Source organism: Macaca fascicularis, chromosome 13, assembly GCF_037993035.2.
Source record: "Macaca fascicularis isolate 582-1 chromosome 13, T2T-MFA8v1.1".
Lineage (NCBI taxonomy): Eukaryota > Metazoa > Chordata > Mammalia > Primates > Cercopithecidae > Macaca > Macaca fascicularis.
The window spans coordinates 28,878,697-29,022,875 of NC_088387.1; positions in this window are offsets into that span (position 1 = coordinate 28,878,697).

Consider the following 144,179-nt stretch of genomic DNA (forward strand, 5'->3'; position numbering starts at 1 on the left):
GACAGTTCTTGTGGAATTGGCAAAGTGATATTTGGAAGCCCATAGAGGGGTATGGTGACAAAGGAAATATCCTCAGATGAAATCTGGAAAGAAGATTTCTGAGAAACTGCTTAGTGTTCTGTTAATTCATCTCACAGAGTTACATCTGTATTTCGTGGATCTCTTTGCTAGCCTTATTTTTGTGGAATCTGAGAACAGATATTTCGGATCCCTTTGAATACTATAGGGCCAAAGGAAATATCCTCCGATAACAAAGAGAAAGAATCTTTCTGAGAAACTTCTTTGTGTTCTATGAAATCATCTCACAGAGTTACACCTTTCCCCTCAAGATGCCTTTCGCTAAGACAGTTCTTGTGGAAATGGCAAAGTGATATTTGGAAGCCCATAGAGGGCTACGGTGAAAAAGGAAATATCCTCAGATGAAATCTGGAAAGAAGCTTTCTGAGAAACTGCTTAGTGTTCTGTTAATTCATCTCACAGAGTTACATCTGTATTTCGTGGATCTCTTTGCTAGCCTTATTTCTGTGGAATCTGAGAACAGATATTTCGGATCCCTTTGAAGACTATAGAGCCAAAGGAAATATCCTCCGATAACAAAGAGAAAGAAGATTTCTGAGAAACTTCTTTGTGTTCTGTGAAATCATCTCACAGAGTTACAGCTTTCCCCTCAAGAAGCCTTTCGCTAAGACAGTTTTTGTGGAATTGGCAAAGTGATATTTGGAACGCCATAGAGGGCTGTGGTGAAAAAGGAAATATCCTCAGATGAAATCTGGAAAGAAGCTTTCTGAGAAACTGCTCTGTGATATGTGACTTCCACTCCCAGAGTTACATCTGTATCTCGTGGATCTCTTTGCTAGCCTAATTTCTGTGGAATCTGAGAACAGATATTTCGGATTCCTTTGAAAACTATAGGGCCAAAGGAAATATCCTCTGATAACAAAGAGAAAGAAGCTTTCTGAGAAACTTCTTTGTGTTCTGTGAAATCATCTCACAGAGTTACAGCTTTCCCCTCAAGAAGCCTTTCGCTAAGACAGTTCTTGTGGAATTGGCAAAGTGGTATTTGGAACGCCCTAGAAGGCTATGGTGAAAAAGGAAATATCCTAGGATGAAATCTGGAAAGAAGCTTTCTGAGAAACTGCTTAGTGTTCTGTTAATTCATCTCACAGAATTACATCTGTATTTCGTGGATCTCTTTGCTAGCCTTATTTCTGTGGAATCTGAGAACAGATATTTCCCATCCCTTTGAAGACTATAGGGCCAAAGGAAATATCCTCCGATAACAAAGAGAAAGAAGCTTTCTGAGAAACTTCTTTGTGTTCTATGAAATCAACTCACAGAGTTACAGCTTTCCCCTCAAGAAGCCTTTCGCTAAGAGAGTTCTTGTGGAATTGGCAAAGTGATATTTGGAATGCCATAGAGGGCTATGGTGAAAAAGGAAATATCCTCAGATGAAATCTGGAAAGAAGCTTTCTGAGAAACTGCTTAGTGTTCTGTTAATTCATCTCACAAAGTTACATCTGTATTTCGTGGATCTCTTTGCTAGCCTTATTTCTGTGGAATCTGAGAACAGATATTTCGGATCCCTTTGAAGACTATAGGGCCAAAGGAAATATCCTCCGATAACAAAGAGAAAGAAGCTTTCTGAGAAACTTCTTTGTGTTCTGTGAAATCATCTCACAGAGTTAGAGCTTTTCCCTCATGAAGCCTTTCGCTAAGACAGTTCTTGTGGAATTGGCAAAGTGATATTTGGAACGTCCTAGAGGGCTATGGTGAAAAAGGAAATATCCTCAGATGAAATCTGGAAAGAAGCTTTCTGAGAAACTGCTCTGTGATATGTGACTTCCACTCCCAGAGTTACATCTGTATCTCGTGGATCTCTTTGCTAGCCTAATTTCTGTGGAATCTGAGAACATATATTTCTCATCCCTTTGAAGAATATAGGGCCAAAGGAAATATCCTCCGATAACAAAGAGAAAGAAGCTTTCTGAGAAACTTCTTTGTGTTCTGTGAAATCATCTCACAGAGTTACAGCTTTCCCCTCAAGAAGCCTTTCGCTAAGACAGTTCTTGTGGAATTGGCAAAGTGATATTTGGAAGCCCATAGAGGGCTATGGTGAAAAAGGAAATATACTCTGATGAAATCTGGAAAGAAGCTTTCTGAGAAACTGCTTAGTGTTCTCTTAATTCATCTCACAGAGTTACATCTGTATTTCGTGCATCTCTTTGCTAGCCTAATTTCTGTGGAATCTGAGAACAGATACTTCGGATCCCTTTGAAGACTATAGGGCCAAAGGAAATATCCTGCGATAAAAAAGAGGAAGAAGCTTTCTGAGAAACTTCTTCGTGTTCTGTGAAATCATCTCACAGAGTTACAGCATTCCCCTCAAGAAGCCTTTCACTAAGACAGTTCTTGTGGAATTGGCAAAGTCATATTTGGAAGGCCATAGAGGGCCATGGTGAAAAAGGAAATATCATCAGATGAAATCTGGAAAGAAGCTTTCTGAGAAACTGCTTAGTGTTCTGTTAATTCATCTCACAGAGTTACATCTGTATTTCGTGGATCTCTTTGCTAGCCTAATTTCTGTGGAATCTGAGAACAGATATTTCCCATCCCTTTGAAGACTATAGGGCCAAAGGAAATATCCTCCGATAACAAAGAGAAAGAAGCTTTCTGAGAAACTTCTTTGTGTTCTGTGAAATGATCTCACAGAGTTACAGCTTTCCCCTCAAGAAGCCTTTCGCTAAGACAGTTCTTGTGGAATTGGCAAAGTGATATTTGGAATGCCATAGAGGGCTATGGTGAAAAAGGAAATATCCTCAGATGAAATCTGGAAAGAAGCTTTCTGAGAAACTGCTTAGTGTTCTGTTAATTCATCTCACAGAGTTACATCTGTATTTCGTGGATCTCTTTGCTAGCCTTATTTCTGTGGAATCTGAGAACAGATATTTCGGATCCCTTTGAAGACTATAGAGCCAAAGGAAATATCCTCCGATAACAAAGAGAAAGAAGATTTCTGAGAAACTTCTTTGTGTTCTGTGAAATCATCTCACAGAGTTACAGCTTTCCCCTCAAGAAGCCTTTCGCTAAGACAGTTTTTGTGGAATTGGCAAAGTGATATTTGGAACGCCATAGAGGGCTGTGGTGAAAAAGGAAATATCCTCAGATGAAATCTGGAAAGAAGCTTTCTGAGAAACTGCTCTGTGATATGTGACTTCCACTCCCAGAGTTACATCTGTATCTCGTGGATCTCTTTGCTAGCCTTATTTCTGTGGAATCTGAGAACAGATATTTCGGATCCCTTTGAAGACTATAGGGCCAAAGGAAATATCCTCCGATAACAAAGAGAAAGAAGCTTTCTGAGAAACTTCTTTGTATTCTGTGAAATCATCTCACAGAGTTACAGCTTTATCCTCAAGAAGCCTTTCGCTAAGACAGTTCTTGTGGAATTGGCAAAGTGATATTTGGAAGCCCATAGAGGGCTATGGTGAAAAAGGAAATATCCTCAGATGAAATCTGGAAAGAAGCTTTCTGAGAAACTGCTTAGTGTTCTGTTAATTCATCTAACAAAGTTACATCTGTATTTCGTGGATCTCTTTGCTAGCCTTATTTCTGTGGAATCTGAGAACAGATATTTCGGATCCCTTTGAAGACTATAGGGCCCAAGGAAATATCCTCCGATAACAAAGGGAAAGAAGCTTTCTGAGAAACTTCTTTGTGTTCTATGAAATCATCTCACAGACTTACAGCTTTCCCCTCAAGAAGCCTTTCGCTAAGACAGTTCTTGTGGAATTGGCAAAGTGATATTTGGAATGCCATAGAGGGCTATGGTGAAAAAGGAAATATCCTCAGATGAAATCTGGAAAGAAGCTTTCTGAGAAACTGCTTAGTGTTCTGTTAATTCATCTCACAGAGTTACATCTGTATTTCGTGGATCTCTTTGCTAGCCTTATTTCTGTGGAATCTGAGAACAGATATTTCGGATCCCTTTGAAGACTATAGGGCCAAAGGAAATATCCTCCGATAACAAAGAGAAAGAAGCTTTCTAAGAAACTTCTTTGTGTTCTGTAAAATCATCTCACAGAGTTACAGCTTTCCCCTCAAGAAGCCTTTCGCTAAGACAGTTTTTGTGGAATTGGCAAAGTGATATTTGGAACGCCATAGAGGGCTGTGGTGAAAAAGGAAATATCCTCAGATGAAATCTGGAAAGAAGCTTTCTGAGAAACTGCTCTGTGATATGTGACTTCCACTCCCAGAGTTACATCTGTATCTCGTGGATCTCTTTGCTAGCCTTATTTCTGTGGAATCTGAGAAGAGATATTTCGGATCCCTTTGAAGACTATAGGGCCAAAGGAAATATCCTCCGATAACAAAGAGAAAGAAGCTTTCTGAGAAACTTCTTTGTGTTCTATGAAATCATCTCACAGACTTACAGCTTTCCCCTCAAGAAGCTTTCCGCTAAGACAGTTCTTGTGGAATTGGCAAAGTGATATTTGGAAGCCCATAGAGGGCTATGGTGAAAAAGGAAATATCCTCAGATGAAATCTGGAAAGAAGCTTTCTGAGAAACTGCTTAGTGTTCTGTTAATTCATCTCACAGAGTTACATCTGTATTTCGTGGATCTCTTTGCTAGCCTTATTTCTCTGGAATCTGAGAACAGATATTTCGAATCCCTTTGAAGACTATAGGGCCAAAGGAAATATCCTCCGATAACAAAGAGAAAGAAGCTTTCTGAGAAACTTCTTTGTGTTCTGTGAAATCATCTCACAGAGTTACAGCTTTCCCCTCAAGAAGCCTTTCGCTAAGACAGTTCTTGTGGAATTGGCAAAGTGATATTTGGAAGCCCATAGAGGGGTATGGTGACAAAGGAAATATCCTCAGATGAAATCTGGAAAGAAGATTTCTGAGAAACTGCTTAGTGTTCTGTTAATTCATCTCACAGAGTTACATCTGTATTTCGTGGATCTCTTTGCTAGCCTTATTTTTGTGGAATCTGAGAACAGATATTTCGGATCCCTTTGAATACTATAGGGCCAAAGGAAATATCCTCCGATAACAAAGAGAAAGAATCTTTCTGAGAAACTTCTTTGTGTTCTATGAAATCATCTCACAGAGTTACACCTTTCCCCTCAAGATGCCTTTCGCTAAGACAGTTCTTGTGGAAATGGCAAAGTGATATTTGGAAGCCCATAGAGGGCTATGGTGAAAAAGGAAATATCCTCAGATGAAATCTGGAAAGAAGCTTTCTGAGAAACTGCTTAGTGTTCTGTTAATTCATCTCACAGAGTTACATCTGTATTTCGTGGATCTCTTTGCTAGCCTTATTTCTGTGGAATGTGAGAACAGATATTTCCCATGCCTTTGAAGACTATAGGGCCAAAGGAAATATCCTCCGATAACAAAGAGAAAGAAGCTTTCTGAGAAACTTCTTCGTGTTCTGTGAAATCATCTCACAGAGTTACAGCATTCCCCTCAAGAAGCCTTTCACTAAGACAGTTCTTGTGGAATTGGCAAAGTCATATTTGGAAGGCCATAGAGGGCCATGGTGAAAAAGGAAATATCATCAGATGAAATCTGGAAAGAAGCTTTCTGAGAAACTGCTTAGTGTTCTGTTAATTCATCTCACAGAGTTACATCTGTATTTCGTGGATATCTTTGCTAGCCTAATTTCTGTGGAATCTGAGAACAGATATTTCCCATCCCTTTGAAGACTATAGGGCCAAAGGAAATATCCTCCGATAACAAAGAGAAAGAAGCTTTCTGAGAAACTTCTTTGTGTTCTGTGAAATAATCTCACAGAGTTACAGCTTTCCCCTCAAGAAGCCTTTCGCTAAGACAGTTCTTGTGGAATTGGCAAAGTGATATTTGGAATGCCATAGAGGGCTATGGTGAAAAAGGAAATATCCTCAGATGAAATCTGGAAAGAAGCTTTCTGAGAAACTGCTTAGTGTTCTGTTAATTCATCTCACAGAGTTACATCTGTATTTCGTGGATCTCTTTGCTAGCCTTATTTCTGTGGAATCTGAGAACAGATATTTCGGATCCCTTTGAAGACTATAGAGCCAAAGGAAATATCCTCCGATAACAAAGAGAAAGAAGATTTCTGAGAAACTTCTTTGTGTTCTGTGAAATCATCTCACAGAGTTACAGCTTTCCCCTCAAGAAGCCTTTCGCTAAGACAGTTTTTGTGGAATTGGCAAAGTGATATTTGGAACGCCATAGAGGGCTGTGGTGAAAAAGGAAATATCCTCAGATGAAATCTGGAAAGAAGCTTTCTGAGAAACTGCTCTGTGATATGTGACTTCCACTCCCAGAGTTACATCTGTATCTCGTGGATCTCTTTGCTAGCCTAATTTCTGTGGAATCTGAGAACAGATATTTCGGATTCCTTTGAAAACTATAGGGCCAAAGGAAATATCCTCTGATAACAAAGAGAAAGAAGCTTTCTGAGAAACTTCTTTGTGTTCTGTGAAATCATCTCACAGAGTTACAGCTTTCCCCTCAAGAAGCCTTTCGCTAAGACAGTTCTTGTGGAATTGGCAAAGTGGTATTTGGAACGCCCTAGAAGGCTATGGTGAAAAAGGAAATATCCTAGGATGAAATCTGGAAAGAAGCTTTCTGAGAAACTGCTTAGTGTTCTGTTAATTCATCTCACAGAATTACATCTGTATTTCGTGGATCTCTTTGCTAGCCTTATTTCTGTGGAATCTGAGAACAGATATTTCCCATCCCTTTGAAGACTATAGGGCCAAAGGAAATATCCTCCGATAACAAAGAGAAAGAAGCTTTCTGAGAAACTTCTTTGTGTTCTATGAAATCAACTCACAGAGTTACAGCTTTCCCCTCAAGAAGCCTTTCGCTAAGAGAGTTCTTGTGGAATTGGCAAAGTGATATTTGGAATGCCATAGAGGGCTATGGTGAAAAAGGAAATATCCTCAGATGAAATCTGGAAAGAAGCTTTCTGAGAAACTGCTTAGTGTTCTGTTAATTCATCTCACAAAGTTACATCTGTATTTCGTGGATCTCTTTGCTAGCCTTATTTCTGTGGAATCTGAGAACAGATATTTCGGATCCCTTTGAAGACTATAGGGCCAAAGGAAATATCCTCCGATAACAAAGAGAAAGAAGCTTTCTGAGAAACTTCTTTGTGTTCTGTGAAATCATCTCACAGAGTTAGAGCTTTTCCCTCATGAAGCCTTTCGCTAAGACAGTTCTTGTGGAATTGGCAAAGTGATATTTGGAACGTCCTAGAGGGCTCTGGTGAAAAAGGAAATATACTCAGATGAAATCTGGAAAGAAGCTTTCTGAGAAACTGCTTAGTGTTCTCTTAATTCATCTCACAGAGTTACATCTGTATTTCGTGCATCTCTTTGCTAGCCTAATTTCTGTGGAATCTGAGAACAGATACTTCGGATCCCTTTGAAGACTATAGGGCCAAAGGAAATATCCTGCGATAAAAAAGAGGAAGAAGCTTTCTGAGAAACTTCTTCGTGTTCTGTGAAATCATCTCACAGAGTTACAGCATTCCCCTCAAGAAGCCTTTCACTGAGACAGTTCTTGTGGAATTGGCAAAGTCATATTTGGAAGGCCATAGAGGGCCATGGTGAAAAAGGAAATATCATCAGATGAAATCTGGAAAGAAGCTTTCTGAGAAACTGCTTAGTGTTCTGTTAATTCATCTCACAGAGTTACATCTGTATTTCGTGGATCTCTTTGCTAGCCTAATTTCTGTGGAATCTGAGAACAGATATTTCCCATCCCTTTGAAGACTATAGGGCCAAAGGAAATATCCTCCGATAACAAAGAGAAAGAAGCTTTCTGAGAAACTTCTTTGTGTTCTGTGAAATGATCTCACAGAGTTACAGCTTTCCCCTCAAGAAGCCTTTCGCTAAGACAGTTCTTGTGGAATTGGCAAAGTGATATTTGGAATGCCATAGAGGGCTATGGTGAAAAAGGAAATATCCTCAGATGAAATCTGGAAAGAAGCTTTCTGAGAAACTGCTTAGTGTTCTGTTAATTCATCTCACAGAGTTACATCTGTATTTCGTGGATCTCTTTGCTAGCCTTATTTCTGTGGAATCTGAGAACAGATATTTCGGATCCCTTTGAAGACTATAGAGCCAAAGGAAATATCCTCCGATAACAAAGAGAAAGAAGATTTCTGAGAAACTTCTTTGTGTTCTGTGAAATCATCTCACAGAGTTACAGCTTTCCCCTCAAGAAGCCTTTCGCTAAGACAGTTTTTGTGGAATTGGCAAAGTGATATTTGGAACGCCATAGAGGGCTGTGGTGAAAAAGGAAATATCCTCAGATGAAATCTGGAAAGAAGCTTTCTGAGAAACTACTCTGTGATATGTGACTTCCACTCCCAGAGTTACATCTGTATCTCGTGGATCTCTTTGCTAGCCTTATTTCTGTGGAATCTGAGAACAGATATTTCGGATCCCTTTGAAGACTATAGGGCCAAAGGAAATATCCTCCGATAACAAAGAGAAAGAAGCTTTCTGAGAAACTTCTTTGTATTCTGTGAAATCATCTCACAGAGTTACAGCTTTATCCTCAAGAAGCCTTTCGCTAAGACAGTTCTTGTGGAATTGGCAAAGTGATATTTGGAAGCCCATAGAGGGCTATGGTGAAAAAGGAAATATCCTCAGATGAAATCTGGAAAGAAGCTTTCTGAGAAACTGCTTAGTGTTCTGTTAATTCATCTCACAAAGTTACATCTGTATTTCGTGGATCTCTTTGCTAGCCTTATTTCTGTGGAATCTGAGAACAGATATTTCGGATCCCTTTGAAGACTATAGGGCCCAAGGAAATATCCTCCGATAACAAAGAGAAAGAAGCTTTCTGAGAAACTTCTTTGTGTTCTATGAAATCATCTCACAGACTTACAGCTTTCCCCTCAAGAAGCCTTTCGCTAAGACAGTTCTTGTGGAATTGGCAAAGTGATATTTGGAAGCCCATAGAGGGCTATGGTGAAAAAGGAAATATCCTCAGATGAAATCTGGAAAGAAGCTTTCTGAGAAACTGCTTAGTGTTCTGTTAATTCATCTCACAGAGTTACATCTGTATTTCGTGGATCTCTTTGCTAGCCTTATTTCTGTGGAATCTGAGAACAGATATTTCGGATCCCTTTGAAGACTATAGGGCCAAAGGAAATATCCTCCGATAACAAAGAGAAAGAAGCTTTCTAAGAAACTTCTTTGTGTTCTGTGAAATCATCTCACAGAGTTACAGCTTTCCCCTCAAGAAGCCTTTCGCTAAGACAGTTTTTGTGGAATTGGCAAAGTGATATTTGGAACGCCATAGAGGGCTGTGGTGAAAAAGGAAATATCCTCAGATGAAATCTGGAAAGAAGCTTTCTGAGAAACTGCTCTGTGATATGTGACTTCCACTCCCAGAGTTACATCTGTATCTCGTGGATCTCTTTGCTAGCCTTATTTCTGTGGAATCTGAGAAGAGATATTTCGGATCCCTTTGAAGACTATAGGGCCAAAGGAAATATCCTCCGATAACAAAGAGAAAGAAGCTTTCTGAGAAACTTCTTTGTGTTCTATGAAATCATCTCACAGACTTACAGCTTTCCCCTCAAGAAGCTTTTCGCTAAGACAGTTCTTGTGGAATTGGCAAAGTGATATTTGGAAGCCCATAGAGGGCTATGGTGAAAAAGGAAATATCCTCAGATGAAATCTGGAAAGAAGCTTTCTGAGAAACTGCTTAGTGTTCTGTTAATTCATCTCACAGAGTTACATCTGTATTTCGTGGATCTCTTTGCTAGCCTTATTTCTGTGGAATCTGAGAACAGATATTTCGGATCCCTTTGAAGACTATAGAGCCAAAGGAAATATCCTCCGATAAGAAAGAGAAAGAAGCTTTCTGAGAAACTTCTTTGTGTTCTGTGAAATCATCTCACAGAGTTACAGCTTTCCCCTCAAGAAGCCTTTCGCTAAGACAGTTCTTGTGGAATTGGCAAAGTGATATTTGGAAGCCCATAGAGGGCTATGGTGAAAAAGGAAATATCCTCAGATGAAATCTGGAAAGAAGCTTTCTGAGAAACTGCTTAGTGTTCTGTTAATTCATCTCACAGAGTTACATCTGTATTTCGTGGATCTGTTTGCTAGCCTAATTTCTGTGGAATCTGAGAACAGATATTTCCCATCCCTTTGAAGACTATAGGGCCAAAGGAAATATCCTCCGATAACAAAGAGAAAGAAGCTTTCTGAGAAACTTCTTTGTGTTCTGTGAAATCATCTCACAGAGTTACAGCTTTCCCCTCAAGAAGCCTTTCGCTAAGACAGTTCTTGTGGAATTGGCAAAGTGATATTTGGAATGCCCTAGAGGGCTATGTTGAAAAAGGAAATATCCTCAGATGAAATCTGGAAAGAAGCTTTCTGAGAAACTGCTTAGTGTTCTGTTAATTCATCTCACAGAGTTACATCTGTATTTCGTGGATCTCTTTGCTAGCCTTATTTCTGTGGAATCTGAGAACAGATATTTCGGATCCCTTTGAAGACTATAGGGCCAAAGGAAATATCTTCCGATAACAAAGAGAAAGAAGCTTTCTGAGAAACTTCTTTGTGTTCTGTGAAATCATCTCATAGAGTTACAGCTTTCCCCTCAAGAAGCCTTTCGCTAAGACAGTTTTTGTGGAATTGGCAAAGTGATATTTGGAATGCCATAGAGGGCTATGGTGAAAAAGGAAATATCCTCAGATGAAATCTGGAAAAAACGTACTGAGAAACTGCTCTGTGATATGTGACTTCCACTCCCAGAGTTACATCTGTATCTCGTGGATCTCTTTGCTGGCGTTATTTCTGTGGAATCTGAGAACAGATATTTCGGATCCCTTTGAAGACTATAGGTCCAAAGGAAATATCCTCCGATAACAAAGGGAAAGAATCTTTCTGAGAAACTTCTTTGTGTTCTGTGAAATCATCTCACAGAGTTACAGCTTTCCCCTCAAGAAGCCTTTCGCTAAGACAGTTCTTGTGGAATTGGCAAAGTGATATTTGGAATGCCGTAGAGGGCTATGGTGAAAAAGGAAATATCCTCAGATGAAATCTGGAAAGAAGCTTTTTGAGAAACTGCTTAGTGTTCTGTTAATTCATCTCACAGAGTTACATCCGTATTTCGTGGATCTCTTTGCTAGCCTTATTTCTCTGGAATCTGAGAACAGATATTTCGAATCCCTTTGAAGACTATAGGGCCAAAGGAAATATCCTCCGATAACAAAGAGAAAGAAGCTTTCTGAGAAACTTCTTTGTGTTCTGTGAAATCATCTCACAGAGTTACAGCTTTCCCCTCCAGAAGCCTTTCGCTAAGACAGTTCTTGTGGAATTGGCAAAGTGATATTTGGAAGCCCATAGATGGGTATGGTGACAAAGGAAATATCCTCAGATGAAATCTGGAAAGAAGATTTCTGAGAAACTGCTTAGTGTTCTGTTAATTCATCCCACAGAATTACATCTGTATTTCGTGGATCTCTTTGCTAGCCTTATTTCTGTGGAATCTGAGAACAGATATTTCGGATCCCTTTGAAGACTATAGGGCCAAAGGAAATATCCTCCGATAACAAAGAGAAAGAATCTTTCTGAGAAACTTCTTTGTGTTCTATGAAATCATCTCACAGAGTTACAGCTTTCCCCTCAAGAAGCCTTTCGCTAAGACAGTTTTTGTGGAATTGGCAAAGTGATATTTGGAACGCCATAGAGGGCTATGGTGTAAAAGGAAATATCCTCAGATGAAATCTGGAAAGAAGCTTTCTGAGAAACTGCTCTGTGATATGTGACTTCCACTCCCAGAGTTACATCTGTATCTCGTCGATCTCTTTGCTAGCCTTATTTCTGTGGAATCTGAGAACAGATATTTCGGATCCCTTTGAAGACTATAGGGCCAAAGGAAATATCCTCCGATAACAAAGAGAAAGAAGCTTTCTGAGAAACTTCTTTGTGTTCTCTGAAATAATCTCACAGAGTTACAGCTTTCCCCTCAAGAAGCCTTTCACTAAGACAGTTCTTGTGGAATTGGCAAAGTGATATTTGGAACGCCCTAGAGGGCTATGGTTTAAAAGGAAATATCCTTAGATGAAATCTGGAAAGAAGCTTTCTGAGAAACTGCTCTGTGATATGTGACTTCCACACCCAGAGTTACATCTGTATCTCGTGGATCTCTTTGCTAGCCTTATTTCTGTGGAATCTGATAACAGATATTTCGGATCCCTTTGAAGACTATAGCGCCAAAGGAAATATCCTCCGATAACAAAGAGAAAGAAGCTTTCTGAGAAACTTCTTAGTGTTCTGTGAAATCATCTCACAGAGTTACAGCTTTCCCCTCAAGAAGCCTTTCGCTAAGACAGTTCTTGTGGAATTGGCAAAGTGATATTTGGAATGCCATAGAGGGCTATGGTGAAAAAGGAAATATCCTCAGATGAAATCTGGAAAGAAGCTTTCTGAGAAACTGCTCAGTGTTCTGTTAATTCATCTCACAGAGTTACATCTGTGTTTCGTGGATCTCTTTGCTAGCCTTATTTCTGTGGAATCTGAGAACAGATATTTCGAATCCCTTTGAAGACTATAGGGCCAAAGGAAATATCCTCCGATAACAAAGAGAAAGAAGCTTTCTGAGAAACTTCTTTGTGTTCTGTGAAATCATCTCACAGAGTTACAGCTTTCCCCTCAAGAAGCCTTTCGCTAAGACAGTTCTTGTGGAATTGGCAAAGTGATATTTAAAAGCCCATAGAGGGGTATGGTAACAAAGGAAATATCCTCAGATGAAATCTGGAAAGAAGCTTTCTGAGAAACTGCTTAGTGTTCTGTTAATTCATCTCACAGAGTTACATCTGTATTTCGTGGATCTCTTTGCTAGCCGTATTTTTGTGGAATCTGAGAACAGATATTTCGGATCCCTTTGAATACTATAGGGCCAAAGGAAATATCCTCCGATAACAAAGAGAAAGAATCTTTCTGAGAAACTTCTTTGTGTTCTACGAAATCATCTCACAGAGTTACAGCTTTCCCCTCAAGAAGCCTTTCGCTAAGACAGTTCTGGTGGATATGGCAAAGTGATATTTGGAAGCCCTTAGAGGGCTATGGTGAAAAAGGAAATATCCTCAGATGAAATCTGGAAAGAAGCTTTCTGAGAAACTGCTTAGTGTTCTGTTAATTCATCTCACAGAGTTACATCTGTATTTCGTGGATCTCTTTGCTAGCCTTATTTCTGTGGAATCTGAGAACAGATATTTCCCATCCCTTTGAAGACTATAGGGCCAAAGGAAATATCCTCCGATAACAAAGAGAAAGAAGCTTTCTGAGAAACTTCTTTGTGTTCTGTGAAATCATCTCACAGAGTTACAGCTTTCCCCTCAAGAAGCCTTTCGCTAAGACAGTTCTTGTGGAATTGGCAAAGTGATATTTGGAACGCCCTAGAGGGCTATGGTGAAAAAGGAAATATCCTCAGATGAAATCTGGAAAGAAGCTTTCTGAGAAACTGCTTAGTGTTCTGTTAATTCATCTCACTGAATTACATCTGTATTTCGTGGATCTCTTTGCTAGCCTTATTTCTGTGGAATCTGAGAACAGATATTTCGGATCCCTTTGAAGACTATAGGGCCAAATTAAATATCCTCCGATAACAAAGAGAAAGAATCTTTCTGAGAAACTTCTTTGTGTTCTATGAAATCAACTCACAGAGTTACAGCTTTCCCCTCAAGAAGCCTTTCGCTAAGACAGTTCTTGTGGAATTGGCAAAGTGATATATGGAATGCCATAGAGGGCTATGGTGAAAAAGGAAATATCCTCAGATGAAATCTGGAAAGAAGCTTTCTGCGAAACTGCTTAGTGTTCTGTTAATTCATCTCACAGAGTTACATCTGTATTTCGTGCATCTCTTTGCTAGCCTTATTTCTTTGGAATCTGAGAACAGATATTTCGGATCCCTTTGAAGACCATAGGGCCAAAGGAAATATCCTCCGATAACAAAGAGAAAGAAGCTTTCTGAGAAACTTCTTTGTGTTCTATGAAATCATCTCACAGAGTTACAGCTTTCCCCTCAAGAAGCCTTTCGCTAAGATAGTTCTTGTGGAATTGGCAAAGTGATATTTGGAAGGCCATAGAGGGCTATGGTGAAAAAGGAAATATCCTCAGATGAAATCTGGAAAGAAGCTTTCTGAGAAACTGCTTAGTGTTCTGTTAATTCATCTCACAGAGTTACATCTGTATTTCGTGGATCTCTTTGCTAGCCTAATTTCTGTGGAATCTGAGAACAGATATTTCCCATCCCTTTGAAGACTAAAGGGTAAAGGAAATATCCTCCGATAACAAAGAGAATGAAGCTTTCTGAGGAACTTCTTTGTGTTCTGTGAAATCATCTCACAGAGTTACAGCTTTCCCCTCAAGAAGCCTTTCGCTAAGACAGTTCTTGTGGAATTGGCAAAGTGATATTTGGAACGCCATAGAGGGCTATGGTGAAAAAGGAAATATCCTCAGATGAAATCTGGAAAGAAGCTTTCTGAGAAACTGCTCTGTGATATGTGACTTCCACTCCCAGAGTTACATCTGTATCTCGTCGATCTCTTTGCTAGCCTTATTTCTGTGGAATCTGAGAACAGATATTTCGGATCCCTTTGAAGACTATAGGGCCAAAGGAAATATCCTCCGATAACAAAGAGAAAGAATGTTTCTGAGAAACTTCTTTGTGTTCTATGAAATCATCTCACAGAGTTACAGCTTTCCCCTCAAGAAGCCTTTCGCTAAGACAGTTCTTGTGGAAATGGCAAAGTGATATTTGGAAGCCCATAGAGGGCTATGGTGAAAAAGGAAATAACCTCAGATGAAATCTGGAAAGAAGCTTTCTGAGAATCTGCTTAGTGTTCTGTTAATTCATCTCACAGAGTTACATCTGTATTTCGTGGATCTCCTGCTAGCCTTATTTCTGTGGAATCTGAGAACAGATATTTCGGATCCCTTTGAAGACTATAGGGCCAAAGGAAATATCCTCCGATAAGAAAGAGAAAGAACCTTTCTGAGAAACTTCTTTGTGTTCTATGAAATCAACTCACAGAGCTACAGCTTTACCCTCAAGAAGCCTTTCGAGAAGACAATTCTTGTGGAATTGGCAAAGTGATATTTGGAAGCCCATAGAGGGCTATGGTGACAAAGGAAATATCCTCAGATGAAATCTGGAAAGAAGCTTTCTGAGAAACTGCTTAGTGTTCTGTTAATTCATCTCACAGAGTTATATCTGTATTTCGTGGATCTCTTTGCTAGCCTAATTTCTGTGGAATCTGAGAACAGATACTTCCCATCCCTTTGAGGACTATAGGGCCAAAGGAAATATCCTCCGATAACAAATAGAAAGAAGCTTTCTGAGAAACGTCTTTGTGTTCTGTGAAATCATCTCACAGAGTTACAGCTTTCCCCTCAAGAAGCCTTTCGCTAAGACAGTTCTTGTGGAATTGGCAAAGTGATATTTGGAACGCCATAGTGGGCTACGGTGAAGAAGGAAATATCCTCAGATGAAATCTGGAAAGAAGCTTTCTGAGAAACTGCTTAGTGTTCTGTTAATTCATCTCACAGAGTTACATCTGTATTTCGTGGATCTCTTTTCTAGCCTTATTTCTGTGGATTCTGAGAACAGATATTTCGGATCCCTTTGAATACTATAGGGCCAAAGGAAATATCCTCCGATAACAAAGAGAAAGAATCTTTCTGAGAAACTTCTTTGTGTTCTGTGAAATCATCTCACAGAGTTACAGCTTTCCCCTCAGGAAGCCTTTCGCTTAGACAGTTCTTGTGGAATAGACAAAGTGATATTTGGAACGCCCTAGAGGGCTATGGTGAAAAAGGAAATATCCTCAGATGAAATCTGGAAAGAAGCTTTCTGAGAAACTGCTCTGTGATATGTGACTTCCACTCCCAGAGTTACATCTGTATCTCGTGGATCTCTTTGCTAGCCTTATTTCTGTGGAATCTGAGAACAGATATTTCGGATCCCTTTGAAGACTATAGGGCCAACGGAAATATCCTCCGATAACAAAGAGAAAGAAGCTTTCTGAGAAACTTCTTTGTGTTCTATGAAATCATCTCACAGACTTACAGCTTTCCCCTCAAGAAGCTTTTCGCTAAGACAGTTCTTGTGGAATTGGCAAAGTGATATTTGGAAGCCCATAGAGGGCTATGGTGAAAAAGGAAATATCCTCAGATGAAATCTGGAAAGAAGCTTTCTGAGAAACTGCTTAGTGTTCTGTTAATTCATCTCACAGAGTTACATCTGTATTTCGTGGATCTCTTTGCTAGCCTTATTTCTGTGGAATCTGAGAACAGATATTTCGGATCCCTTTGAAGACTATAGAGCCAAAGGAAATATCCTCCGATAAGAAAGAGAAAGAAGCTTTCTGAGAAACTTCTTTGTGTTCTGTGAAATCATCTCACAGAGTTACAGCTTTCCCCTCAAGAAGCCTTTCGCTAAGACAGTTCTTGTGGAATTGGCAAAGTGATATTTGGAAGCCCATAGAGGGCTATGGTGAAAAAGGAAATATCCTCAGATGAAATCTGGAAAGAAGCTTTCTGAGAAACTGCTTAGTGTTCTGTTAATTCATCTCACAGAGTTACATCTGTATTTCGTGGATCTGTTTGCTAGCCTAATTTCTGTGGAATCTGAGAACAGATATTTCCCATCCCTTTGAAGACTATAGGGCCAAAGGAAATATCCTCCGATAACAAAGAGAAAGAAGCTTTCTGAGAAACTTCTTTGTGTTCTGTGAAATCATCTCACAGAGTTACAGCTTTCCCCTCAAGAAGCCTTTCGCTAAGACAGTTCTTGTGGAATTGGCAAAGTGATATTTGGAATGCCCTAGAGGGCTATGTTGAAAAAGGAAATATCCTCAGATGAAATCTGGAAAGAAGCTTTCTGAGAAACTGCTTAGTGTTCTGTTAATTCATCTCACAGAGTTACATCTGTATTTCGTGGATCTCTTTGCTAGCCTTATTTCTGTGGAATCTGAGAACAGATATTTCGGATCCCTTTGAAGACTATAGGGCCAAAGGAAATATGTTCCGATAACAAAGAGAAAGAAGCTTTCTGAGAAACTTCTTTGTGTTCTATGAAATCATCTCATAGAGTTACAGCTTTCCCCTCAAGAAGCCTTTCGCTAAGACAGTTTTTGTGGAATTGGCAAAGTGATATTTGGAACGCCATAGAGGGCTATGGTGAAAAAGGAAATATCCTCAGATGAAATCTGGAAAAAACGTACTGAGAAACTGCTCTGTGATATGTGACTTCCACTCCCAGAGTTACATCTGTATCTCGTGGATCTCTTTGCTGGCGTTATTTCTGTGGAATCTGAGAACAGATATTTCGGATCCCTTTGAAGACTATAGGTCCAAAGGAAATATCCTCCGATAACAAAGGGAAAGAATCTTTCTGAGAAACTTCTTTGTGTTCTGTGAAATCATCTCACAGAGTTACAGCTTTCCCCTCAAGAAGCCTTTCGCTAAGACAGTTCTTGTGGAATTGGCAAAGTGATATTTGGAATGCCGTAGAGGGCTATGGTGAAAAAGGAAATATCCTCAGATGAAATCTGGAAAGAAGCTTTTTGAGAAACTGCTTAGTGTTCTGTTAATTCATCTCACAGAGTTACATCCGTATTTCGTGGATCTCTTTGCTAGCCTTATTTCTCTGGAATCTGAGAACAGATATTTCGAATCCCTTTGAAGACTATAGGGCCAAAGGAAATATCCTCCGATAACAAAGAGAAAGAAGCTTTCTGAGAAACTTCTTTGTGTTCTGTGAAATCATCTCACAGAGTTACAGCTTTCCCCTCCAGAAGCCTTTCGCTAAGACAGTTCTTGTGGAATTGGCAAAGTGATATTTGGAAGCCCATAGATGGGTATGGTGACAAAGGAAATATCCTCAGATGAAATCTGGAAAGAAGATTTCTGAGAAACTGCTTAGTGTTCTGTTAATTCATCCCACAGAATTACATCTGTATTTCGTGGATCTCTTTGCTAGCCTTATTTCTGTGGAATCTGAGAACAGATATTTCGGATCCCTTTGAAGACTATAGGGCCAAAGGAAATATCCTCCGATAACAAAGAGAAAGAATCTTTCTGAGAAACTTCTTTGTGTTCTATGAAATCATCTCACAGAGTTACAGCTTTCCCCTCAAGAAGCCTTTCGCTAAGACAGTTTTTGTGGAATTGGCAAAGTGATATTTGGAACGCCATAGAGGGCTATGGTGTAAAAGGAAATATCCTCAGATGAAATCTGGAAAGAAGCTTTCTGAGAAACTGCTCTGTGATATGTGACTTCCACTCCCAGAGTTACATCTGTATCTCGTCGATCTCTTTGCTAGCCTTATTTCTGTGGAATCTGAGAACAGATATTTCGGATCCCTTTGAAGACTATAGGGCCAAAGGAAATATCCTCCGATAACAAAGAGAAAGAAGCTTTCTGAGAAACTTCTTTGTGTTCTCTGAAATAATCTCACAGAGTTACAGCTTTCCCCTCAAGAAGCCTTTCACTAAGACAGTTCTTGTGGAATTGGCAAAGTGATATTTGGAACGCCCTAGAGGGCTATGGTTTAAAAGGAAATATCCTTAGATGAAATCTGGAAAGAAGCTTTCTGAGAAACTGCTCTGTGATATGTGACTTCCACACCCAGAGTTACATCTGTATCTCGTGGATCTCTTTGCTAGCCTTATTTCTGTGGAATCTGATAACAGATATTTCGGATCCCTTTGAAGACTATAGCGCCAAAGGAAATATCCTCCGATAACAAAGAGAAAGAAGCTTTCTGAGAAACTTCTTTGTGTTCTGTGAAATCATCTCACAGAGTTACAGCTTTCCCCTCAAGAAGCCTTTCGCTAAGACAGTTCTTGTGGAATTGGCAAAGTGATATTTGGAATGCCATAGAGGGCTATGGTGAAAAAGGAAATATCCTCAGATGAAATCTGGAAAGAAGCTTTCTGAGAAACTGCTCAGTGTTCTGTTAATTCATCTCACAGAGTTACATCTGTGTTTCGTGGATCTCTTTGCTAGCCTTATTTCTGTGGAATCTGAGAACAGATATTTCGAATCCCTTTGAAGACTATAGGGCCAAAGGAAATATCCTCCGATAACAAAGAGAAAGAAGCTTTCTGAGAAACTTCTTTGTGTTCTGTGAAATCATCTCACAGAGTTACAGCTTTCCCCTCAAGAAGCCTTTCGCTAAGACAGTTCTTGTGGAATTGGCAAAGTGATATTTAAAAGCCCATAGAGGGGTATGGTAACAAAGGAAATATCCTCAGATGAAATCTGGAAAGAAGCTTTCTGAGAAACTGCTTAGTGTTCTGTTAATTCATCTCACAGAGTTACATCTGTATTTCGTGGATCTCTTTGCTAGCCGTATTTTTGTAGAATCTGAGAACAGATATTTCGGATCCCTTTGAATACTATAGGGCCAAAGGAAATATCCTCCGATAACAAAGAGAAAGAATCTTTCTGAGAAACTTCTTTGTGTTCTACGAAATCATCTCACAGAGTTACAGCTTTCCCCTCAAGAAGCCTTTCGCTAAGACAGTTCTGGTGGATATGGCAAAGTGATATTTGGAAGCCCTTAGAGGGCTATGGTGAAAAAGGAAATATCCTCAGATGAAATCTGGAAAGAAGCTTTCTGAGAAACTGCTTAGTGTTCTGTTAATTCATCTCACAGAGTTACATCTGTATTTCGTGGATCTCTTTGCTAGCCTTATTTCTGTGGAATCTGAGAACAGATATTTCCCATCCCTTTGAAGACTATAGGGCCAAAGGAAATATCCTCCGATAACAAAGAGAAAGAAGCTTTCTGAGAAACTTCTTTGTGTTCTGTGAAATCATCTCACAGAGTTACAGCTTTCCCCTCAAGAAGCCTTTCGCTAAGACAGTTCTTGTGGAATTGGCAAAGTGATATTTGGAACGCCCTAGAGGGCTATGGTGAAAAAGGAAATATCCTCAGATGAAATCTGGAAAGAAGCTTTCTGAGAAACTGCTTAGTGTTCTGTTAATTCATCTCACTGAATTACATCTGTATTTCGTGGATCTCTTTGCTAGCCTTATTTCTGTGGAATCTGAGAACAGATATTTCGGATCCCTTTGAAGACTATAGGGCCAAATTAAATATCCTCCGATAACAAAGAGAAAGAATCTTTCTGAGAAACTTCTTTGTGTTCTATGAAATCAACTCACAGAGTTACAGCTTTCCCCTCAAGAAGCCTTTCGCTAAGACAGTTCTTGTGGAATTGGCAAAGTGATATATGGAATGCCATAGAGGGCTATGGTGAAAAAGGAAATATCCTCAGATGAAATCTGGAAAGAAGCTTTCTGCGAAACTGCTTAGTGTTCTGTTAATTCATCTCACAGAGTTACATCTGTATTTCGTGCATCTCTTTGCTAGCCTTATTTCTTTGGAATCTGAGAACAGATATTTCGGATCCCTTTGAAGACCATAGGGCCAAAGGAAATATCCTCCGATAACAAAGAGAAAGAAGCTTTCTGAGAAACTTCTTTGTGTTCTATGAAATCATCTCACAGAGTTACAGCTTTCCCCTCAAGAAGCCTTTCGCTAAGATAGTTCTTGTGGAATTGGCAAAGTGATATTTGGAAGGCCATAGAGGGCTATGGTGAAAAAGGAAATATCCTCAGATGAAATCTGGAAAGAAGCTTTCTGAGAAACTGCTTAGTGTTCTGTTAATTCATCTCACAGAGTTACATCTGTATTTCGTGGATCTCTTTGCTAGCCTAATTTCTGTGGAATCTGAGAACAGATATTTCCCATCCCTTTGAAGACTAAAGGGTAAAGGAAATATCCTCCGATAACAAAGAGAATGAAGCTTTCTGAGGAACTTCTTTGTGTTCTGTGAAATCATCTCACAGAGTTACAGCTTTCCCCTCAAGAAGCCTTTCGCTAAGACAGTTCTTGTGGAATTGGCAAAGTGATATTTGGAACGCCATAGAGGGCTATGGTGAAAAAGGAAATATCCTCAGATGAAATCTGGAAAGAAGCTTTCTGAGAAACTGCTCTGTGATATGTGACTTCCACTCCCAGAGTTACATCTGTATCTCGTCGATCTCTTTGCTAGCCTTATTTCTGTGGAATCTGAGAACAGATATTTCGGATCCCTTTGAAGACTATAGGGCCAAAGGAAATATCCTCCGATAACAAAGAGAAAGAATGTTTCTGAGAAACTTCTTTGTGTTCTATGAAATCATCTCACAGAGTTACAGCTTTCCCCTCAAGAAGCCTTTCGCTAAGACAGTTCTTGTGGAAATGGCAAAGTGATATTTGGAAGCCCATAGAGGGCTATGGTGAAAAAGGAAATAACCTCAGATGAAATCTGGAAAGAAGCTTTCTGAGAATCTGCTTAGTGTTCTGTTAATTCATCTCACAGAGTTACATCTGTATTTCGTGGATCTCCTGCTAGCCTTATTTCTGTGGAATCTGAGAACAGATATTTCGGATCCCTTTGAAGACTATAGGGCCAAAGGAAATATCCTCCGATAAGAAAGAGAAAGAACCTTTCTGAGAAACTTCTTTGTGTTCTATGAAATCAACTCACAGAGCTACAGCTTTACCCTCAAGAAGCCTTTCGAGAAGACAATTCTTGTGGAATTGGCAAAGTGATATTTGGAAGCCCATAGAGGGCTATGGTGACAAAGGAAATATCCTCAGATGAAATCTGGAAAGAAGCTTTCTGAGAAACTGCTTAGTGTTCTGTTAATTCATCTCACAGAGTTATATCTGTATTTCGTGGATCTCTTTGCTAGCCTAATTTCTGTGGAATCTGAGAACAGATACTTCCCATCCCTTTGAGGACTATAGGGCCAAAGGAAATATCCTCCGATAACAAATAGAAAGAAGCTTTCTGAGAAACGTCTTTGTGTTCTGTGAAATCATCTCACAGAGTTACAGCTTTCCCCTCAAGAAGCCTTTCGCTAAGACAGTTCTTGTGGAATTGGCAAAGTGATATTTGGAACGCCATAGTGGGCTACGGTGAAGAAGGAAATATCCTCAGATGAAATCTGGAAAGAAGCTTTCTGAGAAACTGCTTAGTGTTCTGTTAATTCATCTCACAGAGTTACATCTGTATTTCGTGGATCTCTTTTCTAGCCTTATTTCTGTGGATTCTGAGAACAGATATTTCGGATCCCTTTGAATACTATAGGGCCAAAGGAAATATCCTCCGATAACAAAGAGAAAGAATCTTTCTGAGAAACTTCTTTGTGTTCTGTGAAATCATCTCACAGAGTTACAGCTTTCCCCTCAGGAAGCCTTTCGCTTAGACAGTTCTTGTGGAATAGACAAAGTGATATTTGGAACGCCCTAGAGGGCTATGGTGAAAAAGGAAATATCCTCAGATGAAATCTGGAAAGAAGCTTTCTGAGAAACTGCTCTGTGATATGTGACTTCCACTCCCAGAGTTACATCTGTATCTCGTGGATCTCTTTGCTAGCCTTATTTCTGTGGAATCTGAGAACAGATATTTCGGATCCCTTTGAAGACTATAGGGCCAACGGAAATATCCTCCGATAACAAAGAGAAAGAAGCTTTCTGAGAAACTTCTTTGTGTTCTATGAAATCAACTCACAGAGTTACAGCTTTACCCTCAAGAAGCCTTTCGCTAAGACAGTTCTTGTATAATTGGCAATGTGATATTTGGAAGCCCATAGAGGGCCATGGTGACAAAGGAAATATCCTCAGATGAAATCTGGAAAGAAGCTTTCTGAGAAACTGCTTAGTGTTCTGTTAATTCATCTCACAGAGTTACATCTGTATTTCGTGGATCTCTTTGCTAGCCTTATTTCTGTGGAACCTGAGATCAGATATTTCGGATCCCTTTGAATACTATAGGGCCAAAGGAAATATCCTCCGATAACAAAGAGAAAGAATCTTTCTGAGAAACTTCTTTGTGTTCTATGAAATCATCTCCCAGAGTTACAGCTTTCCACTCAAGAAGCCTTTCGCTAAGACAGTTCTTGTGGAAATGGTAAAGTGATATTTTGAAGCCCATAGAGGGCTATGGTGAAAAAGGAAATATCCTCAGATGAAATCTGGAAAGAAGCTTTCTGAGAAACTGCTTAGTGTTCTGTTAATTCATCTCACAGAGTTACATCTGTATTTCCTGGATCTCTTTGCTAGCCTAATTTCTGTGGAATCTCAGAACAGATATTTCGGATCCGTTTGAAGACTATAGGGCCAAAGGAAATATCCTCCGATAACAAAGAGAAAGAAGCTTTCTGAGAAACTTCTTTGTGTTCTGTGAAATCATCTCACAGAGTTACAGCTTTCCCCTCAAGAAGCCTTTCGCTAAGACAGTTCTTGTGGAATTGGCAAAGTGATATTTGGAACGCCCTAGAGGGCTATGGTGAAAAAGGAAATATCCTCAGATGAAATCTGGAAAGAAACTTTCTGAGAAACTGCTTAGTGTTCTGTTAATTCATCTCACAGAATGACATCTGTATTTCGTGGATCTCTTTGCTAGCCTTATTTCTGTGGAATCTGAGAACAGATATTTCGGATCCCTTTGAAGACTACAGGGCCAAAGGAAATATCCTCCGATAACAAAGAGAAAGAATCTTTCTGAGAAACTTCTTTGTGTTCTATGAAATCAACTCACAGAGTTACAGCTTTCCCCTCAAGAAACCTTTCGCTAAGACAGTTCTTGTGGAATTTGCAAAGTGATATTTGGAATGCCATAGAGGGCTATGGTGAAAAGGAAATATCCTCAGATGAAATCTGGAAAGAAGCTTTCTGAGAAACTGCTTAGTGTTCTGTTAATTCACCTCACAGAGTTACATCTGTATTTCGTGGATCTCTTTGCTAGCCTTATTTCTGTGGAATCTGAGAACAGATATTTCGGATCCCTTTGAAGACTATAGGGCCAAAGGAAATATCCTCCGATAACAAAGAGAAAGAAGCTTTCTGAGAAACTTCTTTGTGTTCTATGAAATCATCTCACAGAGTTACAGCTTTCCCCTCAAGAAGCCTTTCGCTAAGACAGTTCTTGAGGAATTGGCAAAGTGATATTTGGAACCCCTAGAGGGCTATGGTGAAAAAGGAAATATCCTCAGATGAAATCTGGAAAGAATCTTTGTGAGAAACTGCTTAGTGTTCTGTTAATTCATCTCACAGAGTTACATCTGTATTTCGTGGATCTCTTTGCTAGCCTAATTTCTGTGGAATCTGAGAACAGATATTTCCCATCCCTTTGAAGACTATAGGGCCAAAGGAAATATCCTCCGATAAAAAAGAGAAAGAAGTTTTCTGAGAAACTTCTTTCTGTTCTGTGAAATCATCTCACAGAGTTACAGCTTTCCCCTCAAGAAGTCTTTCGCTAAGACAGTTCTTGTGGAATTGGCAAAGTGATATTTGGAATGCCATAGAGGGCTATGGTGAAAAAGGAAATATCCTCAGATGAAATCTGGAAAGAAGCTTTCTGAGAAACTGCTTAGTGTTCTGTTAATTCATGTCACAGAGTTACATCTGTATTTCGTTGATCTCTTTGCTAGCCTTATTTCTGTGGAATCTGAGAACAGATATTTCGGATCCCTTTGAAGACTATAGGGCCAAAGGAAATATCCTCCGATAACAAAGAGATAGAAGCTTTCTGAGAAACTTCTTTGTGTTCTGTGAAATCATCTCACAGAGTTACAGCTTTAACCTCATGAAGCCTTTCGCTAAGACAGTTCTTGTGGAATTGGCAAAGTGATATTTGGAACGCCATAGAGGGCTATGGTGAAAAAGGAAATATCCTCAGATGAAATCTGGAAAGAAGCTTTCTGAGAAACTGCTCTGTGATATGTGACTTCCACTCCCAGATTTACATCTGTATCTCGTGGATCTCTTTGCTAGCCTTATTTCTGTGGAATCTGAGAACAGATATTTCGGATCCCTTTGAAGACTATAGGGCCAAAGGAAATATCCTCCGATAACAAAGAGAAAGAAGCTTTCTGAGAAACTTCTTTGTATTCTGTGAAATCATCTCACAGAGTTACAGCTTTAACCTCATGAAGCCTTTCGCTAAGACAGTTCTTGTGGAATTGGCAAAGTGATATTTGGAAGCCCATAGAGGGCTATGGTGAAAAAGGAAATATCCTCACATGAAATCTGGAAAGAAGCTTTCTGAGAAACTGCTTAGTGTTCTGTTAATTCATCTCACAGAGTTACATCTGTATTTCGTGGATCTCTTTGCTAGCCTAATTTCTGTGGAATCTGAGAACAGATATTTCGGATTCCCTTGAAAACTATAGGGCCAAAGGAAATATCCTCCGATAACAAAGAGAAAGAAGCTTTCTGAGAAACTTCTTTGTGTTCTGTGAAATCATCTCACAGAGTTACAGCTTTCCCCTCAAGAAGCCTTTCGCTAAGACAGTTCTTGTGGAATTGGAAAAGTGATATTTGGAACGCCCTAGAAGGCTATGGTGAAAAAGGAAATATCTTCAGATGAAATCTGGATAGAAGCTTTCTGAGATACTGCTTAGTGTTCTGTTAATTCATCTCACAGAATTACATGTGCATTTCATGGATCTCTTTGCTAGCCTTATTTCTGTGGAATCTGAGAACAGATATTTCGGATCCCTTTGAAGACTATAGGGCCAAAGGAAATATCCTCCGATAACAAAGAGAAAGAAGCTTTCTGAGAAACTTCTTTGTGTTCTGTGAAATCATCTCACAGAGTTACAGCTTTCCCCTCATGAAGCCTTTCGCTAAGACAGTTCTTGTGGAATTGGCAAAGTGATATTTGGAACGCCCTAGAGGGCTATGGTGAAAAAGGAAATATACTCAGATGAAATCTGGAAAGAAGCTTTCTGAGAAACTGCTTAGTGTTCTGTTAATTCATCTCACAGAGTTACATCTGTATTTCGTGCATCTCTTTGCTAGCCTAATTTCTGTGGAATCTGAGAACAGAAATTTCGAATCCCTTTGAAGACTATAGGGCCAAAGGAAATATCCTCCGATAACAAAGAGAACGAAGCTTTCTGAGAAACTTCTTTGTGTTCTGTGAAATCATCTCACAGAGTTACAGCTTTCCCCTCAGGAAGCCTTTCGCTTAGACAGTTCTTGTGGAATAGACAAAGTGATATTTGGAACGCCCTAGAGGGCTATGGTGAAAAAGGAAATATCCTCAGATGAAATCTGGAAAGAAGCTTTCTGAGAAACTGCTTGGTGTTCTGTTAATTCATCTCACAGAATTACATCTGTATTTCGTGGATCTCTTTGCTAGCCTTATTTCTGTGGAATCTGAGAACAGATATTTCGGATCCCTTTGAAGACTATAGGGCCAACGGAAATATCCTCCGATAACAAAGAGAAAGAATCTTTCTGAGAAACTTCTTTGTGTTCTATGAAATCAACTCACAGAATTACAGCTTTCCCCTCAAGAAGCCTTTCGCTAAGACAGTTCTTGTGGAATTGGCAAAGTGATATTTGGAATGCCATAGAGGGCTATGGTGAAAAAGGAAATATCCTCAGATGAAATCTGGAAAGAAGCTTTCTGAGAAACTGCTTAGTGTTCTGTTAATTCATCTCACAGAGTTACATCTGTATTTCGTGGATCTCTTTGCTAGCCTTATTTCTGTGGAATCTGAGAACAGATATTTCGGATACCTTTGAAGACTATAGGGCCAAAGGAAATATCCTCCGATAACAAAGAGAAAGAAGCTTTCTGAGAAACTTCTTTGTGTTCTGTGAAATCATCTCACAGAGTTACAGCTTTGCCCTCAAGAAGCCTTTCGCTAAGACAGTTTTTGTGGAATTGGCAAAGCGATAGTTGGAACGCCATAGAGGGCTGTGGTGAAAAAGGAAATATCCTCAGATGAAATCTGGAAAGAAGCTTTCTGAGAAACTGCTCTGTGATATGTGACTTCCACTCCCTGAGTTACATCTGTATCTCGTGGATCTCTTTGCTAGCCTTATTTCTGTGGAATCTGAGAACAGATATTTCGGATCCCTTTGAAGACTATAGGGCCAAAGGAAATATCCTCCGATAACAAAGAGAAAGAAGCTTTCTGAGAAACTTCTTTGTGTTCTATGAAATCAACTCACAGAGTGACAGCTTTACCCTCAAGAAGCCTTTCGCTAAGACAGTTCTTGTGGATTTGGCAAAGTGATATTTGGAATGCATAGAGGGCTATGGTGACAAAGGAAATATCCTCAGATGAAATCTGGAAAGAAGCTTTCTGAGAAACTGCTTAGTGTTCTGTTAATTCATCTCACAGAGTTACATCTGTATTTCGTGGATCTCTTTGCTAGCCTTATTTCTGTGGAATCTGAGAACAGATATTTCGGATCCCTTTGAAGACTATAGGGCCAAAGGAAATATCCTCCGATAACAAAGAGAAAGAAGCTTTCTGAGAAACTTCTTCGTGTTCTGTGAAATCATCTCACAGAGTTACAGCTTTCCCCTCAAGAAGCCTTTCACTAAGACAGTTCTTGTGGAATTGGCAAAGTGATATTTGGAACGCCATAGAGGACTACGGTGAAAAAGGAAATATCCTCAGATGAAATCTGGAAAGAAGCTTTCTGAGAAACTACTTAGTGTTCTGTTAATTCATCTCACAGAGTTACATCTTTATTTCGTGGATCTCTTTGCTAGCCTTATTTCTGTGGAATCTGAGAACAGATATTTCGGATCCCTTTGAAGACTATAGGGCCAAAGGAAATATCCTCCGATAACAAAGAGAAAGAAGCTTTCTGAGAAACTTCTTTGTGTTCTATGAAATCAACTCACAGAGTTACAGCTTTCCCCTCAAGAAGCCTTTCGCTAAGACAGTTCTTGTGGAATTGGCAATGTGATATTTGGAAGCCCATAGAGGGCCATGGTGACAAAGGAAATATCCTCAGATGAAATCTGGAAAGAAGCTTTCTGAGAAACTGCTTAGTGTTCTGTTAATTCATCTCACAGAGTTACATCTGTATTTCGTGGATCCCTTTGCTAGCCTTATTTCTGTGGAACCTGAGATCAGATATTTCGGATCCCTTTGAATACTATAGGGCCAAAGGAAATATCCTCCGATAACAAAGAGAAAGAATCTTTCTGAGAAACTTCTTTGTGTTCTATGAAATCATCTCCCAGAGTTACAGCTTTCCACTCAAGAAGCCTTTCGCTAAGACAGTTCTTGTGGAAATGGTAAAGTGATATTTTGAAGCCCATAGAGGGCTATGGTGAAAAAGGAAATATCCTCAGATGAAATCTGGAAAGAAGCTTTCTGAGAAACTGCTTAGTGTTCTGTTAATTCATCTCACAGAGTTACATCTGTATTTCCTGGATCTCTTTGCTAGCCTAATTTCTGTGGAATCTCAGAACAGATATTTCGGATCCGTTTGAAGACTATAGGGCCAAAGGAAATATCCTCCGATAACAAAGAGAAAGAAGCTTTCTGAGAAACTTCTTTGTGTTCTGTGAAATCATCTCACAGAGTTACAGCTTTCCCCTCAAGAAGCCTTTCGCTAAGACAGTTCTTGTGGAATTGGCAAAGTGATATTTGGAACGCCCTAGAGGGCTATGGTGAAAAAGGAAATATCCTCAGATGAAATCTGGAAAGAAGCTTTCTGAGAAACTGCTTAGTGTTCTGTTAATTCATCTCACAGAATGACATCTGTATTTCGTGGATCTCTTTGCTAGCCTTATTTCTGTGGAATCTGAGAACAGATATTTCGGATCCCTTTGAAGACTATAGGGCCAAAGGAAATATCCTCCGATAACAAAGAGAAAGAATCTTTCTGAGAAACTTCTTTGTGTTCTATGAAATCAACTCACAGAGTTACAGCTTTCCCCTCAAGAAGCCTTTCGCTAAGACAGTTCTTGTGGAATTTGCAAAGTGATATTTGGAATGCCATAGAGGGCTATGGTGAAAAGGAAATATCCTCAGATGAAATCTGGAAAGAAGTTTTCTGAGAAACTGCTTAGTGTTCTGTTAATTCACCTCACAGAGTTACATCTGTATTTCGTGGATCTCTTTGCTAGCCTTATTTCTGTGGAATCTGAGAACAGATATTTCGGATCCCTTTGAAGACTATAGGGCCAAAGGAAATATCCTCCGATAACAAAGAGAAAGAAGCTTTCTGAGAAACTTCTTTGTGTTCTATGAAATCATCTCACAGAGTTACAGCTTTCCCCTCAAGAAGCCTTTCGCTAAGACAGTTCTTGAGGAATTGGCAAAGTGATATTTGGAACCCCTAGAGGGCTATGGTGAAAAAGGAAATATCCTCAGATGAAATCTGGAAAGAAGCGTTCTGAGAAACTGCTTAGTGTTTTGTTAATTCATCTCACAGAGTTACATCTGTATTTCGTGGATCTCTTTGCTAGCGTAATTTCTGTGGAATCTGAGAACAGATATTTCCCATCCCTTTGAAGACTATAGGGCCAAAGGAAATATCCTCCGATAACAAAGAGAAAGAAGCTTTCTGAGAAACTTCTTTCTGTTCTGTGAAATCATCTCACAGAGTTACAGCTTTCCCCTCAAGAAGTCTTTCGCTAAGACAGTTCTTGTGGAATTGGCAAAGTGATATTTGGAATGCCATAGAGGGCTATGGTGAAAAAGGAAATATCCTCAGATGAAATCTGGAAAGAAGCTTTCTGAGAAACTGCTTAGTGTTCTGTTAATTCATCTCACAGAGTTACATCTGTATTTCGTTGATCTCTTTGCTAGCCTTACTTCTGTGGAATCTGAGAACAGATATTTCGGATCCCTTTGAAGACTATAGGGCCAAAGGAAATATCCTCCGATAACAAAGAGAAAGAAGCTTTCTGAGAAACTTCTTTGTGTTCTGTGAAATCATCTCACAGAGTTACAGCTTTAACCTCATGAAGCCTTTCGCTAAGACAGTTCTTGTGGAATTGGCAAAGTGATATTTGGAACGCCATAGAGGGCTATGGTGAAAAAGGAAATATCCTCAGATGAAATCTGGAAAGAAGCTTTCTGAGAAACTGCTCTGTGATATGTGACTTCCACTCCCAGATTTACATCTGTATCTCGTGGATCTCTTTGCTAGCCTTATTTCTGTGGAATCTCAGAACAGATATTTCGGATCCCTTTGAACACTATAGGGCCAAAGGAAATATCCTCCAATAACAAAGAGAAAGAAGCTTTCTGAGAAACTTCTTTGTATTCTGTGAAATCATCTCACAGAGTTACAGCTTTAACCTCATGAAGCCTTTCGCTAAGACAGTTCTTGTGGAATTGGCAAAGTGATATTTGGAAGCCCATAGAGGGCTACGGTGACAAAGGAAATATCCTCAGATGAAATCTGGAAAGAAGCTTTCTGAGAAACTGCTTAGTGTTCTGTTAATTCATCTCACAGAGTTACATCTGTAATTCGTGGATCTCTTTGCTAGCCTTATTTCTGTGGAATCTGAGAACAGATATTTCGGATCCCTTTGAAGACTATAGGGCCAAAGGAAATATCCTCCGATAACAAAGAGAAAGAAGCTTTCTGAGAAACTTCTTTGTGTTCTATGAAATCAACTCACAGAGTTACAGCTTTCCCCTCAAGAAGCCTTTCACTAAGACAGTTCTTGTGGAATTGGCAAAGTGATATTTGGAAGCCCATAGAGGGCTATGGTGAAAAAGGAAATATCCTCAGATGAAATCTGGAAAGAAGTTTTCTGAGAAACTGCTTAGTGTTCTGTTAATTCATCTCACAGAGTTACATCTGTATTTCGTGGATCTCTTTGCTAGCCTTATTTCTGTGGGATCTGAGAACAGATATTTCGGATCCCTTTGAATAATATAGGGCCAAAGGAAATATCCTCCGATAACAAAGAGAAAGAATCTTTCAGAGAAACTTCTTTGTGTTCTATGAAATCATCTCACAGAGTTACAACTTTCCCCTCAAGAAGCCTTTCGCTAAGATAGTTCTTGTGGAAATGGCAAAGTGATATTTGGAAGGCCATAGAGGGCTATGGTGAAAAAGGAAATATCCTCAGATGAAATCTGGAAAGAAGCTTTCTGAGAAACTGCTTAGTGTTCTGTTAATTCATCTCACAGAGTTACATCTGTATTTCGTGGATCTCTTTGCTAGCCTTATTTCTGTGGAATCTGAGAACAGATATTTCGGATCCCTTTGAAGACTATAGGGCCAAAGGAAATATCCTCCGATAACAAAGAGAAAGAAGCTTTCTGAGAAACTTCTTTGTGTTCTGTGAAATCATCTCACAGAGTTACAGCTTTCCCCTCAAGAAGCCTTTCGCTAAGACAGTTCTTGTGGAATTGGCAAAGTGATATTTGGAACGCCATAGAGGGCTATGGTGAAAAAGGAAATATCCTCAGATGAAATATGGAAAGAAGCTTTCTGAGAAACTGCTCTGTGATATGTGACTTCCACTCCCAGATTTACATCTGTATCTCGTGGATCTCTTTGCTAGCCTTATTTCTGTGGAATCTGAGAACAGATATTTCGGATCCCTTTGAAGACTATAGGGCCAAAGGAAATATCCTCCGATAACAAAGAGAAAGAAGCTTTCTGAGAAACTTCTTTGTATTCTGTGAAATCATCTCACAGAGTTACAGCTTTAACCTCATGAAGCCTTTCGCTAAGACAGTTCTTGTGGAATTGGCAAAGTGATATTTGGAAGCCCATAGAGGGCTATGGTGACAAAGGAAATATCCTCAGATGAAATCTGGAAAGAAGCTTTCTGAGAAACTGCTTAGTGTTCTGTTAATTCATCTCACAGAATTACATGTGCATTTCATGGATCTCTTTGCTAGCCTTATTTCTGTGGAATCTGAGAACAGATATTTCGGATCCCTTTGAAGACTATAGGGCCAAAGGAAATATCCTCCGATAACAAAGAGAAAGAAGCTTTCTGAGAAACTTCTTTGTGTTCTGTGAAATCATCTCACAGAGTTACAGCTTTCCCCTCATGAAGCCTTTCGCTAAGACAGTTCTTGTGGAATTGGCAAAGTGATATTTGGAACGCCCTAGAGGGCTATGGTGAAAAGGAAATATACTCAGATGAAATCTGGAAAGAAGCTTTCTGAGAAACTGCTTAGTGTTCTGTTAATTCATCTCACAGAGTTACATCTGTATTTCGTGCATCTCTTTGCTAGCCTAATTTCTGTGGAATCTGAGAACAGAAATTTCGGATCCCTTTGAAGACTATAGGGCCAAAGGAAATATCCTCCGATAACAAAGAGAACGAAGCTTTCTGAGAAACTTCTTTGTGTTCTGTGAAATCATCTCACAGAGTTACAGCTTTCTCCTCAAGAAGCCTTTCGCTAAGACAGTTCTTGTGGAATTGGCAAAGTGATATTTGGAAGGCCATAGAGGGCTATGGTGAAAAAGGAAATATCCTCAGATGAAATCTGGAAAGAAGCTTTCTGAGAAACTGCTTAGTGTTCTGTTAATTCATCTCACAGAGTTATATCTGTATTTCGTGGATCTCTTTGCTAGCCTTATTTCTGTGGAATCTGAGAACAGATATTTCGGATCCCTTTGAATACTATAGGGCCAAAGGAAATATCCTCCGATATCAAAGAGAAAGAAGCTTTCTGAGAAACTTCTTTGTGTTCTGTGAAATCATCTCACAGAGTTACAGCTTTCCCCTCAAGAAGCCTTTCGCTAAGACAGTTCTTGTGGAATTGGCAAAGTGATATTTGGAAGCCCATAGAGGGCTATGGTGAAAAAGGAAATATCCTCAGATGAAATATGGAAAGAAGCTTTCTGAGAAACTGCTTAGTGTTCTGTTAATTCATCTCACAGAGTTACATCTGTATTTCGTGGATCTCTTTGCTAGCCTTATTTCTGTGGAATCTGAGAACAGATATTTCGGATCCCTTTGAAGACTACAGGGCCAAAGGAAATATCCTCCGATAACAAAGAGAAAGAAGCTTTCTGAGAAACTTCTTTGTGTTCTGTGAAATCATCTCACAGAGTTAGACCTTTCCCCTCATGAAGCCTTTCACTAAGACAGTTCTTGTGGAATTGGCAAAGTGATATTTGGAACGCCATAGAGGGCTATGGTGAAAAAGGAAATATCCTCAGATGAAATCTGGAAAGAAGCTTTCTGAGAAACTGCTTAGTGTTCTGTTAATTCATCTCACAGAGTTACATCTGTATTTCGTGGATCTCTTTGCTAGCCTTATTTCTGTGGAATCTGAGAACAGATATTTAGGATCCCTTTGAAGACTATAGGGCCAAAGGAAATATCCTCCGATAACAAAGAGAAAGAAGCTTTCTGAGAAACTTCTTTGTGTTCTGTGAAAACATCTCACAGAGTTAGAGCTTTCCCCTCATGAAGCCTTTCACTAAGACAGTTCTTGTGGAATTGGCAAAGTGATATTTGGAACGCCATAGAGGGCTATGGTGAAAAAGGAAATATCCTCAGATGAAATCTGGAAAGAAGCTTTCTGAGAAACTGCTTAGTGTTCTGTTAATTCATCTCACAGAGTTACATCTGTATTTCGTGGATCTCTTTGCTAGCCTTATTTCTGTGGAATCTGAGAACAGATATTTCGGATCCCTTTGAAGACTATATGGCCAAAGGAAATATCCTCCGATAACAAAGAGAAAGAAGCTCTCTGAGAATCTTCTTTGTGTTCTGTGAAATCATCTCACAGAGTTACAGCTTTCCCCTCATGAAGCCTTTCGCTAAGACAGTTCTTGTGGAATTGGCAAAGTGATATTTGGAACGCCCTAGAGGGCTATGGTGAAAAAGGAAATATCCTCAGATGAAATCTGGAAAGAAGCTTTCTGAGAAACTGCTTAGTGTTCTGTTAATTCACTTCACAGAGTTACATCTGTATTTCGTGGTACTCTTTGCTAGCCTTATTTCTGTGGAATCTGAGAACAGATATTTCGGATCCCTTTGAAGACTATAGGGCCAAAGGAAATATCCTCCGATAACAAAGAGAAAGAAGCTTTCTGAGAAACTTCTTTGTGTTCTGTGAAATCATCTCACAGAGTTACAGCTTGCCCCTCAAGAAGCCTTTCGCTAAGACAGTTCTTCTGGAATTGGCAAAGTGATATTTGGAACGCCGTAGAGGGCTGTGGTGAAAAAGGAAATATCCTCATATGAAATCTGGAAAGAAGCTTTCTGAGAAACTTCTCTGTTATATGTGACTTCCACTCACAGAGATACATCTGTATTTCGTGGATCTCTTTGCTAGCCTTATTTCTGTGGAATCTGAGAACAGAAATTTCGGATCCCTTTGAAGACTATAGGGCCAAAGGAAATATCCTCCGATAACAAAGAGAAAGAAGCTTTCTGAGAAACTTCTTTGTGTTCTGTGAAATCATCTCACAGAGTTACAGCTTTCCCCTCAAGAAGCCTTTCGCTAAGACAGTTCTTGTGGAATTGGCAAAGTGATATTTGGAAGGCCATAGAGGGCTATGGTGAAAAAGGAAATATCCTCAGATGAAATCTGGAAAGAAGCTTTCTGAGAAACTGCTTAGTGTTCTGTTAATTCATCTCACAGAATTACATCTGTATTTCGTGGATCTCTTTGCTAGCCTTATTTCTGTGGAATCTGAGAACAGATATTTCGGATCCCTTTGAAGACTATAGGGCCAAAGTAAATATCCTCCGATAACAAAGAGAAAGAAGCTTTCTGAGAAACTTCTTTGTGTTCTGTGAAATCATCTCACAGAGTTACAGCTTTCCCCTCAAGAAGCCTTTCGCTAAGACAGTTCTTGTGGAATTGGCAAAGTGATATTTGGAACGCCCTAGAGGGCTATGGTCAAAAAGGAAATATCCTCAGATGAAATCTGGAAAGAAGCTTTCTGAGAAACTGCTTAGTGTTCTGTTAATTCATCTCACAGAGTTATATCTGTATTTCGTGGATCTCTTTGCTAGCCTTATTTCTGTGGAATCTGAGAACAGATATTTCGGATCCCATTGAATACTATAGGGCCAAAGGCAATATCCTCCGATAACCAAGTGAAAGAAGCTTTCTGAGAAACTTCTTTGTGTTCTGTGAAATCATCTCACAGAGTTACAGCTTTCCCCTCAAGAAGCCTTTCGCTAAGACAGTTCTTGTGGAATTGGCAAAGTGATATTTGGAAGGCCATAGAGGGCTATGGTGAAAAAGGAAATATCCTCAGATGAAATCTGGAAAGAAGCTTTCTGAGAAACTGCTTAGTGTTCTGTTTATTCATCTCACAGAGTTACATCTCTATTTCATGGATCTCTTTGCTAGCCTTATTTCTGTGGAATCTGAGAACAGATATTTAGGATCCCTTTGAAGACTATAGGGCCAAAGGAAATATCCTCCGATAACAAAGAGAAAGAAGCTTTCTGAGAAACTTCTTTGTGTTCTGTGAAATCATTTCACAGAGTTACAGCTTTCTCCTCAGGAAGCCTTTCACTAAGACAGTTCTTGTGGAATTGGCAAAGTGATATTTGGAACGCCCTAGAGGGCTATGGTGAAAAAGGAAATATGCTCAGATGAAATCTGGAAAGAAGCTTTCTGAGAAACTGCTTAGTGTTCTGTTAATTCATCTCACAGAGTTACATCTGTATTTCGTGGATCTCTTTGCTAGCCTTATTTCTGTGGAATCTGAGAACAGATATTTCGGATCCCTTTGAAGACTATAGGGCCAAAGGAAATATCCTCCGATAACAAAGAGAAAGAAGCTTTCTGAGAAACTTCTTTGAGTTCTGAGAAATCATCTCACAGAGTTACAGCTTTCCCCTCATGAAGCCTTTCGCTAAGACAGTTCTTGTGGAATTGGCAAAGTGATATTTGGAACGCCCTAGAGGGCTATGGTGAAAAAGGAAATATCCTCAGATGAAATCTGGAAAGAAGCTTTCTGAGAAACTGCTTAGTGTTCTGTTAATTCATCTCACAGAGTTACATCTGTATTTCGTGGATCTCTTTGCTACCCTTATTTCTGTGGAATCTGAGAACAGATATTTCGGATCCCATTGAAGACTATAGGGCCAAAGGAAATATCCTCCGATAACCAAGTGAAAGAAGCTTTCTGAGAAACTTCTTTGTGTTCTGTGAAATCATCTCACAGAGTTACAGCTTTCTCCTCAAGAAGCCTTTCGCTAAGACAGTTCTTGTGGAATTGGCAAAGTGATATTTGGAACGCCAGAGAGGGCTATGGTGAAAAAGGAAATATCCTCAGATGAAATCTGGAAAGAAGCTTTCTGAGAAACTGCTTAGTGTTCTGTTAATTCATCTCACAGAGTTACATCTCTATTTCGTGGATCTCTTTGCTAGCCTTATTTCTGTGGAATCTGTGAACAGATATTTCGGATCCCTTTGAAGACTATAGGGCCAAAGGAAATATCCTCCGATAACAAAGAGAAAGAAGCTTTCTGAGAAACTTCTTTGTGTTCTGTGAAATCATCTCACAGAGTTACAGCTTTGCCCTCAAGAAGCCTTTCGTTAAGACAGTTCTGGTGGAATTGGCAAAGTGATATTTGGAATGCCATAGAGGGCTATGGTGAAAAAGGAAATACCTCAGATGATCTGGAAAGAAGCTTTCTGAGAAACTGCTTAGTGTTCTGTTAATTCATTTCACAGAGTTACATCTGTATTTCGTGGTACTCTTTGCTAGCCTTATTTCTGTGGAATCTGAGAACAGATATTTCGGATCCCTTTGAAGACTATAGGGCCAAAGGAAATATCCTCCGATAAGAAAGAGAAAGAAGCTTTCTGAGAAACTTCTTTGTGTTCTGTGAAATCATCTCACAGAGTTACAGCTTTCCCCTCAAGAAGCCTTTCACTAAGACAGTTCTTCTGGAATTGGCAAAGTGATATTTGGAACGCCGTAGAGGGCTGTGGTGAAAAAGGAAATACACTCATATGAAATATGGAAAGAAGCTTTCTGAGAAACTTCTCTATATATGTGACTTCCACTCACAGAGTTACATCTGTATTTCGTGGATCTCTTTGCTAGCCTTATTTCTGTGGAATCTGAGAACAGATATTTCGGATCCCTTTGAAGACTATATGGCCAAAGGAAATATCCTCCGATAACAAAGAGAAAGAAGCTTTCTGAGAAACTTCTTTGTGTTCTGTGAAATCATCTCACAGAGTTACAGCTTTCCCCTCTAGAAGCCTTTCGCTAAGACAGTTCTTGTGGAATTGGCAAAGTGATATTTGGAATGCCATAGAGGGCTATGGTGAAAAAGGAAATATCCTCAGATGAAATCTGGAAAGAATCTTTCTCAGAAACTGCTTAGTGTTCTGTTAATTCATCTCACAGAGTTATATCTGTATTTCGTGGATCTCTTTGCTAGCCTTATTTCTGTGGAATCTGAGAACAGATATTTCGGATCCCTTTGAATACTATAGGGCCAAAGGAAATGTCCTCCGATAACAAAGAGAAAGAAGCTTTCTGAGAAACTTCTTTGTGTTCTGTGAAATCATCTCACAGAGCTACAGCTTTCCCCTCAAGAAGCCTTTCGCTAAGACAGTTCTTGTGGAATTGGCAAAGTGATATTTGGAAGCCCATAGAGGGCTATGGTGAAAAAGGAAATATCCTCAGATGAAATCTGGAAAGAAGCTTTCTCAGAAACTGCTTAGTGTTCTGTTAATTCATCTCACAGAGTTACATCTGTATTTCGTGGATCTCTTTGCTAGCCTTATTTCTGTGGAATCTGAGAACAGATATTTCGGATCCCTTTGAAGACTATAGAGCCAAAGGAAATATCCTCCGATAACAAAGAGAAAGAAGCTTTCTGAGAAACTTCTTTGTGTTCTGTGAAATCATCTCACAGAGTTACAGCTTTCCCCTCAAGAAGCCTTTCGCTAAGACAGTTCTTGTGGAATTGGCAAAGTGATATTTGGAACGCCCTAGAGGGCTATGGTCAAAAAGGAAATATCCTCAGATGAAATCTGGAAAGAAGCTTTCTGAGAAACTGCTTAGTGTTCTGTTAATTCATCTCACAGAGTTACATCTGTATTTCGTGGATCTCTTTGCTAGCCTTATTTCTGTGGAATCTGAGAACAGATATTTCGGATCCCATTGAATACTATAGGGCCAAAGGCAATATCCTCCGATAACCAAGTGAAAGAAGCTTTCTGAGAAACTTCTTTGTGTTCTGTGAAATCATCTCACAGAGTTACAGCTTTCCCCTCAAGAAGCCTTTCGCTAAGTCAGTTCTTGTGGAATTGGCAAAGTGATATTTGGAAGGCCATAGAGGGCTATGGTGAAAAAGGAAATATCCTCAGATGAAATCTGGAAAGAAGCTTTCTGAGAAACTGCTTAGTGTTCTGTTTATTCATCTCACAGAGTTACATCTCTATTTCATGGATCTCTTTGCTAGCCTTATTTCTGTGGAATCTGAGAACAGATATTTAGGATCCCTTTGAAGACTATAGGGCCAAAGGAAATATCCTCCGATAACAAAGAGAAAGAAGCTTTCTGAGAAACTTCTTTGTGTTCTGTGAAATCATTTCACAGAGTTACAGCTTTCCCCTCAGGAAGCCTTTCACTAAGACAGTTCTTGTGGAATTGGCAAAGTGATATTTGGAACGCCCTAGAGGGCTATGGTGAAAAAGGAAATATGCTCAGATGAAATCTGGAAAGAAGCGTTCTGAGAAACTGCTTAGTGTTCTGTTAATTCATCTCACAGAGTTACATCTGTATTTCGTGGATCTCTTTGCTAGCCTTATTTCTGTGGAATCTGAGAACAGATATTTCGGATCCCTTTGAAGACTATAGGGCCAAAGGAAATATCCTCCGATAACAAAGAGAAAGAAGCTTTCTGAGAAACTTCTTTGAGTTCTGAGAAATCATCTCACAGAGTTACAGCTTTCCCCTCATGAAGCCTTTCGCTAAGACAGTTCTTGTGGAATTGGCAAAGTGATATTTGGAACGCCCTAGAGGGCTATGGTGAAAAAGGAAATATCCTCAGATGAAATCTGGAAAGAAGCTTTCTGAGAAACTGCTTAGTGTTCTGTTAATTCATCTCACAGAGTTACATCTGTATTTCGTGGATCTCTTTGCTAGCCTTATTTCTGTGGAATCTGAGAACAGATATTTCGGATCCCATTGAAGACTATAGGGCCAAAGGAAATATCCTCCGATAACCAAGTGAAAGAAGCTTTCTGAGAAACTTCTTTGTGTTCTGTGAAATCATCTCACAGAGTTACAGCTTTCTCCTCAAGAAGCCTTTCGCTAAGACAGTTCTTGTGGAATTGGCAAAGTGATATTTGGAACGCCAGAGAGGGCTATGGTGAAAAAGGAAATATCCTCAGATGAAATCTGGAAAGAAGCTTTCAGAGAAACCGCTTAGTGTTCTGTTAATTCATCTCACAGAGTTACATCTCTATTTCGTGGATCTCTTTGCTAGCCTTATTTCTGTGGAATCTGTGAACACATATTTCGGATCCCTTTGAAGACTATAGGGCCAAAGGAAATATCCTCCGATAACAAAGAGAAAGAAGCTTTCTGAGAAACTTCTTTGTGTTCTGTGAAATCATCTCACATAGTTACAGCTTTGCCCTCAAGAAGCCTTTCGCTAAGACAGTTCTTGTGGAATTGGCAAAGTGATATTTGGAATGCCATAGAGGGCTATGGTGAAAAAGGAAATACCTCAGATGATCTGGAAAGAAGCTTTCTGAGAAACTGCTTAGTGTTCTGTTAATTCATTTCATCATTACATCTGTATTTCGTGGTACTCTTTGCTAGCCTTATTTCTGTGGAATCTGAGAACAGATATTTCGGATCCCTTTGAAGACTATAGGGCCAAAGGAAATATCCTCCGATAACAAAGAGAAAGAAGCTTTCTGAGAAACTTCTTTGTGTTCTGTGAAATCATCTCACAGAGTTACAGCTTTCCCCTCAAGAAGCCTTTCGCTAAGACAGTTCTTCTGGAATTGGCAAAGTGATATTTGGAACGCCGTAGAGGGCTGTGGTGAAAAAGGAAATACACTCATATGAAATATGGAAAGAAGCTTTCTGAGAAACTTCTCTATATATGTGACTTCCACTCACAGAGTTACATCTGTATTTCGTGGATCTCTTTGCTAGCCTTATTTCTGTGGAATCTGAGAACAGATATTTCGGATCCCTTTGAAGACTATAGGGCCAAAGGAAATATCCTCCGATAACAAAGAGAAAGAAGCTTTCTGAGAAACTTCTTTGTGTTCTGTGAAATCATCTCACAGAGTTACAGCTTTCCCCTCAAGAAGCCTTTCACTAAGACAGTTCTTGTGGAATTGCAAAGTGATATTTGGAACGCCATAGAGGGCTATGGTGAAAAAGGAAATATCCTCAGATGAAATCTGGAAAGAAGCTTTCTGAGAAACTGCTTAGGGTTCTGTTAATTCATCTAACAGAGTTACATCTGTATTTCGTGGATCTCTTTGCTAGCCTTATTTCTGTGGAATCTGAGAACAGATATTTCAGATCCCTTTGAACACTATAGGGCCAAAGGAAATATCCTCCGATAACAAAGAGAAAGAAGCTTTCTGAGAAACTTCTTTGTGTTCTGTGAAATCATCTCACAGAGTTAGAGCTTTCCCCTCAGAGGGCTATGGTGAAAAAGGAAATATCCTCAGATGAAATCTGGAAAGAAGCTTTCTGAGAAACTGCGCTGTGATATGTAACTTCCACTCACAGAGTTACATCTGTATTTCGTGGATCTCTTTGCTACCTTATTTCTGTGGAATCTGAGAACAGATATTTCGGATCCCTTTGAAGACTATAGGGCCAAAGGAAATATCCTCCGATAACAAAGAGAAAGAAGCTTTCTGAGAAACTTCTTTCTGTTCTGTGAAATCATCTCAGAGTTACAGCTTTCCCCTCAAGAAGCCTTTCACTAAGACAGTTCTTGTGGAATTGGTAAAGTGATATTTGGAACGCCATAGAGGGCTATGGTGAAAAAAGAAATATCCTCAGATGAAATCTGGAAAGAAGCTTTCTGAGAAACTTCTCTGTTATATGTGACTTCCACTCACAGAGACACATCTGTATTTCGTGGATCTCTTTGCTAGCCTTATTTCTGTGGAATCTGAGAACAGAAATTTCGGATCCCTTTGAAGACTATAGGGCCAAAGGAAATATCCTCCGATAACAAAGAGAAAGAAGCTTTCTGAGAAACTTCTTTGTGTTCTGTGAAATCATCTCACAGAGTTAGAGCTTTCCCCTCAAGAAGCCTTTCGCTAAGACAGTTCTTGTGGAATTGGCAAAGTGATATTTGGAAGGCCATAGAGGGCTATGGTGAAAAAGGAAATATCCTCAGATGAAATCTGGAAAGAAGCTTTCTGAGAAACTGCTTAGTGTTCTGTTAATTCATCTCACAGAATTACATCTGTATTTCGTGGATCTCTTTGCTAGCCTTATTTCTGTGGAATCTGAGAACAGATATTTCGGATCCCTTTGAAGACTATAGGGCCAAAGTAAATATCCTCCGATAACAAAGAGAAAGAAGCTTTCTGAGAAACTTCTTTGTGTTCTGTGAAATCATCTCACAGAGTTACAGCTTTCCCCTCAGGAAGCCTTTCTCTAAGACAGTTCTTGTGGAATTGGCAAAGTGATATTTGGAATGCCATAGAGGGCTATGGTGAAAAAGGAAATATCCTCAGATGAAATCTGGAAAGAAGCTTTCTGAGAAACTGCTTAGTGTTCTGTTAATTCATCTCACAGAGTTATATCTGTATTTCGTGGATCTCTTTGCTAGCCTTATTTCTGTGGAATCTGAGAACAGATATTTCGGATCCCTTTGAATACTATAGGGCCAAAGGAAATATCCTCCGATAACAAAGAGAAAGAAGCTTTCTGAGAAACTTCTTTGTGTTCTGTGAAATCATCTCACAGAGCTACAGCTTTCCCCTCAAGAAGCCTTTCGCTAAGACAGTTCTTGTGGAATTGGCAAAGTGATATTTGGAAGCCCATAGAGGGCTATGGTGAAAAAGGAAATATCCTCAGATGAAATCTGGAAAGAAGCTTTCTCAGAAACTGCTTAGTGTTCTGTTAATTCATCTCACAGAGTTACATCTGTATTTCGTGGATCTCTTTGCTAGCCTTATTTCTGTGGAATCTGAGAACAGATATTTCCCATCCCTTTGAAGACTATAGAGCCAAAGGAAATATCCTCCGATAACAAAGAGAAAGAAGCTTTCTGAGAAACTTCTTTGTGTTCTGTGAAATCATCTCACAGAGTTACAGCTTTCCCATCAGGAAGCCTTTCGCTAAGACAGTTCTTGTGGAATTGGCAAAGTGATATTTGGAACGCCCTAGAGGGCTATGGTGAAAAAGGAAATATCCTCAGATGAAATCTGGAAAGAAGCTTTCTGAGAAACTCCTTAATGTTCTGTTAATTCATCTCACAGAGTTACATCTGTATTTCGTGGATCTCTTTGCTAGCCTTATTTCTGTGGAATCTGAGAAGAGATATTTCGGATCCCATTGAAGACTATAGGGCCAAAGGAAATATCCTCCGATAACCAAGTGAAAGAAGCTTTCTGAGAAACTTCTTTGTGTTCTGTGAAATCATCTCACAGAGTTACAGCTTTCTCCTCAAGAAGCCTTTCGCTAAGACAGTTCTTGTGGAATTGGCAAAGTGATATTTGGAACGCCAGAGAGGGCTATGGTGAAAAAGGAAATATCCTCAGATGAAATCTGGAAAGAAGCTTTCTGAGAAACTGCTTAGTGTTCTGTTAATTCATCTCACAGAGTTACATCTCTATTTCGTGGATCTCTTTGCTAGCCTTATTTCTGTGGAATCTGTGAACAGATATTTCGGATCCCTTTGAAGACTATAGGGCCAAAGGAAATATCCTCCGATAACAAAGAGAAAGAAGCTTTCTGAGAAACTTCTTTGTGTTCTGTGAAATCATCTCACAGAGTTAGAGCTTTCAACTCAGGAAGCCTTTCGCTAAGACAGTTCTTGTGGAATTGGCAAAGTGATATTGGTACGCCATAGAGGGCTATGGTGAAAAAGGAAATATCCTCAGATGAAATCTGGAAAGAAGCTTTCTGAGAAACTGCGCTGTGATATGTAACTTCCACTCACAGAGTTACATCTGTATTTCGTGGATCTCTTTGCTACCTTATTTCTGTGGAATCTGAGAACAGATATTTCGGATCCCTTTGAAGACACTAGGGCCAAAGGAAATATCCTCCGATAACAAAGAGAAAGAAGCTTTCTGAGAAACTTCTTTCTGTTCTGTGAAATCATCTCAGAGTTACAGCTTTCCCCTCAAGAAGCCTTTCACTAAGACAGTTCTTGTGGAATTGGTAAAGTGATATTTGGAACGCCATAGAGGGCTATGGTGAAAAAAGAAATATCCTCAGATGAAATCTGGAAAGAAGCTTTCTGAGAAACTGCTTAGTGTTCTGTTAATTCATCTCACAGATTTACATCTGTATTGCGTGGATCTCTTTGCTAGCCTTATTTCTGTGGAATCTGAGAACAGATATTTCGGATGCATTTGAAGACTATAGGGCCAAAGGAAATATCCTCCGATAACAAAGAGAAAGAAGCTTTCTGAGAAACTTCTTTGTGTTCTGTGAAATCATCTCACAGAGTTACAGCTTTCCCCTCAAGAAGCCTTTCGCTAAGACAGTTCTTGTGGAATTGGCAAAGTGATATTTGGAAGGCCATAGAGGGCTATGGTGAAAAAGGAAATATCCTCAGATGAAATCTGGAAAGAAGCTTTCTGAGAAACTGCTTAGTGTTCTGTTAATTCATCTCACAGAATTACATCTGTATTTCGTGGATCTCTTTGCTAGCCTTATTTCTGTGGAATCTGAGAACAGATATTTCGGATCCCTTTGAAGAATATAGGGCCAAAGGAAATATCCGGGGATAACAAAGAGAAAGAAGCTTTCTGACAAACTTCTTTGTGTTCTGTGAAATCATCTCACAGAGTTACAGCTTTCCCCTCAAGAAGCCTTTCGCTAAGACAGTTCTTGTGGAATTGGCCAAGTGATATTTGGAAGCCCATAAAGGGCTATGGTGAAAAAGGAAATATCCTCAGATGAAATCTGGAAAGAAGCTTTCTGAGAAACTGCTCTGTGATATGTCACTTCCACTCACAGAGTTACACCTGTATTTCGTGGATCTCTTTGCTAGCCTTATTTCTATGGAATCTGAGAACAGATATTTCGGATCCCTTTGAAGACTATAGGATCAAAGGAAATATCCTCCGATAACAAAGAGAAAGAAGCTTTCTGAGAAACTTCTTTGTGTTCTTTGAAATCGTCTCACACAATTACAGCTTTCCGCTGAAGAAGCCTTTCGCTAAGACAGTTCTTGTGGAATTGGCAAAGTGTTATCTTGAAGCGCATACAGGGCTATGGTGAAAAAGGAAATATCCTCAGATAAATCTGGAATGAAGCTTTCTGAGAAACTGCTTAGTGTTCTGTTAATTCATCTCACCGAGTTACATCTGTATTTCGTGGAACTCTTTGCTAGCCTTATTTCTGTGGAATCTGAGAACAGATATTTCGGATCCCTTGGAAGACTATAGGGCCAACGGAAATATCCTCCGACAACAAAGAGAAAGAAGTTTTCTGAGAAACTTCTTTGTGTTCTTGGAAATCATATAACAGAGTTACAGCTTTCCCTTCAAGAAGCCTTTCTCTAAGACAGTTCTTGTGGAATTGGCAAAGTGATATTTGGAAGCCCATAGAGGGCTAAGGTGAAAAAGGAATTAACCTCAGATGAAATCTGGAAAGAAGCTTTCTGAGAAACTGCTCTGTGATATGTGACTTCCACTCACAGAGTTACATCTGTATTTCGTGGATCTCTTTGCTAGCCTTATTTCTGTGGAATCTGAGAACAGATATTTCAGATCCCTTTGAAGACTATTGGGACAAAGGAAACATCCGCCGACAACAAAGAGAAAGAAGCTTTCTGAGAAACTTCTTTGTGTTCTGGAAATCATCTCACAGAGTTACAGCTTTCCCCTCAAGAAGCCTATCGCTAAGACACTTCTTGTGGAATTGGCAAAGTGATATTTGGAAGCCCATAGAGGGCTACGGAGAAAAAGGAAATATCCTCAGATGAAATATGGAAAGAAGCTTTCTGAAAAACTGCTTAGCGTTCTCTTAATTCATCTCACAGAGTTACATCTGTATTTCGTGGATCTCTTTGCTAGCCTTATTTCTGTGGAATCTGAAAACAGATATTTCGGATCCCTTTTAAGACTACAGGGCCAAAGGAAATATCCTCCGATAACAAAGAGAAAGAAACTTTCTGAGAAACTTCTTTGTGTTCTGTGAAATCACCTTACAGAGTTACAGCTTTCCCCTCAAGAAGCCTTTCGCTAAGACACTGCTTGTGGAATTGGCAAAGTGATATTTGGAAGCCCTTAGAGGGCTACGTTGAAAAAGGAAATATCCTCAGATGAAATCTGGAAAGCAGCTTTCTGAGAAACTACTCCGTGATGTGTGACTTCCACTCACACAGTTACATCTGTATTTCGTGGATCTCTTTGCTAGCCTTATTTCTGTGGAATCTGAGAAGAGATATTTCGGATCCCTAAGAAGACTATAGGGCGAAAGGAAATATCCTCCGACAACAAAGAGAGAGAAGCTTTCTGAGAAACTTCCTTGTGTTCTGTGAAATCATCTCACATAGTTACAGCTTTCCCCTCAACAAGCCTTTCGCTAAGACAGTTCTTGTGGAATTGGCAAAGTGATATTTGGAAGCCCACAGAGGGCTATGGTGAAAAAGGAAATATCCTCAGATGAAATCTGGAAAGAAGCTTTCTGAGAAACTACTCTGTGATATGTGACTTCCACTCACGGAGTTACATCTGTATTTCGTGGATCTCTTTGCTAGCCTTATTTCTGTGGAATCTGAGAACACATATTTCGGATCCCTTTGAAGACTATAGGGCCAAAGGGAATATCCTCCGATAACAAAGAGAAAGAAGCTTTCTGAGAAAATGCTTTCTGTTCTGTGAAATCATCTCACAGAGTTACAGCTTTCCCCTCAACAAGCCTTTGGATAAGAGAGTTCTTGTGGAATTGGCAAAGTGATATTAGGAAGCCCATAGAGGGCTATGGTGAAAAAGGAAATATCCTCAGATGAAATCTGGAAAGAAGCTTTCTGAGAAACTGCTTAGTGTTTTGTTAATTCATCTCACAGAGTTAAATCTGTATTTCGTGGATCTCTTTGCTAGCCTTATTTCTGTGGAATCTGAGAACAGACATTTCGGATCCCTTTGAAGACTATATGACCAAAGGAAATATCACCCGATTACAAAGAGAAAGAAGCTTTCTGAGAAACTTCTTTGTGTTCTGTGAAATCAGCTCACAATGTTACAGCTTTCCCCTCAAGAAGCCTTTCGCTAAGTCAGTTCTTGTGGAATTGGCAAAGTGATATTTGGAAGCCCTTAGAGGGCTACGGTGAAAAAGGAAATATCCTCAGATGAAATCTGGAAAGAAGCTTTCTGAGAAACTGCTTAGTGTTCTTTTAATTCATCTCACAGAGTTACATCTGTATTTCGTGGATCTCTTTGCTAGCCTTATTTCTGTGGAATCTCAGAAGAGATATTTCGGATCCCTTTGAAGACTATAGGGCCAAAGGAAATATCCTCCGATAACAAAGAGAAAGAAGCTTTCTGAGAAACTTCTTTGTGTTCTGTGAAATCATCTCACAGAGTTACAGCTTTCGCCTCAAGAAGCCTTTCGCTAAGACAGTTCTTGTGGAATTGGCAATGTGATATTTGGAAGCCCATAGAGGGCTATGGTGAAAAAGGAAGTATCCTCAGATGAAATCTGGAAAGAAGCTTTCTGAGATACTGCTTAGTGTTTTGTTAATTCATCTCACAGAGTTACATCTGTATTTCGTGGATCTCTTTGCTAGCCTTATTTCTGTGCAATCTGATAACAGATATTTCAGATCCCTTTGAAGACTATAGGGCCAAAGGAAATATCCTCCGATAACAAAGAGAAAGAAGCTTTCTGAGAAACTTCTTTGTGTTCTGTGAAATCATCTCACAGAGTTACAGCTTTCCCCTCAAGTAGCCTTTCGCTAACACAGATCTTGTGGAAATGGCAAAGTGATATTTGGAAGCCCATAGAGGGCTATGTTGAAAAATGTAACTTCCTCAGATGAAATCTGGAAAGAAGCTTTCTGAGAAAGTGCTTAGTGTTCTGTTAATTCATCTCACAGAGTTACATCTGTATTTCGTGGATCTCTTTACTAGCCTTATTTCTGTGGAATCTGAGAACAGATATTTCGGATCCCTTTGAAGACTATAGGGCCAAAGGAAATATCCTCCGATAAGAAAGAGAAAGAAGCTTTCTGAGAAACTTCTTTGTGCTCTGTGAAATCATCTCACAGAGTTACAGCTTTCCCTTCAAGAAGCCTTTCGCTAAGACAGTTCTTGTGGAATTGGCAAAGTGATATTTGGAAGCCCATAGAGGGTTATGGAGAAAAAGGAAATATCCTCAGATGAAATCTGGAAAGAAGCTTTCTGAGAAACTACTCTGTGATATGTGAATTCCACTCAAAGAGTTACATCTGTATTTCGTGGATATCTTTGCTAGCCTCATTTCTGTGGAATCTGAGAACAGATATTTCGGAGCCCTTTGAAGACTATAGGGCCAAAGGAAATAACCTCCGATAACAAAGAGAAAGAAGCTTTCTGAGAAACTTCTTTGTGTTCTGTGAAATCATCTCACAGAGTTACAGCTTTCCCCTCAAGTAGCCTTTCGCTAAGACAGTTCATGTGAAAATGGCAAAGTGATATGTGTAAGCCCATAGAGGTGTCGGGTGAAAAAGGAAATATCCTCAGATGAAATCTGGAAAGAAGCTTTCTGAGAAACTGCTCTGTGATATGTGACTTCCACTCACAGAGTTACACCTGTATTTCGTTGATCTCTTTGCTAGCCTTATTTCAGTGGAATCTGAAAACAGATATTCCGGATCCCTTGGAAGACTATAGGGTCAAAGGAAATATCCTCCGATAACAAAGAGAAAGAAGCTTTCTGAGAAACTTCTTTGTGTTCTGTGAAATCATGTCACAGAGTTACAGCTTTCCCCTCAGGAAGCCTTTCGCTAAGACACTTCTTGTGGAATTGGCAAAGTGATACTTGGAAGCCCTTAGACGGCTACGGTGAAAAAGGAAATATCCTCAGATGAAATAGGGAAAGAAGCTTTCTGAGAAACTGCTTAGTGTTCTGTTAATTCATCTCACAGAGTTACATCTGTATTTCGTGGATCTCTTTGCTAGCCTTATTTCTGTGGAATCTGAGAACAGATATTTCGGATCCCTTTGAAGACTATAGGGCCAAAGGAAATATCCTCCGATAACAAAGAGAAAGAAGCTTTCTGAGAAACTTCTTTGTGTTCTGTGAAATCATCTCACAGAGTTACAGCTTTGGCCTCAAGAAGCCTTTCGCTAAGACAGTTCTAGTGGAATTGGCAAAGTGATATGTGTAAGCCCATAGAGGTCTATGGTGAAAAAGGAAATATCCTCCGATGAAATCTGGAAAGAAGCTTTCTGAGAAACTGCTTAGTGTTCTGTTAATTCATCTCACGGAGTTACATCTGTATTTCGTGAATCTCTTTACTAGCCTTATTTCTGTGGAATCTGAGAACAGATATTTCGGATCCCTTGGAAGACTATAGGGCCAAAGGAAATATCCTCGGATAACAAAGAGAAAGAAGCTTTCAGAGGAACTTCTTTTTGTTCTATGATATCATCTCACAGAGTTACAGCTTTCGCCTCAAGAAGCCTTTCGCTAAGAAAGTTCTTGTGGAATTGGCAAAGTGATATTTGGAAGCCCATAGAGGGCTATGGAGAAAAAGGAAATATCCTCAGATGAAATCTGGAAAGAAGCTTTCTGAGAAACTGCTCTGTGATATGTGACTTCCACTCACAGAGATACATCTGTATGTCGTGGATCTCTTTGCTAGCCTTATTTCTGTGGAATCTGAGAACAGATATTTCGGATCCCTTGGAAGACTATAGGGCCAAAGGAAATATCCTCTGATAACAAAGAGAAAGAAGCTTTCTGAGAAACTTCTTTGTGTTCTGTGAAATCATCTCACAGAGTTAGAGCTTTCCCTTCAACAAGCCTTTCGCTAAGACAGTTCTTGTGGAATTGGCAAAGTGATATTTGGAAGCCCATAGAGCGCTATGGTGAAAAAGGAAATATCCTCAGATGAAATCTGGAAAGAAGCTTTCTGAGAAACTACTCTGTGATATGTGATTTCAACTCACAGAGTTACATCTGTATTTCGTGGATCTCTTTGCTAGCCTTATTTCTGTGGAATCTGATAACAGATATTTCGGATCCCTTTGAAGACTATAGGGCCAAAGGAAATATCCTCCGATAACAAAGAGAAAGAAGCTTTCTGAGAAACTGCTTTCTGTTCTGTGAAATCATCTCACAGAGTTACAGCTTTCCCCTCAACAAGCCTTTGGCTAAGAGAGTTCTTGTGGAATTGGCAAAGTGATATTAGGAAGCCCATAGATTGCTATGGTGAAAAAGGAAATATCCTCAGATGAAATCTGGAAAGAAGCTTTCTTAGAAACTACTCTGTGATATGTGACTTCCACTCACAGAGTTACATCTGTATTTAGTGTATATGTTTGCTAGCCTTATTTCTGTGGAAACTGAGAACAGATATTTCTGACCCGTATGGAGACTATAGGGCCAAAGGAAATATCCTCCGATAACAAAGAGAAAGAAGCTTTCTGAGAAACTTCTTTGTGTTCTGTGAAATCATCTCACAGAGTTACAGCTTTCCCCTCAAGAAGTCTTTCACTAAGACATTTCTTGTGGAATTGGCAAAGTGATATTTGGAAGCCCATAGAGGGCTATGGTGAAAAAGGAAATATCCTCAAATGAAATATGGAAAGAAGCTTTCTGAGAAACTGCTTAGTGTTCTGTTAATTCATCTCACAGAGTTACATCTGTATTTCGTGGATCTCTTTGCTAGCCTTATTTCTGTGGAATCTGAGAACAGATATTTCGGATCCCTTTAAAGACTATAGGGCCAAAGAAAATAACCTCCGATAACAAAGAGAAAGAAGTTTTCTGAGAAACTTCTTTGTGTTCTCTGAAATCATCTCCCAGAGTTACAGCTTTCCCCTCAAGAAGCCTTTCGCTAAGACAGTTCTTGTGGAATTGGCAAAGTGATATTTGGAAGGCCATAGAGGGCTAGGTTGAAAAAGGAAATATGCTCAGATGAAATCTGGAATGAAGCTGTCTGAGAAACTGCTCTGTGATATGTGACTTCCACTCACAGAGTTACATCTGTATTTCGTGGATCTCTTTGCTAGCCTTATTTCTGTGGAATCTGAGAACAGATATTTCAGATCCCTTTGAAGACTATTGGGCCAAAGGAAATATCCGCCGACAACAAAGAGAAAGAAGCTTTCTGAGAAACTTCTTTGTGTTCTGGAAATCATCTCACAGAGTTACAGCTTTCCCCTCAAGAAGCCTTTCGCTAAGACACTTCTTGTGGAATTGGCAAAGTGATATTTGGAAGCCCATAGAGGGCTATGGTGGAAAAGGAAATATCCTCAGATGAAATCTGCAAAGAAGCTTTCTGAGAAACTACTCTGTGATATGTGACTTCCACTCACCGAGTTACATCTGTATTTCGTGGATCTCTTTGCTAGCATTATTTCTGTGGAATCTGAGAACAGATATTTCGGATCCCTTTGAAGACTATAGGGCTAAAGGAAATAACCTCCGATAACAAAGAGAAAGAAGCTTTCTGAGAAACTTCTTTGTGTTCTGTGAAATCATCTCACAGAGTTACAGCTTTCCCCTCAAGTAGCCTTTCGCTAAGACAGTTCTTGTTGAAATGGCAAAGTGATATTTCGAAGCCCATAGGGGTCTATGGTGAAAAAGGAAATATCCTCAGATGAAATCTGGAAAGAAGCTTTCTGAGAAACTGCTTAGTGTTCTGTTAATTCATCTCACGGAGTTACATCTGTATATCGTGGATCTTTACTAGCCTTATTTCTGTGGAACCTGAGAACAGATATTTCGGATCCCTTGGAAGCCTATAGGGTCAAAGGAAATATCCTCCGATAACAAAGAGAAAGAAGCTTTCTGAGAAACTTCTTTGTGTTCTGTTAAATAATCTCACAGAGTTACAGCTTTCGCCTCAAGAAGCCCTTCGCTAAGACAGTTCTTGTGGAATTGCAAAAGTGATATTTGGAAGCCCATAGAGGGCTATGGTGAAAAAGGAATTAACCTCTGATGAAATCTGGAAAGAAGCTTTCTGAGAAACTGCTCTGTGATATGTGAATTCCACTCACAGAGTTACATCTGTATTGCGTGGATCTCTTTGCTAGCCTTATTTCTGTGGAATCTGAGAACAGATATTTCAGATCCCTTTGAAGACTATTGGGCCAAAGGAAATATCCGCCGACAACAAAGAGAAAGAAGCTTTCTGAGAAACTTCTTTGTGTTCTGGAAATCATCTCACAGAGTTACAGCTTTCCACTACAGAAGCCTTTAGCTTAGAGAGTTTTTGTGGAATTGGCAAAGTGATATTTGGAGCCCATAGAGGGCTACGGTGAAAAAGGAAATATCCTCAGATGAAATCTGGAAAGAAGCTTTCTGAGAAACTGCTTAGTGTTCTGTTAATTCGTCTCACAGAGTTACATCTCTATTTCGTGGATCTCTTTGCTAGCCTTATTTCTGTTAAATCGGAGAACAGATATTTCGGATCCCTTTGAAGACTATAGGGCCAAAGGAAATATCCTCCGATAACAAAGAGAAAGAAGTTTTCTGAGAAACGTCTTTGTGTCCTGGGAAATTATCTCACAGAGTTACAGCTTTCCCCTCAAGAAGCCTTTCGCTAAGACAGTTATTGTGGAATTGGCAAAGTGATATTTGGAAGCCCGTAGAGGGCTATGTTGAAAAAGGAAATATCCTCATATGAAATCTGGAAAGAAGCTTTCTGAGAAACTGCTTAGTGTTCTGTTAATTCATCTCTAAGAGTTACATCTGTATTTCGTGGATCTCTTTGCTAGCCTTATTTCTGTGGAGTCTGAGAACAGATATTTCGGATCCCTTTGAAGACTACAGGGCCAAAGGAAGTGTCCTCCGATAAAAAAGAGAAAGAAGCTTTCTGAGAAACTTCTTTGTGTTCTGTGAAATCATCTCACAGAGTTACAGCTTTTCCCCCAAGAAACCTTTCGCTAAGACAGTTCTTGTGGAATTGGCAAAGTGATATTTGGAAGGCCATAGAGGGCTAGGTTGAAAAAGGAAATATGCTCAGATGAAATCTGGAATGAAGCTTTCTGAGAAACTGCTCTGTGATATGTGACTTCCACTCACAGAGTTACATCTGTATTTCGTGGATCTCTTTGCTAGCCTTATTTCTGTGGAATCTGAAAACAGATATTTCGGATCCCTTTGAAGACTATATGGCCAAAGGAAATATGCTCCGATAACAAAGAGAAAGAAGCTTTCTGAGAAACTTCTTTGTGTTCTGTGAAATCATCTCACAGAATTACAGCTTTCCCCTCAAGAAGCCTATCGGTAAGAAAGTTCTTGTGGAATCGGCAAAGTGATATTTGGAAGCCCGTAGAGGGCTATTGTGAAAATGGAAATATCCTCAGATGAAATCTGGAAAGAAGCTTTCTGAGAAACTGCTTAGTGTTCTGTTAATTCTTCTCACATTGTTACATCTGTATTTCGTGGATCTCTTTGCTAGCCTTATTTCTGTGGAATCTGAGAACAGATATTTCGGATCCCTGTGAAGACTATAGGGCCAAAGGAAATATCCTCCGATTACAAAGAGAAAGAAGCTTTCTGAGAAACTTCTTTGTGTTCTGTGAAATCATCTCACAGCGTTACAGCGTTCCCCTCAAGAAGCCTTTGGCTAAGACAGTTCTTGTGGAATTGGCAACGTGATATTTGGAAGCCCTTATTGGACTATGGTGAAAAAGGAAATATCCTCAGATGAAATCTGGAAAGAAGCTTTCTGATAAACTGCTTAGTGTTCTGTTAATTCATCTCACAGTGTTACACTGTATTTCGTGGATCTCTTTGCTAGCCTTATTTCTGTGGAATCTGAGAACAGATATTTCGGATCTCTTTGAAGACTATAGGGCCAAAGGAAATATCCTCCGATAACAAAGAGAAAGAAGATGTCTGAGAAACCTCATTGTGTTCTCTGAAATCATCTCACAGAGTTACACCTTTCCCCTCAAGAAGCCTTTCGCTAAGACAGTTCTTGTGGAATTGGCAAAGTGATATTTGGAAGCCCATAGAGGGCTATGGTGAAAAAGGAAATATCCTCAGATGAAATCTGGAAAGAAGCTTTCTGAGAAACTGCTCTGTGATATGTGACTTCCACTCACAGAGTTACATCTGTATTTCGTGGATCTCTTTGCTAGCCTTATTTCTGTGGAATCTGAGAACAGATATTTCGGATCCCTTTGAAGACTATAAGGCCAAAGGAAATATCCTCCGATAACAAAGAGAAAAAAGCTTTCTGAGAAACTTCTTTGTGTTCTGTGAAATCATCTCACAGAGTTACAGCTTTCCCCTCAAGAAGCCTTTCGGTAAGATAGTTCTTGTGGAATTGGCAAAGTGATATTTGGAAGCCCGTAGAGGGCTATTGTGAAAAAGGAAATATCCTCAGATGAAATCTGGAAAGAAGCCCTCTGAGAATCTGCTTAGTGTTCTGTTAATTCATCTCACAGAGTTACATCTGTATTTCATGGATTTCTTTGCTAGCCTTATTTCTGTGGAATCTGAGAACAGATATTTCCGATCCCTTTGAAGACGATAAAGCCAAAGGAAATATATTCCGATAACAAGGAGAAAGAAGCTTTCTGAGAAACTTCGTGTTCTGTGAAATCATCTCAGAGAGTTACAGCTTTCCCCCCAAGAAGCCTTTCGCTAAGATAGTTCTTGTGGAATTGGCAAAGTGATATTTGGAACCCCTAGAGGGCTATGGTGAAAAAGGAAATATCCTCAGATGAAATCTGGAAAGAAGCTTTCTGAGAAACTGCTTAGTGTTCTGTTAATTCTTCTCACAGAGTTACATCTGTATTTCGTGGATCTCTTTGCTAGCCTTATTTCTGTGGAATCTGAGAACAGATATTTCGGATCCCTTTGAAGACTATAGGGCCAAAGGAAATATCCTCCGATGACAAAGAGAAAGAAGCTTTCTGAGAAACTTCTTTGTGTTCTGTTAAATCATCTCACAGAGTTACATCTTTCCCCTCAAGAAGCCTTTCGCTATGACACTTCTTGTGGATTTGGCAAGGTGATATTTGGAATCCCATAGAGGACTATGGTGAAAAAGGAAATTTCCTGAGATGAAATCTTCAAAGAAGCTTTTTGAGAAACAGCTTAGTTTTCTGTTAATTCATCTCACAGTGTTACACTGTATTTCGTGGATCTCTTTGCTAGCCTTATTTCTATGGAATCTCAGAACACATATTTCGGATCCCTTTGAAGACTATAGGGCCAAAGGGAATATCCTCCGATAACAAAGAGAAAGAAGCTTTCTGAGAAACTTCTTTGTGTTCTGTGAAATCATCTCACAGAGTTACAGCTTTCCCCTCAAGAAGCCTTTCGCTAAGACAGTTCTTGTGGAATTGGCAAAGTGATATTTGGAAGCCCGTAGAGGGCTATGGTGAAAAGGAAATATCCTCAGATGAAATCTGGAAAGAAGCTTTCTGAGAAACTTCTTAGTGTTCTGTTAATTCATCTCTAGGAGTTACATCTGTAATTCGTGGATCTCTTTGCTAGCCTTATTTCTGTGGGGTCTGAGAACAGATATTTCGGAACCCTTTAAGACTATAGGGCGAAAGGAAATGTCCTCCGATAAAAAAGAGAAAGAAGCTTTCTGAGAAACTTCTTTGTGTTCTGTGAAATCATCTCACAGAGTTACAGCTTTCCCCCCAAGAAGCCTTTCGCTAAGACAGTTCTTGTGGAATTGGCAAAGTGATATTTGGAAGCCCATAGAGGGCTATGGTGAAAAAGGAAATATCCTCAGATGAAATCTGGAAAGAAGCTTTCTGAGAAACTCCTCTGTGATATGTGACTTCCGCTCACAGAGTTACATCTGTTTTTCGTGGATCTCTTTGCCAGCCTTATTTCTGTGGAATCTGAGAACAGATATTTCGGATCCCTTTGAAGACTGTAGCGCCAAAGGAAATATCCTCCAATAACAAAGAGAAAGAAGCTTTCTGAGAAACTTCTATGTGTTCTGTGAAATCATCTCACATAGTTACAGCTTTCCCCTCAAGAAGCCTTTCGCTAAGACAGTTCTAGTGGAATCTGCAAAGTGATATTTGGAAGCCCATAGAGGGCTATGGTGAAAAACGAAATATCCTCAGATGAAATCAGGAAAGAAGCTTTCTGAGAAACTGCTTAGTGTTCTGTTAATTCATCTCACAGAGTTACATCTGTATTTCGTGGATCTCCTTGCTAGCCTTTTTTCTGTGGAATCTGAGAACAGATATTTCGGATCCCTTTGAAGACTATAGGGCGAAAGGAAATATCCTCCGATAACAAAGAGAAAGAAGCTTTCTGAGAAACTTCTTTGTGTTCTGTGAAATCATCTCACAGAGTTACAGCTTTCGCCTCAAGAAGCCTTTCGCTAAGACAGTTCTTGTGGAATTGGCAAGTAATATTTGGAAGCCCATAGAGGGCTATGGTGAAAAAGGAAATATCCTCAGATGAAATCTGGAAAGAAGCTTTTTGAGAAACTGCTTAGTGTTCCGTTAATTCATCTCACGGAGTTACATCTGTATTTCGTGGATCTCTTTGCTAGCCTTCTTTCTGTGGAATTAGAGAACAGATATTTCGGATCCCTTTGAAAACTATAGGGCCAAAGGAAATATCCTCCGATAACAAAGTGAAAGAAGCTTTCTGAAAAACTTCTTTGTGTTCCTTGAAATCATCTCACAGAGTTACAGCTTTACCCTCAAGAAGCCTTTCGCTAAGACAGTTCTTGTAGAATTGGCAAAGTGATATTTTGAAGGCCATAGAGGGCTAGGGTAAAACAGGAAATATCCTCAGATGAAATCTGGAATGAAGCTTTCTGAGAAACTGCTTTGTGATATGTGACTTCCACTCACAGATTTACATCTGTATTTCGTGGATCTCTTTGCTAGCCTTATTTCTGTAGAATCTGAGAACAGATATTTCCGATCCCTTTGAAGACTATAGGGCTAAAGGAAATATCCTCCGATAACAAAGAGAAAGAAGATTTCTGAGAAACTTCTTTGTGTTCTGTGAAATCATCTCACAGAGTTACAGCTTTCCCCTCAAGAAGCCTATCGCTAAGAAAGTTCTTGTGGAATTGGCAAAGTGATATTTGGAAGCCCGTAGAGGGCTATTGTGAAAATGGAAATATCCTCAGATGAAATCTGGAAAGAAGCTTTCTGAGAAACTGCTTAGTGTTCTGTTACTTCTTCTCACAGAGTTATCTGTATTTCGTGGATCTCCTTGCTAGCCTTATTTCTCTGGAATCTAAGAACAGATATTTCGGATCCCTTTGAAGACTATAGGCCAAAGGAAATATCCTCCGATTACAAAGAGAAAGAAGCTTTTTGAGAAACTTCTTTGTGTTCTGTGAAATCATCTCACAGAGTTACAGCTTTCCCCTCAAGAAGCCTTTCGCTAAGACAGTTCTTGTGGAATTGGCAACGTGATATTTGGAAGCCCATGGAGGACTATGGTAAAAAAGGAAATATCCTCAGATGAAATCTGGAAAGAAGCTTTCTGAGAAACTGCTTAGTGTTCTGTTAATTCGTCTCACAGTGTTACACTGTATTTCGTGCATCTCTTTGCTAGCCTTATTTCTGTGGAATCTGAGAACATATATTTCGGATCCCTTTGAAGACTACAGGGCCAAAGGAAATGTCCTCTGATAAAAAAGAGAAAGAAGCTTTCTGAGAAACTTCTTTGTGTTCTGTGAAATCATCTCACAGAGTTACAGCTTTCCCCCCAAGAAGCCTTTCGTTAAGATAGTTCTTGTGGAATTGGCAAAGTGATATTTGGAAGCCCATAGAGGGCTATGTTGAAAAAGGAAATATCCTCAGATGAAATCTGGAAAGAAGCTTTCTGAGAAACTGCTCTGTGATATGTGCCTCCCACTCACAGAGTTACAGCTGTATTTCGTGGATCTCTATGCTAGCCTTATTTCTGTGGAATCTGAGAACAGATATTTCGGTTCCCTTTGAAGACTATAGGGCCAAAGGAAATATCCTCCGATAACAAAGAGAAAGAAGCTTTCTGAGAAACTTCTTTGTGTTCTGTGAAATCATCTCACAAAGTTACAGCTTTCCCCTCAAGAAGCCTTTCGCTTAGACAGTTCTTGTGGATTTGGCAAAGTGATATTTGGAAGCCCGTAGAGGGCAATGGTAAAAAAGGAAATATCCTCAGATGAAATCTGGAAAGAAGATTTCTGAGAAACTGCTTAGTGTTCTGTTAATTCATCTCACAGAGTTATATCTGCATTTCATGGTTCTCTTTGCTAGCCTTATTTCTGTGGATTCTGAGTACAGATATTTCGGATCCCTTTGAAGACTACAGGGCCAAAGGAAATGTCCTCCGATAACAAAGAGAAAGAAGCTTTCTGAGAAACTTCTCTGTATTCTGTGAAATCATCTCACAGAGTTACAGCTTTCCCCTCAAGAAGCCTTTCGCTAAGACCGTTCTTGTGGAATTGGCAAAGTGATATTTGGAAGCCCGTAGAGGGCTATGGTGAAAAAGGAAATATCCGCAGATGAAATCTGGAAAGAAGGCCTCTGAGAATCTTCTTAGTGTTCTGTTAATTCATCTCACAGTGTTACATCTGTATTTCGTGGATCTCTTTGCTCGCCTTATTTCTGTGGAATCTGAGAACAGATATTTCAGATCCCTTTGAAGACTATAGGGTCAAAGGAAATATCCTCCGATAACAAGGAGAAAGAAGCTTTCTGAGAAACTTCGTGTTCTGTGAAATCATCTCACAGAGTTACAGCTTTCCCCTCAAGAAGCCTTTCGCTAAGACAGTTCTTGTGGAAATGGCAAAGTGATATTTGGAAGGCCATGGAGGGCTATGGTGAAAAAGGAGATATCCTCAGATGAAATCTGGCAAGAAGCTTTCTGAGAAACTGCTTAGTGTTCTCTTAATTCATCTCACAGGGTTACATCTGTATTTCGTGGATCTCTTTGCTAGCCTTATTTCTGTGGAATCTGAGAACAGATATTTCGCATCCCTTTGAAGACTATAGGGCCAAAGAAATATCCTCCGATAACAAAGAAAAAGAAGCTTTCTGAGAAACGTCTTTGTGTTCTGTGAAATCATCTCACTTAGTTAGAGCTTTCGCCTCAAGCAGCCTTTCGCTAAGACAGTTCTTGTGGAATTGGCAAAGTGATATTTGGAAGGCCATGGAGGGCTATGGTGAAAAAGGAAATAATCTCTGATGAAATCTGGAAAGAAGCTTTCTGAGAAACTGCTTAGTGTTCTGTTAATTAATCACACAGAGTTACATCTGTATTTCGTGGATCTCTTTGCTAGCCTTATTTCTGTGGAATCTGAGAACAGATATTTCGGATGCCGTTGAAGACTATAGGGCCAAAGGAAATATCCTCCGATAACAAAGAGAAAGAAGCTTTCTGAGAAACTTCTTTGTGTTCTGTGAAATCATCTCACAGAGTTACAGCTTTCCCTCAAGAAGCCTTTCTCTAAGACAGTTCTTGTGGAATTGGCAAAGTGATATTTAGAAGGCCATAGAGGGCTATGGTGAAAAAGGAAATATCCTCAGATGAAATATGGAAAGAAGTTTTCTGAGAAACTGCTCTGTGATATGCGACTTCCACTCACAGAGTTACATCTGTATTTCGTGGATCTCTTTGCTAGCCTTATTTCTGTGGAATCTGAGAACAGATATATCAGATCCCTTTGAAGACTATAGGGCCAATGGAAATAACTTCTGATAACAAAGAGAAAGAAGCTTTCTAAGAAACTTCTTTGTGTTCTGTGAAATCAACTCACAGAGTTACAGCTTTCCCCTCAAGAAGCCTTTCTCTAAAAGAGTTCTAGTGGAAATGGCAAAGTGATATTTGGAACCCCTAGAGGGCTATGGTGAAAAAGGAAATATCCTCAGATGAAATCTGGAAAGAAGCTTTCTGAGAAACTGCTTAGTGTTCTGTTAATTCATCTCACAGAGTTACATCTGTATTTCGTGGATCTCTTTGCTAGCCTTATTTCTGTGGAATCTGAGAACAGATAATTCGGATCCCGTTGAAGACTATAGGGCCAAAGGAAATATCCTGCGATAACAAAGAGAAAGAAGCTTTCTGAGAAACTTCTTTGTGTTCTGTGGAAACATCTCACAGAGTTACAGCTTTCGCCTCAATAAGCCTTTCGCTAAGACAGTTCTTGTCGAATTGGCAAAGTGATATTTGGAAGCCCATAGAGGGCTATGCTGAAAAAGGAAATATCCTCAGATGAAATCCGGAAAGAAACTTTCTGAGAAACTGTTTAGTGTTCTGTTAATTCATCTCACAGCGTTACATCTGCATTTCGTGGATCTCTTTGCTAGCCTTATATCTGTGGAATCTGAGAACAGATATTTCGGATCCCTTGGAAGACTATAGGGCCAAAGGAAATATCCTCCGATAACAAAGAGAAAGAAGCTTTTTGAGAAACTTCTTTGTGTTCTGTGAACTCATCTCACAGAGTTACAGCTTTCCCCTCAGGAAGCCTTTCGCTAAGACAGTTCTTGTGGAATTGGCAAAGTGATATTTGGAAGCCCATAGAGGGCTACGGTGAAAAAGGAAATATGCTCAGATGAAATCTGGAAAGAAGCTTTCTGAGAAACTGCTTAGTGTTCTGTTAATTCATCTCACAAAGTTACATCTGTATTTCGTGGATCTCTTTGCTAGCCTTATTTCTGTGGAATATGAGAACAGATATTTCGAATCCCTTTGAAGAACATAGGGCCAAAGGAAATATCCTCCGATAACAAAGAGAAAGAAGCTTTCTGAGAAACTTCTTTGTGTTCTGTGAAATCATCTCACAGAGTTAGAGCTTTCGCCTCAGGAAGCCTTTCGCTAAGACAGTTCTTCTGGAAATGGCAAAGTGATATTTGGAACCCCTAGAGGGTTCTGTTGAAAAAGGAAATATCCTCAGATGAAATCTGTAAAGAAGCTTTCTGAGAAACTGCTTAGTGTTCTGTTAATTCATCTCACAGAATTACATCTGTATTTCGCGGATCTCTTTACTAGCCTTATTTCTGTGGAATCTGAGAACAGATATTTCGGATCCCTTGGAAGACAATAGGGCCAAAGGAAATATCCTCCGATAACAAAGAGAAAGAAGCTTTCTGAGAAACGTCTTTGTGTTCTGTGAAATCATCTCACTGAGTTAGAGCTTTCGCCTCAAGAAGCCTTTCGGTAAGACAGTTCTTGTGGAATTGGCAAAGTGATATTTGGAAGGCCATGGAGGGCTATGATGAAAAAGGAAATATCCTCAGATGAAATCTGGAAAGAAGCTTTCTGAGAAACTGCTTAGTGTTCTCTTAATTCATCTCACAGAGTTATATCTGTATTTCGTGGATCTCTTTGCTAGCCTTATTTCTGTGGAATCTGAGAACAGATATTTCGCATCCCTTTGAAGACTATAGGGACAAAGGAAACATCCTCCGATAACAAAGAGATAGAAGCTTTCTGAGAAACTTCTTTGTGTTCTGTGAAATCATCTCACAGAGTTAGAGATTTCGCCTCAAGAAGCCTTTCGCTAAGACAGTTCTTGTGGAATTGGCAAAGTGATATTTGGAAGGCCATGGAGGGCTATGGTGAAAAAGGAAATATCCTCAGATGAAATCTGGAAAGAAGCTTTCTGAGAAACTGCTCTGTGATATGCGACTTCCACTCACAGAATTACATCTGTATTTGGTGGATCTCTTTGCTAGCCTTATTTCTGTGGAATCTGAGAACAGATATTTCGGATGCCGTTGAAGAGTATAGGGCCAAAGGAAATATCCTCCGATAACAAAGAGAAAGAAGCTTTCTGAGAAACGTCTTTGTGTTCTGTGAAATCATCTCACTGAGTAGAGCTTTCGCCTCTAGCAGCCTTTCGCTAAGACAGTTCTTGTGGAATTGGCAAAGTGATATTTGGAAGGCCATGGAGGGCTATGGTGAAAAAGGAAATATCCTCAGATGAAATCTGGAAAGAAGCTTTCTGAGAAACTTCTTAGTGTTCTGTTAATTCATCTCACAGAGTTACATCTGTATTTCGTGGATCTCTTTGCTAGCCTTATTTCTGTGGAATCTGAGAACAGATATTTCGGATGCCGTTGAAGACTATAGGGCCAAAGGAAATATCCTCCGATAACAAAGAGAAAGAAGCTTTCTGAGAAACTTCTTTGTGTTCTGTGAAATCATCTCACAGAGTTTCAGCTTTCCCTCAAGAAGCCTTTCTCTAAGACAGTTCTTGTGGAATTGGCAAAGTGATATTTAGAAGGCCATAGAGGGCTACGGTGAAAAAGGAAATATCCTCAGATGAAATATGGAAAGAAGTTTTCTAAGAAACTGCTCTGTGATATGCGACTTCCACTCACAGAGTTACATCTGTATTTCGTGGATCTCTTTGCTAGCCTTATTTCTGTGGAATCTGAGAACAGATATTTCGGATCCCTTGGAAGACTATAGGGTAAAAGGAAATATCCTCCGATAACAAAGAGAAAGAAGCTTTCTGAGAAACTTCTTTGTGTTCTGTGGAAACATCTCACAGAGTTACAGCTTTCACCTCAATAAGCCTTTCGCTAAGACAGTTCTTGTGGAAATGGCAAAGTGATATTTGGAAGCCCATAGAGGGCTATGGTGAAAAAGGAAATATCCTCAGATGAAATCCAGAAAGAAGCTTTCTGAGAAACTGCTTAGTGTTCTGTTAATTCATCTCACAGAGTTACATCTGTATTTCGTGGATCTCTTTGCTAGCCTTATTTCTGTGGAATATGAGAACAGATATTTCGAATCCCTTTGAAGACCATAGGGCCAAAGGAAATATCCTCCGATAACAAGAGAAAGAAGCTTTTGAGAAACTTCTTTGTGTTCTGTGAAATCATCTCATAGAGTTAGAGCTTTCGCCTCAAGAAGCCTTTCGCTAAGACAGTTCTTCTGGAAATGGCAAAGTGATATTTGGAAGCCCTAGAGGGCTCTGGTGAAAAACGAAATATCCTCAGATGAAATCTGGAAAGAAGCTTTCTGAGAAACTGCTTAGTGTTCTGTTAATTCATCTCACAGAGTTACATCTGTATTTCGCGGATCTCTTTACTAGCCTTATTTCTGTGGAATCTGAGAACAGATATTTCGGATCCCTTGAAAGACTATAGGGCCAAAGAAATATCCTCCGAAAACAAAGAGAAAGAAGCTTTCTGAGAAACGTCTTTGTGTTCTGTGAAATCATCTCACTGAGTTAGAGCTTTCGCCTCTGGCAGCCTTTCGCTAAGACAGTTCTTGTGGAATTGGCAAAGTGATATTTGGAAGGCCATGGAGTTCTATGGTGAAAAAGGAAATATCCTCAGATGAAATCTGGAAAGAAGCTTTCTGAGAAACTGCTTAGTGTTCTGTTAATTCATCTCACAGAGTTACATCTGTATTTCGCGGATCTCTTTACTAGCCTTATTTCTGTGGAATCTGAGAACAGATATTTCTGATCCCTTTAAAGACTATAGGGCCAAAGAAATATACTCCGATAACAAAGAGAAAGAAGCTTTCCGAGAAACGTCTTTGTGTTCTGTGAAATCATCTCACTGAGTTAGAGCTTTCGCCTCAAGAAGCCTTTCGCTAAGACTGTTCTTGTGGAATTTGCAAAGTGATATTTGGAAGGCCATGGAGGGCTATGGTGAAAAAGGAAATATCCTCAGATGAAATCTAGAAAGAAGCTTTCTGAGAAACTGCTTAGTGTTCTCTTAATTCATCTCACAGAGTTACATCTGTATTTCGTGGATCTCTTTTCTAGCCTTATTTCTGTGGAATCTGAGAACAGATATTTCACATCCCTTTGAAGACTATAGGGACAAAGGAAACATCCTCCGATAAGAAAGAGAAAGAAGCTTTCTGAGAAACTTCTTTGTGTTCTGTGAAATCATCTCACAGAGTTAGAGCTTTACCCTCAAGAAGCCATTCGCTAAGACAGTTCTTGTGGAATTGGCAAAGTGATATTTGGAAGGCCATAGAGGGTTCTGGTGAAAAAGGAAATATCCTCAGATGAAATCTGGAAAGAAGCTTTCTGAGAAAGTGCTTAGTGTTCTGTTAATTCATCTCACAGAGTTACATCTGTATTTCGCGGATCTCTTTACTAGGCTTATTTCTGTGGAATCTCAGAACAGATATTTCGGATCCCTTGGAAGACTATAGGGACAAAGAAATCTCCTCCGATAACAAAGAGAAAGAAGCTTTCTGAGAAACTTCTTTGTGTTCTGTGAAATCATCTCACTGAGTTAGAGCTTTCGCCTCTAGCAGCCTTTCGCTAAGACAGTTCTTGTGGAATTGGCAAAGTGATATTTGGAAGGCCATGGACGGCTATGGTGAAAAAGGAAATATCCACAGATGAAATCTGGAAAGAAGCTTTCTGAGAAACTGCTTAGTGTTTTGTTAATTCATTTCACAGAGTTACATCTGTATTTCGTGGATCTCTTTGCTAGCCTTATTTCTGTGGAATCTGAGAACAGATATTTCGCATCATTTGAAGACTATAGGGACAAAGGAAACATCCTCCGATAACAAAGAGAAAGAAGCTTTCTGAGAAACTTCTTTGTGTTCTGTGAAATCATCTCACAGAGTTACAGCTTTCCCTCAAGAAGCCTTTCTCTAAGACAGTTCTTTTGGAATTGGCAAAGTGATATTTAGAAGGCCTTAGAGGGCTATGGTGAAAAAGGAAAAATCTTCAGATGAAATATGGAAAGAAGTTTTCTGAGAAACTGCTCTGTGATATGCGACTTCCACTCACAGAGTTACATCTGTATTTCGTGGTTCTCTTTGCTAGCCTTATTTCTGTGGAATCTGAGAACATATATATCGGATCCCTTTGAAGACTATAGGGCCAAAGGAAATAACTTCTGATAACAAAGAGAAAGAAGCTTTCTGAGAAACTTCCCTGTGTTCTGTGAAATCAACTCACAGAGTTACAGCTTTCCCCTCAAGAAGCCTTTCTCTAAAACAGTTCTAGTGGAAATGGCAAAGTGATATTTGGAACCCCTAGAGGGCTATGGTGAAAATGGAAATATCCTCAGATGAAATCTGGAAAGAAGCTTTCTGAGAAACTGCTTAGTGTTCTGTTAATTCATCTGACAGAGTTCAATCTGTATTTCGTGGATCTCTTTGCTAGCCTTATTTCTGTGGAATCTGAGAACAGATATTTCGCATCCCTTTGAAGACTATAGGGACAAAGGAAACATCCTCCGATAACAAAGAGAAAGAAGCTTTCTGAGAAACTTCTTTGTGTTCTGTGAAATCATCTCACAGAATTGGAGCTTTACCCTCAAGAAGCCATTCGCTAAGACAGTTCTTGAGGAATTGGCAAAGTGATATTTGGAAGGCAATAGAGGGCTCTGGTGAAAAAGGAAATATCCTCAGATGAAATCTGGAAAGAAGCTTTCTGAGAAAGTGCTTAGTGTTCTGTTAATTCATCTCACAGAGTTACATCTGTATTTCGCGGATCTCTTTACTAGCCTTATTTCTGTTGAATCTGAGAACAGATATTTCGGATCCCTTGGAAGAGTATAGGGCCAAAGAAATATCCTCCGATAACAAAGAGAAAGAAGCTTTCTGAGAAACGTCTTTGTGTTCTGTGAAATCATCTCACAGATTTACACCTTTCCCCTCAAGAAGCCTTTCGCTAAGCAGTTCTTGTGGAATTGGCAAAGTGATATTTGGAAGGCAATAGATTGCTATGGTGAAAAAGGAAATATCCTCAGATGAAATCTGGAAAGAAGCTTTCTGAGAAACTGCTTAGTGTTCTGTTAATTCATCTCACAGCGTTACATCTGCATTTCGTGGATCTCTTTGCTAGCCTTATATCTATGGAATCTGAGAACAGATATTTCGGATCCCTGTGAAGACTATAGGGCCAAAGGAAATATCCTCCGATAAGAAAGAGAAAGAAGCTTTTTGAGAACCTTCTTTGTGTTCTGTGAACTCACCTCACAGAGTTTCAGCTTTCCCCTCAAGAAACCTTTCGCGAAGACAGTTCTTGTGGAATTGGCAAAGTGATATTTGGAAGCCCGTAGAGGTCTAAGGTGAAAAAGGAAATATGCTCAGATGAAATCTGGAAAGAAGCTTTCTGAGAAACTGCTTAGTGTTCTGTTAATTCATCTCACATTGTTACATCTGTATTTCGTGGATCTCTTTGCTAGTCTTATTTCTGTGGAATCTCAGAACAGATATTTCGGATCCCTTTGAAGACTATAGGGCCAAAGGAAATATCCTCCGATAACAAAGAGAAAGAAGCTTTCTGAGAAATTTCTTTGTGTTCTGTGAAATCATCTCACAGAGTTACAGCTTTCGCCTCAAGAAGCTTTTGGTAAGACAGTTCCTGTGGAATTGGCAAAGTGATATTTGGAAGCCCATAAAGGGCTATGGTGAAAAAGGAAATATACTCAGATGAAATCTGGAAAGAAACTTTATGAGAAACTGCTTAGTGTTCTGTTAATTCATCGCACAGAGTTACATCTGTATTTCGTGGATCTCTTTCCTAGCCTTATTTCTGTGTAATCTGAGAACAGATATTTCGGATCCCTTTGAAGACTATAGGGCCAAAGGACATATCCTCCGATAACAAGGAGAAAGAAGCTTTCTGAGAGACTTCTTTGTTTTCTGTGAAATCATCTCACAAATTTACAGCTTTCCCCTCAAGAAGCCTTTCGCCAAGACATTTTTTGTGGAATTGGCAAAGTGATATTTGGAAGCCCATAGAGGGCTATGGTGAAAAAGGAAATATCCTCAGATGAAATCTGGAAAGAAGCTTTCTGAGAAACTGCTTAGGGTTCTGTTAATTCATCCCACAGAGTTATATATGTAATTCGTGGATCTTTTGCTAGCCTCATTTCTGTGGAATCTGAGAACAAATATTTCGGAACCCTTTGAAGACTATAGGGCCAAAGGAAATATCCTCCGATAACAAAGAGAAAGAAGCTTTCTGAGAAACTTCTTTGTGTTCTGTGAAATCATCTCACAGAGTTACAGCTTTCGCCTCAAGAAACCTTTCGCTAAGACAGTTCCTGTGGAATTGGCAAAGTGATATTTGGAAGCCCATAGAAGGCTATGGTGAAAAAGGAAATATCCTCAGATGAAATATGGAAAGAAGCTTTCTGAGAAACTGCTTAGTGTTCTGTTAATTCATCTCACAGAGTTACATCTGTATTTCGTGGATCTCTTTGCTAGCCTTATTTCTGTGGAATCTGAGAACAGATATTTCGGATGCCGTTGAAGACTACAGGGCCAAAGGAAATATCCTCCGATAACAAAGAGAAAGAAGCTTTCTGAGAAACTTCTTTGTGTTCTGTGAAATCATCTCACAGAGTTACAGCTTTCCCTCAAGAAGCCTTTCTCTAAGACAGTTCTTGTGGAATTGGCAAAGTGATATTTAGAAGGCCATAGAGGGCTATGGTGAAAAAGGAAATATCCTCAGATGAAATATGGAAAGAAGTTTTCTGAGAAACTGCTCTGTGATATGCGACTTCCACTCACAGAGTTACATCTGTATTTAATGGATCTCTTTGCTAGCCTTATTTCTGTGGAATCTGAGAAGAGATATATCGGATCCCTTTGAAGACTATAGGGCCAAAGGAAATAACTTCTGATAACAAAGAGAAAGAAGCTTTCTGAGAAACTTCTTTGTGTTCTGTGAAATCAACTCACAGAGTTACAGCTTTCCCCTCAAGAAGCCTTTCTCTAAAACAGTTCTAGTGGAAATGGCAAAGTGATATTTGGAACCCCTAGAGGGCTATGGTGAAAAAGGAAATATCCTCAGATGAAATCTGGAAAGAAGCTTTTTGAGAAACTGCCTAGTGTTCTGTTAATTCATCTGACAGAGTTACATCTGTATTTCATGGATCTCTTTGCTAGCCTTATTTCTGTGGAATCTGAGAACAGATATTTCGGATCCCTTTGAAGACTATAGGACAAAAGGAAATATCCTCCGATAACAAAGAGAAAGAAGCTTTCTGAGAAACTTCTTTGTGTTCTGTGGAAACATCTCACAGAGTTACAGCTTTCGCCTCAATAAGCCTTTCGCTAAGACAGTTCTTGTTTAATTGGCAAAGTGATATTTGGAAGCCCATAGAGGGCTATGGTGAAAAAGGAAATATCCTTAGATGAAATCCGGAAAGAAGCTTTCTGAGAAACTGCTTAGTGTTCTGTTAATTCATCTCACAGCGTTACATCTGCATTTCGTGGATCTCTTTGCTAGCCTTATATCTGTGGAATCTCAGAACAGATATTTCGGATCCTTTTGAAGACTATAGGGCCAAAATAAATATCCTCCGATAACAAAGAGAAAGAAGCTTTCTGAGAAAATTCTTTGTGTTCTGTGAAATCATCTCACAGAGTTACAGCTTTCCCCTCAAGAAGCTTTTCGCTAAGACAGTTCCTGTGGAATTGGCAAAGTGATATTTGGAAGCCCATAGTGGGCTATGGTGAAAAAGGAAACATCCTCAGATGAAATCTGGAAAGAAGCTTTCTGAGAAACTGCTTAGTGTTCTGTTAATTCATCGCACAGAGTTACATCTGTATTTCGTGGATCTCTTTGCTAGCCTTATTTCTGTGGAATCTGAAAACAGATATTTCGGATCCCATTGAAGACAATAGGGACAAAGGACATATCCTCCGATAACAAAGAGAAAGAAGCTCTCTGAGAAACTTCTTTGTGTTCTCTGAAATAATCTCACAGAGTTACAGCTTTTGCCTCAAGAAGCCGTTCGCTAAGACAGTTCTTGTGGAATTGGCAAAGTGATATTTGGAAGCCCATAGAGTGTTACGGTCAAAAAGGAAATATCCTCAGATGAAATCTGGAAAGAAGCTTTCTGAGAAACTGCTCTGTGATATGTGACTTCCACTCACAGAGTTACATCTGCATTTCATTGATCTCTTTCCTAGCCTTATTTCTGTGTAATCTGAGAACAGATATTTCGGATCCCTTTGAAGACTATAGGGCCAAAGGAAATATCCTCCGATAACAAAGAGAAAGAAGCTTTCTGAGAAACTTCTTTGTGTTCTGTGAAATCATCTCGCAGAGTTACAGCTTTCGCCTCAAGAAGCCTTTCGCTAAGACAGTTCCTGTGGAATTGGCAAAGAGATATTTGGAAGCCCATAGAGGGCTAGGGTGAAAAAGGAAATATCCCCAGATGAAATATGGAAAGAAGCTTTCTGAGAAACAGCTTAGTGTTCTGTTAATTCATCTCACAGAGTTACATCTGTATTTCGTGGATCTCTTTGCTAGCCTTATTTCTGTGGAATCTGAGAACAGATATTTCGGATGCCGTTGAAGACTACAGGGCCAAAGGAAATATCCTCCGATAACAAAGAGAAAGAAGCTTTCTGAGAAACTTCTTTGTGTTCTGTGGAAACATCTCACAGAGTTACAGCTTTCGCCTCAATAAGCCTTTCGTTAAGACAGTTCTTGTTTAATTGGCAAAGTGATATTTGGAAGCCCATAGAGGGCTATGGTGAAAAAGGAAATATCCTTAGATGAAATCCGGAAAGAAGCTTTCTGAGAAACTGCTTACTGTTCTGTTAATTCATCTCACAGCGTTACATCTGCATTTCGTGGATCTCTTTGCTAGCCTTATATCTGTGGAATCTGAGAACAGATATTTCGGATCCCTTGGTAGACTATAGGGCCAAAGGAAATATCCTCCGATAAAAAAGAGAAAGAAGCTTTTTGAGAAACTTCTTTGTGTTCTGTGAACTCATCTCACAGAGTTACAGCTTTCCCCTCAGGAAGCCTTTCACTAAGACAGTTCTTGTGGAATTGGCATAGTGATATTTGGGAGCCCATAGATGGCTATGGTGAAAAAGGAAATATGCTCAGATGAAATCTGGAAAGAAGCTTTCTGAGAAACTGCTTAGTGTTCTGTTAATTCATCTCACAGAGTTACATCTGTATTTCGTGGATCTATTTGCTAGCCTTATTTCTGTGGAATATGAGAACAGATATTTCGAATCCCTTTGAAGACCATAGGGCCAAAGGAAATATCCTCCGATAACAAGAGAAAGAAGCTTTCTGAGAAACTTCTCTGTGATCTGTGAAATCATCTCATAGAGTTAGAGCTTTCTCCTCAAGAAGCCTTTCGCTAAGACAGTTCTTGTGGAATTGGCAAAGTGATATTTGGAAGGCCATGTAGGGCTATGGTGAAAAAGGAAATATCCTCAGATGAAATCTGGAAAGAAGCTTTCTGAGAAACTGCTTAGTGTTCTGTTAATTCATCTCACAGAGTTACATCTGTATTTCGTGGATCTCTTTGCTAGCCTTATTTCTGTGGAATCTGAGAACAGATATTTCGGAGGCCGTTGAAGACTATAGGGCCAAGGGAAACATCCTCCGATAACAAAGAGAAAGAAGCTTTCTGAGAAACTTCTTTGTGTTCTGTGAAATCATCTCACAGAGTTACAGCTTTCCCTCAAGAAGCCTTTCTCTAAGACAGTTCTTGTGGAATTGGCAAAGTGATATTTGGAAGGCCATAGAGGGCTATGGTGAAAAAGGAAATATCCTCAGATGAAATCTGGAAAGAAGCTTTCTGAGAAAGTGCTTAGTGTTCTGTTAATTCATCTCACAGATTTACATCTGTATTTCGCGGATCTCTTTACTAGCCTTATTTCTGTGGAATCTGAGAACAGATATTTCGGATCCCTTGGAAGAGTATAGGGCCAAAGAAATATCCTCCGATAACAAAGAGAAAGAAGCTTTCTGAGAAACGTCTTTGTGTTCTGTGAAATCATCTCACAGATTTACAGCTTTCCCCTCAAGAAGCCTATCGCTAAGCAGTTCTTGTGGAATTGGCAAAGTGATATTTGGAAGGCCATAGAGGGCTATTGTGAAAAAGGAAATATCCTCAGATGAAATATGGAAAGAAGCTTTCTGAGAAACTGCTCTGTGATATGCGACTTCCACTCACAGTGTTACTTCTGTATTTCGTGGATCTCTTTGCTAGCCTTATTTCTGTGGAATGTGAGAACAGATATTTCGGATGCCTTTGAAGACTATAGGGTCAAAGGAAATATCCTCCGATAACAAAGAGAAAGAAGCTTTCTGAGAAACTTTTTGTGTTCTGTGAAATCATCTCACAGAGTTACAGCTTTCCCTCAAGAAGCCTTTCGCTAAAACAGTTCTTGTGGAATTGGCAAAGTGATATTTAGAAGGCCTTAGAGGGCTATGGAGAAAAAGGAAATATCCTCAGATGAAATCTGGAAAGAAGCTTTCTGAGAAACTGCTTAGTGTTCTGTTAATTCATCTCACAGAGTAACATCTGTATTTCGTGGATCTCTTTGCTAGCCTTATTTCTGTGGAATCTGATAACAGATATTTCGGATCCCTTTGAAGACAATAGGGCCAAAGGACATATCCTCCGATAACAAAGAGAAAGAAGCTCTCTGAGAAACTTCTTTGTGTTCTCTGAAATAATCTCAGAGAGTTACAGCTTTTGCCTCAAGAAGCCGTTCGCTAAGACAGTTCTTGTGGAATAGGCAAAGTGATATTTGGAAGCCCTTAGAGGGTTACGGTGAAAAAGGAAATATCCTCAAATGAAATCTGGAAAGAAGCTTTCTGAGAAACTGCTCTGTGATATGTGACTTCCACTCACAGAGTTACATCTGCATTTCGTGGATCTCTTTCCTAGCCTTATTTCTGTGTAATCTGAGAACAGATATTTCGGATCCCTTTGAAGACTATAGGGCCAAAGGACATATCCTCCCATAACAAGGAGAAAGAAGCTTTCTGAGAGACTTCTTTGTGTTCTGTGAAATCATCTCACAGATTTACAGCTTTCCCCTCAAGAAGCCTTTCGCCAAGACATTTCTTGTGGAATTGGCAAAGTGGTATTTGGAAGCCCATAGAGGGCTATGGTGAAAAAGGAAATATCCTCAGATGAAATCTGGAAAGAAGCTTTCTGAGAAACTGCTTAGGGTTCTGTTAATTCATCTCACAGAGTTATATATGTATTTCGTGGATCTTTTGCTAGCCTCATTTCTGTGGAATCTGAGAACAGATATTTCGGAACCCTTTGAAGACTATAGGGCCAAAGGAAATATCCTCCGATAACAAAGAGAAAGAAGCTTTCTGAGAAACTTCTTTGTGTTCTGTGAAATCATCTCACAGAGTTACAGCTTTCGCCTCAAGAAACCTTTCGCTAAGACAGTTCTTGTGGAATTGGCAAAGTGATATTTGGAAGCCCATAGAAGACTATGGTGAAAAAGGAAATATCTTCAGATGAAATATGGAAAGAAGCTTTCTGAGAAACTGCTTAGTGTTCTGCTAATTCTCTCACAGAGTTACATCTGTATTTCGTGGATCTCTTAGCTAGCCTTATTTCTGTGGAATCTGAGAACAGATATTTCGGATCCCTTGCAAGACTACAGGGCCAAAGGAAATATCCTCTGATAACAAAGAGAAAGAAGCTTTCTGAGAAACTTCTTTGTGGTCTGTGAAATCATCTCACAGAGTTAGAGCTTTCTCCTCAAGAAGCCTTTCGCTAAGACAGTTCTATTGGAATTGGCAGAAGGATATTTGGAAGCCCATAGAGGGCTATGGTGAAAAAGGAAATATATTCAGATGAAATCTGGATAGATGCTTTCTGAGAAACTGCTTAGTGTTCTGTTAATTCATCTCACAGCGTTACATCTGCATTTCGTGGATCTCTTTGCTAGCCTTATTTCTGTGGAATCTGAGAACAGGTATTTCGGATCCCTTTGAAGACTATAGGGCCAAAGGAAATATCCTCCGATAACAAAGAGAAAGAAGCTTTCTGAGAAACCTCGTTGTATTCTGTGAAATCATCTCACACAGTTACATCTTTCCCCTCAAGAAGCCTTTCGCTAAGATATTTCTTGTTTAATTGGCAAAGTGATATTTTTAAGGCCATAGAGGGCTACGGTTAAAAAGGAAATATCCTCAGATGAAATCTGGAAAGAAGCTTTCTGAGAAACTGCTTCTGTGATATGCGACTTCCACTCACAGAGTTACATCTGTATTTCGTGGATCTCTTTGCTAGCCTTATTTCTGTGGAATCTGAGAACAGATATATCGGATCCCTTTGTCGACTATAAGGCCAAAGCAAATAACTTCCGATAACAAAGAGAAAGAATCTTTCTGAGAAACTTCTTTGTGTTTTGTGAAATCATCTCACAGAGTTACAGCTTTCCCCTCAAGAAGCCTTTCGCTAAACTGTTCTTGTGGAAATGGCAAAGTGATATTTGGAAGCCCACAGAGGGCTATGGTGAAAAAGGAAATATCCTCAGATGAAACCTGGAAAGAAGCTTTCTGAGAAACTGCTTTATGTTCTGTTAATTCATCTCACAGAGTTACATCTGCATTTCGTAGATCTCTTTGATAGCATTATTTCTGTGGAATCTGAGAACAGATATTTCGGAGACCTTTGAAGACTATAGGGCCAAAGGAAATATCCTCCGATATCAAAGAGAAAGAAGCTTTTTGAGAAACTTCTTTGTGTTCTGTGAAATCATATCGCAGAGTTACAGCTTTCCCCTCAAGAAGCCTTACGCTAAGCAGTTCTTGTGGAATTGGCAAACTGATATTAGGAAGCCCATGGAGGGCTATGGTGAAAAAGGTAATATCCCCAGATGAAATCTGGAAAGAAGCTTTCTGAGATACTGCTCTGTGATATGTGACTTCCACTCACAGAGTTACATGTGTTTTTCCTGGATCTCTTTGCTAGCCTTATTTCTGTGGAATCTGAGAACAGATATTTCAGATCCCTTTGAAGACTATAGGGTCAAAGGAAATATCCTCCGATATCAAAGAGAAAGAAGCTTTCTGAGAAACTTCTTTGTGTTCTGTGAAATCATCTCAAAGAGTTACAGCTTTCCCCTCAAGAAGCCTTTCGCTAAGACAGTTCTTGTGGAATTGGCAAAGTGATATTTGGAAGCCCATAGAGGGCTATGGTGAAAAAGGAAATATCCTCAGATGAAATCTGGAAAGATGCTTTCTGAGAAACTGCTTAGTGTTCTGTTAATTCATCTCACAGCGTTACATCTGCAATTCGTGGATCTCTTTGCTAGCCTTATTTCTGTGGAATCTGAGAACAGATATTTCGGATCCCTTGGAAGACTATAGGTCCAAAGGAAATATCCTCCGATAACAAAGAGAAAGAAGCTTTCTGAGAAACTTCTCTGTGTTCTGTGAAATCATCTCACAGAGTTACAGCTTTCGCGTCAAGAAGCCTTTGGCTAAGACACTTCTTGTGGACTTGGCAAAGTGATATTTGGAAGGCCATAGAGGGCTATGGTGAAAAAGGAAATATCCTCAGATGAAATCTGGAAAGAAGCTTTCTGAGAAACTTCTTAGTGTTCTGTTAATTCATCTCACAGAGTTACATATATATTTCGTGTATCTCTTTACTAGCCTTTTTTCTGTGGAATCTGAGAACAGATATTTCGGATCCCTTTGAGACTATAGGGCCAAAGGAAATATCCTCCGATAACAAAGAGAAAGAAGCTTTCCGAGAAAATTCTTTGTGTTCTGTGAAATCATCTCGCAGAGTTACAGCTTTCCCCTCAAGAAGCCTTTCGCTAAGCAGTTCTTGTGGAATTGGCAAAGTGATATTTGGAAGCCCATGGAGGTCTATGGTGAAAAAGGAAATATCCTCAGATGAAATCTGGAAAGAAGCTTTCTGAGATCCTGCTCTGTGATATGTAACTTCCACTGACAGAATTACATGTGTATTTCCTGGATCTCCTTGCTAGCCTTATTTCTGTGGAATTTGAGAACAGATATTTCGGATCCCTTTGAAGACTATAGGGCCAAAGGAAATATCCTCCGACATCAAAGAGAAAGAAGCTTTCTGAGAAACTTCTTAGCATTCTGTGAAATCCTCTCCCAGAGTTACAGCTTTCCCCTCAAGAAGCCTTTCGCTAAGAGAGTTCTTGTGGAATTGGCAAAGTGATATTTGGAAGCTCATAGAGGGCTATGGTGAAAAAGGAAATATCCTCAGATGAAATCTGGATAGATGCTTTCTGAGAAACTGCTTAGTGTTCTGTTAATTCATCTCACAGCGTTACATCTGCATTTCGTGGATCTCTTTGCTAACCTTATTTCTGTGGAATCTGAGATCAGGTATTTCGGATCCCTTTGAAGACTATAGGGCCAAAGGAAATATCCTCCGATAACAAAGAGAAAGAAGCTTTCTGAGAAACCTCTTTGTGTTCTGTGAAATCATCTCACAGAGTTACAGCTTTCCCCTCAAGAAGCCTTTCGCTAAGACAGTTCTTGTGGTATTGGCAAAGTGATATTTGGAAGGCCATAGAGGGCTACGGTGAAAAAGGAAATATCCTCAGATGAAATCTGGAAAGACGCTCTGAGAAACTGCTCTGTGATATGCGACTTCCACTCAGAGAGTTACATCTGTATTTCGTGGATCTCTTTGCTAGCCTTATTTCTGTGGAATCTGAGAACAGATATATCGGATCCCTTTGAAGACTAAAAGGCCAAAGGAAATAACTTCCGATACCAAAGAGAAAGAAGCTTTCTGAGAAACTTCTTTGTGTTTTGTGAAATCATCTAACAGAGTTACAGCTTTCCCCTCAAGAAGCCTTTCGCTAACACTGTTCTTGTGGAAATGACAAAGTGATATTTGGAAGCCCATAGAGGGCTGTGGTGAAAAAGGAAATATCCTCATATGAAATCTGGAAAGAAGCTTTCTGAGAACCTGCTTAGTGTTCTGTTAATTCACCTCACAGGGTTACATCTGCATTTCGTGGATCTCTTTGCTAGCCTTATTTCTGTGGAATCTGAGAACAAATATTTCGGATCCCTTTGAAGACTATACGGCCAAAGGAAATATACACCGATAACAAAGAGAAAGAAGCTTTCTGAGAAACCTCTTTGTGTTCTGTGAAATCATCTCACAGAGTTACAGCTTTCCCCTCAAGAAGCCTTTCGCTAAGACAGTTTTTGTGGAATTGGCAAAGTGATATTTGGAAGGCCATAGAAAACTACGGTGAAAAAGGAAATATCCTCAGATGAAATCTGGAAAGAAGCTTTCTGAGAAACTGCTTAGTGTTCTGTTAATTCATCTCAAAGAGTTACATATGTATTTCGTGGATCTCTTTGCTAGCCTTATTTCTGTGGAATCTGAGAACAGATATTTCGGATCCCTTGGAAGACTATAGGGCCAAAGCAAATATCCTCCGATAACAAAGAGAAAGAAGCTTTCTGAGAAACTTCTTTGTGTTCTGTGAAATCATCTCACAGAGTTAGAGCTTTCGCCTCAAGAAGCCTTTCTCTAACACAGTTCTTGTGGAATTGGCAAAGTGATATTTGGAAGCCCATGGAGGGCCATCGTGAAAAAGGAAATATCCTCAGATGAAATCTGGAAAGAAGCTTTCTGAGAACCTGCTTAGTGTTCTGTTAATTCATCTCACAGAGTTACATCTGTATTTCGTGTATCTCTTTACTAGCCTTATTTCTGTGGAACCTGAGAACAGATATTTCGGATCCCTTTGAGACTATAGGGCCAAAGGAAATATCCTCCGATAACAAAGAGAAAGAAGCTTTCCGAGAAAATTCTTTGTGTTCCGTGAAATCATCTCGCAGAGTTACAGCTTTCCCCTCAAGAAGCCTTTCGCTAAGCAGTTCTTGTGGAATTGGCAAAGTGATATTGGAAAGCCATAGAGGGCTATGGTGAAAAAGGAAATATCCTCAGATGAAATATGGAAAGAAGCCTTCTGAGAAACTGCTTAGTGTTCTGTTAATTCATCTCACAGAGTTACATCTGTATTTCGTGTATCACTTTACTAGCCTTATTTCTGTGGAACCTGAGAACAGATATTTCGGATCCCTTTGAGACTATAGGGCCAAAGGAAATATCCTCCGATAACAAAGAGAAAGAAGCTTTCCGAGAAAATTCTTTGTGTTCCGTGAAATCATCTCGCAGAGTTACAGCTTTCCCCTCAAGAAGCCTTTCGCTAAGCAGTTCTTGTGGAATTGGCAAAGTGATATTGGAAAGCCATAGAGGGCTTTGGTGAAAAAGGAAATATCCTCAGATGAAATATGGAAAGAAGCTTTCTGAGAAACTGCTCTGTGATATGCGACTTCCACTCACAGAGTTACATCTGTATTTCGTGGATCGCTTTGCTAGCATTATTTCTGTGGAATCTGAGAACAGATATATCGGATCCCTCTGAAGACTGTAAGGCCAAAGGAAATAACTTCCGATAACAAAGAGAAATATGCTTTCTGAGAAACTTCTTTGTGTTTTGTGAAATCATCTCACAGAGCTACAGCTTTCCCCTCAAGAAGCCTTTCGCTAAGACTGTTCTTGTGGAAATGGCAAAGTGATATTTGGAAGGCCACTGAGGGCTATGGTGAAAAAGGAAATATCCTCAGATGAAATCTGGAAAGAAGCTTTCCGAGAAACTGCTTAGTGTTCTGTTAATTCATCTCACAGAGTTACATCTGCATTTCGTGGATCTCTTTGTTAGCCTTATTTCTGTGGAATCTGAGAACAGATATTTCGGATCCCTTTGAAGACTATAGGGCCAAAGGAAATATCCTCCGATAACAAAGAGAAAGAAGCTTTCTGAGAAACTTCTTTGTGTTCTGTGAAATCATCTCACAGAGTTACATCTGTATTTCGTGGATTTCCTTGCTAGCCTTATTTCTGTGGAATCTGAGAACAGATATTTCGGATCCCTTTGAAGACTATAGGGCCAAAGGAAATATCCTCCGATAACAAAGAGAAAGAAGCTTTCTGAGAAACTTCTTTGTGTTCTGTGAAATCATCTCACAGAGTTAGAGCTTTCCCCGCAAGAAGCCTTTCGCTAAGACAGTTCTTGTGGAATTGGCAAGGTGATATTTGGAAGCCCATAGAGGGCTACGTTTAAAAAAGGAAATATCCTCAGATGAAATCTGGAAAGAAGCTTTCTGAGAAACTGCTTAGTGTTCTGTTAATTCATCTCACAGAGTTACATCTGTATTTCGTGGATCTCTTTGCTAGCCTTATTTCTGTAGAATCTGAGAACAGATATTTCGGATCCCTTGGAAGACTATAGGTTCAAAGAAATATCCTCCGATAACAAAGAGAAAGAAGGTTTCTGAGAAACTTCTTTGTGTTCTGTGAAATCATCGCACAGAGTTACAGCTTTCGCCTCAAGAAGACTTTCGGTAAGACAGTTCTTGTGGAATTGGCAAAGTGATATTTGGAAGCCCATGGAGGTCTACGGTGAAAAAGGAAATATCCTCAGATGAAATCTGGAAAGAAGCTTTCTGAGAAATGCTTCGTGTTCTGTTAATTCATCTCACAGAGTTACATCTGTATTTCGTGGATCTCTTTGGTAGCCTTATTTCTGTGGAATCTGAGAACAGATATTTCGGATCCCTTTGAAGACTCTAGGGCCAAAGGAAATATCCTCCATAACAAAGAGAAAGAAGCTTTCTGAGAAAATTCTTTGTGTTCCGTGAAATCATCTCGCAGAGTTACAGCTTTCCCCTCAAGAAGCCTTTCGCTAAGCAGTTCTTGTGGAATTGGCAAAGTGATATTTGGAAGGCCATAGAGGGCTATGGTGAAAAAGGAAATATCCTCAGATGAAGTCTGGAAAGAAGCTTTCTGAGAAACTGCTCTGTGATATGCGACTTCCACTCACAGAGTTACATCTGTATTTCGTGGATCTCTTTGCTAGCCTTATTTCTGTGGAATCTGAGAACAGATATTTCGGATCCCTTTGAAGACTATAGGGCCAAAGGAAATATCCTCCGATAACAAAGATAAAGAAGCTTTCTGAGAAACTTCTTTGTGTTCTGTGAAATCATCTCACAGACTTAGAGCTTTCCCCTCAAGAAGCCTTTCGCTAAGACAGTTCTTGTGGAATTGGCAAAGTGATATTTGGAAGCCCATAGCGGGCTACGGTGAAAAAGGAAATATCCTCAGATGAAATCTGGAAAGAAGCTTTCTGAGAAACTGCTTAGTGTTCTGTTAATTCATCTCAAAGAGTTACATATGCATTTCGTGGATCTCTTTCCTAGCCTTATTTCTGTGGAATCTGAGAACAGATATTTCGGATCCCTTTGAAGAGTATAGGGCCAAAGGAAATATCCTCAGATAAAAAAGAGAAAGAAGCTTTCTGAGAAACTTCTTTGTGTTCTGTGAAATCATCTCACAGAGTTGCAGCTTTCCCCTCAAGAAGACTTTCGCTAAGACAGGTGTTGTGGAATTGGCAAAGTGATATTTGGAAGCCCATTGAGGGCTATGGTGAAAAAGGAAATATCCTCAGATGAAATCTGGAAAGAAGCTTTCTGAGAAACTGCTTAGTGTTCTGTTAATTCATCTCACGGAGTTACATCTGTATTTCGTGGTTCTCTTTACTAGCCTTATTTCTGTGGAATCTGAGAACAGATATTTCGGATCCCTTGAAAGACTATAGGTTCAAAGGAAATAACCTGCGATAACAAAGAGAAGGAAGCTTTCTGAGAAACTTCTTTATGTTCTGTGAAATCATCTCACAGAGTTAGAGCTTTCGCCTCAAGAAGCCATTCGCTAAGACAGTTTTTGTGGAATTGGCAAAGTGATATTTGGAAGCCCATGGAGGGCTATCGTGAAAAAGGAAATATCCTCAGATGAAATCTGGAAAGAGGCTTTCTGAGAACCTGCTTAGTGTTCTGTTAATTCATCTCACAGAGTTACATCTGTATTTCGTGGATCTCTTTGCTAGCCTTATTTCTTTGGAATCTCAGAGCAGATATTTCGGTTCCTTTTGAATACTACAGGGCCAAAGGAAATATCCTCCGATATCAAAGAGAAAGAAGTTTTCTGAGAAACTTCTTTGTGTTCTGTGACATCATCTCACTGAGTTAGAGCTTTCGCCTCAAGAAGCCTTTCGCTAAGACAGTTCTTGTGGAATTGGCAAAGTGATATTAGGAAGCCCATTAAGGGCTATGGTGAAAAAGGAAATATCCTCAGATGAAATCTGGAATGAAGCTTTCTGAGATACTGCTCTGTGATATGTGACTTCCACTCACAGAGTTACATGTGTATTTCCTGGATCTCTTTGCTAGCCTTATTTCTGTGGAATCTGAGAACAAATATTTCGGATCCCTTTGAAGACTATAGGGCCAAAGGAAATATCCTCCGATAACAAAGAGAAAGAAGCTTTCTGAGAAACTTCTTGGTGTTCTTTGAAATCATGTCACAGAGTTACAGCTTTCCCCTCAATAAGCCTTTCACTAAGACAGTTCTTGTGGAATTGGCAAAGTGATATTTGGAAGCCCATAGAAGGCTATGGTGAAAAAGGAAATATCCTCAGATGAAATCTGGAAAGATGCTTTCTGAGAAACTGCTTAGTGTTCTGTTAATTCATCTCACAGCGTTACATCTGCATTTCGTGGATCTCTTTGCTTGCCTTATTTCTGTGGAAACTGAGAACAGATATTTCGGATCCCTTTGAAGAGTATAGGGCCAAAGGAAATATCCTCCGATAACAAAGAGAAAGAAGCTTTCTGAGAAACTTATTTGTATTCTGTGAAATCATCTCACAGAGTTACAGCTTTCCCCTCAAGAAGCCTTTCGCTAAGACAGTTTTTGGGGAATTGGCAAAGTGATATTTGGAAGGCCATAGAGGGCTATGGTGAAAAAGGAAATATCCTCAGATGAAATCTGGAAAGAAGCTTTCTGAGAAACTGCTTAGTGTTCTGTAATTCATCTCACAGAGTTACATCTGTATTTCGTGGATCTCTTTGCTAGCCTTATCTCTGTGGAATCTGAGAACAGATATTTCGCATCCCTTTAAAGACTATAGGGCATAAGGAAATATCCTCCGATAACAAAGAGAAAGAAGCTTTCTGAGAAACTTCTTTGTGTTCTGTGAAATCATCTCACAGAGTTACAGCTTTCCCTTCAAGAAGCCTTTCGCTAAGACAGTTCTTGTGGAATTGGCAAAGTGATATTTGAAAGCCCATAGAGGGCTACGGTGAAAAAGGAAATATCCTCAGATGAAATCTGGAAAGATGCTTTCTGAGAAACTGCTTAGTGTTCTGTTAATTCATCTCACAGCGTTACATCTGCATTTCGTGGATCTCTTTGCTAGCCTTATTTCTGTGGAATCTGAGAACAGATATTTCGTATCCCTTTGAAGACAATAGGGCCAAAGGAAATATCCTCCGATAACAAAGAGAAAGAAGCTTTCTTAGAAACTTCTTTGTGTTCTGTGAAATCATCTCACAGAGTTATAGCTTTCGCCTCAAGAAGCCTTTGGCTAAGACAGTTCTCGTGGAATTGTCAAAGTGATATTTGGAAGGCCATAAAGGGCTATGGTGAAAAAGGAAATATCCTCAGATGAAATCTGGAAAGAAGCTTTCTGAGAAACTGCTTAGTGTTCTGTTAATTCATCTCACAGAGTTACATCTGTATTTCGTGGATTTCCTTGCTAGCCTTATTTCTGTGGAATCTGAGAACAGATATTTCGGATCCCTTTGAAGACTATAGGGCCAAAGGAAATATCCTCCGATAACAAAGAGAAAGAAGCTTTCTGAGAAACTTCTTTGTGTTCTGTGAAATCATCTCACAGAGTTAGAGCTTTCCCCGCAAGAAGCCTTTCGCTAAGACAGTTCTTGTGGAATTGGCAAAGTGATATTTGGAAGCCCATAGAGGGCTACGTTTAAAAAAGGAAATATCCTCAGATGAAATCTGGAAAGAAGCTTTCTGAGAAACTGCTTAGTGTTATGTTAATTCATCTCACAGAGTTACATCTGTATTTCGTGGATCTCTTTGCTAGCCTTATTTCTGTAGAATCTGAGAACAGATATTTCGGATCCCTTGAAAGACTATAGGTTCAAAGAAATATCCTCCGATAACAAAGAGAAAGAAGCTTTCTGAGAAACTTCTTTGTGTTCTGTGAAATCATCGCACAGAGTTACAGCTTACGCCTCAAGAAGACTTTCGCTAAGACAGTTCTTGTGGAATTGGCAAAGTGATATTTGGAAGCCCATGGAGGTCTACGGTGAAAAAGGAAATATCCTCAGATGAAATCTGGAAAGAAGCTTTCTGAGAAACTGCTTCGTGTTCTGTTAATTCATCTCACAGAGTTACATCTGTATTTCGTGGATCTCTTTGGTAGCCTTATATCTGTGGAATCTGAGAACAGATATTTCGGATCCCTTTGAAGACTCTAGGGCGAAAGGAAATATCCTCCGATAACAAATAGAAAGAAGCTTTCTGAGAAAATTCTTTGTGTTCCGTGAAATCATCTCGCAGAGTTACAGCTTTCCCCTCAAGAAGCCTTTCGCTAAGCAGTTCTTGTGGAATTGGCAAAGTGATATTTGGAAGGCCATAGAGGGCTATGGTGAAAAAGGAAATATCCTCAGATGAAATCTGGAAAGAAGCTTTCTGAGAAACTGCTCTGTGATATGCGACTTCCACTCACAGAGTTTCATCTGTATTTCGTGGATCTCTTTGCTAGCCTTATTTCTGTGTAATCTGAGAACAGATATTTCGGATCCCTTTGAAGACTATAGGGCCAAAGGAAATATCCTTCGATAACAAAGAGAAAGAAGCTTTCTGAGAAACTTCTTTGTGTTCTGTGAAATCATCTCACAGAGTTACAGCTCTCCCCTCACGAAGCCTTTCGCCAAGACATTTCTTGTGGAATTGGCAAAGTGATATTTGGAAGAACATAGAGGGCTACGGTGATCAAGGAAATATCCTCAGATGAAATCTGGAAAGAAGCTTTCTGAGAAACTGCTTAGTGTTCTGTTAATTCATCTCAAAGAGTTACATACGTATTTCGTGGATCTCTTTGCTACCATTATTTCTGTGGAATCTCAGAACAGAAATTTCGGATCCCTTTGAAGACTATAGGGCCAAAGGAAATATCCTCCGATAACAAAGAGAAAGAAGCTTTCTGAGAAACTTCTTTGTGTTCTGTGAAATCATCTCACAGAGTTAGAGCTTTCCCCTCAAGAAGCCTTTCGCTAAGACAGTTCTTGTGGAATTGGCAAAGTGATATTTGGAAGCCCATAGAGGGCTACGGTGAAAAACGAAATATCCTCAGATGAAATCTGGAAAGAAGCTTTCTGAGATACTGCTTAGTGTTTTGTTAATTCATCTCACAGAGTTACATCTGTATTTCGTGGATCTCTTTGCTAGCCTTATCTCTGTGGAATCTGAGAACAGATATTTCGCATCCCTTTGAAGACTATAGGGCCAAAGGAAATATCCTCCGATAACAAAGAGAAAGAAGCTTTCTGAGAAACTTCTTTGTGTTCTGTGAAATCATCTCACAGAGTTACAGCTTTCCCCTCAAGAAGCCTTTCGCTAAGACAGTTCTTGTGGAATTGTCAAAGTGATATTTGGAAGGCCATAGAGGGCTATGGTGAAAAAGGAAATATCCTCAGATGAAATCTGGAAAGAAGCTTTCTGAGAAACTGCTTAGTGTTCTGTTAATTCATCTCACAGAGTTACATCTGTATTTCCTGGATTTCCTTGCTAGCCTTATTTCTGTGGAATCTGAAAACAGATATTTCGGATCCCTTTGAAGACTATAGGGCCAAAGGAAATATCCTCCGGTAACAAAGAGAAAGAAGCTTTCTGAGAAACTTCTTTGTGTTCTGTGAAATCATCTCACAGAGTTAGAGCTTTCCCCGCAAGAAGCCTTTCGCTAAGACAGTTCTTGTGGAATTGGCAAAGTGATATTTGGAAGCCCATAGAGTGCTATGGTGAAAAAGGAAATATCCTCAGATGAAATCTGGAAAGAAGCTTTCTGAGAAACTGCTTAGTGTTCTGTTAATTCATCTCACAGAGTTACATCTGTATTTCGTGGATCTCTTTGCTAGCCTTATTTCTGTAGAATCTGAGAACAGATATTTCGGATCCCTTGGAAGACTATAGGTTCAAAGAAATATCCTCCGATAACAAAGAGAAAGAAGCTTTCTGAGAAACTTCTTTGTGTTCTGTGAAATCATCGCCCAGAGTTACAGCTTACGCCTCAAGAAGACTTTCGCTAAGACAGTTCTTGTGGAATTGGCAAAGTGATATTTGGAAGCCCATGGAGGTCTACGGTGAAAAAGGAAATATCCTCAGATGAAATCTGGAAAGAAGCTTTCTGAGAAACTGCTTAGTGTTCTGTTAATTCATCTCACAGAGTTACATCTGTATTTCGTGGATCTCTTTGCTAGCCTTATTTCTTTGGAATCTCAGAACAGATATTTCGGTTCCTTTTGAATACTACAGGGCCAAAGGAAATATCCTCCGATATCAAAGAGAAAGAAGCTTTCTGAGAAACTTCTTTGTTTTCTGTGACATCATCTCACTGAGTTAGAGCTTTCGCCTCAAGAAGCCTTTGGCTAAGACAGTTCTTGTGGAATTGGCAAAGTGATATTAGGAAGCCCATGGAGGGCTACGGTGAAAAAGGAAATATCCTCAGATGAAATCTGGAATGAAGCTTTCTGAGATACTGCTCTGTGATATGTGACTTCCACTCACAGAGTTACATGTGTATTTCCTGGATCTCTTTGCTAGCCTTATTTCTGTGGAATCTGAGAACAAATATTTCGGATCCCTTTGAAGACTATAGGGCCAAAGGAAATATCCTCCGATAACAAAGAGAAAGAAGCTTTCTGAGAAACTTCTTGGTGTTCTGTGAAATCCTGTCACAGAGTTACAGCTTTCCCCTCAATAAGCCTTTCGATAAGACAGTTCTTGTGGAGTTGGCAAAGTGATATTTGGAAGCCCATAGAGGGCTATAGGGAAAAAGGAAATATCCTCTGATGAAATCTGGAAAAATGCTTTCTGAGAAACTGCTTAGTGTTCTGTTAATTCATCTCACAGTGTTACATCTGCATTTCGTGGATCTCTTTGCTAGCCTTATTTCTGTGGAAACTGAGAACAGATATTTCGGATCCCTTGGAAGACTATAGGGCCAAACGAAATATCCTCCGATAACAAAGAGAAAGAAACTTTCTGAGAAACTTCTTTGTGTTCTGTGAAATCATCTCACAGAGTTACAGCTTTCGCATCAAGAAGCCTTTCGCTAAGACAGTTCTTGTGGAATTGGCAAACTGATATTTGGAATCCCATAGAGGGCTATGGTGAAAAAGGAAATATCCTCAGATGAAATCTGGAAAGAAGCTTTCTTAGAAATTGCTTAGTGTTCTGTTAATTCATCTCACGGAATTACATCTGTATTTCGTGGATCTCTTTGCTAGCCTTATTTCTGTGAATCTGACAACAGATATTTCGGATCCCTTGGAAGACTATAGGGCCAATCGAAATATCCTCCGATAACAAAGAGAAAGCAGCTTTCTGAGAAACTTCTTTATGTTCTGTGAAATCATCTCACAGAGTTAGAGCTTTCGTCTCAAGAAGCCTTTCGCTAAGACAGTTCTCGTGGAATTGGCAAAATGATATTTGGAAGCCCATGGAGGGCTATCGTGAAAAAGGAAATATCCTCAGATGAAATCTGGAAAGAAGCTTTCTGAGAACCTGCTTAGTGTTCCGTTAACTCATCTCACAGAGTTACATCTGTATTTCGTGGATCTCTTTGCTAGCCTTATTTCTTTGGAATCTGAGAACAGATATTTCGGATCCCTTTGAAGACTATTGGGCCAAAGGAAATATCCTCCGATAACAAAGAGAAAGAAGCTTTCTGAGAAACTTCTTTGTGTTCTGTGAAATCATCTCACTGAGTTAGAGCTTTCGCCTCAAGAAGCCTTTCGCTAAACAGTTCTTGTGGAATTGGCAAAGTGATATTAGGAAGCCCATGGAGGACTATGGTAAAAAAGGAAATATCCTCAGATGAAATCTGGAAAGAAGCTTTCTGAGATACTGCTCTGTGATATGTGACTTCCACTCACAGAGTTACATGTGTAATTCCTGGATCTCATTGCTAGCCTTATTTCTGTGGAATCTGAGAACAGATATTTCGGATCCCTTTGAAGACTATAGCTCCAAAGGAAATATCCTCCGATATCAACGAGAAAGAAGCTTTCTGAGAAACTTCTTTGTGTTCTGTGAAATCATCTCACAGAGTTACAGCTTTCCCCTCAAGAAGCCTTTCGCTAAGACAGTTCTTATGGAATTGGCAACGTGATATATGGAAGCCCATAGAGCGCTATGGTGAAAAAGGAAATATCCTCAGATGAATTCTGGAAAGAAGCTTTCTGAGAAACTGCTTAGTCTTCTGTTAATTCATCTCACAGAGTTACATCTTATTTCGTGTATCTCTTTACTAGCCTTATTTCTGTGGAATCTGAGTACAGATATTTCGGATCCCTAGGAAGACTATAGGTTCAAAGGAAATATCCTCCAATAACAAAGAGAAAGAAGCTTTCTGAGAAACTTCTTTGTGTTCAGTGAAATCATCTCACAGAGTTAGAGCTTTCGCCTCAAGAAGCCTTTCTCTAAGACAGTTCTTGTGGAATTGGCAAACTGATATTTGCAAGCCCATGGAGGGCTATCGTGAAAAAGGAAATATCCTCAGATGAAATCTGGAAAGAAGCTTCTGAGATACTGCTCTGTGATATGTGACTTCCACTCACAGAGTTACATGTGTAATTCCTGGATCTCTTTGCTAGCCTTTTTTCTGTGGAATCTAAGAACAGATACTTCGGATCCCTTTGAAGACTATAGGGCCAAAGGAAATATCCTCCGATAACAAAGAGAAAGAAGCTTTCTGAGAAACTGCTTTGTGTTCTGTGAAATCATCTCACAGAGTTACAGCTTTCCCCTCAAGAAGCCTTTCGGTAAGAGAGTTCTTGAAAATTGGCAAAGTGATATTTGGAAGCCCATAGAGGGCTATGGTGAAAATGGAAATATCCTCAGATGAAATCTGGAAAGAAGCTTTCTGAGACTGCTTAGTGTTCTGTTAATTCATCTCACAGAGTTACATCTGTATTTCGTGGATCTCTTTACTAGCCTTATTTCTGTGGAATCTGAGAACAGATATTTCGGATCCCTTGGAAGACTATAGGTTCAAAGGAAACATCCTCCGATAACAAAGAGAAAGAAGCTTTCTGAGAAACTTCTTTGTGTTCTGTGAAATCATCTCACAGAGTTAGAGCTTTCGCCTCAAGTAGCCTTTCACTAAGACAGTTCTTGTGGAATTGGCAAAGTTATATTTGGAAGCCCATGGAGGGCTATGGTGAAAAAGGAAATATCCTCAGATGAAATCTGGAAAGAAGTTTTCTGAGAACCTGCTTAGTGTTCTGTTAATTCATCTCACAGAGTTACATCTGTATTTCGTGGATCTCTTTGCTCGCCTTATTTCTTTGGAATCTGAGAACAGATATTTCGGATCCCTTTGAATACTATAGGGCCAAAGGAAATATCCTCCGATAACAAAGAGAAAGAAGCTTTCTGAGAAACTTCTTTGTGTTCTGTGAAATCATCTCACTGAGTTAGAGCTTTCGCCTCAAGAAGCCTTTCGATAAGACAGTTCTTGTGGAATTGGCAAAGTGATATTAGGAAGCCCATGAAGGGCTATGGTGAAAAAGGAAATATAATCAGATGAATCTGGAAAGAAGCTTTCTGAGATACTGCTCTGTGATATGTGACTGCCACTCACAGAGTTACATTTGTATTTCCAGGATCTCTTTGCTAGCCTTATTTCTGTGGAATCTGAGAACAGATATTTCGGATCCCTTTGAAGACTATAGGGCCAAAGGAAATATCCTCCGATATCAAAGAGAAAGAAGCTTTCTGAGAAACTTCTTTGTGTTCTGTGAAATCATATCACAGAGTTACAGCTTTCCTCTCAAGAAGCCTTTCGCTAAGACAGTTCTTGTGGAATTGGCAAAGTGATATTTGGAAGCCATTAGAGGGCTATGGTGAAAAAGGAAATATCCTCAGATGAAATCTGGAAAGAAGCTTTAGGAGAAACTGCTTAGTGTTCTGTTAATTCATCTCACAGAGTTACATCTGTATTTCGTGGATCTGTTTGCTAGCCTTATTTCTGTAGAATCTGACAACAGATATTTCGGATCCCTCAGGTGACTATAGGGCCAAAGGAAATATCCTCCGATAACAAAGAGAAAGAAGCTTTCTGAGAAACTTCTTTCTGTTCTGTGAAATCATGTCACAGAGTTACAGCTTTCTCCTCAAGAAACCTTTCGCTAAGACAGTTCTTGTGGAATTGGCAAAGAGATATTTGGAAGGCCATAGAGGACTATGGTGAAAAAGGAAATATCCTCAGATGAAATATGCAAAGAAGCTTTCTGAGAAACTGCTCTGTGATATGTGACTTCCACTCACAGAGTTACATCTGTATTTCGTGGATCTCTTTGCTAGCCTTATTTCTGTGGAATCTGAGAACAGATATTTCGGATCCCTTTGAAGACTATAGGGCCAAAGGAAATATCCTCCGATAACAAAGATAAAGAAGCTTTCTGAGAAACTTCTTTGTGTTCTGTGAAATCATCTCACAGACTTAGAGCTTTCCCCTCAAGAAGCCTTTCGCTAAGACAGTTCTTGTGGAATTGGCAAAGTGATATTTGGAAGCCCATAGCGGGCTACGGTGAAAAAGGAAATATCCTCAGATGAAATCTGGAAAGAAGCTTTCTGAGAAACTGCTTAGTGTTCTGTTAATTCATCTCAAAGAGTTACATATGCATTTCGTGGATCTCTTTCCTAGCCTTATTTCTGTGGAATCTGAGAACAGATATTTCGGATCCCTTTGAAGAGTATAGGGCCAAAGGAAATATCCTCCGATAAAAAAGAGAAAGAAGCTTTCTGAGAAACTTCTTTGTGTTCTGTGAAATCATCTCACAGAGTTGCAGCTTTCCCCTCAAGAAGACTTTCGCTAAGACAGGTGTTGTGGAATTGGCAAAGTGATATTTGGAAGCCCATTGAGGGCTATGGTGAAAAAGGAAATATCCTCAGATGAAATCTGGAAAGAAGCTTTCTGAGAAACTGCTTAGTGTTCTGTTAATTCATCTCACGGAGTTACATCTGTATTTCGTGGTTCTCTTTACTAGCCTTATTTCTGTGGAATCTGAGAACAGATATTTCGGATCCCTTGGAAGACTAAAGGTTCAAAGGAAATAACCTCCGATAACAAAGAGAAAGAAGCTTTCTGAGAAACTTCTTTGTGTTCTGTGAAATCATCTCACAGAGTTAGAGCTTTCGCCTCAAGAAGCCATTCGCTAAGACAGTTTTTGTGGAATTGGCAAAGTGATATTTGGAAGCCCATAGAGGGCTATCGTGAAAAAGGAAATATCCTCAGATGAAATCTGGAAAGAAGCTGTCTGAGAACCTGCTTAGTGTTTTGTTAATTCATCTCACAGAGTTACATCTGTATTTCGTGGATCTCTTTGCTAGCCTTATTTCTTTGGAATCTCAGAACAGATATTTCGGTTCCTTTTGAATACTACAGGGCCAAAGGAAATATCCTCCGATATCAAAGAGAAAGAAGCTTTCTGAGAAACTTCTTTGTGTTCTGTGACATCATCTCACTGAGTTAGAGCTTTCGCCTCAAGAAGCCTTTCGCTAAGACAGTTCTTGTGGAATTGGCAAAGTGATATTAGGAAGCCCATGGAGGGCTATGGTGAAAAAACAAATATCCTCAGATGAAATCTGGAATGAAGCTTTCTGAGATACTGCTCTGTGATATGTGACTTCCACTCACAGAGTTACATGTGTATTTCCTGGATCTCTTTGCTAGCCTTATTTCTGTGGAATCTGAGAACAAATATTTCGGAAACCTTTGAAGACTATAGGGCCAAAGGAAATATCCTCCGATAACAAAGAGAAAGAAGCTTTCTGAGAAACTTCTTGGTGTTCTGTGAAATCATGTCACAGAGTTACAGCTTTCCCCTCAATAAGCCTTTCGCTAAGACAGTTCTTGTGGAATTGGCAAAGTGATATTTGGAAGCCCATAGAAGGCTATGGTGAAAAAGGAAATATCCTCAGATGAAATCTGGAAAGATGCTTTCTGAGAAACTGCTTAGTGTTCTGTTAATTCATCTCACAGCGTTACATCTGCATTTCGTGGATCTCTTTGCTTGCCTTATTTCTGTGGAAACTGAGAACAGATATTTCGGATCCCTTTGAAGAGTATAGGGCCAAAGGAAATATCCTCCGATAACAAAGAGAAAGAAGCTTTCTGAGAAACTTATTTGTATTCTGTGAAATCATCTCACAGAGTTACAGCTTTCCCCTCAAGAAGCCTTTCGCTAAGACAGTTTTTGTAGAATTGGCAAAGTGATATTTGGAAGGCCATAGAGGGCTATGGTGAAAAAGGAAATATCCTCAGATGAAATCTGGAAAGAAGCTTTCTGAGAAACTGCTTAGTGTTCTGTTAATTCATCTCACGGAGTTACATCTGTATTTCGTGGTTCTCTTTACTAGCCTTATTTCTGTGGAATCTGAGAACAGATATTTCGGATCCCTTGGAAGACTATAGGTTCAAAGGAAATAACCTGCAATAACAAAGAGAAAGAAGCTTTCTGAGAAACTTCTTTGTGTTCTGTGAAATCATCTCACAGAGTTAGAGCTTTCGCCTCAAGAAGCCATTCGCTAAGACAGTTTTTGTGGAATTGGCAAAGTGATATTTGGAAGCCCATGGAGGGCTATCGTGAAAAAGGAAATATCCTCAGATGAAATCTGGAAAGAGGCTTTCTGAGAACCTGCTTAGTGTTCTGTTAATTCATCTCACAGAGTTACATCTGTATTTCGTGGATCTCTTTGCTAGCCTTATTTCTTTGGAATCTCAGAACAGATATTTCGGTTCCTTTTGAATACTACAGGGCCAAAGGAAATATCCTCCGATATCAAAGAGAAAGAAGTTTTCTGAGAAACTTCTTTGTGTTCTGTGACATCATCTCACTGAGTTAGAGCTTTCGCCTCAAGAAGCCTTTCGCTAAGACAGTTCTTGTGGAATTGGCAAAGTGATATTAGGAAGTCCATGGAGGGCTATGGTGAAAAAGGAAATATCCTCAGATGAAATCTGGAATGAAGCTTTCTGAGATACTGCTCTGTGATATGTGACTTCCACTCACAGAGTTACATGTGTATTTCCTGGATCTCTTTGCTAGCCTTATTTCTGTGGAATCTGAGAACAAATATTTCGGATCCCTTTGAAGACTATAGGGCCAAAGGAAATATCCTCCGATAACAAAGAGAAAGAAGCTTTCTGAGAAACTTCTTGGTGTTCTTTGAAATCATGTCACAGAGTTACAGCTTTCCCCTCAATAAGCCTTTCGCTAAGACAGTTCTTGTGGAATTGGCAAAGTGATATTTGGAAGCCCATAGAAGGCTATGGTGAAAAAGGAAATATCCTCAGATGAAATCTGGAAAGATGCTTTCTGAGAAACTGCTTAGTGTTCTGTTAATTCATCTCACAGCGTTACATCTGCATTTCGTGGATGTCTTTGCTAGCCTTATTTCTGTGGAATCTGAGAACAGATATTTCGTATCCCTTTGAAGACAATAGGGCCAAAGGAAATATCCTCCGATAACAAAGAGAAAGAAGCTTTCTTAGAAACTTCTTTGTGTTCTGTGAAATCATCTCACAGAGTTATAGCTTTCGCCTCAAGAAGCCTTTGGCTAAGACAGTTCTCGTGGAATTGTCAAAGTGATATTTGGAAGGCCATAAAGGGCTATGGTGAAAAAGGAAATATCCTCAGATGAAATCTGGAAAGAAGCTTTCTGAGAAACTGCTTAGTGTTCTGTTAATTCATCTCACAGAGTTACATCTGTATTTCGTGGATTTCCTTGCTAGCCTTATTTCTGTGGAATCTGAGAACAGATATTTCGGATCCCTTTGAAGACTATAGGGCCAAAGGAAATATCCTCCGATAACAAAGAGAAAGAAGCTTTCTGAGAAACTTCTTTGTGTTCTGTGAAATCATCTTACAGAGTTAGAGCTTTCCCCGCAAGAAGCCTTTCGCTAAGACAGTTCTTGTGGAATTGGCAAAGTGATATTTGGAAGCCCATAGAGGGCTACGTTTAAAAAAGGAAATATCCTCAGATGAAATCTGGAAAGAAGCTTTCTGAGAAACTGCTTAGTGTTATGTTAATTCATCTCACAGAGTTACATCTGTATTTCGTGGATCTCTTTGCTAGCCTTATTTCTGTAGAATCTGAGAACAGATATTTCGGATCCCTTGGAAGACTATAGGTTCAAAGAAATATCCTCCGATAACAAAGAGAAAGAAGCTTTCTGAGAAACTTCTTTGTGTTCTGTGAAATCATCGCACAGAGTTACAGCTTACGCCTCAAGAAGACTTTCGCTAAGACAGTTCTTGTGGAATTGGCAAAGTGATATTTGGAAGCCCATGGAGGTCTACGGTGAACAAGGAAATATCCTCAGATGAAATCTGGAAAGAAGCTTTCTGAGAAACTGCTTCGTGTTCTGTTAATTCATCTCACAGAGTTACATCTGTATTTCGTGGATCTCTTTGGTAGCCTTATTTCTGTGGAATCTGAGAACAGATATTTCGGATCCCTTTGAAGACTCTAGGGCGAAAGGAAATATCCTCCGATAACAAATAGAAAGAAGCTTTCTGAGAAAATTCTTTGTGTTCCGTGAAATCATCTCGCAGAGTTACAGCTTTCCCCTCAAGAAGCCGTTCGCTAAGCAGTTCTTGTGGAATTGGCAAAGTGATATTTGGAAGGCCATAGAGGGCTATGGTGAAAAAGGAAATATCCTCAGATGAAATCTGGAAAGAAGCTTTCTGAGAAACTGCTCTGTGATATGCGACTTCCACTCACAGAGTTTCATCTGTATTTCTTGGATCTCTTTGCTAGCCTTGTTTCTGTGGAATCTGAGAACAGATATTTCGGATCCCTTTGAAGACTATAGGGCCAAAGGAAATATCCTTCGATAACAAAGAGAAAGAAGCTTTCTGAGAAACTTCTTTGTGTTCTGTGAAATCATCTCACAGAGTTACAGCTCTCCCCTCACGAAGCCTTTCGCCAAGACATTTCTTGTGGAATTGGCAAAGTGATATTTGGAAGAACATAGAGGGCTACGGTGAACAAGGAAATATCCTCAGATGAAATCTGCAAAGAAGCTTTCTGAGAAACTGCTTAGTGTTCTGTTAATTCATCTCAAAGAGTTACATACGTATTTCGTGGATCTCTTTGCTACCATTATTTCTGTGGAATCTCAGAACAGAAATTTCGGATCCCTTTGAAGACTATAGGGCCAAAGGAAATATCCTCCGATAACAAAGAGAAAGAAGCTTTCTGAGAAACTTCTTTGTGTTCTGTGAAATCATCTCACAGAGTTAGAGCTTTCCCCTCAAGAAGCCTTTCGCTAAGACAGTTCTTGTGGAATTGGCAAAGTGATATTTGGAAGCCCATAGAGGGCTACGGTGAAAAACGAAATATCCTCAGATGAAATCTGGAAAGAAGGTTTCTGAGAAACTGCTAAGTGTTCTGTTAAGTCATATCACAGAGTTACATCGATATTTCGTGGATCTCTTTACTAGCCTTATTTCTGTGGAATCTGAGAACAGATATTTCGGATCCCTTGGAAGAGCATAGGTTCAAAGGAAATATCCTCTGATAACAAAGAGAAAGAAGCTTTCTGAGAAACTTCTTTGTGTTCTGTGAAATCATCTCACAGAGTTAGAGCTTTCGCCTCAGGAAGCCTTTCGCTAAGACAGTTCTTGTGGAATTGGCAAAGTGATATTTGGAAGCCCATGGAGGGCTATCGTGAAAAAGGAAATATTCTCAGATGAAATCTGGAAAGAAGCTTTCTGAGAACCTGCTTAGTGTTCTGTTATTTCATCTCAAAGAGTTACTTCTGTATTTCGTGGATCTCTTTGCTAGCCTTATATATTTGGAATCTGAGAACAGATATTTCGGATCCCTTTGTAGACTATAGGGCCAAAGGAAATATCCTCCGATAACAAAGAGAAAGAAGCTTTCTGATAAACTTCTTTGTGTTCTGTGAAATCATCTCACTGAGTTAGAGCTTTCGCCTAAAGAAGCCTTTCGCTAAGACAGTTATTGTGGAATTGGCAAAGTGATATTTGGATCCCCATAGAGGGCTATGGTGAAAAAGGAAATATACTCAGATGAAATCTGGAAAGAAGCTTTCTGAGAAACTGCTTAGTGTTTTGTTAATTCATCTCACAGAGTTACATCTGTATTTCGTGGATCTCTTTGCTAGCCTTATCTCTGTGGAATCTGAGAACAGATATTTCGCATCCCTTTGAAGACTATAGGGCCAAAGGAAATATCCTCCGATAACAAAGAGAAAGAAGCTTTCTGAGAAACTTCTTTGTGTTCTGTGAAATCATCTCACAGAGTTACAGCTTTCCCCTCAAGAAGCCTTTCGCTAAGACAGTTCTTGTGGAATTGTCAAAGTGATATTTGGAAGGCCATAGAGGGCTATGGTGAAAAAGGAAATATCCTCAGATGAAATCTGGAAAGAAGCTTTCTGAGAAACTGCTTAGTGTTCTGTTAATTCATCTCACAGAGTTACATCTGTATTTCCTGGATTTCCTTGCTAGCCTTATTTCTGTGGAATCTGAGAACAGATATTTCGGATCCCTTTGAAGACTATAGGGCCAAAGGAAATATCCTCCGATAACAAAGAGAAAGAAGCTTTCTGAGAAACTTCTTTGTGTTCTGTGAAATCATCTCACAGAGTTAGAGCTTTCCCCGCAAGAAGCCTTTCGCTAAGACAGTTCTTGTGGAATTGGCAAAGTGATATTTGGAAGCCCATAGAGGGCTACGTTTAAAAAAGGAAATATCCTCAGATGAAATCTGGAAAGAAGCTTTCTGAGAAACTGCTTAGTGTTCTGTTAATTCATCTCACAGAGTTACATCTGTATTTCGTGGATCTCTTTGCTAGCCTTATTTCTGTAGAATCTGAGAACAGATATTACGGATCCCTTGGAAGACTATAGGTTCAAAGAAATATCCTCCGATAACAAAGAGAAAGAAGCTTTCTGAGAAACTTCTTTGTGTTCTGTGAAATCATCGCCCAGAGTTACAGCTTACGCCTCAAGAAGACTTTCGCTAAGACAGATCTTGTGGAATTGGCAAAGTGATATTTGGAAGCCCATGGAGGTCTACGGTGAAAAAGGAAATATCCTCAGATGAAATCTGGAAAGAAGCTTTCTGAGAAACTGCTTAGTGTTCTGTTAATTCATCTCACAGAGTTACATCTGTATTTCGTGGATCTCTTTGCTAGCCTTATTTCTTTGGAATCTCAGAACAGATATTTCGGTTCCTTTTGAATACTACAGGGCCAAAGGAAATATCCTCCGATATCAAAGAGAAAGAAGCTTTCTGAGAAACTTCTTTGTTTTCTGTGACATCATCTCACTGAGTTAGAGCTTTCGCCTCAAGAAGCCTTTGGCTAAGACAGTTCTTGTGGAATTGGCAAAGTGATATTAGGAAGCCCATGGAGGGCTACGGTGAAAAAGGAAATATCCTCAGATGAAATCTGGAATGAAGCTTTCTGAGATACTGCTCTGTGATATGTGTCTTCCACTCACAGAGTTACATGTGTATTTCCTGGATCTCTTTGCTAGCCTTATTTCTGTGGAATCTGAGAACAAATATTTCGGATCCCTTTGAAGACTATAGGGCCAAAGGAAATATCCTCCGATAACAAAGAGAAAGAAGCTTTCTGAGAAACTTCTTGGTGTTTTGTGAAATCCTGTCACAGAGTTACAGCTTTCCCCTCAATAAGCCTTTCGATAAGACAGTTCTTGTGGAGTTGGCAAAGTGATATTTGGAAGCCCATAGAGGGCTATGGGGAAAAAGGAAATATCCTCTGATGAAATCTGGAAAAATGCTTTCTGAGAAACTGCTTAGTGTTCTGTTAATTCATCTCACAGTGTTACATCTGCATTTCGTGGATCTCTTTGCTAGCCTTATTTCTGTGGAAACTGAGAACAGATATTTCGGATCCCTTGGAAGACTACAGGGCCAAACGAAATATCCTCCGATAACAAAGAGAAAGAAACTTTCTGAGAAACTTCTTTGTGTTCTGTGAAATCATCTCACAGAGTTACAGCTTTCGCATCAAGAAGCCTTTCGCTAAGACAGTTCTTGTGGAATTGGCAAACTGATATTTGGAATCCCATAGAGGGCTATGGTGAAAAAGGAAATATCCTCAGATGAAATCTGGAAAGAAGCTTTCTTAGAAATTGCTTAGTGTTCTGTTAATTCATCTCACAGAATTACAACTGTATTTCGTGGATCTCTTTGCTAGCCTTATTTCTGTGAATCTGACAACAGATATTTCGGATCCCTTGGAAGACTATAGGGCCAATCGAAATATCCTCCGTTAACAAAGAGAAAGAAGCTTTCTGATAAACTTCTTTATGTTCTGTGAAATCATCTCACAGAGTTAGAGCTTTCGTCTCAAGAAGCCTTTCGCTAAGACAGTTCTCGTGGAATTGGCAAAATGATATTTGGAAGCCCATGGAGGGCTATCGTGAAAAAGGAAATATCCTCAGATGAAATCTGGAAAGAAGCTTTCTGAGAACCTGCTTAGTGTTCTGTTAACTCATCTCACAGAGTTACATCTGTATTTCGTGGATCTCTTTGCTAGCCTTATTTCTTTGGAATCTGAGAACAGATATTTCGGATCCCTTTGAAGACTATTGGGCCAAAGGAAATATCCTCCGATAACAAAGAGAAAGAAGCTTTCTGAGAAACTTCTTTGTGTTCTGTGAAATCATCTCACTGAGTTAGAGCTTTCGCCTCAAGAAGCCTTTCGCTAAACAGTTCTTGTGGAATTGGCAAAGTGATATTAGGAAGCCCATGGAGGACTATGGTAAAAAAGGAAATATCCTCAGATGAAATCTGGAAAGAAGCTTTCTGAGATACTGCTCTGTGATATGTGACTTCCACTCACAGAGTTACATGTGTAATTCCTGGATCTCATTGCTAGCCTTATTTCTGTGGAATCTGAGAACAGATATTTCGGATCCCTTTGAAGACAATAGCTCCAAAGGAAATATCCCCCGATATCAACGAGAAAGAAGCTTTCTGAGAAACTTCTTTGTGTTCTGTGAAATCATCTCACAGAGTTACAGCTTTCCCCTCAAGAAGCCTTTCGCGAAGACAGTTCTTGTGGAATTGGCAACGTGATATATGGAAGCCCATAGAGGGCTATGGTGAAAAAGGAAATATCCTCAGATGAATTCTGGAAAGAAGCTTTCTGAGAAAATGCTTAGTCTTCTGTTAATTCATCTCACAGAGTTACATCTTATTTCGTGTATCTCTTTACTAGCCTTATTTCTGTGGAATCTGAGTACAGATATTTCGGATCCCTAGGAAGACTATAGGTTCAAAGGAAATATCCTCCAATAACAAAGAGAAAGAAGCTTTCTGAGAAACTTCTTTGTGTTCAGTGAAATCATCTCACAGAGTTAGAGCTTTCGCCTCAAGAAGCCTTTCTCTAAGACAGTTCTTGTGGAATTGGCAAACTGATATTTGCAAGCCCAAGGAGGGCTATCGTGAAAAAGGAAATATCCTCAGATGAAATCTGGAAAGAAGCTTTCTGAGATACTGCTCTGTGATATGTGACTTCCACTCACAGAGTTACATGTGTAATTCCTGGATCTCTTTGCTAGCCTTTTTTCTGTGGAATCTAAGAACAGATACTTCGGATCCCTTTGAAGACTATAGGGCCAAAGGAAATATCCTCCGATAACAAAGAGAAAGAAGCTTTCTGAGAAACTGCTTTGTGTTCTGTGAAATCATCTCACAGAGTTACAGCTTTCCCCTCAAGAAGCCTTTCGGTAAGAGAGTTCTTGAAAATTGGCAAAGTGATATTTGGAAGCCCATAGAGGGCTATGGTGATAATGGAAATATCCTCAGATGAAATCTGGAAAGAAGCTTTCTGAGACTGCTTAGTGTTCTGTTAATTCATCTCACAGAGTTACATCTGTATTTCGTGGATCTCTTTACTAGCCTTATTTCTGTGGAATCTGAGAACAGATATTTCGGATCCCTTGGAAGACTATAGGTTCAAAGGAAACATCCTCCGATAACAAAGAGAAAGAAGCTTTCTGAGAAACTTCTTTGTGTTCTGTGAAATCATCTCACAGAGTTAGAGCTTTCGCCTCAAGTAGCCTTTCGCTAAGACAGTTCTTGTGGAATTGGCAAAGTTATATTTGGAAGCCCATGGAGGGCTATGGTGAAAAAGGAAATATCCTCAGATGAAATCTGGAAAGAAGTTTTCTGAGAACCTGCTTAGTGTTCTGTTAATTCATCTCACAGAGTTACATCTGTATTTCGTGGATCTCTTTGCTCGCCTTATTTCTTTGGAATCTGAGAACAGATATTTCGGATCCCTTTGAATACTATAGGGCCAAAGGAAATATCCTCCGATAACAAAGAGAAAGAAGCTTTCTGAGAAACTTCTTTGTGTTCTGTGAAATCATCTCACTGAGTTAGAGCTTTCGCCTCAAGAAGCCTTTCGATAAGACAGTTCTTGTGGAATTGGCAAAGTGATATTAGGAAGCCCATGAAGGGCTATGGTGAAAAAGGAAATATAATCAGATGAATCTGGAAAGAAGCTTTCTGAGATACTGCTCTGTGATATGTGACTGCCACTCACAGAGTTACATTTGTATTTCCAGGATCTCTTTGCTAGCCTTATTTCTGTGGAATCTGAGAACAGATATTTCGGATCCCTTTGAAGACTATAGGGCCAAAGGAAATATCCTCCGATATCAAAGAGAAAGAAGCTTTCTGAGAAACTTCTTTGTGTTCTGTGAAATCATCTCACAGAGTTACAGCTTTCCTCTCAAGAAGCCTTTCGCTAAGACAGTTCTTGTGGAATTGGCAAAGTGATATTTGGAAGCCATTAGAGGGCTATGGTGAAAAAGGAAATATCCTCAGATGAAATCTGGAAAGAAGCTTTAGGAGAAACTGCTTAGTGTTCTGTTAATTCATCTCACAGAGTTACATCTGTATTTCGTGGATCTGTTTGCTAGCCTTATTTCTGTAGAATCTGACAACAGATATTTCGGATCCCTCAGGTGACTATAGGGCCAAAGGAAATATCCTCCGATAACAAAGAGAAAGAAGCTTTCTGAGAAACTTCTTTCTGTTCTGTGAAATCATGTCACAGAGTTACAGCTTTCCCCTCAAGAAACCTTACGCTAAGACAGTTCTTGTGGAATTGGCAAAAAGATATTTGGAAGGCCATAGAGGACTATGGTGAAAAAGGAAATATCCTCAGATGAAATATGCAAAGAAGCTTTCTGAGAAACTGCTCTGTGATATGTGACTTCCACTCACAGAGTTACATCTGTATTTCGTGGATCTGTTTGCTAGCCTTATTTCTGTGCAATCTGAGAACAGATATTTCGGATTCCTTTGAAGATTATAGGGCCAAAGGAAATATCCTCCGATAGCAAAGAGAAAGAAGCTTCCTGAGAAAATTCTTTGTGTTCTGTGAAATCATCTCACAGAGTTACACGTTTCGCCTCAAGAAGCCTTTCGCTAAGGCAGTTCTTGTGGTATGGGCAAAGTGATATTTGGAAGCCCATAGTGGGCTATGGTGAAAAAGGAAATATCCTCAGATGAAATCTGGAAAGATGCTTTCTGAGAAATTGCTTAGTGTTCTGTTAATTCATCTCACAGAGTTACATCTGTATTTCGTGGATCTCTTTGCTAGCCTTATTTCTGTAGAATTTGAGAACAGATATTTCGGATCCCTTGGAAGACTATAGGTTCAAAGAAATATCCTCCGATAACAAAGAGAAAGAAGGTTTCTGAGAAACTTCTTTGTGTTCTGTGAAATCATCGCACAGAGTTACAGCTTTGGCCTCAAGAAGACTTTCGCTAAGACAGTTCTTGTGGAATTGGCAAAGTGATATTTGGAAGCCCATGGAGGTCTACGGTGAAAAAGGAAATATCCTCAGATGAAATCTGGAAAGAAGCTTTCTGAGAAACTGCTTCGTGTTCTGTTAATTCATCTCACAGAGTTACATCTGTATTTCGTGGATCTCTTTGGTAGCCTTATTTCTGTGGAATCTGAGAACAGATATTTCGGATCCCTTTGAAGACTCTAGGGCCAAAGGAAATATCCTCCATAACAAACAGAAAGAAGCTTTCTGAGAAAATTCTTTGTGTTCCGTGAAATCATCTCGCAGAGTTACAGCTTTCCCCTCAAGAAGCCTTTCGCTAAGCAGTTCTTGTGGAATTGGCAAAGTGATATTTGGAAGGCCATAGAGGGCTATGGTGAAAAAGGAAATATCATCAGATGAAGTCTGGAAAGAAGCTTTCTGAGAAACTGCTCTGTGATATGCGACTTCCACTCACAGAGTTACATCTGTATTTCGTGGATCTCTTTGCTAGCCTTATTTCTGTGGAATCTGAGAACAGATATTTCGGATCCCTTTGAAGACTATAGGGCCAAAGGAAATATCCTCCGATAACAAAGATAAAGAAGCTTTCTGAGAAACTTCTTTGTGTTCTGTGAAATCATCTCACAGACTTAGAGCTTTCCCCTCAAGAAGCCTTTCGCTAAGACAGTTCTTGTGGAATTGGCAAAGTGATATTTGGAAGCCCATAGCGGGCTACGGTGAAAAAGGAAATATCCTCAGATGAAATCTGGAAAGAAGCTTTCTGAGAAACTGCTTAGTGTTCTGTTAATTCATCTCAAAGAGTTACATATGCATTTCGTGGATCTCTTTCCTAGCCTTATTTCTGTGAAATCTGAGAACAGATATTTCGGATCCCTTTGAAGAGTATAGGGCCAAAGGAAATATCCTCCGATAAAAAAGAGAAAGAAGATTTCTGAGAAACTTCTTTGTGTTCTGTGAAATCATCTCACAGAGTTGCAGCTTTCCCCTCAAGAAGACTTTCGCTAAGACAGGTGTTGTGGAATTGGCAAAGTGATATTTGGAAGCCCATTGAGGGCTATGGTGAAAAAGGAAATATCCTCAGATGAAATCTGGAAAGAAGCTTTCTGAGAAACTGCTTAGTGTTCTGTTAATTCATCTCACGGAGTTACATCTGTATTTCGTGGTTCTCTTTACTAGCCTTATTTCTGTGGAATCTGAGAACAGATATTTCGGATCCCTTGGAAGACTATAGGTTCAAAGGAAATAACCTCCGATAACAAAGAGAAAGAAGCTTTCTGAGAAACTTCTTTGTGTTCTGTGAAATCATCTCACAGAGTTAGAGCTTTCGCCTCAAGAAGCCATTCGCTAAGACAGTTTTTGTGGAATTGGCAAAGTGATATTTGGAAGCCCATAGAGGGCTATCGTGAAAAAGGAAATATCCTCAGATGAAATCTGGAAAGAAGCTGTCTGAGAACCTGCTTAGTGTTTTGTTAATTCATCTCACAGAGTTACATCTGTATTTCGTGGATCTCTTTGCTAGCCTTATTTCTTTGGAATCTCAGAACAGATATTTCGGTTCCTTTTGAATACTACAGGGCCAAAGGAAATATCCTCCGATATCAAAGAGAAAGAAGCTTTCTGAGAAACTTCTTTGTGTTCTGTGAAATCATCTCACAGAGTTAGAGCTTTCGCCTCAAGTAGCCTTTCGCTAAGACAGTTCTTGTGGAATTGGCAAAGTTATATTTGGAAGCCCATGGAGGGCTATGGTGAAAAAGGAAATATCCTCAGATGAAATCTGGAAAGAAGTTTTCTGAGAACCTGCTTAGTGTTCTGTTAATTCATCTCACAGAGTTACATCTGTATTTCGTGGATCTCTTTGCTCGCCTTATTTCTTTGGAATCTGAGAACAGATATTTCGGATCCCTTTGAATACTATAGGGCCAAAGGAAATATCCTCCGATAACAAAGAGAAAGAAGCTTTCTGAGAAACTTCTTTGTGTTCTGTGAAATCATCTCACTGAGTTAGAGCTTTCGCCTCAAGAAGCCTTTCGATAAGACAGTTCTTGTGGAATTGGCAAAGTGATATTAGGAAGCCCATGAAGGGCTATGGTGAAAAAGGAAATATAATCAGATGAATCTGGAAAGAAGCTTTCTGAGATACTGCTCTGTGATATGTGACTGCCACTCACAGAGTTACATTTGTATTTCCAGGATCTCTTTGCTAGCCTTATTTCTGTGGAATCTGAGAACAGATATTTCGGATCCCTTTGAAGACTATAGGGCCAAAGGAAATATCCTCCGATATCAAAGAGAAAGAAGCTTTCTGAGAAACTTCTTTGTGTTCTGTGAAATCATCTCACAGAGTTACAGCTTTCCTCTCAAGAAGCCTTTCGCTAAGACAGTTCTTGTGGAATTGGCAAAGTGATATTTGGAAGCCATTAGAGGGCTATGGTGAAAAAGGAAATATCCTCAGATGAAATCTGGAAAGAAGCTTTAGGAGAAACTGCTTAGTGTTCTGTTAATTCATCTCACAGAGTTACATCTGTATTTCGTGGATCTGTTTGCTAGCCTTATTTCTGTAGAATCTGACAACAGATATTTCGGATCCCTCAGGTGACTATAGGGCCAAAGGAAATATCCTCCGATAACAAAGAGAAAGAAGCTTTCTGAGAAACTTCTTTCTGTTCTGTGAAATCATGTCACAGAGTTACAGCTTTCCCCTCAAGAAACCTTACGCTAAGACAGTTCTTGTGGAATTGGCAAAAAGATATTTGGAAGGCCATAGAGGACTATGGTGAAAAAGGAAATATCCTCAGATGAAATATGCAAAGAAGCTTTCTGAGAAACTGCTCTGTGATATGTGACTTCCACTCACAGAGTTACATCTGTATTTCGTGGATCTGTTTGCTAGCCTTATTTCTGTGCAATCTGAGAACAGATATTTCGGATTCCTTTGAAGATTATAGGGCCAAAGGAAATATCCTCCGATAGCAAAGAGAAAGAAGCTTCCTGAGAAAATTCTTTGTGTTCTGTGAAATCATCTCACAGAGTTACACGTTTCGCCTCAAGAAGCCTTTCGCTAAGGCAGTTCTTGTGGTATGGGCAAAGTGATATTTGGAAGCCCATAGTGGGCTATGGTGAAAAAGGAAATATCCTCAGATGAAATCTGGAAAGATGCTTTCTGAGAAATTGCTTAGTGTTCTGTTAATTCATCTCACAGAGTTACATCTGTATTTCGTGGATCTCTTTGCTAGCCTTATTTCTGTAGAATTTGAGAACAGATATTTCGGATCCCTTGGAAGACTATAGGTTCAAAGAAATATCCTCCGATAACAAAGAGAAAGAAGGTTTCTGAGAAACTTCTTTGTGTTCTGTGAAATCATCGCACAGAGTTACAGCTTTGGCCTCAAGAAGACTTTCGCTAAGACAGTTCTTGTGGAATTGGCAAAGTGATATTTGGAAGCCCATGGAGGTCTACGGTGAAAAAGGAAATATCCTCAGATGAAATCTGGAAAGAAGCTTTCTGAGAAACTGCTTCGTGTTCTGTTAATTCATCTCACAGAGTTACATCTGTATTTCGTGGATCTCTTTGGTAGCCTTATTTCTGTGGAATCTGAGAACAGATATTTCGGATCCCTTTGAAGACTCTAGGGCCAAAGGAAATATCCTCCATAACAAACAGAAAGAAGCTTTCTGAGAAAATTCTTTGTGTTCCGTGAAATCATCTCGCAGAGTTACAGCTTTCCCCTCAAGAAGCCTTTCGCTAAGCAGTTCTTGTGGAATTGGCAAAGTGATATTTGGAAGGCCATAGAGGGCTATGGTGAAAAAGGAAATATCATCAGATGAAGTCTGGAAAGAAGCTTTCTGAGAAACTGCTCTGTGATATGCGACTTCCACTCACAGAGTTACATCTGTATTTCGTGGATCTCTTTGCTAGCCTTATTTCTGTGGAATCTGAGAACAGATATTTCGGATCCCTTTGAAGACTATAGGGCCAAAGGAAATATCCTCCGATAACAAAGATAAAGAAGCTTTCTGAGAAACTTCTTTGTGTTCTGTGAAATCATCTCACAGACTTAGAGCTTTCCCCTCAAGAAGCCTTTCGCTAAGACAGTTCTTGTGGAATTGGCAAAGTGATATTTGGAAGCCCATAGCGGGCTACGGTGAAAAAGGAAATATCCTCAGATGAAATCTGGAAAGAAGCTTTCTGAGAAACTGCTTAGTGTTCTGTTAATTCATCTCAAAGAGTTACATATGCATTTCGTGGATCTCTTTCCTAGCCTTATTTCTGTGAAATCTGAGAACAGATATTTCGGATCCCTTTGAAGAGTATAGGGCCAAAGGAAATATCCTCCGATAAAAAAGAGAAAGAAGATTTCTGAGAAACTTCTTTGTGTTCTGTGAAATCATCTCACAGAGTTGCAGCTTTCCCCTCAAGAAGACTTTCGCTAAGACAGGTGTTGTGGAATTGGCAAAGTGATATTTGGAAGCCCATTGAGGGCTATGGTGAAAAAGGAAATATCCTCAGATGAAATCTGGAAAGAAGCTTTCTGAGAAACTGCTTAGTGTTCTGTTAATTCATCTCACGGAGTTACATCTGTATTTCGTGGTTCTCTTTACTAGCCTTATTTCTGTGGAATCTGAGAACAGATATTTCGGATCCCTTGGAAGACTATAGGTTCAAAGGAAATAACCTCCGATAACAAAGAGAAAGAAGCTTTCTGAGAAACTTCTTTGTGTTCTGTGAAATCATCTCACAGAGTTAGAGCTTTCGCCTCAAGAAGCCATTCGCTAAGACAGTTTTTGTGGAATTGGCAAAGTGATATTTGGAAGCCCATAGAGGGCTATCGTGAAAAAGGAAATATCCTCAGATGAAATCTGGAAAGAAGCTGTCTGAGAACCTGCTTAGTGTTTTGTTAATTCATCTCACAGAGTTACATCTGTATTTCGTGGATCTCTTTGCTAGCCTTATTTCTTTGGAATCTCAGAACAGATATTTCGGTTCCTTTTGAATACTACAGGGCCAAAGGAAATATCCTCCGATATCAAAGAGAAAGAAGCTTTCTGAGAAACTTCTTTGTGTTCTGTGACATCATCTCACTGAGTTAGAGCTTTCGCCTCAAGAAGCCTTTCGCTAAGACAGTTCTTGTGGAATTGGCAAAGTGATATTAGGAAGCCCATGGAGGGCTATGGTGAAAAAGCAAATATCCTCAGATGAAATCTGGAATGAAGCTTTCTGAGATACTGCTCTGTGATATGTGACTTCCACTCACAGAGTTACATGTGTATTTCCTGGATCTCTTTGCTAGCCTTATTTCTGTGGAATCTGAGAACAAATATTTCGGAAACCTTTGAAGACTATAGGGCCAAAGGAAATATCCTCCGATAACAAAGAGAAAGAAGCTTTCTGAGAATCTTCTTGGTGTTCTGTGAAATCATGTCACAGAGTTACAGCTTTCCCCTCAATAAGCCTTTCGCTAAGACAGTTCTTGTGGAATTGGCAAAGTGATATTTGGAAGCCCATAGAAGGCTATGGTGAAAAAGGAAATATCCTCAGATGAAATCTGGAAAGATGCTTTCTGAGAAACTGCTTAGTGTTCTGTTAATTCATCTCACAGCGTTACATCTGCATTTCGTGGATCTCTTTGCTTGCCTTATTTCTGTGGAAACTGAGAACAGATATTTCGGATCCCTTTGAAGAGTATAGGGCCAAAGGAAATATCCTCCGATAACAAAGAGAAAGAAGCTTTCTGAGAAACTTATTTGTATTCTGTGAAATCATCTCACAGAGTTACAGCTTTCCCCTCAAGAAGCCTTTCGCTAAGACAGTTTTTGTAGAATTGGCAAAGTGATATTTGGAAGGCCATAGAGGGCTATGGTGAAAAAGGATATATCCTCAGATGAAATCTGGAAAGAAGCTTTCTGAGAAACTGCTTAGTGTTCTGTAATTCATCTCACAGAGTTACATCTGTATTTCGTGGATCTCTTTGCTAGCCTTATCTCTGTGGAATCTGAGAACAGATATTTCGCATCCCTTTGAAGACTATAGGGCCTTAGGAAATATCCTCCGATAACAAAGAGAAAGAAGCTTTCTGAGAAACTTCTTTGTGTTCTGTGAAATCATCTCACAGAGTTACAGCTTTCCCTTCAAGAAGCCTTTCGCTAAGACAGTTCTTGTGGAATTGGCAAAGTGATATTTGAAAGCCCATAGAGGGCTACGGTGAAAAAGGAAATATCCTCAGATGAAATCTGGAAAGATGCTTTCTGAGAAACTGCTTAGTGTTCTGTTAATTCATCTCACAGCGTTACATCTGCATTTCGTGGATGTCTTTGCTAGCCTTATTTCTGTGGAATCTGAGAACAGATATTTCGTTTCCCTTTGAAGACAATAGGGCCAAAGGAAATATCCTCCGATAACAAAGAGAAAGAAGCTTTCGTAGAAACTTCTTTGTGTTCTGTGAAATCATCTCACAGAGTTATAGCTTTCGCCTCAAGAAGCCTTTGGCTAAGACAGTTCTCGTGGAATTGTCAAAGTGATATTTGGAAGGCCATAAAGGGCTATGGTGAAAAAGGAAATATCCTCAGATGAAATCTGGAAAGAAGCTTTCTGAGAAACTGCTTAGTGTTCTGTTAATTCATCTCACAGAGTTACATCTGTATTTCGTGGATTTCCTTGCTAGCCTTATTTCTGTGGAATCTGAGAACAGATATTTCGGATCCCTTTGAAGACTATAGGGCCAAAGGAAATATCCTCCGATAACAAAGAGAAAGAAGCTTTCTGAGAAACTTCTTTGTGTTCTGTGAAATCATCTCACAGAGTTAGAGCTTTCCCCGCAAGAAGCCTTTCGCTAAGACAGTTCTTGTGGAATTGGCAAAGTGATATTTGGAAGCCCATAGAGGGCTACGTTTAAAAAAGGAAATATCCTCAGATGAAATCTGGAAAGAAGCTTTCTGAGAAACTGCTTAGTGTTATGTTAATTCATCTCACAGAGTTACATCTGTATTTCGTGGATCTCTTTGCTAGCCTTATTTCTGTAGAATCTGAGAACAGATATTTCTGATCCCTTGGAAGACTATAGGTTCAAAGAAATATCCTCCGATAACAAAGAGAAAGAAGCTTTCTGAGAAACTTCTTTGTGTTCTGTGAAATCATCGCACAGAGTTACAGCTTACGCCTCAAGAAGACTTTCGCTAAGACAGTTCTTGTGGAATTGGCAAAGTGATATTTGGAAGCCCATGGAGGTCTACGGTGAACAAGGAAATATCCTCAGATGAAATCTGGAAAGAAGCTTTCTGAGAAACTGCTTCGTGTTCTGTTAATTCATCTCACAGAGTTACATCTGTATTTCGTGGATCTCTTTGGTAGCCTTATTTCTGTGGAATCTGAGAACAGATATTTCGGATCCCTTTGAAGACTCTAGGGCGAAAGGAAATATCCTCCGATAACAAATAGAAAGAAGCTTTCTGAGAAAATTCTTTGTGTTCCGTGAAATCATCTCGCAGAGTTACAGCTTTCCCCTCAAGAAGCCTTTCGCTAAGCAGTTCTTGTGGAATTGGCAAAGTGATATTTGGAAGGCCATAGAGGGCTATGGTGAAGAAGGAAATATCCTCAGATGAAATCTGGAAAGAAGCTTTCTGAGAAACTGCTCTGTGATATGCGACTTCCACTCACAGAGTTTCATCTGTATTTCGTGGATCTCATTGCTAGCCTTATTTCTGTGGAATCTGAGAACAGATATTTCGGATCCCTTTGAAGACTATAGGGCCAAAGGAAATATCCTTCGATAACAAAGAGAAAGAAGCTTTCTGAGAAACTTCTTTGTGTTCTGTGAAATCATCTCACAGAGTTACAGCTCTCCCCTCACGAAGCCTTTCGCCAAGACAGTTCTTGTGGAATTGGCAAAGTGATATTTGGAAGCCCATGGAGGTCTACGGTGAAAAAGGAAATATCCTCAGATGAAATCTGGAAAGAAGCTTTCTGAGAAACTGCTTCGTGTTCTGTTAATTCATCTCACAGAGTTACATCTGTATTTCGTGGATCTCTTTGGTAGCCTTATTTCTGTGGAATCTGAGAACAGATATTTCGGATCCCTTTGAAGACTCTAGGGCCAAAGGAAATATCCTCCAATACAAACAGAAAGAAGCTTTCTGAGAAAATTCTTTGTGTTCCGTGAAATCATCTCGCAGAGTTACAGCTTTCCCCTCAAGAAGCCTTTCGCTAAGCAGTTCTTGTGGAATTGGCAAAGTGATATTTGGAAGGCCATAGAGGGCTATGGTGAAAAAGGAAATATCCTCAGATGAAGTCTGGAAAGAAGCTTTCTGAGAAACTGCTCTGTGATATGCGACTTCCACTCACAGAGTTACATCTGTATTTCGTGGATCTCTTTGCTAGCCTTATTTCTGTGGAATCTGAGAACAGATATTTCGGATCCCTTTGAAGACTATAGGGCCAAAGGAAATATCCTCCGATAACAAAGATAAAGAAGCTTTCTGAGAAACTTCTTTGTGTTCTGTGAAATCATCTCACAGACTTAGAGCTTTCCCCTCAAGAAGCCTTTCGCTAAGACAGTTCTTGTGGAATTGGCAAAGTGATATTTGGAAGCCCATAGCGGGCTACGGTGAAAAAGGAAATATCCTCAGATGAAATCTGGAAAGAAGCTTTCTGAGAAACTGCTTAGTGTTCTGTTAATTCATCTCAAAGAGTTACATATGCATTTCGTGGATCTCTTTCCTAGCCTTATTTCTGTGAAATCTGAGAACAGATATTTCGGATCCCTTTGAAGAGTATAGGGCCAAAGGAAATATCCTCCGATAAAAAAGAGAAAGAAGATTTCTGAGAAACTTCTTTGTGTTCTGTGAAATCATCTCACAGAGTTGCAGCTTTCCCCTCAAGAAGACTTTCGCTAAGACAGGTGTTGTGGAATTGGCAAAGTGATATTTGGAAGCCCATTGAGGGCTATGGTGAAAAAGGAAATATCCTCAGATGAAATCTGGAAAGAAGCTTTCTGAGAAACTGCTTAGTGTTCTGTTAATTCATCTCACGGAGTTACATCTGTATTTCGTGGTTCTCTTTACTAGCCTTATTTCTGTGGAATCTGAGAACAGATATTTCGGATCCCTTGGAAGACTATAGGTTCAAAGGAAATAACCTCCGATAACAAAGAGAAAGAAGCTTTCTGAGAAACTTCTTTGTGTTCTGTGAAATCATCTCACAGAGTTAGAGCTTTCGCCTCAAGAAGCCATTCGCTAAGACAGTTTTTGTGGAATTGGCAAAGTGATATTTGGAAGCCCATAGAGGGCTATCGTGAAAAAGGAAATATCCTCAGATGAAATCTGGAAAGAAGCTGTCTGAGAACCTGCTTAGTGTTTTGTTAATTCATCTCACAGAGTTACATCTGTATTTCGTGGATCTCTTTGCTAGCCTTATTTCTTTGGAATCTCAGAACAGATATTTCGGTTCCTTTTGAATACTACAGGGCCAAAGGAAATATCCTCCGATATCAAAGAGAAAGAAGCTTTCTGAGAAACTTCTTTGTGTTCTGTGACATCATCTCACTGAGTTAGAGCTTTCGCCTCAAGAAGCCTTTCGCTAAGACAGTTCTTGTGGAATTGGCAAAGTGATATTAGGAAGCCCATGGAGGGCTATGGTGAAAAAGCAAATATCCTCAGATGAAATCTGGAATGAAGCTTTCTGAGATACTGCTCTGTGATATGTGACTTCCACTCACAGAGTTACATGTGTATTTCCTGGATCTCTTTGCTAGCCTTATTTCTGTGGAATCTGAGAACAAATATTTCGGAAACCTTTGAAGACTATAGGGCCAAAGGAAATATCCTCCGATAACAAAGAGAAAGAAGCTTTCTGAGAATCTTCTTGGTGTTCTGTGAAATCATGTCACAGAGTTACAGCTTTCCCCTCAATAAGCCTTTCGCTAAGACAGTTCTTGTGGAATTGGCAAAGTGATATTTGGAAGCCCATAGAAGGCTATGGTGAAAAAGGAAATATCCTCAGATGAAATCTGGAAACATGCTTTCTGAGAAACTGCTTAGTGTTCTGTTAATTCATCTCACAGCGTTACATCTGCATTTCGTGGATCTCTTTGCTTGCCTTATTTCTGTGGAAACTGAGAACAGATATTTCGGATCCCTTTGAAGAGTATAGGGCCAAAGGAAATATCCTCCGATAACAAAGAGAAAGAAGCTTTCTGAGAAACTTATTTGTATTCTGTGAAATCATCTCACAGAGTTACAGCTTTCCCCTCAAGAAGCCTTTCGCTAAGACAGTTTTTGTAGAATTGGCAAAGTGATATTTGGAAGGCCATAGAGGGCTATGGTGAAAAAGGATATATCCTCAGATGAAATCTGGAAAGAAGCTTTCTGAGAAACTGCTTAGTGTTCTGTAATTCATCTCACAGAGTTACATCTGTATTTCGTGGATCTCTTTGCTAGCCTTATCTCTGTGGAATCTGAGAACAGATATTTCGGATCCCTTTGAAGACTATAGGGCCTAAGGAAATATCCTCCGATAACAAAGAGAAAGAAGCTTTCTGAGAAACTTCTTTGTGTTCTGTGAAATCATCTCACAGAGTTACAGCTTTCCCTTCAAGAAGCCTTTCGCTAAGACAGTTCTTGTGGAATTGGCAAAGTGATATTTGAAAGCCCATAGAGGGCTACGGTGAAAAAGGAAATATCCTCAGATGAAATCTGGAAAGATGCTTTCTGAGAAACTGCTTAGTGTTCTGTTAATTCATCTCACAGCGTTACATCTGCATTTCGTGGATGTCTTTGCTAGCCTTATTTCTGTGGAATCTGAGAACAGATATTTCGTTTCCCTTTGAAGACAATAGGGCCAAAGGAAATATCCTCCGATAACAAAGAGAAAGAAGCTTTCGTAGAAACTTCTTTGTGTTCTGTGAAATCATCTCACAGAGTTATAGCTTTCGCCTCAAGAAGCCTTTGGCTAAGACAGTTCTCGTGGAATTGTCAAAGTGATATTTGGAAGGCCATAAAGGGCTATGGTGAAAAAGGAAATATCCTCAGATGAAATCTGGAAAGAAGCTTTCTGAGAAACTGCTTAGTGTTCTGTTAATTCATCTCACAGAGTTACATCTGTATTTCGTGGATTTCCTTGCTAGCCTTATTTCTGTGGAATCTGAGAACAGATATTTCGGATCCCTTTGAAGACTATAGGGCCAAAGGAAATATCCTCCGATAACAAAGAGAAAGAAGCTTTCTGAGAAACTTCTTTGTGTTCTGTGAAATCATCTCACAGAGTTAGAGCTTTCCCCGCAAGAAGCCTTTCGCTAAGACAGTTCTTGTGGAATTGGCAAAGTGATATTTGGAAGCCCATAGAGGGCTACGTTTAAAAAAGGAAATATCCTCAGATGAAATCTGGAAAGAAGCTTTCTGAGAAACTGCTTAGTGTTATGTTAATTCATCTCACAGAGTTACATCTGTATTTCGTGGATCTCTTTGCTAGCCTTATTTCTGTAGAATCTGAGAACAGATATTTCGGATCCCTTGGAAGACTATAGGTTCAAAGAAATATCCTCCGATAACAAAGAGAAAGAAGCTTTCTGAGAAACTTCTTTGTGTTCTGTGAAATCATCGCACAGAGTTACAGCTTACGCCTCAAGAAGACTTTCGCTAAGACAGTTCTTGTGGAATTGGCAAAGTGATATTTGGAAGCCCATGGAGGTCTACGGTGAACAAGGAAATATCCTCAGATGAAATCTGGAAAGAAGCTTTCTGAGAAACTGCTTCGTGTTCTGTTAATTCATCTCACAAAGTTACATCTGTATTTCGTGGATCTCTTTGGTAGCCTTATTTCTGTGGAATCTGAGAACAGATATTTCGGATCCCTTTGAAGACTCTAGGGCGAAAGGAAATATCCTCCGATAACAAATAGAAAGAAGCTTTCTGAGAAAATTCTTTGTGTTCCGTGAAATCATCTCGCAGAGTTACAGCTTTCCCCTCAAGAAGCCTTTCGCTAAGCAGTTCTTGTGGAATTGGCAAAGTGATATTTGGAAGGCCATAGAGGGCTATGGTGAAAAAGGAAATATCCTCAGATGAAATCTGGAAAGAAGCTTTCTGAGAAACTGCTCTGTGACATGCGACTTCCACTCACAGAGTTTCATCTGTATTTCGTGGATCTCATTGCTAGCCTTATTTCTGTGGAATCTGAGAACAGATATTTCGGATCCCTTTGAAGACTATAGGGCCAAAGGAAATATCCTTCGATAACAAAGAGAAAGAAGCTTTCTGAGAAACTTCTTTGTGTTCTGTGAAATCATCTCACAGAGTTACAGCTCTCCCCTCACGAAGCCTTTCGCCAAGACATTTCTTGTGGAATTGGCAAAGTGATATTTGGAAGAACATAGAGGGCTACGGTGAACAAGGAAATATCCTCAGATGAAATCTGGAAAGAAGCTTTCTGAGAAACTGCTTAGTGTTCTGTTAATTCATCTCAAAGAGTTACATACGTATTTCGTGGATCTCTTTGCTACCATTATTTCTGTGGAATCTCAGAACAGAAATTTCGGATCCCTTTGAAGACTATAGGGCCAAAGGAAATATCCTCCGATAACAAAGAGAAAGAAGCTTTCTGAGAAACTTCTTTGTGTTCTGTGAAATCATCTCACAGAGTTAGAGCTTTCCCCTCAAGAAGCCTTTCGCTAAGACAGTTCTTGTGGAATTGGCAAAGTGATATTTGGAAGCCCATAGAGGGCTACGGTGAAAAACGAAATATCCTCAGATGAAATCTGGAAAGAAGGTTTCTGAGAAACTGCTAAGTGTTCTGTTAAGTCATATCACAGAGTTACATCGGTATTTCGTGGATCTCTTTACTAGCCTTATTTCTGTGGAATCTGAGAACAGATATTTCGGATCCCTTTGAAGACTATAGGGCCAAAGGAAATATCCTCCGATAACAAAGATAAAGAAGCTTTCTGAGAAACTTCTTTGTGTTCTGTGAAATCATCTCACAGACTTAGAGCTTTCCCCTCAAGAAGCCTTTCGCTAAGACAGTTCTTGTGGAATTGGCAAAGTGATATTTGGAAGCCCATAGCGGGCTACGGTGAAAAAGGAAATATCCTCAGATGAAATCTGGAAAGAAGCTTTCTGAGAAACTGCTTAGTGTTCTGTTAATTCATCTCAAAGAGTTACATATGCATTTCGTGGATCTCTTTCCTAGCCTTATTTCTGTGGAATCTGAGAACAGATATTTCGGATCCCTTTGAAGAGTATAGGGCCAAAGGAAATATCCTCCGATAAAAAAGAGAAAGAAGATTTCTGAGAAACTTCTTTGTGTTCTGTGAAATCATCTCACAGAGTTGCAGCTTTCCCCTCAAGAAGACTTTCGCTAAGACAGGTGTTGTGGAATTGGCAAAGTGATATTTGGAAGCCCATTGAGGGCTATGATGAAAAAGGAAATATCCTCAGATGAAATCTGGAAAGAAGCTTTCTGAGAAACTGCTTAGTGTTCTGTTAATTCATCTCACGGAGTTACATCTGTATTTCGTGGTTCTCTTTACTAGCCTTATTTCTGTGGAATCTGAGAACAGATATTTCGGATCCCTTGGAAGACTATAGGTTCAAAGGAAATAACCTCCGATAACAAAGAGAAAGAAGCTTTCTGAGAAACTTCTTTGTGTTCTGTGAAATCATCTCACAGAGTTAGAGCTTTCGCCTCAAGAAGCCATTCGCTAAGACAGTTTTTGTGGAATTGGCAAAGTGATATTTGGAAGCCCATAGAGGGCTATCGTGAAAAAGGAAATATCCTCAGATGAAATCTGGAAAGAAGCTGTCTGAGAACCTGCTTAGTGTTTTGTTAATTCATCTCACAGAGTTACATCTGTATTTCGTGGATCTCTTTGCTAGCCTTATTTCTTTGGAATCTCAGAACAGATATTTCGGTTCCTTTTGAATACTACAGGGCCAAAGGAAATATCCTCCGATATCAAAGAGAAAGAAGCTTTCTGAGAAACTTCTTTGTGTTCTGTGACATCATCTCACTGAGTTAGAGCTTTCGCCTCAAGAAGCCTTTCGCTAAGACAGTTCTTGTGGAATTGGCAAAGTGATATTAGGAAGCCCATGGAGGGCTATGGTGAAAAAGCAAATATCCTCAGATGAAATCTGGAATGAAGCTTTCTGAGATACTGCTCTGTGATATGTGACTTCCACTCACAGAGTTACATGTGTATTTCCTGGATCTCTTTGCTAGCCTTATTTCTGTGGAATCTGAGAACAAATATTTCGGAAACCTTTGAAGACTATAGGGCCAAAGGAAATATCCTCCGATAACAAAGAGAAAGAAGCTTTCTGAGAAACTTCTTGGTGTTCTGTGAAATCATGTCACAGAGTTACAGCTTTCCCCTCAATAAGCCTTTCGCTAAGACAGTTCTTGTGGAATTGGCAAAGTGATATTTGGAAGCCCATAGAAGGCTATGGTGAAAAAGGAAATATCCTCAGATGAAATCTGGAAAGAAGCTTTCTGAGAAACTGCTTAGTGTTCTGTTAATTCATCTCACAGCGTTACATCTGCATTTCGTGGATGTCTTTGCTAGCCTTATTTCTGTGGAATCTGAGAACAGATATTTCGTATCCCTTTGAAGACAATAGGGCCAAAGGAAATATCCTCCGATAACAAAGAGAAAGAAGCTTTCGTAGAAACTTCTTTGTGTTCTGTGAAATCATCTCACAGAGTTATAGCTTTCGCCTCAAGAAGACTTTGGCTAAGACAGTTCTCGTGGAATTGTCAAAGTGATATTTGGAAGGCCATAAAGGGCTATGGTGAAAAAGGAAATATCCTCAGATGAAATCTGGAAAGAAGCTTTCTGAGAAACTGCTTAGTTTTCTGTTAATTCATCTCACAGAGTTACATCTGTATTTCGTGGATTTCCTTGCTAGCCTTATTTCTGTGGAATCTGAGAACAGATATTTCGGATCCCTTTGAAGACTATAGGGCCAAAGGAAATATCCTCCGATAACAAAGAGAAAGAAGCTTTCTGAGAAACTTCTTTGTGTTCTGTGAAATCATCTCACAGAGTTAGAGCTTTCCCCGCAAGAAGCCTTTCGCTAAGACAGTTCTTGTGGAATTGGCAAAGTGATATTTGGAAGCCCATAGAAGGCTACGTTTAAAAAAGGAAATATCCTCAGATGAAATCTGGAAAGAAGCTTTCTGAGAAACTGCTTAGTGTTATGTTAATTCATCTCACAGAGTTACATCTGTATTTCGTGGATCTCTTTGCTAGCCTTATTTCTGTAGAATCTGAGAACAGATATTTCGGATCCCTTGGAAGACTATAGGTTCAAAGAAATATCCTCCGATAACAAAGAGAAAGAAGCTTTCTGAGAAACTTCTTTGTGTTCTGTGAAATCATCGCACAGAGTTACAGCTTACGCCTCAAGAAGACTTTCGCTAAGACAGTTCTTGTGGAATTGGCAAAGTGATATTTGGAAGCCCATGGAGGTCTACGGTGAACAAGGAAATATCCTCAGATGAAATCTGGAAAGAAGCTTTCTGAGAAACTGCTTCGTGTTCTGTTAATTCATCTCACAGAGTTACATCTGTATTTCGTGGATCTCTTTGGTAGCCTTATTTCTGTGGAATCTGAGAACAGATATTTCGGATCCCTTTGAAGACTATAGGGCCGAAGGAAATATCCTCCGATAACAAAGAGAAAGAAGCTTTCTGAGAAACTTCTTTGTGTTCTGTGAAATCATCTCACAGAGTTACAGCTTTCCCTTCAAGAATCCTTTCGCTAAGACAGTTCTTGTGGAATTGGCAAAGTGATATTTGGAAGCCCATAGAGGGCTATGGTGAAAAAGGAAATATCCTCAGATGAAATCTGGAAAGAAGCTTTCTGAGAAACTCCTCTGTGATATGTGACTTCCACTCACAGTGTTACTTCTGTATTTCGTGGATCACATTGCTAGCCTTATTTCTGTGGAATCTGAGAACAGATATTTCAGATCCCTTTGAAGACTATAGGGCCAAAGGAAATATCCTCCGATAACAAAGAGAAAGAAGCTTTCTGAGAAACTTCTTTGTGTCCTGTGAAATCATCTCACAGAGTTACAGCTTTCCCCTCAAGAAGCCTTTCGCTAAGCAGTTCTTGTGGAATTGGCAAAGTGATATTTGGAAGGCCATAGAGGGCTATGGTGAAAAAGGAAATATCCTCAGATGAAATATGGAAAGAACCTTTCTGAGAAACTGCTCTGTGATATGCGACTTCCACTCACAGAGTTACATCTGTATTTCGTGGATCTCTTTGCTAGTCTTATTTCTGTGGAATCTGAGAACTGATATATCGGATCCCTTTGAAGACTATAAGGCCAAAGGAAATAACTTCTGATAACAAAGAGAAAGATGCTTTCTGAGAAACTTCTTTGTGTTTTGTGAAATCATCTCACAGAGCTACAGCTTTCCCCTCAAGAAGCCTTTCGCTAAGACTGTTCTTGTGGAAATGGCAAAGTGATATTTGGATGCCCATAGATGGCTATGGTGAAAAAGGAAATATCCTCAGATGAAATCTGGAAAGAAGGTTTCTGAGAAACTGCTTAGTGTTCTGTTAATTCATCTCACAGAGTTACATCTGCATTTCGTGGATGTCTTTGCTAGCCTTATTTCTGTGGAATCTGAGAACAGATATTTCGCATCCCTTTGAAGACTATAGGGCCAAAGGAAATATCCTCCGATAACAAAGAGAAAGAAGCTTTCTGAGAAACTTCTTTGTGTTCTGTGAAATCATCTCACAGAGTTACAGCTTTCCCCTGAAGAAGCCTTTCGCTAAGACAGTTCTTGTGGAATTGGCAAAGTGATATTTGGAAGGCCATAGAGGGCTATGGTGAAAAAGGAAATATCCTCAGATGAAATCTGGAAAGAAGCTTTCTGAGAAACTGCTTAGTGTTCTGTTAATTCATCTCACAGAGTTACATCTGTATTTCGTGGATCTCTTTGCTAGCCTTATTTCTGTGGAATCTGACAACAGATATTTCGGATCCCTTGGAAGACTATAGGGCCAAACGAAATATCCTCTGATAACAAAGAGAAAGAAGCTTTCTGAGAAACTTCTTTGTGTTCTGTGAAATCATGTCACAGAGTTACAGCTTTCCCCTCAAGAAGCCTTTCGCTAAGACAGTTCTTGTGAAATTGGCAAAGTGATATTTGGAAGCCCATAGAGGGCTATGGTGAAAATGGAAATATCCTCAGATGAAATCTGGAAAGAAGCTTTCTGAGAAACTGCTTAGTGTTCTGTTAATTCATCTCACAGAGTTACATCTGTATTTCGTCGATCTCTTTGCTAGCCGCATTTCTGTGGAATCTAAGAACAGATATTTCGGATCCCTTTGAAGACTATAGGGCCAAAGGAAATATCCTCCGATAACAAAGAGAAAGAAGCTTTCTGAGAAACTTCTTTGTGTTCTGTGAAATCATCTCACAGAGTTACAGCTTTCCGCTCAAGAAGCCTTTCGCTAAGACAGTTCTTGAAAATTGGCAAAGTGATGTTTGGAAGCCCTTAGAGGGCTATGGTGAAAACGGAAATATCCTCAGATGAAATCTGGAAAGAAGCTTTCTGAGACTGCTTAGTGTTCTGTTAATTCATCTCACAGAGTTACATCTGTATTTCGTGGATGTCTTTGCTAGCCTTATTTCTGTGGAATCTGAGAACAGATATTTCGGATCATTTTGAAGACTATAGGGCCAAAGGAAATATCCTCCGATAACAAAGAGAAAGAAGCTTTCTGAGAAACTTCTTTGTGTCCTGTGAAATCATCTCACAGAGTTACAGCTTTCCCCTCAAGAAGCCTTTCGCTAAGACAGTTCTTGTGGAATTGGCAAAGTTATATTTGGAAACCCTTAGAGGGCTATGCCGAAAAAGGAAATATCCTCAGATGAAATCTGGAAAGAAGCTTTCTTAGAAATTGCTTATTGTTCTGTTAATTCATCTCACAGAATTACAACTGTATTTCTTGGATCTCTTTGCTAGCCTTATTTCTGTGGAATCTGAGAACAGATATTTCGGATCCCTTTGAAGACTATAGGGCCAAAGGAAATATCCTCCGATAACAAAGAGAAAGAAGCTTTCTGGGAAACTTCTTTGTGTCCTGTGAAATCATCTCACAGAGTTACAGCTTTCCCCTCAAGAAGCCTTTCGCTAAGACAGTTCTTGTGGAATTGGCAAAGTTATATTTGGAAACACTTAGAGGGCTATGCTGAAAAAGGAAATATCCTCAGATGAAATCTGGAAAGAAGCTTTCTTAGAAATTGCTTAGTGTTCTGTTAATTCATCTCACAGAATTACATCTGTATTTCGTGGATCTCTTTGCTAGCCTTATTTCTGTGAATCTGACAACAGATATTTCGGATCCCTTGGAAGACTATAGGGCCAAACGAAATATCCTCCGATAACAAAGAGAAAGAAGCTTTCTGAGAAACTTCTTTATGTTCTGTGAAATCATCTCACAGAGTTAGAGCTTTCGTCTCAAGAAGACTTTCGCTAAGACAGTTCTCGTGGAATTGGCAAAATGATATTTGGAAGCCCATGGAGGGCTATCGCGAAAAAGGAAATATCCTCAGATGAAATCTGGAAAGAAGCTTTCTGAGAACCTGCTTAGTGTTCTGTTAACTCATCTCACAGAGTTACATCTGTATTTCGTGGATCTCTTTGCTAGCCTTATTTCTTTGGAATCTGAGAACAGATATTTCGGATCCCTTTGAAGACTATTGGGCCAAAGGAAATATCCTCCGATAACAAAGAGAAAGAAGCTTTCTGACAAACTTCTTTGTGTTCTGTGAAATCATCTCACTGAGTTAGAGCTTTCGCCTCAAGAAGCCTTTCGCTAAAACAGTTCTTGTGGAATTGGCAAAGTGATATTAGGAAGCCCATGGAGGACTATGGTAAAAAAGGAAATATCCTCAGATGAAATCTGGAAAGAAGCTTTCTGAGATACTGCTCTGTGATATGTGACTTCCACTCACAGAGTTACATGTGTAATTCCTGGATCTCATTGCTAGCCTTATTTCTGTGGAATCTGAGAACAGATATTTCGGATCCCTTTGAAGACTATAGCTCCAAAGGAAATATCCTCCGATATCAACGAGAAAGAAGCTTTCTGAGAAACTTCTTTGTGTTCTGTGAAGTCATCTCACAGAGTTACAGCTTTCCCCTCAAGAAGCCTTTCGCTAAGACAGTTCTTGTGGAATTGGCAAAGTGATATATGGAAGCCCTTAGAGGGATATGGTGAAAAAGGAAATATCCTCAGATGAATTCTGGAAAGAAGCTTTCTGAGAAACTGCTTAGTCTTCTGTTAATTCATCTCACAGAGTTACATCTTATTTCGTGTATCTCTTTACTAGCCTTATTTCTGTGGAATCTGAGTACAGATATTTCGGATCCCTAGGAAGACTATAGGTTCAAAGGAAATATCCTCCAATAACAAAGAGAAAGAAGCTTTCTGAGAAACTTCTTTGTGTTCAGTGAAATCATCTCACAGAGTTAGAGCTTTCGCCTCAAGAAGCCTTTCTCTAAGACAGTTCTTGTGGAATTGGCAAACTGATATTTGCAAGCCCATGGAGGGCTATCGTGAAAAAGGAAATATCCTCAGATGAAATCTGGAAAGAAGCTTTCTGAGATACTGCTCTGTGATATGTGACTTCCACTCACAGAGTTACATGTGTAATTCCTGGATCTCTTTGCTAGCCTTTTTTCTGTGGAATCTAAGAACAGATACTTCGGATCCCTTTGAAGACTATAGGGCCAAAGGACATATCCTCCGATAACAAAGAGAAAGAAGCTTTCTGAGAAACTGCTTTGTGTTCTGTGAAATCATCTCACAGTGTTACAGCTTTCCCCTCAAGAAGCCTTTCGGTAAGAGAGTTCTTGAAAATTGGCAAAGTGATATTTGGAAGCCCGTAGAGGGCTATAGTGAAAATGGAAATATCCTCAGATGAAATCTGGAAAGAAGCTTTCTGAGACTGCTTAGTGTTCTGTTAATTCATCTCACAGAGTTACATCTGTATTTCGTGGATCTCTTTACTAGCCTTATTTCTGTGGAATCTGAGAACAGATATTTCGGATCCCTTGGAAGACTATAGGTTCAAAGGAAATATCCTCCGATAACAAAGAGAAGGAAGCTTTCTGAGAAACTTCTTTGTGTTCTGTGAAATCATCTCACAGAGTTAGAGCTTTCGCCTCAAGTAGCCTTTCGCTAAGACAGTTCTTGTGGAATTGGCAAAGTTATATTTGGAAGCCCATGAAGGGCTATGGTGAAAAAGGAAATATCCTCAGATGAAATCTGGAAAGAAGTTTTCTGAGAACCTGCTTAGTGTTCTGTTAATTCATCTCACAGAGTTACATCTGTATTTCGTGGATCTCTTTGCTAGCCTTATTTCTTTGGAATCTGAGAACAGATATTTCGGATCCCTTTGAATACTATAGGGCCAAAGGAAATATCCTCCGATAACAAAGAGAAAGAAGCTTTCTGAGAAACTTCTTTGTGTTCTGTGAAATCATCTCACTGAGTTAGAGCTTTCGCCTCAAGAAGCCTTTCGATAAGACAGTTCTTGTGGAATTGGCCAAGTGATATTAGGAAGCCCATGGAGGGCTATGGTGAAAAAGGAAATATCCTCAGATGAATCTGGAAAGAAGCTTTAGGAGAAACTGCTTAGTGTTCTGTTAATTCATCTCACAGAGTTACATCTGTATTTCTTGGATCTGTTTGCTAGCCTTATTTCTGTGGAATCTGACAACAGATATTTCGGATCCCTCAGGTGACTATAGGGAAAAAGGAAATATCCTCCGATAACAAAGAGAAAGAAGCTTTCTGAGAAACTTCTTTGTGTTCTGTGGAATCATCTCACAGAGTTACAGCTTTCCCCTCAAGAAGCCTTTCGCTAAGACAGTTCTTGTGGAATTGGCAAAGAGATATTTGGAAGGCCATAGAGGACTATGGTGAAAAAGGAAATATCCTCAGATGAAATATGCAAAGAAGATTACTGAGAAACTGCTCTGTGATATGTGACTTCCACTCACAGAGTTACATCTGTTTTTCGTGGATCTGTTTGCTAGCCTTATTTCTGTACAATCTGAGAACAGATATTTCGGATTCCTTTAAAGATTATAGGGCCAAAGGAAATATCCTCCGATAGCAAAGAGAAAGAAGCTTCCTGAGAAAATTCTTTGTGTTCTGTGAAATCATCTCACAGAGTTACACGTTTCGCCTCAAGAAGCCTTTCGCTAAGGCAGTTCTTGTGGTATGGGCAAAGTGATATTTGGAAGCCCATAGAGGGCTATGGAGAAAAAGGAAATATCCTCAGATGAAATCTGGAAAGAAGCTTTCTGAGAAACTGCTTAGTGTTCTGTTAATTCATCTCACAGAGTTACATCTGTATTTCGTGGATCTCTTTGCTAGCCTTATTTCTGTGGAATCTGAGAACAGATATTTCGGATCCCTATGAAGACTATGGGGCCAAAGGAAATATCCTCCGATAACAAAGAGAAAGAAGCTTTCTGAGAAACTTCTTTGTGTTCTGTGAAATCATCTCAAAGAGATACAGCTTTCCCCTCAAGAAGCCTTTCGCTAAGACAGTTTTTGAAATTTGGCAAAGTGATATTTGGAAGCCCATAGAGGGCTATGGTGAAAAAGGAAATATCCTCAGATGAAATCTGGAAAGAAGCTTTCTGAGAAACTGCTTAGTGTTCTTTTAATTCATCTCACAGAGTTACATCTGTATTTCATGGATCTCTTTGCTAGCCTTATTTCTGTGGAATCTGAGAACAGATATTTCGGATCCCTTGGAAGACTATAGGTTCAAAGGAAATATCCTCCGATAACAAAGAGAAAGAAGCTTTTTAAGAAACTTCTTTGTGTTCTGTGAAATCATCTCACAGACTTAGAACTTTCGCCTCAAGAAGCCTTTTGCTAAGACAGTTCTTGTGGAATTGGCAAAGTGATATTTGGAAGCCCATGGAGGGCTATCGTCAAAAAGGAAATATCCTCAGATGAAATCTGGAAAGAAGCTTTCTGAGAACCTGCTTAGTGTTCTGTTAATTCATCTCACAGAGTTACATCTGTATTTCGTGGATCTCTTTGCTAGCCTCATTTCTTTGGAATCTGAGAACAGATATTCGGGATCCCTTTGAATACCATAGGGCCAAAGGAAATATCCTCCGATAACAAAGAGAAAGAAGCTTTCTGAGAAACTTCTTCGTGTTCTGTGAAATCATCTCACTGAGTTAGAGCTTTCGCCTCAAGAAGCCTTTCGCTAAGACAGTTCTTGTGGAATTGGCAAAGTGATATTAGGAAGCCCATGGAGGGCTATGGTGAAAAAGGAAATATCCTCAGATGAAATCTGGAAAGAAGCTTTCTGAGACACTGCTCTGTGATATGTGACTTCCACTCACAGAGTTACATGTGTATTTCCAGGATCTCTTTGCTAGTCTTATTTCTGTGGAATCTGAGATCAGATATTTCGGATCCCTCTGAAGACTATAGGGCCAAAGGAAATATCCTCCGATATCAAAGAGAAAGAAGCTTTCTGAGAAACTTCTTTGTGTTCTGTGAAATCATGTCACAGAGTTACAGCTTTCCCCTCAAGAAGACTTTCGCTAAGACAGTTCTTGTGGAATTGACAAAGAGATATTTGGAAGGTCATAGAGGGCTATGGTGAAAAAGGTAATATCCTCAGATGAAATATGCTAAGAATCTTTCTGAGAAACTGCTCTGTGATATGTGACTTCCACTCACAGAGTTACATCTGTATTTCGTGGATCTGTTTGCTAGCCTTATTTCTGTGCAATCTGAGAACAGATATTTCAGATCACTTTGAAGATTATAGGGCCAAAGGAAATATCCTCCGATAGCAACGAGAAAGAAGCTTTCTGAGAAACTTCTTTGTGTCCTGTGAAATCATCTCACAGAGTTACAGCTTTCCCCTCAAGAAGCCTTTCGCTAAGCAGTTCTTGTGGAATTGGCAAAGTGATATTTGGAAGGCCATAGAGGGCTATGGTGAAAAAGGAAATATCCTCAGATGAAATATGGAAAGAACCTTTCTGAGAAACTGCTCTGTGATATGCGACTTCCACTCACAGAGTTACATCTGTATTTCGTGGATCTCTTTGCTAGCCTTATTTCTGTGGAATCTGAGAACTGATATATCGGATCCCTTTGAAGACTATAAGGCCAAAGGAAATAACTTCTGATAACAAAGAGAAAGATGCTTTCTGAGAAACTTCTTTGTGTTTTGTGAAATCATCTCACAGAGCTACAGCTTTCCCCTCAAGAAGCCTTTCGCTAAGACTGTTCTTGTGGAAATGGCAAAGTGATATTTGGATGCCCATACATGGCTATGGTGAAAAAGGAAATATCCTCAGATGAAATCTGGAAAGAAGGTTTCTGAGAAACTGCTTAGTGTTCTGTTAATTCATCTCACAGAGTTACATCTGCATTTCGTGGATCTCTTTGCTAGCCTTATTTCTGTTTAATCTGAGAACAGATATTTCAGATCCCTTTGAAGACTATACGACCAAAGTAAATATCCTCCGATAACAAACAGAAAGAAGCTTTGTGAGAAACTTCTTTGTGTTCTGTGAAATCATCTCACAGAGTTACAGCTTTCCCCTCAAGAAGACTTTCGCTAAGACAGTTCTTGTGGAATTGGAAAAGTGATATTTGGAAGCCCATAGAGGGCTACGGTGAAAAAGGAAATATCCTCAGATGAAATCTGCAAAGAAGGTTTCTGAGAAACTGCTTAGTGTTCTGTTAATTCATCTCAAAGAGTTACATATGTATTTCGTAGATCTCTCTGCTAGCCTTATTTTGTGGAATCTCAGAAGAGATATTTCGGATCCCTTGAAGACTATAAGGCCAAAGGAAATATCCTCCGATAACAAAGCGAAAGAAGCTTTCTGAGAAACTTCTTTGTGTTCTGTGAAATCATCTCACCGAGTTACAGCTTTCGCCTCAAGAAGCCTTTCGCTAAGACAGTTCTTGTGGAATTGGCAAAGTGATATTTGGAAGCCCATGGAGGGCTATCTTGAAAAAGGAAATATCCTCAGATGAAATCTGGAAAGAAGCTTTTGAGATACTGCTCTGTGATATGTGACTTCCACTCACAGAGTTACATCTGTATTTCGTGGATCTCTTTGCTAGCCTTATTTCTGTGGAATCTGAGAACAGATATTTCGGATCCCTTTGAAGACTATAGGGCCAAAGGAAATACCCTCCTATAACAAAGAGAAAGAAGCTTTCCGAGAGAGTTCTTTGTGTTCTGTGAAATCATCTCACAGAGTTACAGGTTTCGCCTCAAGAAGCCTTTCACTAAGACAGTTCTTGTGGAATTGGCAAAGTGATATTTGGAAGGCCATAGAGGGCTATGGTGAAAAAGGAAATATCCTCAGATGAAATCTGGAAAGAAGCTTTCTGAGAAACTGCTTAGTGTTCTGTAATTCATCTCACAGAGTTACATCTGTATTTCGTGGATCTCTTTGCTAGCCTTATTTTTGTGGAATCTGACAACAGATATTTCGGATCCCTTGGAAGACTATAGGGCCAAACGAAATATCCTCCGATAACAAAGAGAAAGAAGATTTCTGAGTAACTTCTTTGTGTTCTGTGAAATCATCTCACCGAGTTACAGCTTTCCCGTCAAGAAGCCTTTCGCTAAGACAGTTCTTGTGAAATTGGCAAAGTGATATTTGGAAGCCCATAGAGGGCTATGGTGAAAATGGAAATATCCTCAGATGAAATCTGGAAAGAAGCTTTCTGAGAAACTGCTTAGTGTTCTGTTAATTCATCTCACAGAGTTACATCTGTATTTCGTGGATCTCTTTGCTAGCCTTATTTCTGTGGAATCTAAGACAGATATTTCGGATACCTTCAAAGACTATGGGGCCAAAGGAAATATCCTCTGATAACAAAGAGAAAGAAGCTTTCTGAGAAACTTCTTTGCGTTCTGTGAAATCATCTCACAGAGTTACAGCTTTCCCCTCAAGAAGCCTTTAGCTAAGACAGTTCTTGTGGAATTGGCAATGCGATATTTGGAAGCCCATAAAGGGCTATGATGAAAAAGGAAATATCCTCAGATGAAATCTGGAAAGAAGCTTTCTGAGAAACTGCTCTGTGATATGTGACTTCCACTCACAGTGTTACATCTGTATTTCGTGGATCACTTTGCTAGCCTTATTTCTGTGGAATCTAGGAACAGATATTTCGGGTCCCTTAGAAGACTATAGGGCCAAAGGAAATATCATCCGATAAACAAGAGAAAGAAGCTTTCTGAGAAACTTCTTTGTGTTCTGTGAAATCATCTCACAGAGTTACAGCTTTCCCCTCAAGAAGCCTTTCGCTAAGACAGTTCTTGTGGAATTGGCAAAGTGATATTTGGAAGGCCATAGAGGGCTATGGTGAAAAAGGAAATATCCTCAGATGAAATATGGAAAGAAGTTTCTGAGAAACTGCTCTGTGATATGCGACTTCCACTCACAGAGTTACATCTGTATTTCGTAGATCTCTTTACTATTCTTATTTCTGTGGAATCTGAGAACAGATATATCGGATCCCTTTGAAGACTATAAGGCCAAAGGAAATAACTTCCGATAACAAAGAGAAAGATGCTTTCTGAGAAACTTCTTTTTGTTTTGTGAAATCATCTCACAGAGCTACAGATTTCCCCTCAAGAAGCCTTTCACTAAGACAGTTATTGTGGAATTGGCAAAGTGATATTTGGAAGCTCATAGCGGGCTAAGGTGAAAAAGGAAATATCCTCAGATGAAATCTGGAAAGAAGCTTTCTGAGAAACTGCTTAGTGTTCTGTTAATTCATCTCACAGAGTTACATCTGTATTTCGTGGATCTCTTTACTAGCCTTATTTCTGTGGAATCTGAGAACAGGTATTTCGGATCCCTTGGAAGACCATAGGTTCAAAGGAAATATCCTCCGATAACAAAGAGAAAGAAGCTTTCTGAGAAACTTCTTTGAGTTCTGTGAAATCATCTCACAGAGTTAGAGCTTTCGCCTCAAGAAGCCTTTCGCTAAGACAGTTCTTGTGGAATTGGCAAAGTGATATTTGGAAGCCGATGGAGGGCTATCGTGAAAAAGGAAATATCCTCAGATGAAATCTGGAAAGAAGCTTTCTGAGAACCTGCTTAGTGTTCTGTTAACTCATCTCACAGAGTTACATCTGTATTTCGTGGATCTCTTTGCTAGCCTTATTTCTTTGGAATCTGAGAACAGATATTTGGGATGCCTTTGAAGACTATTGGGCCAAAGGAAATATCCTCCGATAACAAAGAGAAAGAAGCTTTCTGAGAAACTTCTTTGTGTTCTGTGAAATCATCTCACTGAGTTAGAGCTTTCGCCTCAAGAAGCCTTTCGCTAAGACAGTTCTTGTGGAATTGGCAAAGTGATATTAGGAAGCCCATGGAGGGCTATGGTGAAAAAGGAAATATCCTCAGATGAAATCTGGAAAGAAGCTTTCTGAGATACTGCCCTGTGATATGTGACTTCCACTCACAGAGTTACATGTGTAATTCCTGGATCTCATTGCTAGCCTTATTTCTGTGGAATCTGAGAACAGATATTTCGGATCCCTTTGAAGACTATAGCTCCATAGGAAATATCCTCCGATATCAAAGAGAAAGAAGCTTTCTGAGAAACTTCTTTGTGTTCTGTGAAATCATCTCACAGAGTTAGCGTTTTCGCCTCAAGAAGCCTTTCGCTAAGACAGTTCTTGTGGAATTGGCAAAGTGATATTTGGAAGCCCATGGAGGGCTATCGTGAAAAAGGAAATATCCTCAGATGAAATCTGGAAAGAAGCCTTCTGAGAAACTGCTTACTGTTCTGTTAATTCATCTCACAGAGTTACATCTTATTTCGTGTATCTCTTTACTAGCCTTATTTCTGTGGAATCTGAGTACAGATATTTCGGATCCCTAGAAAGACTATAGGTTCAAAGGAAATATCCTCCAATAACAAAGAGAAAGAAGCTTTCTGAGAAACTTCTTTGTGTTCTGTGAAATCATCTCACAGAGTTAGAGCTTTCGCCTCAAGATGCCTTTCTCTAAGACAGTTCTTGTGGAATTGGCAAACTGATATTTGCAAGCCCATGGAGGGCTATCGTGAAAAAGGAAATATCCTCAGATGAAATCTGGAAAGAAGCTTTCTGAGAAACTGCTCTGTGATATGTGACTTCCACTCGCAGAGTTACATGTGTAATTCCTGGATCTCTTTGCTAGCCCTATTTCTGTGGAATCTGAGAACAGATATTTCGGATCCCTTTGAAGACAATAGGGCCAAAGGAAATATCCTCCGATATCAAAGAGAAAGAAGCTTTCGGAGAAACTTCTTTGTGTTCTGTGAAATCATCTCACAGAGTTACAGCTTTCCCCTCAAGAAGCCTTTCGCTAAGACAGTTCTTGTGGAATTGGCAAAGTGATATTTGGAAGCCCATAGAGGGCTATGGTGAAAAAGGAAATATCCTCAGATGAAATCTGGAAAGAAGCTTTCTGAGAAACTGCTTAGTGTTCTGTTAATTCATCTCACAGAGTTACATCTGTATTTCGTGGATCTCTTTGCTAGCCTTATTTCTGTGGAATCTGACAACAGATATTTCGGATCCCTTGGAAGACTATAGGGCCAAAGGAAATATCCTCTGATAACAAAGAGAAAGAAGCTTTCTGAGAAACTTCTTTGTGTTCTGTGAAATCATGTCACAGAGTTACAGCTTTCCCCTCAAGAAGCCTTTCGTAAGACAGTTCTTGTGGAATTGGCAAAGTGATATTTGGAAGGCCTTAGGGGGCTAAGGTGAAAAAGGAAATATCCTCAGATGAAATATGCAAAGAAGCTTTCTGAGAAACTGCTCTGTGATATGTGACTTCCACTCACAGTGTTACATCTGTATTTCGTGGATCTGTTTGCTAGCCTTATTTCTGTGCAATCTGAGAACAGATGTTTCGGATCCCTTTTAAGACTACAGGGCCAAAGGAAATATCCTCCGATAACAAAGAGAAAGAAGCTTCCTGAGAAACTTCTTTGTGTTCTGTGAAATCATCTCACAGAGATACAGGTTTCGCCTCAAGAAGCCTTTCGCTAAGACAGTTCTTGTGGAATTGGCAAAGTGATATTTGGAAGCCCATAGAGGGCATGGTGAAAAAGGAAATATCCTCAGATGAAATCTGGAAAGAAGCTTTCTGAGAAACTGCTTAGTGTTCTGTTAATTCATCTCACAGAGTTACATCTGTATTTCGTGGATCTCTTTGCTAACCTTAATTCTGTGGAATCTGAGAACAGATATTTCAGATCCCTTTGAAGACTTCAGGGCCAAAGGATATCCTCCGATAGCAAAGAGAAAGAAGCTTTCTGAGAAACTTCTTTGTGTTCTGTGAAACCATCTCACAGAGTTACAGCTTACCACTCAAGAAGCCTTTCGCTAAGACAGTTCTTGTGGAATTGGCAAAGTGATATTTGGAAGCCATAGATGGCTATGTTGAAAAAGGAAATATCCTCAGATGAAATCTGGAAAGACGCTTTCTGAGAAACTGCTTAGTGTTCTGTTAATTCATCTCACAGAGTTACATCTGCATTTCGTGGATCTCTTTGTTAGCCTTCTTTCTGTGGAATCTGAGAACAGATATATCAGATCCCTTTGAAGACTATAGGGCCAAAGGAAATTTCCTCCGATAACAAAGAGAAAGAAGCTTTGTGAGAAACTTCTTTGTGTTCTGTGAAATCATCTCACAGAGTTACAGCATTCCCCTCAAGAAGCCTTTCGCTAAGACAGTTCTTGTGGAATTGGCAAAGTGATATTTGGAAGCCCATAGAGGGCTATGGTGAAAAAGGAAATATCCTCAGATGAAATCTGGAAAGAAGCTTTCTGACAACCTGCTTAGTTTTCTGTTAACTCATCTCACAGAGTTACATCTGTATTTCGCGGATCTCTTTGCTAGCCTTATTTCTGTGGAACCAGAGAACTGATATTTCAGATCCCTTTGAAGATTCTAGGGCCAAAGTGTATATCCTCCAAAAACAAAGAGAACCAAGCTTTGTGAGAAACTCCTTGGTGTTCTGTGAAATCGTCTCACAGAGTTACAGGTTTCCCCTCAAGAAGCCTTTCGCTAAGCCTGTTCTTGTGGAATTGGCAAAGTGATATTTCGATGCCTATAGAGGGCTACGGTAAAAAAGAAATATTCTCAGATGAAATATGGAAAGAAGCTTTCTGGGAAACTGCTTTGTGTTCTATTAATTCATCTCACAAAGTTACAGCTTTCCCCTCCAGAAGTCGTTCACTAAGGCTGTTTTTGTGTAATTGGCAAAGTGATATTTGGAAGCCCATAGAGGGCTATGGTGAAAAAGAAAATATCCTCAGATGAAGTCTGGAAAGAAGCTTTCTGATAAACTGCTTTGTGATGTGTGACTTCCACTCACAGTGTTACATCTCTATTTCGTGGATCTGTTTGCTAGCCTTATTTCTGTGGAATCTGATAACTGATATTTCGGATCCCTTTGAAGTCTCTGGGGCCAAGGGAAATATCCTCCGATAACAAAGAGAAAGAAACTTTCTGAGAAACTTCTTCGTATTCTGTGAAATCACCTCACAGAGGTACAGCTTACGCCTCAAGAACCCTTTCGCCAAGCCTGTTCTTGTGGAATTGGCAAAGTGATATTTCGATGCCCATAGAGGGCTACGCTGAAAAAGGAAATATGCTCAGATGAAATCTGGAAAGAAGCTTACTGAGAAACTGCTTCGTGTTCTGTTAATTCATCTCACAGAGTTACAGCTTTCCCCTCAAGAAGCCGTTCGCTAAGCCTGTTCTTGTGGAATTGGCAAAGTGATATTTGGAGGCCATAGAGGGCTATGGTGAAAAAGAAAATGTTCTCTGAGAAAAACTGGAAAGAAGCTTTCTGAGAAACTGCTTTGTGATGTGTGACTTCCACTCACAGAGTTACATCTGTATTTCATGGATCTGTTTGCTAGCCTTATTTCTGTGGAATCTGATAACTGATATTCTGATCCCTTTGAAGACTATAGGGCCAAAGGAAATATCCTGCGATAACAAAGAGAAAGAAGCTTTCTGAGAAACTTCTTTGTGTTCTGTGAGATCATCTCACAGAGTTACAGCTTTCCCATCAAGAAGCCTTTCGCTAAGCCTGTTCTTGTGGAATTGGCAAACTGATATTTCGATGCCCATAGAGGGCTATGGTGAAAAAGGAAATATCCTCAGATGAAATCTGGAAAGAAGCTTTCGGAGAAACTGCTTAGTGTTCTGTTAATTCATCTCACAGACTTACAGCCTTTCCCTCAAGAAGCCGTTCTCTAAGCCTGTTCTTGTAGTTTTGGCAAAGTGATATTTGGAAGCCCATAGAGGGCTATGGTGAAAAAGAAAATATCCTCTGAGAAAAACTGGAAAGAAGCTTTCTGAGAAACTGCTTTGTGATGTGTAACTTCCACTCATAAAGTTACATCTGTATTTCGTGGGTCTCTTTGCTAGCCTTATTTCTGTGGAACCTGAGAACTGATATTTCAGATCCCTTTGAAGATTCTAAGGCCTAAGTATATATCGTCCAAAAACAAAGAGAAACATGCTTTCTGAGAAACTCCTTGGTGTTCTGTGAAATCGTCTCACAGAGTTACAGGTTTCCCCTCAAGAAGCCTTTCGCTAAGCCTTTTCTGGTGGAATTGGCAAAGTGATATTTCGATGCCCATTGAGGGCTAAGGTAAAAAAGAAATATTCTCAGATGAAATATGGAAAGAAGCTTTCTGAGAAACTGCTTTGTGTTCTATTAATTCATCTCACAAAGTTACAGCTTTCCCCTCCAGAAGCCGTTCGCTAAGGCTGTTCTTGTGTAATTGGCAAAGTGATATTTGGAAGCCCTTAGAGGGCTATGGTGAAAAAGAAAACATCTTCCGAGAAAAACTGGAAAGAAGCTTTCTGAGAAACTGCTTTGTGATGTGTGACTTCCACTCAGAGAGTAACATCTGTATTTCGTGGATCTGTTTTCTAGCCTTATTTCTGTGGAATCTGAGAACGGATATTTCGGATCCCTTTGAAGACTATAGGGCCAAAGGAAATATCCTCCGATAACAAAGAAAAATAAGCTTTCTGTGAAACTTCTCCCTGTTTTGTGAAATCATCTCACAGAGTTACAGCTTTCCCCTCAAGAAGCCTTTCGCTAAGCCTGTTCTTTTGGAATTGGCAAAGTGATATTTAGAAGCCCATAGATGGCTATGGTGCAAAAGAAAATATCTTCCGAAAATAAGTGGAAAGAAGCTTTCAGAGAAACTGCTTCTTGATGTGTGACTTCCACTCACAGAGTTACATCTGTATTTCGTGGATCTGTTTGCTTGCCTTATTTCTGTGGAATCTGAGAACTGATATTTCGGATCCCTTTGAAGTCTCTAGGGCCAAGGGAAATATCCTCCGATAACAAAGAGAAAGAAGCTTTCTGAGAAACTTCTTCGTATTCTGTGAAATCACCTCACAGAGGTACAGCTTTCGCCTCAAGAACCCTTTCGCCAAGCCTGTTCTTGTGGAATTGGCAAAGTGATATTTCGAAGCCCATAGAGGGCTACGGTGAAAAAGGAAATATCCTCAGATGAAATCCGGAAAAAAGCTTTCGGAGAAACTGCTTAGTGTTCTGTTAATTCATCTCGCAGACTTACAGCCTTTCCCTCAAGAATCCGTTCGCTAAGCCTGTTCTTGTAGATTTGGCAAAGTGATATTTGGAAGCCCATAGAGGGCTAAGGAGAAAAAGAAAATATCCTCCGAGAAAAACTGGAAAGAAGCTTTCTGAGAAACTGCTTTGTGATGTGTGACTTCCACTCACAGAGTTACATCTGTATTTCTTGGATCTGTTTGCTAGCCTTATTCCTGTGGAATCTGAGAACAGATATTTCGGATCCCTTTGAAGACCATAGGGCCAAAGGAAATACACTCCGGTAAAAAAGAGAAAGAAGCTTTCTGTGAAACTTCTTCGTGTTCTGTGAAATCATCTCACAGAGTTACAGCTTTCCCTTAAAGAAGACTTTCGGTAAGCCTGCTCTTGGGGAATTGGCAAAGTGATATTTCTATTCCCATAGAGGGCTACGCTGAAAAAGGAAATATCCTCAGATGAAATCTGGAAAGACGCTTTCTGAGAAACTGCTTAGTGTTCTGTTAATTCATCTCACAGAGTTACAGCTTTCCCCTCAAGAAGCCGTTCTCTAAGCCTGTTCTTGTGGAATTGGCAAAGTGATATTTGGAAGCCCCTAGAGGGCTGTGGTGAAAAACAAAATATCCTCCGAGAAAAACTGGAAAGAAGCTTTCTGAGAAACTGCTTTTTGATGTGTAACTTCCACTCATAGAGTTACATCTGTATTTCGTGGATCTGTTTGCTAGCCTTATTTCTGTGGAACCTGAGAACTGATATTTCAGATCCCTTTGAAGATACTAGGGCCAAAGTATATATCCTCCAAAAACAAAGAGAAACAAGCTTTCTGAGAATCTCCTTGGTGTTCTGTATAATCGTCTCACAGAGTTACAGTTTTCCCCTCAAGAAGCCTTTCGCTAAGCCTTTTCTTGTGGAATTGGCAAAGTGATATTTCGATGCCCATAGGGGGCTACGTTAAAAAAGAAATATTCTCAGATGAAATATGGAAAGAAGCTTTCTGAGAAACTGCTTTGTGTTCTATTAATTTATCTCACAAAGTTACAGGTTTCCCCTCCAGAAGCCGTTCGCTAAGGTTGTTCTTGTGTAATTGGCAATGTGATATATTGGAAGCCCATAGAGGGCTATGGTGAAAAAGAAAATATCTTCCGAGAAAAACTGGAAAGAAGCCTTCTGAGAAACTGCTTTGTGATGTGTGACTTCCACTCAGAGATTAACATCTCCATTTCGTGGATCTGTTTTCTAGCTTTATTTCTGTGGAATCTGCGAACTGATATTTCGGATCCCTTTGAAGACTATAGGGCCAAAGGAAATATCCTCCGATAACAAAGAAAAATAAGCTTTCTGTGAAACTTCTCCCTGTTTTGTGAAATGATCTCACAGAGTTACAGGTTTACCCTCAAGACGCCTTTCGCTAAGCCTCTTCCTGTGGAATTGGCAAAGTGATATTTAGAAGCCCGTAGATGGCTATGGTGCAAAAGAAAATATCTTCCTAAAATAAGTGGAAAGAAGCTTTCTGAGAAACTGCTTTGTGATGTGTGACTTCCACTCACAGAGTTACATCTGTATTTCGTGGATCTGTTTGCTAGTCTTATTTCTGTGGAATCTGAGAACTGATATTTCGGATCCCTTTGAAGTCTCTAGGGCCAAGGGAAATATCCTCCGATAACAAAGAGAAAGAAGCTTTCTGAGAAACTTCTTCGTATTCTGTGAAATCATCTCACAGAGGTACAGCTTTCGCCTCAAGATGCCTTTCTCCAAGCCTGTTCTTGTGGAATTGGCAAAGTGATATTTCGATGCCCATAGAGGGCTACGGTGAAAAAGGAGATATCCTCAGATGAAATATGGAAAGAAGCTTACTGAGAAACTGCTAAGTGTTCTGTTAATTCATCTCACAGAGTTACAGCTTTCCTCTCAAGAAGCCGTTCGCTAAGCCTGTTCTTGTGGAATTGGCATAGTGATATTTGGAAGTCCATAGATGGCTATGGTGAAAAAGAAAATGTTCTCCGAGAAAAACTGGAAAGAAGCTTTCTGAGAAACTGCTTTGTGATGTGTGACTTCCACTCACAGAGTTACATCTGTATTTCATGGATCTGTTTGCGAGCCTTATTTCTGTGGAATCTGAGAACTGATATTCTGATCCCTTTGAAGACTATAGGGCCAAAGGAATATCCTGCGATAACAAAGAGAAAGAAGCTTTCTGAGAAACTTCTTTGTGTTCTGTGAAATCATCTCACAGAGTTACAGCTTTCCCCTCAAGAAGCCTTTTGCTAAGCCTGTTCTTGTGGAATTGGCAAAGTGATATTTCGATGCCCATAGAGGGCTACGGTGAAAAAGGAAATATCCTCAGATGAAATCTGGAAAGAAGCTTTCTCAGAAACTGCTTAGTGTTCTCTTAATTCATCTCACGTAGTTACAGCTTTCCCCTCAAGAAGCCGTTCACTAATCCTGTTCTTGTGGAATTGGCAAAGTGATATTTGGAAGCCCACAATGGCTATGGTGTAAAAGAAAATATCCTCCGAGAAATACTGGAAAGAAGCTTTCAGAGAAACTGCTTTGTGATGTGTGACTCCCACTGACAGAGTTATATGCCGGCCCGTGGGATAGTCGAAGCAGGCCCTGGAGGAGGGGGTGGGAATTTGGTGAACAAGAGATACGAGAAATGGAGACCAGACAGTGCTCTGATCAAGTCTCGTTTAATGGCAGTAATGCATTGCCTTATATACACTTGGAGGGGAAGGGGTTGGGCCAGAGGCGGAGATGATCTCATCGCAGAGGGCGTGACCAAGTAGGTATTGGTTTCTCTGGTCGAACGTCATGTTGCACCTGCGCTGCCAGGTAGTAATTTTCACGGGCGTGGGAAAAATGGGTGAAGAAGAATCAGGAAGAGCGCCATATTTTATAAGGTATTAATACAGGGAAAAAGGTAAATCTAGGGAGGAGGTAGAAGGTGGAAATGAATAGAGCTCAGGCGTTTATAATCGTCAGTTATTATTCACTATGGCCGGCGCGTGCAGCTCCGGACAGGTCCCCCTTTTAATTATTTTTTGATGAGAAAACGACCCCTCGGGAACTGCGCCTGTCTTAGATTGGGTCAACTCATTCCCACCTTCTAGGCCCGTCATGGGATAAGGCAGCAGCAAGGGCAGCCCTCCTGTCTTAGGCTCCGATGGAGATAGTGTTCTCTTACCCGTCATTGACTGTCCAGTTCAGCACACAGGAGAGGTGGTCTTATTAAGGCAAATAAGACTCACCATTTTCAGTCATCTCAAGGTGATGATAATGGACCTGTATAGGTTTGGCCTGGAAGGCCTCGATTTGTTGTCTGACGAATGCCATAAGCTTATTAAAGATTATAGGCCCGAGAGTGAGAAAGAGTGGAAGAGTACGTAAAGGACCAAGAAATGGCAGGAGATAGGGGAGAAGTCCATCGAGTCCAGTCCACAAGGGATTAGCGACCAGACCTTTTCTGCGCTCTTCTAGTTCTTCCTGTAAAGTCTTTATCTTATCTCTGACGATTCCGGATTTGTTGGCGTAAAAACAGCACTTTTCATTTCCATGACTGGTCTGGCATTAGGTAAGCTGTCTTGCCCGAGCAAGTCACCTGGGTGATTCTGTCTGACGGAGGTTCAGATACCTGTCCCCCTCTGCAATCACAAAGCTGGCCGTATTGTTTTCGTAATAATTCTCTTGCCTTACGAGGGTCACCAAAACCTGCATAGACTGTCACTATGTTATATGGAGCGATTATTCTCCAAAGGAATCTCACTTTAGTCTTCATTTTCTGAAAAACAAAAAGGAAAGAACTTCTCAGGGAGATTTATCTTCCCGGGACTGACAATGGTTATGATTTATTTGTCTTACCAATCTTTCAGGCAGCCATCTGGCTGCATCATTTTTTTGTGAGAAGATGCATACTGAGCCTCTTCCCCAAATTAAAACTGGATCGGGGCCATGCCATGAATTATCAAGTGGATCTTTCCATTTTACCATTGCAAACTGTTTTTGAGATTCAGGATGCCAGAAACGATCGGCAGCCGATTTTCCATGACTGTCCAAATTTAAAAAATTAAGGATAAACAGGGCATGATTGAGTATGTTTCTAGGGGTACCCTTCACGGGGTACCAGCTCCCCCCTTTTAATTTTGTGATAACAGTTTTTAAAGACAGATGAGCTCTTTCTACTATACCTTGGCCTTGGGGATTGTAGGGAATACCTGTGGTATGTTTAATTTGTAGGGTATTACAGAATTGTAAAAAGGTTTTGGCTATATAACCAGGGCCATTGTCTGTTTTGATTTGTTTGGGTATTCCTAAAATAGAAAAGCAATGCAATAAATGAGCTATGACATGTTTGGTGGCCTCTCCTGTTTGGAGAGTTGCACTGACGAATCCACTATAGGTGTCTATGCATACATGGATATATTTTAGCTGACCGAATTCTAAGTGGTGAGTAACGTCCATTTGCCAAATTTCGTTGGGGATGAGTCCTCGGGGGTTAACTCCTAGATAGGGAACAGGCAAATACGTTATGCAGTTGGCGCATTGTTTAACTATTTGTCGAGCTTGTTCTCTGGTAAGTTTAAACATGAGTCTTAATGTTTGGGCGTTTAAATGATGCAAGGCATGTGCTTTTTGTGCTTGTTGCAAATTGTCTGTAGTGACTGTGGCTATGATTTTTGTTGCCGCGTCAGCTGTTGCGTTACCTTGTGTTAAAGGTCCCGGTAATCCTGAATGTGCTCTAATATGCCCAAGAAAAAAGGGAGTAGTCCTTTTATGAATAAGTTGTTGGCATTGTAAAAATAGGTCAGCTGTGTCTGAAATATGTTTAATTTGAGGCACGGTCTCTAAGAGGGGTATTGAATGAGCCAGGTAGGTGCTGTCTGTGTAAATGTTAAGTGGCTGACAAGGAAAAGCTGATAGTGCTGCAATTATAGCTTGCAATTCGACCAGCTGAGCTGATGTATAAGTGGTCTGGAATTTAACGACTACATTATTATAAGTGTAAGCGGCAAGTCCTGTGGAAGATCCATCAGTGAAAATTAATAATGCGTCATTGAGAGGTTCTTTGCTGGTAATATGGGGAAACACAAACGCATGAAGTTTACAAAATTGAATGAGTTTGTTAGGTGGGTAATGGTTGTCAATCGCGCCAGTATAAGAAGCGCAAGCAATTGGCCAGGCTTCCGTATTTTGTAATAGCCAATGAATGTGTGATTGAGTGTAGGGCTGTATAATGGTAGAGGGTTCTATTCCAAAGTATTTTCTACTGTTTTCTCTTCCCAAGATAATTAGATCAGCTATGGCATCATAATAAGGCAACAAAACCTTTTTAGGGGAGGAGGGCAGGTGTACCCACGTAATGGGATTGTTCTGCCAAAATAGGCCAGTAGGGGTTATTGTTATGTTAAAAATAAGGAATATTAATGGCTGAGAATAATCAATACCGGTAACAAATTGTGTTGCAATGGCATGTTCTACCTGTTGGAGTGCCATTAATGCTTCTTTAGTAATGGACCTGGGAGATTTTGGATTAGAGTCTCCTTTTAATATATCAAAAAGAGGTTTTAACTCTCCTGTGGTGAGTTTTAAGTACGGCCGAAGCCAATTTATGTCTCCCAGTAATTTTTGGAAATCATTTAAAGTTTTTAAATGATCACGACGTATAACGGCCTTTTGATTAATGATTTTGGGTCCATTAATTTGAAAACCAAGATAGGTGTATGGATCTTGTAATTGTACCTTTTCTGGGGCTATTTGTAGTCCAGCTGCTGCTAACTCTTGTTTGAGTTGAGCAAAGCACTGTAAGACTTGTTCGCCAATTTCTCCTGCTATTAAAATATCATCCATATAATGTATAATATACATCTGTGCCCATGTTTTTCTGACTGGCTCTATAGCGGCAGCTACATATTTTTGACACAAGGTAGGACTATTGGCCATACCCTGAGGTAAGACTTTCCATTGATAGCGTTTCATTGGTTGTTTAAAATTTGTAGATGGAAGACTAAAGGCAAATCTTTTTTGGTCAGCAGGATGAAGGGGAATTGTAAAAAAGCAATCTTTAAGGTCAATAATGATTTTAAAATATTTTTGAGGAATCGCAACCGGTGAAGGTAATCCTGGTTGTAAGGCACCCATAAGGATCATAGTGATATTTACTGCTCTTAAATCTTGTAAACGCAAAGCATGCCTACAGGACCAAAAACCTCATCACCTGGGAACATGGTAGATAAGTAAATAATGGTCTGCACCCCAGACGCAGCAAATCAGAAACTTGGAGGGCAGAGCTCTGCAAGCTGTGATTGAACAAGCCTCCCAAGTGAGTTTTATGCACACTGAAGGCTGAAACTCAATGAGAACCATTGTTTTAACCAATTAAAATACAATCTTCAGGTGGTTCATATACACTGCCAAAATTGAGAAAGCTTGAGAATCACTGAATAGTAATAATTATTTTCAGATGGTACTCGACAAATTTACAAAAACTGCAAGCATGCAAGACCCGCCCAGCCATCCGCACATCCACTGGGATCCACTCCCACGATTACCCTCGAGGGAAATGAGACCCTCCTCCGTATCTTGCGGAGGCTTTGCAAGGTTAGAACGAGAGCTCACCTTTAAAATATGCTCTGTCTGAGCGACCGCAGCCATGACTTGCGGATCGACCTCCTTCCTATCTATTAAATCTCTAATGAGGTTCCAACAAGAGAAAACGGTCACAGGAAATTTTTCTGGCCCAAAAGTATTATAATAGTCCTGAAGACAATCCCCTACTCTACGCCATCATTTAATATCAATAGTTCCTTCCTGTGGGAACCAAGGGCAAGTGTCTTTTACAAAATCAAAAAATTTAAACAAGTCATTACCTTTAAACTTTACTCCTCGTATCTTTAAAGCCTCTTTTAATTGTGCTATATATATTTGATGTTGACTTAATTCTTGTCCCATTTCGGACGCGTCACTTACCTTCGATTCAGACGCGGCAGGTTCCCGCGGTGATCAATTTAATTCCTTTTGTCTTTGTTAGTGGTCGACCGTCCTTTGGCGTCCTCTTCCTCACGGAGTCCCTCGTTTCCAGGTACCTGTTCGGGCGCCACGTATCCCGGCCCGCGGGATAGACTAAGCAGGCCCTGGAGGAGGGGGTGGGAATTTGGGGAACAAGAGATACGAGAAATGGAGACAAGACAGTGCTCTGATCAAGTCTCGTTTAATGGCGGTAATGCAGTGCCTTATATACACTTGGAGGGGAAGGGGTTGGGCCAGAGGCGGAGATGATCTCATCGCAGAGGGCGTCACCAAGTAGGTATTGGTTTCTCTGGTCGAACGTCATGTTGCACCTGCGCTGACAGGTAGTAATTTTCACGGGCACGGGAAAAATCGGTAAAGAAGAAGCAGGAAGAGAGCCATCTTTTATGAGGTATTAATACAGGGAAAAAGGTAAATCTAGGGAGGAGGTAGAAGGTGGAAATGAATAGAGCTCAGGCGTTTTTAATCGTCAGTTATTATTCGCTATGGCCGGGGCGTGCAGCTCCGGACAGAGTTACATCTGTATTTCGTGGATCTGTTTGCTAGCCTTATTTCTGTGGAATTTGAGAACAGATATTTCGGAACCCTTTGAAGACTATAGGGCCAAAGGAAATATTCTCCGATAATAAAGAGAAAGAAGCTCTCTGAGAAACTTCTTCGTGTTCTGTGAAATCATCTCACAGAGGTACAGCTTTCGCCTCAAGAAGCCTTTCGCTAAGCCTCTTCTTGTGAATTTGGCAAAGTGATATTTCGAGGCCCATACAGGGCTACGGTGAAAAAGGAAATATCCTCAAATGAAATCTGGAAAGAAGCTTTCTGAGAAACTGCTTAGTGTTCTGTTAATTCATCTCACAGAGTTAGAGCATTCCCCTCAAGAAGCCTTTCGCTAGGCCTGTTCTTGTGGAATTGGCAAAGTGATATTTGGAAGCCCATAGAGGACTATGGTGAAAAAGAAAATATCCTCAGAGAAAAACTGGAAAGAAGTTTTCTGAGAAACTGTTTTGTGATGTGTGACTTCCACTAACAGAGTTACATCTTTATTTCGTGGATCTGTTTGCTAGCCTTATTCCTGTGGGGTCTGAGAACTGATATTTCGGATCCCTTTAAAGACTCTAGGACCAAAGGAAATATCCTCCGTTAAAAAAGAAAAATAAGCTTTGTGAGAAACTTTTCCCTTTTCTGTAAAATCATCTCACAGAGTTACAGCTTTCCCCTCAAGAAGCCTTTCGCTAAGCCTGTTCTTGTAGAATTGGCAAAGTGATATTTCGATACCCATAGAGGGCTACGGTGAAAAAGGAAATATCCTCAGATGAAATCTGGAAAGAAGCTTTCTGAGAAACAGCTAAGTGTTCTGATAATTCATCTCACAGAGTTACAGCTTTCCCCTCAAGAAGCCGTTCGCTAAGCCTTTTCTTGTGGAATTGGCAAAGTGATATTTGGAAGCCCACAGAGGGCTATGGTGAAAAAGAAAATATCCTCCAAGAAAAACTGGAAAGAAGCTTTCTGAGAAACTGCTTTGTGATGTGTGACTTCCACTCACCGAGTTACATCTGTATTTCATCGATCTGTTTGCTAGCCTTATTTCTGTGGAATCTGAGAACTGATATTCGGATCCCTTTGAAAAACATAGGGCCAAAGGAAATATCCTCTGATAACAAAGAGAAAGAAACTTTTTGAGAAACTTCTTCGTGTTCTGTGAAATCATCTCACAGAGGTACAGCTTTCTCCTCAATAAGCCTTTCGCTATGCCTGTTCTCGTGGAATTGGCAAAGTGATATTTCGATGTGCATAGGGGGCTACGGTGAAAAAGGAAATATCCTCAGATGAAATCTGGAAAGAAGCTTCCTGAGAAACTGCTTAGTGTTCTATTAATTCATCCAACAGAATTACAGCTTTCCCCTCAAGAAGCCGTTTGCTAGGCCTGTTCTTGTGGAAATGGCAAAGTGATATTTGAGAGCCCATAGAGGTCTACGGTGAAAAAGAAAATATCCTCCGAAAAAAACTGGAAAGAAGTTTTCTGAGAAACTGTTTTGTGATGTGTGACTTCCACTCACAGAGTTACATCTGTATTTCGTGGATCTGTTTGCGAGCCTTATTTCTGTGGAATATGAGATCTGATATTTAGGATCCGTTTGAAGACTATATGGCCAAAGGAATTATCCTCCGATAACAAAGAGAAAGAAGCTTTCTGAGAAACTTGTTTGTGTTCTGTGAAATCATCTCACAGAGTCACAGCTTTCCCCTCAAGAAGTCTTTCGCTAAGCCTGTTTTTGTGGAATTGGCAAAGTGATATTTCAATGCCCAACGAGGGCTACGCTGAAACAGGAAATATCCTCAGATGAAATCTGGAAAGAATCTTTCTGAGAAACTGCTTAGTGTTCTCTTAATTCATCTCACAGAGTTACAGCTTTCCCCTCAAGAAGCCCTTCGCTAAGCCTGTTCTTGTGGAATTGGTAAAGTGATATTTGGAAGCCCATAGAGGGTTATCGTGAAAAAGAAAATATTCTCCAAGAAAAACTGGAAAAAAGCTTTCTGAGAAACTGCTTTGCGATGTGTGACTTCCACTCAGAGAGTTACATCTGTATTTCATTGATCTGTTTGCTAGCCTTATTGCTGTGGAATCTAACAACTGATATTTCGGATCCCTTTGAAGACTACAGGGCCGAAGGAAATATCCTCCTATAACAAAGAGAAAGAAGCCCTCTGAGAAAATTCTACGTGTTCTGTGAAATCATCTCACAGAATTACAGCTTTCCACTCAAGAAGCCTTTCGCTAAGCCTGTTCTTGTGGAATTGGCAAAGTGATACTTTCAAGCCCAAGAGGGCTATGGTGAAAAAGAAAATATCCTCAGAGAAAAACTGGAAAGAAGCTTTCTTAGTAACTGCTCTGGGATGTGTGACTTCCCCTGACAGAGTAACATCTGTATTTCGTGGATCTGTTTGCTAGCCTTATTTCTGTGGAACCTGAGAACTGATAAATCGGATCCCTTTGAAGATTCTAGGGCCAAAGGATATATATTCCAAAAACAAAGGGAAAGAAGCTTTCTGAGAAACTCCTTGGTGTTCTGTGAAATCGTCTCACAGAGTTACAGGTTTCCCCTCAAGAAGCCTTTCGCTAAGCCTGTTCTTGTGGAATTGGCAAAGTGATATTTCGATGCCCATAGAGGGCTACGGAAAAAAAAGAAATATTCTCAGGAGAAATATGGAAAGAAGCTTTCTGAGAAACTGCTTTGTGTTCTATTAATTCATCTCACAAAGTTACAGCTTTCCCCTCAAGAAGCCGTTCGCAAAGCCTGTACTTGTGGAATTGGCAAAGTGATATTTGGAAGCCCATAGATGGCTATGGTGAAAAAGAAAATATCCTCCGAGAAAAACTGGAAAGAAGCTTTCTGAGAAACTGCTTTGTGATGTGTGACTTCCACTCACAGAATTACATCTGTATTTCATGGATCTGTTTGCTAGCCTTATTACTGTGGAATCTAAGAACTGATAATTCGAAACCCTTTGAAGACTATAGGGCCATAGGAAATATCCTCTGATAACAAAGAAAAATAAGCTTTCTGAGAAACTTTGGTGTTCTTTGAAATCATCTCACAGAGTTACAGCTTTCCCCTCAAGAAGACTTTCGCTAAGCCTGTTCTTGTGGAATTGGCAAGGTGATATTTGGAAGCCCATAGATGGCTATGATGAAAAAGAAAATATCTTCTGAGAATAAGTGGAAAGCAACATTCTGAGAAACTGCTTTGTGATGTGTAACTTCCACTCACAGAGTTACATCTGTATTTCGTGGATCTGTTTGCTAGCCTTATTTCTGTGGAATCGGAGAACTGATATTTCTGATCCCTTTGAAGTCCCTAGGGCCAAGGGAAATATCCTTAAATAACAAAGTTAAAGAAGCTTTCGGAGAAACTTCTTCGTATTCTGTGAAATCATCTCACAGAGTTACAGCTTTCCCCTCAAGAAGCCTTTCGTTAAGCCTGTTCTTGTGGAATTGGCAAAGTGATATTTCGATGAACATTGAGGGCTAAGGTGAAAAAGGAAATATCCTGAGATGAAATATGGAAAGAAGCTTTCTGAGAAACTGCTTATTGTTCTGTTAATTCATCTCACAGAGTTACAGCTATCCCCTCAAGAAGCCGTTCGCTAAGCCTGTTCTTGTGGAATTGGCAAAGTGATATTTGGAAGCCCAAGGAGGGCTATGGTGAAAAAGAAAATGTTCTCCGAGAAAAGCTGGAAAGAAGCTTTCTGAGAAACTGCTTTGGGATGTGTGACTTCCACTCACAGAGTTACATCTGTATTTCGTGGTTCTCTTTGCTAGCCTTCTTTCTGTGGAATCTGAAAACAGATATTTCGGATCCCTTGAAAGAATAAAGGGTCAAAGGAAATATCCTCCGATAACAAAAAGAAAGAAGCTTTCTGAGAAACTTCTTCGTATCCTGTGAAATCATCTCACAGAGTTACAGCTTTCCGCTCAAGAAGCCTTTCTCTAAGCCTGTTCTTGTGGAATTGGCAAAGTGATATTTCGATGCCCATAGAGGGCTACTGTAAAAAGGGAAATATCCTCGGATGAAATCTGGAAAGAAGCTTTCTGAGAAACTGCATAGTGTTCTGATAATTCATCTCACAGAATTACAGCTTTCAACTCAAGCAGCCGTTCGCTAAGCCTCTTCTTGTGGAATTGGCAAAGTGATATTTGGAACCCCATACAGGGCTATGGTGAAAAAGAAAATATAATCCGAGAAAAACTGGAAAGAAGATTTCTGAGAAACGGCTTTGTGATGTGTGACTTCCACTCAAAAAGTTACATCTGGATTTCCTGGATCTGTTTGCTAGCCTTATTTCTGTGGAATCTGAGAATTGATATTTCAGATCCCTTTGAATACTCTAGGGCCAAAGGAAATATCCTCCGATAACAAAGAGAAAGAAGATTTCTGAGAAACTTCTTGGTGTTCTGTGAAATCATCTCACAGAGTTACAGCTTTCCCCTGAAGCAGCCTTTCGCTAAGCCTGCTCTTGTGGAATTGGCAAAGTGATATTTCGATGCCCATAGAGGGCTACGATGAAAAAGGAAATATCCTCAGATGAAATCTGGAAGGAAGCTTCCTGAGAAACTGCTTTGTGATATGTGACTTCCACTCACCGAGTTACATCTGTATTTCGTGGATCTGTTTGCCAGCCTTATTTCTGTGGAATCTGAAAACTGATATTTCTGATCCCATTGAAGACTATAGGGCCAAGGGAAATCTCCTCCGATAACAAAGAGAAAGAATCTTTCTGAGAAACTTCTTTGTGTTCTGTGAAATCATCTCACAGAGTTACACCTTTCCCCTCAAGAAGCCGCTCGCTAAGCCTGTTCTTGTGAAATTCGCAGTGATATTTGGAAGCCCATAGGGGGCTATGGTGAAAAAGAAAATATCATCAGAGAAAAACTGGAAAGAAGTATTCTGAGAAACTGCTTTGTGATGTGTGACTTCCACTCACAGAGTTACATCTGTATTTCGTGGATCTCTTTGCTAGCCTTCTTACTGTGGAATCTGAGAACAGATATTTCGGATCCCTTGGAACACTATAGGGTCAAAGGGAATATCCTCCGATAACAAAGAGAAAGAAAGCTTTCTTAGAAACTTCTTTGTGTTCTGTGAAATCATCTCACAGAGTTACAGCTTTCCCCTCAAGAAGACTTTCGCTAAGACAGTTCTTGTGAAATTTGCAAAGTGATATTTGGAAGCCCTTAGAGGGCTATGGTGAAAAAGCAAATATCCTTTGATGAAATCTGGAAAGAAGCTTTCTGAAAATCTGCTTAGTGTTCTGTTAATTCATCTAACACAGTTACAGCTTTCCCCTCAAGAAGCCTTTCGCTAAGACAGTTCTTGTGGAATTTGCAAAGAGATATTTGGAAGCCCATTCAGGGCTATGGTGAAAAACGAAATATCCTCAGATGAAAACTGGAAAGAAGCTTTCTGAGAAACTGCTTAGTGTTCTGTTAATTCATCTCTAAGAGTTACAGCTTTCCCCTAGAGAGGTCGCTCGCTAAACCTGTTCTTGAGGAATTCGCAATGTGATAATTTGGAAGCCCATAGAATGCTACGGTGAAAAAGAAAATATCCTCAGAGAAAAACTGGAAAGAAGCTTTCTGGGAAGCTGCTTTGTGATGTGTGACTTCCACTCACAGAGTTACATCTGTATTTTGTGGATCTCTTTGCTAGCCTTCATTCTTTGGAATCTGAAAAGAGATATTTCGGATCCCTTTGAAGACTATAGGGCCAAAGGAAATATCCTCCGATAATAAAGAGAAAGTAGCTTTCTGAGAATCTTCTTTGTGTTCTGTGAAATCATCTCACAGAGTTACACCTTTCCTCTCAAGAAGCCGCTCGCTAAGCCTGTTCTTGTGAAATTCACAGTGATATTTGGAAGCACATAGAGGGCAACGGTGAAAAAGAAAATATCCTCAGAGAAAAACTGGAAAGAAGATTTCTGAGAAACTGCTTTGTGATGTGTGATTTCCACTCACAGAGTTACATCTGTATTTCGTGGATCTCTTTGCTAGCCTTCTTTCTGTGGAATCTGTGAACAAATATTTCGGATCCCTTTGAAGACTATAGGGCCAAAGGGAATATCCTGCGATAACAAAGAGAAAGAAGCGTTCTGAGAAACTTCTTTGTGTTCTGTGAAATCATCTCACGAAGTTACAGCTTTCCCCTCAAGAAGCCTTTCGCTCAGATAGTT